Here is a 117,380-nt window from a genome sequence, read left to right on the forward strand (position 1 = left end):
TGATAACATTTTTAGTTTACAGTTTTATCAGTTTACATTCAAAAATCTGAAACAGCCACATCCATATCTGAGGAGCAACTGACATCAGCACTGGTGAAGGGAATATCGACAGACCAGCCACAGGGAACGAGCAGTGTACATCTATCTACATCGGCATTTTAAGTTGCATGAGTTTTTGAAGCACGGCCTACTCATCCCCTCTCAGCGTGCTTTTGGTTCACGTTGTGGAAGTTCCCTGCATGGGTCAGCTCAACTGCTTTTAGGTGGGACTGAGCTTGCACAGGTACTCCATGAGACTGCATAAATAAACACCCAGTATGTGGGACCCACACACCTATACCATACTAAAACTCCCCAAACATACACATTGTAGAAAAAAAGGCCTTTCGCAGCAAGTGTTTTCTCTTCATGACCCACTCTGATTGCACTGCCCTGTCCGCTGCTGGGGTCATAATTATCAGTCTGACATTCTCAGGGTGAGGGGGGGTGGGTGTAGCAGGGGGAAGAAAGGTTAAACATTCTGAAGTTGCTGGGCTTTTCCCTTCACCTAGATATGTGAACACAGATGTTACTTTAAAAAGTAACAGAAAATTCCACACTTCAGACTTGATTTGTGAGTTTAAATACCAACTCAGAGTTAATATATACCTTTTAAAGGTTATCTGTAAAAAAACAAAGCCAGCAAAACCTGAGTTTTTAAACTCTACTTCACCACATTCAGAGGAAAAGCTAGGGCTTTTCCTAGACACAATCGCAAATACCTCCATTTATACTGCAGGATAAAATTTCCAAGGTAAAGAAATTGATGGGATCTACTGTAAGTGTACATGTACCTTCTGTAAACCAAGTCTGACAGAACACATGAGTACAAGTGTAACAGAAACTAAACACTTTCACAGTTGAAATTATACGAGATAACCTTATTTGCTGTAACAGTAAAGGAATTCCCACAATTAACAAATTCTTAAAGAATTCCTGTACTGACATATTCCTACACATGCACAAGACAATCTCCTGAAGTCAGAGCACTCCTCCCCCCACCAAGTATTATTTTTTTCCTTTTTTAAATCTCATGTTTACTGTATACTATCTTTCAATTTGATTTGATGTGATACAGGACATGAACTACATACATCCTCCCTAGTGCTGCCAAGAGGCACCCTTTAGAATAGTGTTTCAAGTCCTGATGAATGTCAGGGAGGCACAGCCTCAGGGTCAAACCACTGCTAAAGTCACTAGTTGATGTTGAGATCACACCAATGAAAACATTTTTCTATGCTAACTGCTCCATAATACACTTTCTCACTTGTTACATGCAACTTCCCTGCATAAAGGACTTTCAGCATGCACCAAAGAGGTACTTTGATAAGCATCCCAATACACAATAGGATCCCTTCCAGAAAGTTTGAAATGAATGTGTTTGAGCCAGCAAGAATAAGCAATTAAACTTTTATTCATGATCATTTACATATGACTAAAAATGTTCACCACAAAATGCAAACTTTTAGTTATCTTGTATTTAGCAGTGAAAATAGTCATCTCTTCATAGTAAAGCACCAAGGAGCACATCATAGAACAGTCAGAAACAGATTCCATGTTTTCCCCCCTCACAATGTACAATGACAAAAGGTGAAGATTTTATAAAAGTCTAAAAGTTCCAGAAAAAATTTAGTCACCTGAGTGCTTGGCAGGAACAGTATTATTTCATAGCAGTTACCTTTTTCTGCCCTTTTTTTTTTTTTTTGCAAAAAACAGCTACTCTTCACAAAACTGAGACAGACATAATTGAGCCAAACATTGGGTTTCATGTATCACCTGAAATTTTCAATGTGAGCCAAGACAAGAGAACAGTTTGCTAGTAGCAGCATCTACAACAACTATAAGAGAAGATGTCAAGAGGAAAGGGGAAAAAAAGTCAGCTCATTATAGCCTGATTGGTAGGGACCAATCACTTATGGGCACCAGTACCTACTACTCCAACTCTGCTTTTTTCTTTATTACATTTAATTAGCATTTCATTCAAACATACTACATTTAAGACAACATAATTTTTAAGTTAATTGAAGTTGTGTACATGGACAAATACATGTACACAGTTTTGGTAGTCATTTAAAGCTGTAAAATTTATAAGTAATGGGGTCCATAGGACTCTCTTTACAGGTTAAAGAGAAACAGAATCAGAGTGTTACATACAAACCAATATTCTAACACAGAAACCCATACAGTAATCAAATAATTCATTGGAGAATAAAATTGTTATACAAAAAGAAATGCTGCCTCTTTATCCCTTCAGAACAGCAAATAAGAAGGCAACATTAAGAAAAGTGCACAGCAGAAAAGAATTGTTCAGTTTTCTGAAAAAGTTGAATTTTTCTTCAGACATCAGGCTTTTGTCTGGGAACATACTGGGTTAGGATTGCTTATATTCTCTCCCAGATCAGTCTCTTCTTGCATTAGTTCTCTGTAAGGTGCTTACTCCGACATGTAGGAACGATACATCAGGGCCACAATAATTGCTGCTATTGCCGGGATCACCCAGTTGGACCATGAACTAGAAGGAAGTTTTTGAAACAGAAGTTTAGGAAGCGACAACCAACAAGTTTAAAAAGTCATTATTTAAAGAAGTCCTTTCTCCCCACTCCAACAAATATTTCAAAGTTAGGGCAACAGAACACCTGGGCTGGCCAGTAATACCCTAGTCAAGTAAAAAAGCTTGTACCATTATAGTTTATACTAGACCTTACCAGTTGCTTACTAGAGAAGAGTAAGACTGCAGACAGGTTTAAAGTCATGGCGTGCTGCCCAAAACATCATTGATTCAAAAGCCATTTAAATAGCAGCATCAAATGACACTTTCAGGCACCCACGCTCCCCACCTAGAGAGGCATGGATGGAACAACTCCCTTGAGCTTTCAGCAACAGACAGTTGTCAGCAGCATGTACCTATAAAAGGTTTAATTCCTTAAAGTGGTATTCCAAAGTGGTCTCCCAGTTCTGACAGATTTTCCTCCTTACAGACAAACAATCCTCTTACTTCCCTTAGATGCAACAGTTACAACAAATTTTAAAGTGTTGTGTCCGTGTCAGTAAAAAAGTTAGCAATGGCATCATATACCTTCTATTCATCTGGTAGCCTCCAGAAATAAAGGCTTGTGCAACAGAAACCATTTGGTAGATACTGATACACATCAATGAGGGGAAAAAAAATTAGCTAGTAAGCTAACATGCTCATAGAGATGCCAACATGGCCTTTATGTAGAACAGAATTTTCATACACCATCTTCTGACAGCAGGTAGAAGCTGTTCAGCTTTCTAAGCTTCAGAAACATAAACATGAGGAACTTCAAGTTTGACTTCAGGTGTCATACTATACCTGGAATTGGACTGAGTAGTGGTAATAAGAGTTTCCTGGAAAGCAAAGCACAAAAAGATACTTACATTAGGCAGACACCCCTTCTCCATCTTAACTAGCTCCTCAATTTCTCAAAACTCATTAAGTGGGACTAATGTAAAAACAACTCAGTACATGGCATTGGGAAAGCATTTTCTCAGAATTCCTGTAACAGGCTATTGTATTAGAAGCTAGCAGCAGTTTCTGTAGTCAACACCACATCAGAACTTAAAAAAAATATGATCACAAGGAATTTTGCTGCAAGTTTTTCATGAAGTTATTTCTTATATCAAACCTACATACAGAAAGCTACTAATTAATAACCCTTGTGGATATAAAATTCAGTATTTTAGCATGGTATTTCAAACCCCGTAAGAATCAGTTACAGTTGTTTCTAATACTGATATGGACTTCTTGTTCAGTTTGCGTAGAAAAAGAAGCACTACAAGATCAAATCACAGCTGGGTACACACACACAATTTACATGAAGACTTAATTAGTTTGAATACTACTAAATGCACATGTCCCTAAGCGCACTTAAAAGATCTAAGCATTAAAACTGTACTTAAGTTTAGTGATACAAGGTCCATCATTCATAAATGAATTGCTTCAGTATCAGAATATTTGCAATTCATTTACAAAATGAAAGATTCCTAACATCCTCTCATAGGTTCAAACAGACTACAAGCACCCAAATCATCATAGATTTACCTGTGACAAATACCATGTTCACAAGAATAAGACTCGGTGATTACATCTACATGAGTTTTGTTAACCTACCTATGAAAAACTAGTCCCAAACCTGACAGCACAGCACAGCTTGCACCCACATTATCAAGGCTAACACCTTCCACAACAGGCTCCCCACATCCAGCACCAGGGGATGGTTCCCCACATACCAAGCCAGTAAGAGCAATACAGCCCAGGGCATCAAACCTGTTTTTAAACACTGTGCCACTGGACATGTACACTGAGGGTACTTTAAATACAGTGGAAGGACAAGAAGGACATTTGAAAGCACAAGGCCTCCTGACAGCTCCTCGAGAGCCACGGCACAGGGCCTAACCTGTCATGTTACCCACCCAGACTGCACAGTAAAGTGAAACTGTCTTATCAGCTGCACCCACATGTCCTGCTGGAGGAAAGTGCTCCAGCTTCCTTCTGGAATCACAGAACACACGCATGTCAGTGTAGATAATTATGAGCAGCACTAAAACAAGGGAATAAACCAGATAGGAGTGTAGTAAAAAGTCATTTGGATACATCTTAACTCCCAATGGACCACGCTTTGGCCAAACTCAGAATAAGTACTTCAGTTTATTAAGTCCCTGTAAGCTTAATCGAGGGATTGTATACTGCAGCTTACACTGGGCTGTGTTTCTCGGTTGCATTTATGGCTGCTGCTCTTCCAACTTAAGTTTAAACTGTCCTGAATTTCAAAAGAAATCTGAATAGCAGATGTTATTCTTGGTGGGAAGAAGTTCTGAACTGCAGTAATGACTCTTAATGGTGGACTAGTTCCAGTCCTTAATTAATAATAAAATTCAGAATTGCTATATTGAACATTTTAGCATATATATTTAATTTTTTTCTTTCCTTTAACCTATTCATATTATAAGATCTTACAAAAGTGATTGTTTAAGATAATCTCTCATAAGATCCTACTCCACTTCATTTAAAAATAATCTTCAACTATTTCCTAAGCACACTGCTGTACTGTTAAGCCAGCCCCAAACAAGCATCCTCTAGACACACACAGCAGCGGCAGCTGTACACAGTAATCTCCGAAGCACGTGCTCCTTTTAAGGGGCATCTGAGTTTTTTGAGTTTGATAGTCCAGTGCCAACACAACTTCATTCTACTAGAGACAGGAGAAAAAAACCCTATAAAGTATGTGCAATGCTGCATTGACAGGACACTCAGCAAAATCTACCAAAACAGGAAGCAAACAGCATTTTCACCTTGAAAGGGTTCACAATTGCAAATCAACTGATATATAATACAGCAATCAAATGCCTCTACATTCTCCATCTGCTACTGTTACCAATATATTGTTCAGCATCACATTTTTTCCCTACAAACACTTATTCATTTAATCCACTCTGTTAATAAATGGATATTTTTTTCTTAAACTAAATATTAGAAAACCATTGACTGATTCTAGAGTCATGTTTCTGCTATGGTGTAATGCCTCACACTTAGTAACCTCTTGGTTCAAAACCACACAAATTTAAAAAAACCCGAACAGCTAACAGGAAGAATAATTCCAAGTCAGATCAACAGATTTAGGAGATTTATGACCTGAAACACCACTTAAATCAAGCTGAATTATTTTTGCCTCTGGGGATATACCATTTACAGGTGGACACTACCCCTCCTAATGCCCAGAAGAAACCACTGCATTTCAAGAAACGCACTTACTGTTGGTTTCTGAAGCTTCCCTCTATCATCCTGCAGGAAAACAAGAAAACAACATTCAGACGGAGTCCCAAGTCATTAAAAAAACCTATACACCACTAAATTCAGTTTGCAATTTATTCTGTTAATGTGTACCTATTTTTACCTAGGACACAGACTCGCAAAAAGTAGATGTCAGTGTATGATTTTGAGCTACACAAGATCACTTCCTTAAATAATAACTTCCCAGTACAATAAAGAAGGGAAACCTGAGTCTCCAACATATTTCATTGTTTCTCATGTCCATGGTTTTGTATTTACTGATGTACTGTATTTTCTAAGATTATTCACTGTCTCTGAACAGTACATAACCTTAGCTTATATACTGATTGCAGTTGTATCGGTTTACTTCAGCCTAGTCTACTCATTTTAATCGGGCAAAGTCACCTAAATAGTTTTGGTCCAACATCCAGTGAAAATGTCCCAAATTCGAAAACTCATGTTTTACTTGAACAGTCACATTCATTACAAAAAAGCTCAACAGTATATTTTCTTGACAGTACTGTATTTGTACATTGAACTATCAAGCTGTTTGTTTCATATCCAATGAAAGCACACTTGTCCAACAAGGAAGAACCAAAGACATAGCCATGTTAAGAACAACTTCACTGGCATCAGCTGCCATTTGAAATAGAAGACAAGCCTGCAAGGTTAAAAATGTGCATGAGGGATTAATTATTTAGTATTAGAAGCTACACTATTAATATTTATCATGAGAGGACCCAAGACAAACAAGGTCAGGAATCCTACTCTGAAACATGCTACTCAAGACAGTGATGTTTATCCCAAATGTAAGACAAAACAGAAGAGGAAAAGAGAAGAGGCAGGAACAGGCAGTGAAGTAGAGCAGATTGGCGCGAGCAGCCTAAATCTCTAACAAGTGGTTTTTAAACATTAAGATGCAGGAGAGCTTAAATAGGGTTTATCTGAAGGAAGTCAAGGCATCAGCTCTGTAGCTAGAAATAAATCCTTTAAAACGTGAGGCAACAGGAAGACGTTTGTTAAAAGTACAGAAAATGATAAGGACAGTGAAGAAGTGACAGATGATCCAGTGGGAAGAGATCATAAAGAACCCTGACAACTATGAGTAGGGAACACTGATACAGCTCAAAACAGGGAGAGCCAGACAAGGGGGGAGACAGTATCAAACCAGAAGTAAACTGCTGTTGTCTAAACATACATATGAAGAGCCAGGATTATACTTTTAGATCCAGATGGAAGCCTGGCATATGTATTTACAATGATGAAAGCAGCTGTTAGCAATCACTTTGCATATTGACAAAGAAAAGGTCTAGACATTCTGACATAGGACCTTCAGGGGTTATTAAGTCTCATAGAGCTCACAGGGTACACTAGAAGTGGCATGATTCTGTATTCATCTTATTCAAGAACTATGCTGTAAAATATTTCAAAGCAGCAAACTTTCAAGTGTGACCATCCTGACGCTACACTCATCAAATCTCTTCACATTGCAGGGTGTACAATCTATCTGCAGCCTAGGTCTACCCTTACACAGCTGCAGGGCTAGCATCTAACCAGTGTAGCAGCCCTCCTTTATTCTGAAGTGAATTACAGAGAAGTAACTAGATGCAAAGACACTACAGCAGGGGTCCCCAAACTATGGCCCGCGGGCTGGAGATGGCCACCCAGGGTCCCCAATCTGGCCCCGGTACTTACAGAACCCCCCTACCCCTCCCCCTCCACTGGCGGTTAGGGAGGGAAACCAAGCAGCCGCAGATGGCTGCCTGCCACTTCATCTGTGTGCCGGCCCCCTGCTTAAAAAGTTTGAGGACCCCTGCTCTACAGTAACAGCAAGTACTGGTACTCTCATACTCACCGGATGAAGTTCCCCAACAATAAAGGTTTCTGACAGTTTTCTTGCATCTGTAGAATGGCCAACATCTTCAAAGTTCTCAGTAGCATCTCCCCCAGCTTGCTCCCTAAGGACCTCTTCACCACCTGGGTGCTGTAATTTAATGAGTTTGAATTTGTTACTAAAAGCCACTCCACACTCTAAAAACGTAAATTCTTCATTTCTACATTTCTAAAAATAAAGTTTCCTTGCAAAATCAGCTGCTAGACTTCTAAAAGCAAACATGACTCTCTGTTCAACTAGAGAGCTTTATGTACTCTCTGAAGCCAAAACCAAGGAAACTAAGTTTGTACTCCTAGAGACTAAAGCATTTAGAACATTATGGGAATCAGTCACTCTTATTAGCCCCACTGTTACCTAAAGATACAGTCCATGTTCTCATTTCTGCAAGAAATTTACATTTTTACCCAAATGCTTTCTATAACAAAAGGATAAAGGCAAAAAAGTTTAAGTTGCAGCAAGAATATTCCAGGTAGATCTAACTAAAAAAGCTATTAATAAGAGCAACCAAGCACTAAAACAAGTTGGCAAGGGAGCGTGCAGAATCTCCAGCCTTTGAGGTTGCCTGCACAAGGCACTAAGGAACCTGAACTTAGTTCCAATTTGAGCTGGGGGGGGTCACACCAGATAATCATACAATAATTTCTTTTGGAAAGGACCCTTAAAGGTTATTTAGTAAGACACTACGTATGAGCTTTCAGTTGTGCTTAAACAGTTACAAGTCACTAGAAAAGCAATTTGGTTTTAGCAGACTAAGGAAACCCAGAACTACATTGCTGATAAAAACCTCACAATGTAAACAAGCTGTCTCCCAGTATATCCTAATGCCTCAACCCATCACCACTCCCTTAACAGAAATCCCTGTTCTCCATTGACTTTTATTCCTCCCCAGGATGCCCTTTTGGGACTGTATGCAGTTCCACATCTTCATCTATCAAATAACTCTGTACATACTGCAAGATATATCACATGTTCTAGTTCAGAATTTTTCCAGCTTCAACTTACTCTTCCATACAACAGGTAAGTAACATGCCATAAAAATTCACCACTCAACTTTTAAGTAGGAAACTACTACATAAACACCAGGAATGATTAGGTAAGCAAGTTGAAAACATTTTAGTACTACTGCCTTGGATTAAGGTGACCATGAAGTAAGTTCTAACACTTTACCAGTGACAGAAGAAATAAGTCTTTGGAGCCTCAATTCTGTTCTTAATGTTTCTGACTACAGCATCTGAAGTTACAAAAATAGGAAAAAATTCTACTATTTAGGGTCAACTTGCCTGGAACATAGCGGAACGGAAAGGGTATGCTTAGACAGTATATTAAAGAAATGGCATAAACATTTAGGTTAGTTTAGGGAATTCAGGTTTGCATTTACTTCAAATCCACCATACTAATCTCCCATCAATCCTTCTCTTCCAAAAAAATAAGACTTGTTCATATGGATCAGGAAGACACTATTACTACCAGTTTCCAGCAGTACCAGAACTCCAAAACTAGAATCTTTGCATTAAAGGCAGTTATTTTAATAGATTAAGAAAGTTGCTTTAAAAAAAAAAGAAACAAAAAAGAACACTTTTTTTTTTTTTAAAGAGCCAAGATATCACAGCTACAAGGGTAAGGGATCCCTACAATGACTAAGCAAAAGCAAGATTAAGCAATTGATAAAAAAGACTAGGCACAGCAACTGAGCCAAAAAAAGGTTAAAAGGGTACATGCAGAGTTAAGATTACGCAAGCAGATGTGCAAATATGGCATGCTCACAGAAATCCTGCCCTTGAATGCATTCTGATAAGTATTCAACTGGACAAAAGTTGAAGGCTCACACAAGTTCAGTGCCTTGAAATATACAGCACATCTAAGAAGCTGAACGTGGGTCTAACAGGGTCTCCCAGATATGCCACAACTAAGTCCTCTAATTCCTTCAGCAGCATGGGGTTTTGGGAGGTTGTGTTTGTTTTTTAGTATCATGCTAAAGAATTGTGCTGCCCAAAATAGACTATATATACCCTCTTCTGCAGAAAGAGCTGCAAAACATGCTTAACGAAGACTACATCAACAAGTAGCAAAAGGCACCACAGTTAAACTACCCACAAAGCACCAGTAGCATGAGCAGCATATAGGCACACACTCATGCATTGCAATGAAACCAAACCCTACTCCTACAAGTAGTTAAAACACCAGCTGCTCCAGCAAGTTGTCAAGATCATGTAGTCTGCACTAGTTCCTCCAAAAACTTCACCAACCATCTAAATGGATATCTACTAGTATAACTGCATCTACATTAAAACTACTTCACAGAGTACTTAAACTACTCTCAGGTTGCTGGTTACAGAACATACACTAATTTGTTCCCAAATCCCTCCCTTGTGCCACTACAAAGCAACCCTGTAGCTACACGGTCAGCTTTTTTTCTCTGTAGAATTAGGTTTTGAGCTAATTAGTAACTTATCCCTCTGTCTACAAACCCATAATATTAGTGTCAACAAAGTGACTATGACAAACCCCCTTATCACACATGACAGGAAAGGGAAAAGCCACCCAGACCTCTGCCACCACAACTGGAAAACCGGTAGTATTTTTTCCTCATGACAGCAAGACTAAGGTCGAGAGAATCACACGGAGTTCCCAATCTAAGCCATCTAGCAGATGATGTTGCTACTAACCTACTAGACAAAGTACTTGAAAACTATAAACACTTTCCTTTTACATGGCACCTCTGCTTAAAGATGCAAAGTTACATTATAGTTGTTTGCAGAGGGCTTGTAATACAAGCAATTAATGAAAAGACTTCACCTCCCCTAACGAAAGGGAGCAACTGTAATATCTCACAAAGGGCAAGAAATTACTTTCCTATCAAAAGCTGAGCATTTTCCATGGTTCGATGAGTTTCTCAAAAGGTTGTTTACACAGGGCCTTTGTTCACACTTCTGCCTGGTAAACAAAACTTGCTACCAGATTTTCTACTTTAATGAAAAGCCTCTGGATACACCCTGGAACTGGAAAGCTCCCAAGGCCTACAGAGACAGTGACTGCTAAACTGAAATCCTGCTGATACAAGTAACTGAAGTGTTTTTGCAGGTGAAGTTGTAGTTCAAGGGAAATGAAAAAGCTTTTACTGATAAACTAAGCTGGTCTAGCTCATCCCTAGGACATTCCCCATATAGAAGCATTGATATTTAAGTTACATACCTAACAGAAGTCTGCAGAGAGCCAGCACTAGTACATAGCATAGACTAATTCGTAACAGCGGCACATTGGAAAGTTTTAGATAAAGCAAATAAAGAGTTGAACTCATTGCTCTCATCACACACTTCTGACCCAGATTATTTCATCCTCAACACCTACCACCTCTTCTCCCCCTTGGTAGTGTCATGCAATTTTCTCAGTGTTCCCTAGTTTAAGACACTACTGAAGTGTAACTACCCTAATTCACAATTTCTGCTCCCTCCCACTTCTGGGAAAGTCAGATCTAAGGTCCGGTTTAACTTTGGGGTGATCAGCAAAGGCCTCCACCAGTGGCAGCCTTATAAATTCAAGTTTTGCTTTCTGCACTACAGGGAACAAGAACCAGAAAGGGGCAGCGAAGGAGCCAGAAACACCCAGAGAACCTCAGCTTCATTGTGATAGACTAATACTTGTTTGTTTTAAGGGTACTTTCATGTAGTCTGAAAAGAGCCCTCCAAATTACTTCTACCACCAATTCAAGTTAGAGGACAGAACTTCTGCACTCACGTAAAACTTGAGGAGCTTAGGAGAGTAGACCTCTTTATAAGAGTGTCTTTTTGAAAGCCATCATCAGGGTTTTTTTAGACAAAGGGCAAAAGAAATTTCCACTACCTGGGTGCTACTCACACTCAAACAGTTACAGCTTGCAGTGTCTTGCATAGAAGAGTGCTAAGAAGTGTTATCCTTCAAAGCATTTTCAAAGCCTCCTGCAAGGTTCATCAGAACTTAAGGAAGTAATAACACTGTTTTTAATCCTTAGATTGCAAAATTCTGCAATACAAATTCACATGGTCAGTTGACAGACTTCAAAATGTGCCAGTACCTGCACCTTTTCGTGTTAGCTATTTATTACTTTAAACAGAGAAAGTGCTATGATACTCCTCCACAATACTATCACACTGAACGAATGTAACTTATTGCCACATAGCGGAGAGAACTTTTTTCATTCTGACAAAAGTAAAACAGTATTTGTTTTTCTCCACTTTATTTGATCAGCGTTACAAAACAAATTTCGTGGGAGTTGTCCCTTTTGTTTAGAAAATAAGTTCATACTCTATTAAAAAACTCCTATGTTCACTGGCCATGAATGTTTTCACTAAATTTTGAGACCAGCAACAGTTGATGTAACCTAAACAAAAGCCTCTATTAGATTAATATTAAATACATACCATAGTTAGCTCCCAGGACAACATATTTCTCTCAGGCGGAGATGTTTCTATTCTTGCTTCTCTGCCTAGCTTAAGGGATCAAACAAGTTCCTACAAAAGCCATAGAGAGGACTCCCACTGCAATGGCAAGTAGATCGAGACACTGATCATTTAATTCTTGTTTTTATAGGCTCAGCTACTCTTGTTTAGCTCATTAGAATGATGTCAAAGCCTGACTAGTCAGATTGAACTATGAAGAAATATCATCAAGCATTACCAACATACTTAATCCATTAATTGACATTTAATATTATTTATACATGTAATTATCTGCAATGCAGATACAGCCATAAGATACTGCTGTGATTACAAGTGCATTTCTAGTAGCTATTTTCCCTTAAATTATGTAGGACCTGAAACTATGAAAAGGTTTCCCATATTTTCTGTATGGGTCCAACAGCCTTTGGATGAAAATGGTAGCATACAAGTTTCTGGTCTCAAGAATAGTCTGTCTTGCTAAGAGCTTTCATATACCACACTGCAGAAGCTGGTATCTCTTGATTCTTTCTCCTAGAGGATATACTTTGATACTCAAAGAAAATTCAGAAATACATAGTCAAGTTATAAAGTTTCCCTAAGATCTGCATTTAAAAATAAAAGTGCAGTGGCTGGAATCTTCACCTTCAGTAACCCCTAGGACAAGGTGCCAAAAGTACACAATCCTTTCCTTCTCCAGCACTTCATCTGTATTTCAAATTCTCTTAAGTCTTGCCCTTAGAAAACCAAGCTAAAGTGGTCACACTGTGCAATGCCTCCACTCCTGTTTAGCCTCACCACTCCCAACACATACACATCATCACCCCCCTGTCCACTTACTAGCTAACTTCAATGAAGTGTTCAGAGAGGATTATGGTTCCCCAAAACAAACAAGTTTCACTAAAATCTACAAGCTTTATGAAGAGACAACAGCTAGACAGAGGAAATACACCCTTTAAGCACTATAATGGAGTGAAAAGCAGCAGCATACTTTCACTTATTAGGTATGAGAGCATCCAGAGTGTCTTTAACACTGAAGCACTGTACAGTTTACAACTTCATAATCATTAAGAAACTATTTCCACAGGTTAAGGCATTGGCTGGAAAGATCGCTTGTTGAATTAAGAAATGAAACTGGTGAAGCCAGCCTCTGTTCCCAGTTCTTCGCTCCCTAGTAAACTGATACTTTTACCTGTTTACACTTGGAAAGAGCAGGAGTGAGATGATGCTTTAGCAGTGCATCCTCTTTAGTATTACTGGACTTACTTTAGTAGCCTACATTTAATTCTTGAAATATTTTAAGCTTTTCTACTCCTGCAAGAAGTAAAATCTAGTTTTAGCAACAATGCCATTGAAACAGCTAACTTAATATCCACTTCACTGAGAAGTGCTTACTGAAGGAATCAGCAAGAGGCTAGCTCCAATTCCTCCTGTCAGGTGTAAAAGTCTCAGGGTGTCTGACAGCATCGGAAGAATTAGCATATCACTTGATAAAGTAACTGGGTGTCAAAAGCACTCAAAAAGAAAAAAAAAAGCAAGGTAAGAAAGTGTCCTGTGAAATATTCTTCAATCCAAAGGTTCCATCCCAAAAGTCACCAACACAGTACACATGATGAGATATCCAAGAGTTTTCCTTAGGAGCTTCATTTAGATACTTTGTTGAAAATGTGTTGTGCAATCTCATTAATTTGAATAATCTCAGAATATGACCCAGAAATTTCAGCTCCCAAACCAGCCGTATTCTATTGAAAATTGTTTAGCATGAGGCTACAGTTTGACCCATATGTACCACAGTGTGCAAGACATCACACAGTTGTCCAAGAAACAACTATTTAACTCCTTACAGACAAACTGAATTCTTTTGATATGCTGCCGAATTGGCAACATTACCCTTAAGTCTGAAATGAAGATGTTCTTGAAGAAATCTGCACAACATAGTGCCTCTTAATATTTACCTATTTAATCACAAGTACTGAAGGAAGAGGCTGTCAGCTTGTCTGTGTAACTAATTACATCCACAAGCTCATTAGACCCTGGGTTTTGGTGGTTTTTCTGGTTTTTTTGTCAAGTGTGTTTTTCTTCTTGTGTTGTGTTAGGTTTGGGGGTTTTTTGGCCCCCATCCTGGAAGCGCTTCTACAATTCTGTATCAATCAAAACTGATCAAGTTTCCAAGAACAGCTACTTCAATTTCTCGGGCTGCATGAGAGAGTGCATTCTCCTCCAGGGCTTCTGTAATGAAATTGACCTTACCCTGACCACATAACCAAACAAATATTTCCGTAACTGCAGATAAGCCAGACCAGGGATAGGGCTAGATGAAAAAGAATTAAGGAAGAGTCAGTAGATCAGTTTTACAATGAAAAGCCAATTTGTGCTGGCACACAGCTTAAGAATGAAATATTACCTGTGTGAATGCTGCCTTTGAAATACTGCATGCCAACTTCTTATTTGCAAAACGCACAATTTGTACTTTGAAAGTCAAGTGTTTATTGCTACAAAAGTCAAGATAGGGCCAAAGAACTACTGAGGCTTGAATTGTGTCACATCTCTACCAATCTGTGCTATATTCTTAAAGAAACTAATGTAAGTCTACCATAACTTTTTAATTGGATGCTAGATATTTGCAGATTGGGAAGAACGGCCGCAAGGGAGAAAATTCAAAATATGGCTAATGAATCCTAGCTACGTTTAATACTAACAAAATCTGCCCCGTAGTTGCAACAGAAGAAGGTTTTAGTTCAGTAATGAAAACGCTTATTAGCCACGAGTATCACCGATTACATCAACTGCTAACCATCAGCCTGCGATCAAAACCATCGATCGTTAACCGTGGGGCGGGGGTAGCCAAAGCACAACAGCACAGGCAGGGCGCTCAGCCGGGCCGCTGCTCCCCCCTGCGCCCGGGCAGCGCCGTACGAGCGAAGCCCTGCGGGAGCCTCGGTCCCTGCAGCGGCAGCGAGGGCAGGGGCAGGCGGGGCGCGGCTGCAGCAGCAGGTCACACGCCGCCGGGGGGTGGCACACCCGGCCGCCTCCTGCCCCAGCGGCGGCCCCTGCCCCGCCGGCGCCGCAGCCGAGGCCCGGGGCCGCCACACGTCCGTGCCTGCAGAGCGCTACCGCGGGCCGGCCGAGGGCGGCACCCACAGCGCCCGCCCCCGCCCGGGGGAGGCCGACGAAAGCCCGCAAGGGGCTGCCCCCGGCCGCGGCGCGGGGAGCCCGCGGGGCCAGCCGGCGAGTCCGCACCACACCGCCGGGCTCGGGGCGCGCCGGTACCCGCAGCGTCCCGGCGGCATGGCGCGGGGCTTCCCCGCCCTCCCCGGGCACCCACCTCATCTAGAAACTTGGTGACATCGTAGATACGGTGGTGCAGGATGATCCAGGTGCTCTGGCTGTTGTTGTGCTTCTGCACCTCCTCCAGCCGGTAGTAGCGGCCGCGCCACGGCTCGTCCCCGGCCTCGCTGGAGCCCACCATGTCCCCCAGGCACGACACAGCACCGCCACCACCCGCAGCCGCGCCGGCTCCGCAACAGGCTGCAGCCCCGCTCCCACCGGCGCACGCCTACGGCAGCCGAGCCGCAAGCCTATCACCGCCCGCCACGGCCCCGCCTCCCCGCCCTCCCCCGGCTTCTCATTGGCGGAGCGGAATGCTTTTCAAAGACGGCGTCGGGCTGGCGGCCGGGAGAGAGGCACTCGTGTGCTCCGCCTCCTCCCCCCGTCGCGGGGTGGGAGGCGCCTTCCACATGACCCAGCGCCGGTCACGGGCCACAGCGGCAATGGGGGCAGTGGTGCCCGGGCAGCGACCCCGCCGTGTTCCTTTCGCGGCCGCCGCTGGAATCCGGCCCCGAGGTTCCCCCCCGCCCCGCCGGCAGTGGGCGAAGGGCGTTGCCGCGGGGGGCGGTGTGTGCTGTTGCCTTCGGCGGCAGTGAGCGGCGGGCCGCCTGGCAGCCAGCTGGCCGTTCAGTCGCGGCGTTGCTTACACCAAAACAGGCTGACGCCCCGCTCTGGCAACGTGCTGCTCGTTTACCGGCGATCGCGTCGTTGCAGTCGGCACATTTTAATGTTAGGAACAAGCAGCTGTTACAATGGAAACAAAACGCGGGTGTTGTCAGGAGCTGAGCGGTGCCGTGACCGCCCGCTTTGTTGTGAAGACCGTCGGTCCGGTCACGTCTCGCGTCGCGTCCCGCCTCAGGCAAGGGGACGAGCTCCCCAGCACGCGCAGGGCCTTACGGCTACCAGCGCCTCCCGCTCTCCTGGGCGGCCCGCAGCGACCCAGCCCTACCAAGCCGCGGCTGGGGCACGCTGCCCGGCGGGTACCTTCCGCCGCCTTTGCTTCCCCGCGATTGCTGCCGGTTCTCCCCGCAGAGGCGGTGGCAGGTGCGGGCGCCCACCTCCCGTGCCGGCAGGGAGCAGGTCGCTCTCTCCTGCCCGGTTTTGCAGCAGGCCAGGGGCCGGCCGGGGCAGTCACACCCGCACCCTCAGTGACCCTGAACTGCCGCCGGCAGGGCCCCAGGCGCTGGAGCGGCCGCTGGCGGGCGGATGGTCCCGGAGCCGCCTTCCGCGCAGCCCGCGCGCAGCGGTTGCACGCGCCGAAGGCGGGAGGCGCGCGGCGGTTGCTCGCGCGGAAGGCTGGGTACGCGCGACTCCCTTCGTAGCCCCTGAGGGAGCCCGGCGGCAGCGGCCTGCGGCGCGTCGGTGCCCGAGGTGCTTCCTTACAGTAGCTCCTCAAAACCTCCCGGCTGTCGCAGGAGCCCCTCGCACTGCCTTGGGAGAGCTCTCCCGCGGGCGTTGAGCCGAGGCTTCCCTGCGATGCCTCACCTGCCTTGCTACCTGGTGAACTGAGGGCACAGGGAGCAGGGCTTTCCCTTTCTCTTGGTGATGCCCTTTCACCCACTCACCACCCTATTTTCCCTCAGTTTTGTTTAAGCTAAAACCAGGTTCCTTCTCTCTGGCCTCAGATGTGCTTGATGGCTTTGTTTGCTACTTGAATCAGTATGGGTGTCCGTGGCACACCTGTACCCTGCTTGGGTGCCTCAGCAGCAACAGCCCTGTGAACGTGCTCCAGCGTGATTACAGGCTGGGGCTTTTTTTGTGGGCTTTGTTTACAGCATGACTTCAGCAGCATACTACAATTTACCCGGCATGATCTGTTGAGGAACCTTTCCTCAAAGCTGGTGCTTAGGTAGTTGTTCCGTACCCCGTGCATGTGCTATTGCTTATCTGTGTGCAGCAGGGCTTCATACTTCCTTGCTGAATGCCACCAAAATCTTGAGATACCATCTCTAGTTCATTACAGTCAGCCAAATGGGAGGAGTAGCTACTGTCCCTCACAGCTTGGTGTCATTCTCAGCTTTAATAAGGAGGCTCTTCATTCCATCTTCCAGGTCATTACTGAAAATAAGAAATACCTCTGCCAAGCTCTGTGACTTACTTGTCTGTTTTGACAGAAAACCTGTGATAGCCATTCTCTGACTGATGTCCTGTTCAGCTCAGCAGGAACTCTGTAGTGGTTTCAAGTTCACGTCTTGTGATTATTAGCATCTAAAGATGTAGTTTCTCCCACACATGTTAAGTTCTCCTAGTTGTACAGAAGGCAGTTTGGTTTATTTCCTATGATTTATAACTGCTAGTTCTATCTTAACTGGTACTTAATCTCTTTATCCTCTCCCCTGAAGGGAGAAGCCATTTTCAAGCACTCTATCCCATTAGCTTTTAAGATGACTGGGAAGATTTAACTTACACTGAATGCAGAGTGGTTCCCACAGGGGAGTTGGCCTCAAATAGCAAGCCAATCGCTGGAGCATTGCCACATGGGTTTTACAACATCTTCACCACAAAAATCCCCAGTTGGCCATTGAGGATTCTTTTCAACATTATGAAAGCTGAGGACGCAGACTTTTTTCTTTTCTGTGTTTGCAAACGGACAAGACTTTTTTCTCATTTGTTTAAAATGGTCTTTTCCCTTAAGCTGTAGCTTTTGGAATTCTCTGATGAAGTGGTAGTCTTGGCTGGCATTTTAAAAAAATGTACTTTTCATGACTGCTAGATAAAACTTGAAATGTATTTTCCTTTAAGCGTAAGAAACCAGGAAACATTATTTTCTTTTAAATCACAGTTATAAAACACTGACCTTGTGATTTTTCTAGAATATGACTGAGGTTAATCTTTTTAATGTGTTACACTGTAAGTAGGGGAAAGCAAAATCAGAACAGCAAAATATCCTTCACATTGTTCCTCAAAAAATGTTTCCAGTTCATTGTCTTTTTAATCATGATTTTCAAAAGTGCTTTTCAGGTGAATACCTGGTGACTTCATAAAGTTTGGAAACAAAGTATTTATTGCTGTCTTCACTGTGCTGGTAAGACCATTTCCCAGAAGGGTTTTAGGGTTTGGAGCAGGGAGAACTATTAAAACAGCTTTTTTCTGGTGTGCAGTGTTTGTTCCTGGATTTTCACAATAAGCAGACTTTCCACCTGCCTGTTTTTCTTTGAAAGACTTCAAAGAAGGTGCTATAGTTAAAAGGTGTATTTTCCTTAAATAATTAAATGTTAGGTGTTCTTCTCATAAATATTCTAGTTCCTTTATGCTGAGCCTGGCAGTACATAGGAGCATACAACAGGCATCTAACAGGGCAGGTAACAGCCATAACTTCATATTACTTCCACTCATATTAAATTTGTTAGTACTGCACCAAAGGATCACGTTCTCAGTCTGAAATTCTGGTTCTCTTGGTTCGTCTTTTTGGTGCTTTTTAGGAAGTTCCAGAAATGACAGAGTTGCAGCACGTCTGCTTAGTGGTATGGCAATGAACATATACTGTGTATTCTAACTTCACTTGAAATATCAGGTTATGTGCATTTCAAGATAACAGCTGTGGTATGAGCTCAAAACTGCCTTATACTCTTGAACACAAAATGTAAATAATAATTTCTATTATAAAGGAAAGCTTAGAATGTGAGAGTCAGCTTTGGTAGAACCATTATATGTCTAATCACATTCCACTCCAAATACCAGCTACGTTTTCATCTCATGATATGTAGGAGTGTACTTACTAAAAATTCCCACCAAGACAAAATGCTGTTCTTTATACATTTCTCATTTGAGAGCAAGAATGGGAGAGAAAATTGTCTGTGTTCTTTATTAATCATATAGCTGAATGAGATTCTGGATTAGTACAGATTTCAGTCCACTGTAAGACTCAGTTCTTTATAGGTTAGAATACAGTGTTCACTGAATTATTCAACATACTGTTGCTTGAGAAGAGAGATGGATTTAAGCAGGGAGCACCCAAGTTCCCTGTATCACTAGGAAGGGAGCCTGCTGTGGGGAAAAAGGAAAAGATTTCCAGTGTGCCTCCATGTTTCTGTGGTTTTCATTCTCTCTCACAAGCCAGCCACAGTTTTTTGTATGACTAGTGAGATCTCTGTTGAGCTCCTGGGCATTAAACTTTCTTGCCACACAGGAGGTGACTAACATCACAGTCTTGGATCCTAGATAGATTCTAGATCCTAGATAGCCCCACCTGGAATCTGAGAAGATGATGGAAAAGCCTGAGAAGAAGATGGAAAGAATGCTTTTGTCCTTGTCTTTACTCTGAATATTTTGACTCTTGTAAATAGTATTTTTTTCAAGTTTAATGCATTATCTATAGCAAAAGTATATTGAGCTGTCTGTTTCAGTTGACCAAGTTATGGTATATTGCCTACCTAATCTTAATCAGAAGGTAGTTGATTATTCATTTACTTGATACCATATACTTACAAAGTTCTGTAAACAAATATCTGCCTTATGAAAATGAAATATTTTTTTCATTTTAAGACCCAGGTGCCACTTTGGAGCAATCAACAATATATCATGAATGACACCAGGCACCAGTCTTTGTTCTTTGTCAGTCTGCCAGATCTACAAAATCTCTGTGCCTCTACAGTAACACTGAGTTCTCATATACCAGAAACTGAGACAAGGAGTACACAGATAAAGATTTGCAGGTAAAGAGTTTTGAGGGTTATTATTTTCAGAAGCTTTTGGTGGTTGTTATTGAAATATTTTATTAGCAGTAATAGAATTAAGCTTAATAAAACCAGCAAAATTCTGATCAGCAGCAAACAGTACAAAATTGTTCAAAACTGAAGGGTTATTTTGAGGGGGACTTGCTGGCTGCTGGGGAGAACCCTCACATTTCCATTATGTTTTAAATGTCATCAGCTGAAACTAACAAGGCTGCCTACTCCAAATCAATAAAAAGTTAAAATTAATTTGTGTTCACTTGCAAAGTTGAAATGCTTTCTGTGGGTTGAGACTGAGTGAAAAGAATATTCGGAAAGCGTATGTACACTCCTTAGTGCTCACCAAATATTATGTCATTCCCTTTAATAGGAAAGGGGATAAATGAGGAATTCTGCCAAAAGGAAAACTTTTGGAGAGTTCTGTCTGTGTGCCAAAGGCCTTTGTCTTTGTCTTAGACCACTGTGGGTGGGTTGAGAGCAAGTAACTTAAACTTGTCCAATATATTATACTGAACCACTGGGAACAAAGTGAAAGTGGAATGTATTATGTTTGCAGAAGCTGAGGAAAATAAATTTCAGCTGAGAAAATGAAGTACAAAAATAATTTATTTTTTTTTATAGACGGTTATTATTCCTGCATCAAGACATCCTTTCTGCACCTGTTATTGGAACACTAAATCAAATTTCAGTTGTAATGGCGGTCAGTATCGCTGTGTAAATAAGTATATGTAGTTACATACTGTTGCAGATGAGCATAGTGCACCTCACTCAAAAGACAGAAGTAGCAATATATTTTATTGAGGTAAAATATTACTTTGAGAGTGCTCAGTAAGTTTAATGGAATTTAACAAAGTTTTAACAGTGGTTTGAAAAGGTTTAATAAGTTTGATGGCAAGGTTCACCTATAAGGCATGGAAGAAGCATGCAAGGGAAAATTAAATAAGAGTAACTCATATAGAGACCAGAGGTGTAAAGAGTAAAGAGGATCCTTCTGCTGAGTCATGAGGTTCAGAATGGACGCCCTTTCTTTCTAAACTCCTTGTTGGAGCCTAGATGTGACTGGATCCAGTCTTAGTTTGGACTTGGTCAATGGTTCATGTCTAATGGAATTATCCATATAAAGTTGGTAATATTTGTGTAGCTACATAGATTGGTAATGCTTCATAGTGTTAATTCAGCTGATTTCAGTCACCAAGGTTCTGTTATGGGTAAGGGACCTCTCCGCCTTGAGTAAGGAAGGCTCACTTAATCTCAGGTAAGGAATTTCTAACCTTGAGAAGTGTCCCTGCTCAAGGGGAGAGTCACCTGGTGTGCCGGCCAGCTGCCATTCAGGGAGAGCTCAAATTAAGCCCATCCCAAGTTTAATATTTACAGGGTGAAGTAGTTGGCTGCTACTCAATAGTATAGACAAGACAGGTGTCTTCGGTTTAGCTCTGATGTCTTGTTCTGTACTTTGGTTATCTTGTAATTTTGGGTTCAAAACGACCTTTCAAAATATATTTCAGGACACCTTCACTCCCTTGCACATGAGCCAGGGGCTTTCCGGCTCACAAGTTCACCCCAAGGACATAAGGCCTGTTGCTTCTTGCTCAGCCTGAGCTAAAGTATGGCTAGGAGTCAAGTGTATCTGTCCCACATACATGCATGCTTCTTTGAGGATCAAGGATAGGTAAAATATCTCATTTAAAGCAAACTTCTATTTTTGTGCGTTAGTAATATCAATTACAGCTTATGTCTTCTAATGTTTTGATGAAATGGCCTTTTCAGATAGTGAACCTTTGCGGAACAGAATGGACTCAATTGGTAAGATGCCATCCAATTTACAATGAGAGCAGCCAGGGCATAGTTCTCCAGTTTCGTTTTGGGCGATCTTTTAATGTATCTTTCGCTGGAAGTAAGATTACACTATGACAAATCCCTGAACTAATTTTAGTTATCATTCTCCTTTAAAATACAGGATATGTTGTTTGCTTTATCTATTCCTTAGCATGTTTTTCTTAGGCAAAGTCACTGATGGACCAGAATTTAATTTATCATTTGATAAAACACCCTTTAATTTCAGACACTTGAATTTGTATTTATTTTTTTTATTTTTAGATACCATTTTACAAATCAGGAATATGTCAAGCCTACATAGAGAAACAAGGAGCTACTGTAAGTACTGAAAGATGTCACAGTTCTTAAGATTGTTATGCTTGTCTGCAATTCCTGTTGCCAGAGATGAGTATTTTTCATAAGGCATACAATTTGCACTACAGAAGCCAAGTTCCAGGGTAAAAAAAGTCTGTCCCATAAACAAAATGTCTCTTACAAATCTGGGTATAGTAAGTATACTTTCTAAGAGTCAAAAGTTTTAAGAAGTTCCTGAGCAATTTCACTAGTTTTCTTTGCTGCAGTGAGATCCTGGTGCTGCTAGGGGCACTGGGGTTTGACCTCAAGGCAATGACAGACCCAGCCTTTGGGCCAAAGACCTGCAGCTCTCCTGCTGGTGTCACCCCCTCTGTGCGTGCACTGTAGATTCCACCGGTGGGGATGTTTAGACAGCTGAAATGTCTCCCCAGTCAAGTTCTAGGTTTATCCAGCCTGTACAGGACAATCTCAGAGAAACAAAACAAAAAGAAGAAATGGAACCCACGAACATAACAACCGATACATTTTTAGACCATTATGCCATGTGCTTTATTATCTTCTAGTATGAAAAGTCTGTGGGTTTTATGAATATATATGTGGACACACTGAAATTGCTGAGTCAAAAGACTGTAATCCAAGCCAGTAGCTCTCGTGACTCATTTGCACAACCTGTTGGGTGAATTTTTCTTTGTTCCAAGAAGTGTAAATGCGTGTCTGGATTAGTAAGACAAATACTGTTCAAATATGCTTACCTTACAAAACTGCTTTATGGTGATGTGTGTAACTGACCTGTCATGGTTAGATTTTCTAACATCAGCAGATGAGCAGTACAAAGTGTACTTAATCACCATGAGCTGAAGGCAGATCCTTGCAGGATCTCAATAGAAACATCCTCCTGGAGGTATATTAGTTAAGTCTTTTTAACCCACTGTAATTAGTTTCTGTTTCTTGACTAATGCTAACTGTCAACAGAAGGCTATGCAGGACAGGCAAGTAGTACTGCTGGGTGAATAAAGCTACTTTTATCTATTATTTTCTGATTGTAGGGAAATGTCTCTGGTCTTGAGCTTGACAGTAGAGTTAATACATGTAAATTTTGGATGTTGAGCCTATTGTCTGGAAAGAGATGCATATCGAGTGAAGTACTCGATACAGTTCAATTAATCTTTTCCCCAAGTCTATTATTAGCCCTGTGAAAACATTACATGACTTGTAGGGCAGCTTACTTTGATGATGCATGACATCTAAATGTCCACATCAAATATTACGCTAACTTCCTCTTGTAACTCAGTAGATGAAAAGTAGAGATGTATAACAAGTACTAGGATTTGGCTCCAAGATCTTTGATTACCTTTGATTAAAATTTGACTGAAGCCTTTAAAAAATCTGTTAAATTATTAATAATGTATTTTTTTCCCCTCACTGATGTTATTAGCTGGAAGCACCACAAACAGTTAGTCCAGCCATTCTCCAGACCTGTCTCTCCTACACACTTACAGCTAGACTTGCACCCAGATGGAACAAGGCTGGTCATCTCTTGGTGCAAGGTATTTGACTCACCAGGTTCAGGGAATCGAGCATTTAGTTTCCAGCTCTTTATCGTTGCATTTATTTTCCATTATTTAATTCCCATCATTATTTCAGTTGTTATATTATTTCATTCATTTATCCTATGATATTTTTTCTTTGATTGAGTTTTTATTGTTCCGTTATCTAAGTTCAATGATTCAAGTTAACAATCTGAATGGACATACCATTCACTTTTTCATCTTCCTCCTCAGCTTTGTCATAGATCAAATAATTATTTCAGCTGAATGCAACATACCAGATTAAGAATTTCCAAACCAAGTATTGTTGGACGGTAAATGTCTTCTAAAAATTGGCCCTGTTTTTCAGATTCATGCTTTCATCAGTGGCATTTCTGCACATATTTTGCATGCTTTTCTAATACAGAAGTGGTTTTTCTGTCACACCATCTCCATCTACCAAGCTCCGTCTTTTTAGATGGTAGTTCCTTTGCCTGTCGTCTCTCTACCAACTCCTGTGTGGGATAAATGTGAATTACCAAAGTATGGAAAACCAGATATGTTTCAGATACCGTGGTGTGCTCTTAAGTAGAGAAATTTTATAGGTCATTCCAAATATACATTGAGAAAAGTGTATATGTTATTGTCTTATTTCCAGCCACAATATCAGTATCTTGTTTTCAGCATCTTCAAAACGCAGAGCTCTCTGAATAAAATCACCTTGTTCAGGAGTAGCAGGAAGTAGAGGGCTAGATGGTAGCTGATATAAAACTGATTTCAGTGAAAGACATTGACAAACAGCAATGTGACGCTGGTACATGCAGCTTGTCTAATCACATATGTTGCTAAAACTGTGCAAAACAGATGATATATGGTAAAATATGTAGTAATACTCTACAGATTTGCTTCTGAACCTAAGAATTTTATTAACTGTTAGTCAATTAAAAATAGTTCTATGTATAAATCCCTTACTGGGAGGAAAAGTTGATGTATAAATTGCTGTCCACTTCAATGCTTTCATAGATCTTTTGGTTTTGATACAAGATGTTAATGAATCAATGAAAAGTTCATTGATAGAGGGGTTTGTCTCTCCTTAAAAGGAACAAATCTTTCAGCATTCATGACACATAAATGAAACTGTGTGATTTCTTCCTTTTGTTTGCATTATGACATTAGACACGTGGTTTAGAAAATAATGTCTATCTATTTTATTTATTAAGGAAAAGATTTTTTGTCTCATTCAGGAAGGCAAAATGCTGTTGGTAAGTACAATGTTCTGTTAATGACAAACTTGTGAGAGTTTTCTTATGTGCTTTCATACTGCCCTGATCTTGCTATTACCAACAGTCTCTTCAGTTTTCGTTGTGAAATAACCTCTGCCAAAATACACTTGATGGCAGATGGTGCTCTGTATGTAATAGTTGCCAGTTCAACTGCACCTTTGACAAATTACCCACAAAAAAGGTAATTTTTCTGCTGTTAATCTACAGCCATAGATTGAAATTTGCATTTAAAAGTTACGATTATTACAATTAAATGCACTTGCCTCAAATTATGAGTCTTGCAACTGATATGAAAGTTCCATAATAATAGATAGGAAAATGAGCTAAAGCAGCTGTCCTGTATGTACTGTGTTTGCTGTTCACATAAGTTGTCACAAAGCTTGCTGCTTAACTATTGCAAAAGTCACAAAATAATATTTTTATTCCAGTATGAAAGTTAAAGGTTACATTTGGAGATACTGGAGCCTAAATGTGTAACAGGGTCGTATGTTGGGGAACATAATGCACCCAGTTCCTGTGCTACAGCTTGCTTAGAGCTGGGTGAATGTTCTGGAGATGTGCCAATAGATGCTTGCCTTGCTTATACAGTCTTTCCTATTGACCACTTTGGGGTGCATAATACTGGGCTAGATGACTCAGTACAGCCAATGGTTATAAGAACTACGTCTGCTTTGAAAATAGGTGTTTGTGTATCAGGTATATCAGTATCAAGCATCCAGTTGCATGGGCAGCCATGAGTTCCTAGGGAGGTGTACTGTACGGATAGTAATTCATAACTTTTTCACAGTTGATTTTAATTTCCATGCTGAGAAAGTCTCACAACATTTTGACTAACAATTACTTTAAATAACATTTGGTTTAGCTTTCTATCTAACAGATAAACTGTAGTTCAAAATAGGGCTTGGTGCTTTGTTTTTATTTTAGTTATAGACCTCAGTGTATCAGAGAGACAGCTTTGCATCAGTGTGGAGCCTTGCTCAATTCGGTTGCCACCCCCTCAGGTATAAAACAGTTGTATTTTCTATGACTGTGTTTGTCTCATTAATCTTCATCTTCTTTTCTTTTAGGTGGCTTGTAATTAACATGATGGGAATAGAAGTGCTTATTTCTAATCGCATTAAGACAGTAATCATATTCATTGCTATCTGCATCTGTTGCATGTGCACAACATCCATATTACATCTATATTGATGCATACTAGCAAGCATTGTAAAGTTGAGATCCTAGACTATTTAAGAGACCTTTCCAAAAATGCTGACAGAATGCAGTAAAGTGTCTTTATGACTCTAGGTTTCCTTCTAGCAGTGTTTTCTAGAAGGCATTCACTGTGTCACTGTAACACATTGACAGTTTTGAGTAGCATCTTAAAAGTGAAGCTACAGGTAAGTTGTCAGTGCTATGTTTAAAATCCCTGTATATAATTATTCTGGAATCTGCTTCTATTTTCAATGCAGCTTCCAAAATACTAGAGCAGCCTGTACTATGCTACTTGTAAGCATAATTAATAAATTGTTTAAGAAATCATGACTGAGGTTAAAAAACTACCATTCTTTGTGACAGCCATGACACCTTTGTTGAATGTGTCCATACATACAGGGGCATATTTGTCAGGCTTGCTGGTTTCTGCTAAAGTAAGTGTTTCTGTTCCAAACTCTTCTTTCTTAGAATAGAATAGGATTTCTTCTGTGACCTTGTTGGACAGCATAACATTAAAGCTATCTATAGGAATCCAGTTCCAAAGTGACACAAAGCAATGATGGAAGTGATCATGATGTGGCTTCATTGTCAGTTTGATCATTGTAATGCATTTCTAAAACAGAAATAGCTAAATTTTCTTGTCAGTGAAGAAACACAAACCCTGGTAGACCATAGAGAAACAAAATGTTTCTCTCATCTCAGTGTTTGATTGGCCCCTACTGTCAAATATTTTCACATTGTGAAAATGTGTGATTTTTTTGACTTCTCACAGGGTGAAACTATATGTCCCATTAATTCTGTTGCTTGGATCTTTGCACTTGATTGGGCAAGGTGGCATATACCGTTATTAGACTATCAAACATGGGTTTCTGATTTAACTTCTAAAAATGTGCATGGAAGTGAGACAGTTCTTAGTTTGAAAAATATCTTCTGTATTCTTACTTACTAAAACACTGCAAATAAAGTTTAAATCTCACTGATTTAAATAATTTAAACCTTGTACATGCATAACTTCTGGAAGCATAGGCTCTAACATAAGATAGTGTGCAATTTTATAATGGAACTATCTTCTGAAATAATCAGTCTGTGAGAACTGATGAAAGGATATAATTTATAAGCTTCATTGTATTGTGATACATAATTATTTTTGAAAATTTTAATTTTGTGCTGCTGTAGAAATATTTGCAAATTTATTTTTTTTCTGTTTTAAGCTGGAAGATTTTGATATTTCGACAAACACCTTAAAGCTATTTGACAGCAATGAAAATATAGTTATTCACCAACATTCCATATTAAGTAACTGGTGCTATGTTTTGCCAAGGTAGGAGTCTGTTTACGTTTCAACAGAAACAAATATTTCCTCAAATGTTTGCCCTACAAATTGTGAATTTCATACTAGTGATAAGGATGCTTCTGTTTTATAGTCTGTTTTACATCTAGGAATCTTTCTTTTTTACTTTTATGGTCTTGATGTTATAGAATATGAGAAAAATTAATCACCGAGTCATAAATTACACATTTAAATTTTTCAGTTGGAGTAATCTTTCTGCTACTTCTGTGATATCCAAAAGCATTAATTTTTCTCAAATACAATTTTAGCAGGAAGTGTCAATTTAAAGAAAAAAACAATTTCAACCTCTGTCACAAAATATCTCTATTTTCACCTACGCTTTTCATAAAAAAAATATGAGAAGCAATGGTATATTTGCTTTTGTTCTACGTTCACTAGTAAGTGAATATTACAAGATGAGAAATTGGATTTGTAGGTGCCAAGCTCTTTTCCACACTTCAGGAAAGTTCTGGCATAAACTTATAAGCTAAAGGTGTTAGTCCTCAAAACATAAAAATAATCCATAAATACTTCCAATGACAAAAATAAGTTTTACATCTTTTCCCCAAAAGTCCATTATATTTTCAGCTGAGCTTTATGACACCCTTTCCAAGCATCCTTTTTTTACCTATGCACAGCATGAAAATGGGTCAGATCATAAACATCAGCCACATAATTCCTCCAGATTCTCCTTTCCATTCATATAAAGAATTTCAGATGCATTGGAAGGATCTGGTAAGAAACAATATACACTGCTTTCATTTTTCCCTCCCTTTCTTGTACCTATTGAGTTTGTATTTATAATACACTTATGCGGTTTGTTTCTTTTTTTCAAGTATGGATATATTCTTCCAGAGGATATTGAAAAGACCAAAATATACTTCAGTGTTTACTTCAAACCAATAGGGGAAAGGTTCTTTACGTATCCTTTCAGAATATTTTTGTTACATTTCCTCTACTACACTTCTAGCAAAGATCTACATTTTCATTTTCGAATGTGCCACGTTTTCTTCTTCCATAATTTCACAGAAGTCAGTGGAGAATCGTTTCACTAGATAAATTGGAACAAAATATTGAGTCAAATCTCTTTGTCCTAGTATTGAATAATAGTAAGTTGAATAGAAAAGTTTGCTTCACAGCTACTGTAAACATTATAATGCTGCTCTAAATGGAGATGTAAAAGGAAGAGTTAAATTCCTGTTAAAACACAGCCAACAAAGATTTGTGTTAAAGAGAATTTTCCTGCAAGGAAAGACTAGGCTAATGATTACTGACTTTGAGTAATCTTTACTGTGGTAGGTTAGTATGATGTAATCATGTTGAAGTCCTGTAACTTTATAAACTTCAGTTCCTTAAGAAAGTAAGTGCTTTTGTTCACCTTTTTCAAAAAGCTTTAGGCATGTCCATGTTTTTTTTCTCAACAAAGATGATTCATGATTATGGAAATGTAAAGAAACTTGTTATATATCCCTGAATACTTACTCAGGTACCCTTTAAGTTGTATTCGAAGTCAGCCAGTGCAGTATTTCCCTAGAACGGATTCAGAAAGTGTGTTGAACTCTTTTCTTTCTGACATCAAGTGTAATCTTTCACATCTATGTGGATTTCCAGTAAAGATGACAAGTAAAGCACTTTATGCTACAGAGGGACTCTCCAGGGCTCTGGTGCGTGTAAGATTGTTTTATAAACATACTAACGACAGGTATTTTGTTCATGGTACAAATTTATCGTATTCACAAATAAAAGCATAAAATTATGCTTTTCACAATAAACAACAATAAATGATGTAACTTTTAATTAAATGTGTAACTAAATATTATATTGCTATTTTCCATTGTTATATTTTTGTTCACATCACAAATACATAAACAAATTGGACTTAGTGTTAATTAGTTGCTATCAATATTTGCAGTTCTATAGACCTTATTTTACAGTTGGATATCCAGAACTTTCTCACACCTCTTCCATAACAATAATAACAAAAATACCTATTATTATTCTTAATTTTATCTTTGAAAAGATAAACCAAGGAAAATATAAAGTTCTATGAACTTACACATTTAAAAACACTCAAGCTGTAAGATTTACTCCATGGCTGATGATTGAAAGGAGGCAAGCAATTAAAACTCCTGTAATTTGAGGTTGTGACAAAGACTGACTCAAATTTCTTTAGTAGTAGTGTGTGAAATAAGAAATGAAGTAATTAATTCTGAACAAAGAATAGTGACAGAAGTTGCAGAGACTCTAAAATACTATAATCCTCTTTCAGAAAGCAGTTGCTGTTTATGTCTCTTCAGTGATCAAAGCTAAAATGGCTCCTCTTCGTCATCTGCAGTTTTCCTAGACATCCAAACTGTCTTTTGCTCAGAATACAGATGCCCTTAGAAGTCTTAAGAGACCAGGAGCCCTGTCAATCAAACTCTCTGCAGACCCCCTCAAAAGGGGTAGGCATTACCCAGTTGGAAACACTAAAGCAAGATAATGACTGTAATTTAAGTCTTTCCTTCTGAGAAATATGATATTCCAGCATAGTTTATAGACATAGACCTGAGGGGAGAAGAAAACAAATCTTCATTTATAGTGATAACAAACTATTGTTTAAGAATATAGTTCATTCTAGTTTACAATAGGAAAATGTATGGTTATATATTGTGATTTATATTAGGTTGATATCATATAATGATGCATTAGGTGGCACTATCAGACTTTTAAATCCAGTTCATTCAATTTAGCAGCTCTTGTGTTGCAGGAAATGAAATCGAAGCATATGAAATTGGCGGGTGAGATGGTTTGTGTGGTATCCCTAACGCAGTCTCCTCTAAGGAAAGAGACTTTGCCTGGAATTTCTTCACCTTGCAGTATGGAAAACAGCCACTGGATGGAGCGTTTGATCAAAGAGCCAGAAAGCCAGACTTCTTCGAGTAGCAGTAAGGGTACAGGAAAGATTAGCATTGAAGCAACAGAGAATTCAATGAGGAATCGGCAAATACCTGGAGTACCAGAGTTACCAGCTATGAAATCTTTAGGAATGCCTGTAAATTCAGCCTTTGAACCTCCCCCCAGAAATGTCAGCAGAGTTATACCAATTTTCAAAGGAAAGTTGATGCAAATGAATGGAAAGACTGCAAACCGAACAGATGGGAAGAAAAGAGGAAGTGCTGAAAGACATTCACCAGTAAAAATCATGAGTGTTTCATCTTCTATGCTGACTGTGCGCAAGTCCAGCATAACTCAGGTTTGCAAACCTGTTCAAAATATGCCAGTCAAAAATTCTAATCATAGCAATGTACTTCAAGCTATGAACACGAAAAGATACACAAAACCTCAATTTCAATGGAAAACAAAGTCTGGTGGACAAATGACTAATTCTGATTTTTCTAATAACCCAGCTTCAGGTGAGAATTCAAGTGAAGGCAATTACAAAATGGCAAATTCTCCTTCCTTTCTTAAGAATGTTGGGTTAGTGCTTCAGAAATCAAACATTTGTCTGAGTCTGGATACATCTACATCTCCTATTTCCAGTGCAAGAAGGGGAAAGAAGTTTGCAAGTCAAAATACCATGCAAGTTCTTGAAGAACAACAGCAGTCAAAGAAAGTACATTTGCAGATTTGTAAATTAGACAATGCAATGACAAATTCCAGTTTATCTCGGCAACAAACAAAGAGATCAAATGGAGGAGCAGGGTTAAATATTCATGAATCTGTCTTAAATGATACAGCGCATATCGCCAAAAATGAAGAAAATAAAGCAGCATGCTATTCTAAGGACTATGTCACTAAGACAGCCAGTCATCTTTGCAAATCTAACTTTGAACAGGTATGGTAGATAACAGGGCTCATTCTTACTGGTTCTCACAAATTCAGTATATTCTAAAACAATGTTAAGCAATAAAGAGCATGACTTTCATCATGTTCTACCATCATTCTCAGTATAGTTTTCTAAAATCTCTACCATATAAGTTGATGTTTTCAGCCACTGCTGCCTTTTTTCTGAAAGGGAAGATGATTTACTATGTTGTCTGAGATACATACTATTTTTTTATTTGGGACTTTTAGAGTGGGATAATTAATTTTCCTTTCTTTAAGACAGTTCATCAAGATTTTTGTGAGATTAACATGTCTTCATATGAGACCATATTAATGAACAGCTCCTGGAAGGAATCCCAAACCTCATCAATTGTGTAGTGCTGACTGCCGTGTGTGTAGGGCATTGTGCTGTTAGACAAACATGGAAGTTTTGCAAATACAAGTTTAATTACAGTTTCACTAAAAGCACAAGTTTCAACATGAAAAATTCCTACTGGGCATAAGGAAAAAAAATCTTCAGACAGAGAGTGGTTAAGTACTGGCAGAAGTTGCACAGACAGGTTGTTATCCTTTCAGATTCTCAGAACTTGACTGGATGGGGCCTAAAGCAATGTGATCTAACTTTGAAGTTAGCTCTGTTATGAGTAGATGACCAGTAGAGGTACTTTACAACCAAATTTTTCTATGATTCTGCCTGTATTTCCATAAAATAAATGGCAGAGCTGATTTCAGTGCAATCTTTGTGAGGATGACATCCCTCAGATTTGGCACACGGATGAAATGTGCTTATCATGTTTTTCACCTATAACATGTAATATGGTAGGTTATTTCAACTTTGTGTTAATGAGGGCACCTTTTGAAAAAGTAGGTCATTTTAACAAGTAGAAAAATACTGGGTGGGGTTTTTTTTGCTAATGAAGGTATAAACTTCTATACTTTTAAGATGATTACAGGGAACGAATATCTGACATGCGAAACACTGACCTCAAAACTAACTTCCTCTATCAAGGAGAACAACATGGAAGCATCTGTAAAGAAAGGTTGTGCAAGAAGAAGACAGGTAACACCCCCCCCCCACCCCCCCACCCCCCCCATATACACCCCTTAATCCAGTTTATATGGACCTGCATTAAAAGATAAAAAGGAAATTTCATTTTTTTTCATTTTATCATGTTCCAGTTAAGACAGGGAAACCAAGAAATCTTACTGAGCCTGCTCTGGATAAAATTAACCTTAACTAGGATAAAATTAACCTTAACCATTGGTTATGTTACTGTTACTTCAAGCATGCATTTAAAATGTTTGTCTCCTACAAAAAATGCTACTAAAATGAAAACCTTTATTGATGTTACTTAATGTAAATATGTTTCTGAAGCAGATTTTCTGATTCTACAGAAAAGTTTTACCCTGCCCAATATAGCTATGGCATTCTCAATGGTAAATTCTCTGTAAAAAAAATCTCTGTAATTGTCTCATCTCAAGTGCTTGAATTCAGCAACATTCTGTAGAAATGCATACCAAAAGGTTAGTTGTAATTCATTCTCAGTTTCTTTATATTCTCTTAATTATTTAATATATTTAAGTTATTATTATATTACTAGATGGGGTCAGCAGCAACAATTAGATAAGTTCCTAATATGATTTTTTAAAAAATACTTCTTCCTCTGGATGCTTCTGTAATGATAGTACTGTGTACTTTTAAATTCCTCTTCAAAATATTTTTTTATGATTCTTAAATACTGCTTTTACCTACTACTGGATTACACTTCTGTTTCTAAATATCAGTTCTTTAAAACTCAGTTGTATCTTCTACCTTCTTCTCTTACAACCACGTTCTCTATGCTTTTACTACACAGAAATTAGACCCATTAGCAGGAACAGGTCCCAGGTCTCCCATGCTCAGTACAATTGTATTTTCTTATGTAGATATATATGTATTATTTCTATTAATAGCCAGCTGAAAATACTGTCCAATAACTCTTCAGAATAAGCCAGGAGGAAAAGTAGCATGCACTTAACTTCCTTTTCACCCAGGTTCCTGTCACAGTCCACTCAGTGGACTCATGATGGTTCATTTACTATGATTTCAAAGTGCGAAAAAAAATATCAAGGTGACCATGCCAAGGGATTATGCTTTGATCAAACAGTGCAACTTTATTGTTTGCCTGTAAAGCAGCGTGCAATAGATAAAATGACAGGAAGGGAAGAAAAGGCAAAGTAAAAAAAAAAAAAAAAAAAAAAAAGAGGATTATAGCTACCACCACGGGTCCAAGGCATCCCTATGGCCCAGGCAGTGTCCTGACAGTCCTTCCGATTGTCGTGATCCTTGGTGTGGAATATCTTCAAGGTTCAGTTGCTGAGACATCTCTTATGCCAAGCAACACACCTTGCTCCTCCTCTGGCCCATGCATTGTTGTGTTACCACACATATCTGAAGAGGAATGCCTGAGGTGTGGTTTGCCTTAGAGGCAGGTAGCTTCAGACCAGGAGGTGTCTTTTTGTATTATAGTGATATTATAATGAAGAAAGTTCACCTGAAGTTCAAGATTTTTGGTTTGTTGCTACGACAGTGGTTGTGATCCATCTTCTGGACAGTGGTTATGTGGCCTTTTCGTAGCTGTTCCTTTCAGTCCCAGGTTGCAGCATAGTACTCCTCGTACCATGCAGTTCTCCTTCCCAGGGTCTTTGCGTCTTGGTGTCCATGAGGACCACATTCCATCTCCAAGTCTCTGTTGGCAATGTTGAGACAATATCATTCCCTTTGGACTGACTCTTACAGTTCCCTTGCCTTTTATATTTAATTTCAAGCGTGTCCGTTTGAGGTCTTGTTACCCATGCTTGATCTGAAGTGGCTTTGCCTAGTCACATGTTGCAATATATAAACTTACCTTGTCAACATACTTATTAACTGTTGATTAAGAATTTAAAGAGTATGTATCCGTAATTCAGATTCCTCCATTTAATTTGCATTTCTTAACAAATTTTCTGTCATCTTTTTGTTTTGTTGTGCTTTTAAAGCCAAATACAAGACAATTCTGTAACTTTTAATGGTAGTTAAAAGAACAGAGTCTGTGCTATCCATGCAGTTCAGAAAGGCCCTGTAGAGCAGCCTCAGGGGCCTGCTGCAGGAACACACTCATACCTTGGAGCTCAGGCTGCAGCAGGGAAGAGTGAAGCTGGTGTGGGAAACACCAGCCCAGCTGCTCTGTGCTGGCCCCATCCAACTGCAGCTGGAAAAGGCCCTTCCACACTGTCTTACTAGCGTTACTGGCCCAATATCGCAATGCTACAGCAGGAGAGTCAGGAGTCAGTCTCACAAAGAAAATACAACCTGCAAAGAAAAATAACTGTGGTTATAAGAGTAACAACCCCAGGGGTCCAAGTACTGAAGGGAGACTTCCACCATAATATGAATTACGTGCTGAAGTCCTTTGCCTGCCACTGGGAATAATTCAGCCACACTAGGGCTTGTGAGCATGGATCTAGCTCTACAGCTTGGGCTGACTGGGCAAGCAGAAAGCTTGTACCCGGTCTGGCAGCAGTGCTGGGATGGGGAAGGTACACTGTCCTATCCTAGTCATGACTCAGAAGTGCCCCGTGTCATTTCGTTCTCTCCAGGCAGGCTGTGAGTAACACAGGTACCAGCCTGAGCCCTGCAAGCTACTTTGAGGAAGTGGCAGGAGTCAGCAAGTTCTCGCTGTCTGCCGGCCACGCTGCCAGTGCTGGAGCTGAGTGAGGGAGATGCACAGCTCTAGGGAAGCTTCAGCTGGAGTCTCAGGAATAGGAGAAGGACTTGTCTATTAACTGGGGTAGGGATGGTCTCTCCAATGTTCATTAGTCTGATTCCTCCTCTCTCCAGATTAAAATACAGTAGTGCTGACTGGGGACACTGTTAAACACTTCCCTGAAGAGTAAGCCTTTGTCATCATCTCAAGTTTGGACACCAAAAATTATCAGTTGATTTTGAAAATCTTGGCTGCTGGCATGTAAAAGGATACTTTCAAAATAGCTCTGGTTTTAGTTATTTACCCACTGTACATGTAAACATACTTTAAATTATATTTAGGTTGGAAAATAGAAACTTTTATTAATTCTCATATCATTCAACTAAGCATTTAACTCAGGAACAACTTTTTAGTTGAGCTGTTAGCTTAGTATTTCTGCTTTGTTTCCTTTACTGTTTTTTGCCTTCTTTTTGTTTGCTTTTTTTTGGTGGTTTTTTTTTTGTTTTGTTTGGTTTCGTTTTTTGTTAACAGAAAGAAGAAGGTTATTCCAAGTTAAAGAAAGCCAAAAGAAGTAAGCCTTCTATTTAGGATGTTCTGGAGTACTGAAAGAAAACTCTAGGTATGCACATTACAAATTTTAAATATTATTCTTTATCAAAATAATATCACTTGTTCTACACTTTTGGATCATGACAATGATATCAGCTGTCTCCAAAGGAATCACTTTACTGAACAAATGGCTTCTACAGCAAAATAATGAGATAACAGAAGCTAATATTCTTGGTTTTATTGGACACTAGCAAATAAAGCTTTGCTTTGTGTGTGTGTGTTTAGCAAGCAACGTTAAATACAAAGGCATCTTGTACTTAGTAAAACAGAATTTGTCTTAAATTTGTATTTTGATTGTCTCTTTTTCTTTCAGACTATTATAAATCTGGGTTTTTTGCTGCTGAGTTTGAATCTGAGCTGAAGTTAAAACCATAAAACATTAGAGTGAAGCTCTATGTATTATTTAATATCATGACATGAAATTGGGTGGCTAAATGCTTTTGTGGTGCTAAGATTAATTCAAAGACAAAATGGTCTGTCACACAAAATTAATAAATTTAGTTTTGTGACCAGATATTGCAACCCACATCATGTGTGGTTGTCGGTAATAGTCTTGCAGGATAGAACAAACTTTTCCTTTGAATATTCCTTTGAATATTAAGGATATGTATAGTATATGAAACCTTCCAGTTTTATTGTCCTAATACCTGTCACAAGTAATCAGTTGTAAAATATGCAGGAAAGAGTAATCTATACAGTTAACTTTTCCAGAGATAAATAGAAGGATATTTATGAAAAAGAAAATATTGATGCAAGCAATATGGTCACACAGACAAAATGGCACAAAAATGTGTGTTATACAAAACAAATAGAAAAACATAGCAATAGAGAAGCAAAATATAAACTGTGCATCCTTTAAGCTGGCCTTTGGCTTCAACATAAATGATAGCAAGTAGCCAAATGTGCATTTTGTCTCAGAGATGCGCTTTATGTCCTTCCTTTCTTTGCATGGATAAATTTCCTCCAGTGAACATACATTTCACTTGTTTGCTTTCCCTGAAGAAAGTCTGTTGTATGGATGGAAGCTTTCTATATAGGGCATTCATACTTCAGTGTTCAGCATATCCTGTTCCTGGGTCAAGCATTTCATTCCTCCTGCTTCAAGCCAGGCCGTTCAGGCATGGTCATTCTTCAGAGGTGATCTCTTTTAGTGATTCAGCATAGATATGTGTAGGTCCAAAGTCTGTGACTTTCACTGAGGACCAATGGACAGAAATGGTGTCTCCGAGGATGGTCAGAACTTTACTTTTTTTTACTTAAATTAAAAAAAAAAATCTATTTTTTCTTATTTATTAGTTAAATGCCAAAGTATCCAGTTGCTCATGGTAGGCAGTGCTTAAACCCTGGGGAGGGAATAGTGTCTTCCACAAAGTGTTTAAAATATTATTTCTAAGAATCCCATTGGTATGGGTTCTTCATTGGTGTTGATTATTTAAAAAGAAAACGAGAGCTAAAATAATTTCTCCTATTGGATCTGTGCCTACAGTTTTGATTCTGGAAAGCTTTGCTCTTAGTTTCTTTATTACATATTGCTACAGATGCATTTAGAGTGCATGTTTTCATTTGAACACTTGAGAATTACTTGTAAGTTTTCAAATTTGCTGTGTAGCAAGATTTATGAGTGAGAAGGTCTTACAATGGAATTCAATGATGTAGTCTACAGGAAGGACTTGGATCCATAATTCATGACAATAAAAACTTTTTTACAATTATCTTGCAAAAAGAGTCAGGTTTTATGACTGATGTGCCAAGTTGCACAGCCTCGTAACTTGTCCAGGAAATCACAGCATAATCCTAATTTTCTTCTGTGTTTTGCTGGTGAAAATAGTGGGTATATTAATAAAGCAACATGAGAGAAGTATTTAACATTTTAGAGAAGTTGAACATTTGATTCTACTACTAAATCATTCTCATTCATTCTGTTTTTACCGATATGTAGACAATCCCTCACTCTCTGGGGAAGGACTTAAGCTTTACTTTGGCATACAAAGAGTAGCTAGATATTAAGCGTGAGTTTAAGATACTCCCCTCCTGCCCCCATATTTAGGGGTCTGGACTACGCTGGATACATTGTTCTTTTTCAAGGCCAGGCAGACTGGGCCAGGGGAGCCTCCAAGGCTGCTGAGGTGCCCAGCCCACGGGGTATGGGCCGAATACCTGTTGCTGGGTGAGCTCTGTAGAACCTGTTGGGTATGTCTACTAGATTTCCATTGAATTTAATAGGAGGTTTGACATCTAACATACATAGACAACTAAATGTAGGTTGCGTACGTCTGAAGTTCAAAACCACCTCAAGAGTCAGACCTCAATAGTTGTTCAGTTTACATGAAAGTTTGGATGATTACAGAGTTTTCAGAAGAGATTTATAGATTCTTTTTAAGCTATTTTACATTTGTTTTCAAATTGAAAATAAAATATCTCCATGCTTAGTCCTTTATTAATGAAAATCATCCTACCGTTTTCAAGGTTAAAAACTACCATGGAAGGGAAGTTTGGCTTCTAAGACCAACCAGAAAAGCAGAGCTTCTGAAGGAGAGTCCATACTAGTACAGAAAGATGTTTTGAAAGAAGGATTTGCATCATTACAAATGCTGGTGCTAGAAAAGACGTATAAAAAATAGCACCACTAAAGTTCTGAAGCCTTTTCCACTCATCTGTAAAACTCTTCCTTTTGCTCTGCTCCTGTGTTGTCATATGATACTGACCTTTGGTTTTAGTTGCTGAATTTCATTTAGCAAATGAGAAGCTACAAATTAATCACATATAGTAATAATAGTGTTATTTTACATGAAAGTAAATGCTGCCATTACTGTAAGGATATTGGATGAAGACAAGATGAAGGCAGGGGTTACACAAAAATGGAATGCAGTGAAAATTCTCAGCAGTTTTGTATGTAAGAGCTAGAGATCTATTGGACTATTTGTTCTAAAGGTGGATTACGCCAAGTCAACATTTATGAATTTCTTTTCTCATTAGAAGGAGATAGTACAGAAATTTCAACAAAGCCATCTTTCAAATGCTTTCTTGATGTGAAATATTAGACTAAAATAATAACTTTTAAGATATCCTGTAAATATAATAGCTTGAGCTGGTTTTATGAAGAAACAGTTTTAACCTAAATTTGAAAATATTTGCATGGAAATTGTATGTAGTGAAAATATTTGGATTTTCATTGAAAAAAGATTCTGAAAATGTTTAGTCTTTCAATGAAAATGCAATTTCTTTTATGATGGGAGAAAATTAATTCCCTAATCAAATCTAGTAGCAGAAATACCCTTTGGACTTTGTACATTAGTAGGTTGTTGGCACCTAAATACTTGAGACATACTCAAAAACTAGGTGCTATCATAATAATATTGCTATTATTCTATCCATCTTTCATTGCTGCAGGATTTTTCCAGGTTAGGGGTAATCTAATTTACTGCATGGTTAACCATTTAAATATGCGAAATAATAGTTTCTGAAGATTCTCGCTCTTACTTTCTTGTAGAGTTAAGAACATGGTTTGGCTACCTGATCTCAGTTAAGAAGGTGTGAATAGACTTCTGCAATCAAAGTTCCTTCTTCCAGCACCACAACTGATTGTAATATTTTGAGGGCTTTAAATTTAAAACCCTAAGCCTAAGAGGAAGGATAAGCTGTGCATAGTACCATAGATTTATCAAAGAGAGAATTATTTCTTGTTCTGTATAAAAATGCAAATATTTAACTTGAATGTCCTAAATCTAAACTTTGCAAACAGAATGCAAATACAAATCTGGAAATACAGTACATTTTTTTTGCTTATTAACTGTACGATTTTAAGTTGTCTTTGGGTTTCTTCTGTGATCTAAACTTTTTCTGTTTTCCTCCATTCAGGTTCTCCAGAGGGCATTAACATACTTGAGGATCTCTGAGCTTTCTGAATTTATCTCTATTGCATTTATCTTCATTTATTTCTATTTTATGTCTATTTCACATTATTGGTACCTGTTTCTCGATGAAGAACTGAGGGTTAACTGCCTACAGTTAAGTGAATCAATGTATCAACAACTTCTCCAGATGGTTCAGGTTTATAAACCTCCAATGAATTTGAAAACTTAGCTAATGGATTAGTTTTTGAATCACATCAAATCTGTCCTAGTACTTTCTTACACACTTAATCATTCTTCCAAGTTATTTTGAAGTTTCAAGTCTGTCTTTTTATCATATAATAACATTTAATTCTTTGCTACAATGTCTGGGCCTCTTTGTTTCATCAGTAAAACATTCCTAAATAACTATACCTTGTCATGTCAAATGGTTAGAAAATGAATTTCGGAAATAAAACTGCTCTGTCAAAGATTTTCTTGTCTAATTGATAATACCATTCTTCAGCAGTTCATGCAGAATGTGTATAGTTGTCCTTTGAGTAATTTTATCAGCATAAATGTAACTTCAATGACTACTTGAAAGTGTAGTTGCAAAAATATACCTATATATGATTATGGCCCCATAATCACTGTTTTTAAGGGAATATTATTGTCTTACCTGGAAAACAAGAATCAAATGTTACTCTAGCTCATAAACTCAAACAGTATAGAACTGTAGTTTAACACTTGCTTTGGATATACATTTGCAAAAATTTTTTCCTAAAGAAATTGGTATAATGGGGTTTTATGTGCTTTATGAAAACCTTTTTAGGTTTGTATTACCATAGATGTATTTTTATTTACCTCATTTCTCAGAGCAGGATTTTGCCCTACTATGATGACAACTTTTGTTTTGTTTTGTTTTTGTCTTGAATGGTAACTGCTAACATAGCTCTAATTTGGTGGTGCCAGTGTTTAAAAGGAAGTGGGCACTTCAACAACATGTGATTTTTTCCCATACATAATACAAAAAATACAAAACAAGACAAATATTACAGAAATTAGAGCAATATGCTCAGCAAGAAATAAATTATATTTACATTCTGTCTGGAAATTGGTATACAAGGCTACTTGTCAAATGCTGTGGGTTAGTTATTCTTTCATAGCTCTGACTATATATAATTGATCTTTTACTTGTTTTACAGTATGAAAATGCCTGTAGAGCCGTTGCATTTCTACTATGCTATATAAATTAGGGCTTCATCTGATCTGTTTCCAATTGTTGCTTTTTAAATGCTGCCAATTGCCAACATTTGCCTTCTATTATAAAAGAAGTAATTTTTCATTATTCTTGCACTTTCAAATGTTTACGTCATTTTGTGTTATCTATTATAATACTCAAAACAGAGAAAAAAAATAATTATTGCATAATTTTTTCCATTTAAAATAAAATGTTGAATTATTCATTCATGCTAAATTGCCAAATACTTCCTAGGCTATGCTGTACAGGAGGACCCTGATATTCTACCCCACCCACCCACTCCTTGTAAATATATAGGAAGGTGTTGACAGTGAGTGGAAACACACTGGTTGCAGGAGTGGTGATGGAAATGCCACTAATGGGGAGGAAGGATCAGTGCTGTGGTTGCCTTCAGAGGATTTGGCGATGCTGAAGGGACCTTCGTTGCTGCCTTACCCTTCGCTGTTTATATGGAGAGGTTGTAAGAGCCTGTCTCAGTTTGTCCTTTTAATCAGTTCTTTACTGACTGTGCAGAATAACCTCACTTCTGGCAGGCACATGAAGCTGTCAAAGCACAGGAGCCCTTGATGTCTAGGATCACGTGGAGCCTCCATGTGTGATGTCTGCAGGCTTGATTTCTCAAGATTAAAGGAACAGACCCCTCAACCTGCCTCAAAATATAAAAATGTACATCAGGAACCAGTAGAAATGTAAAAGATTAAAACAATTCCCAAGTGTGAGAAACTGGGAAGAGGTCAGCTGGAAGAAGGTATCACCTGCCCTTTGATGCCTATTGGCTTTTATACTGTTTATACCTTTTTCACCAGTTTTAAATCATCTGATTGGATCTCTAAGACGATCCAGATTTGCAGTTGTGAAAGCTTTCTTTGGCCATTGTATTAGCAGATTCAGAAAGTATTTGTTGAGTTGAGTTATTCATAATGAGTTCACATTTTTTAGTAAATATGCACTTCCAGAAAGTGATCTTTTCTCACATATTTTCATAAATTGACAGCGTTCTTATCCTCCATTGTCTTCACAGATGTAAACTAGAGGGACTTTTTACATACTTTAAATTGGCATATGCTCAAGTTCTCTGTCAAATCTGAACTTAGAAGTTAAAAACTATTTTATAGGTGCTTACAACTGCAGGGAAGCTTGCTGTTTAGTTCCTTTGGTGTAAATAGTCAGATTAAGACTTCTGAAAGTACTATGTCACTACATCACAAAGTAATTTAGTAAATACAGCGATGTAAAGACTTTGGGCCACATGCTTATTTGCATCAACATGTTCACCCTAGTTTCATGGAGAACAGTGTGTTGAAGAATTGTGGCATCTCTACTAGTTCAGGAAAACAATTTTGTGCCAGCTCTGGAGATGAGTGTTCTGTTTCTTCACAAAACTGTGTAGTTTTGCTGGCCCACAGTCAGCAAGGATGAGCAAGTATGTTTTCCCTGGGTTCTGTGCAGAACTTCATGCAACCTCTGAAGAGCTTAATCGCCCCAGGGTAGCATTAGAATCTGGGGCAAAGCAGCCTAACATTCCTGGAAAAGATGTGAAAATTGTTCCCAAAGAGTTTACAGTTCCACCAGGAACACACATATCTTCTTGCAATGATTCTTTTATTGTTCAAAACAGTGACAACAAATTTCTTAATAAACCCAATACATAAAAAGGATTTAAGCTTGTTCCAGCAAGAGAAGTTCAAAAGTATTGAAAGATAATACCTCTGATCTTCCTGCGGGATGAAACTCCTTGTCTGGGATCAAATAATCGCTTTTGGGAACAGACACAGTTTTGTTCCAGTGTGAGACCAGCCCAATATGTGTGTAAATACAGACACACACACATATGCATGTGCGTTAGAGCATGTACACGTGTATACACATACACACACACACACACACAGAGCTATCTTTCATTACAAACGTTTCATGCAGAGTATGTGTAACGTGAAAAATCTTCTTCTAGTACAGGCAGTCCAGATCGGGCAGCAGTGTTTGGTAGTTCTTGTGCCAGGTACCAGGGGGTGATGTGCGAGAGAGAATTTTCATTTTGTCATCCCAGTTCCCTTGTCCACAACACAAAATTCCATGTACATCAACAGGCACAGGCTCCAAAGCTTAACTGGTTTGGACTGTGCTGTCTATCGGTATAAGAGCTTAATTAAATACTATTAAACCATCAACTACCATTTAAATAAATCAACAGTTAGCCAAGTGTGCGGGTAGTTGCAGCTTGCACTGTGGCTATGGTATGAAATCTGTGGTGATGCCAACTTAGTAGTGAAAGTAAAACTTTCACTCTTTTCTACATGCCAGGACCTACTGGTTCCAACGCATCAGGGCTGCATGCTGTAGGCCTGCCTGGTAGTTGGCAGGGCCACCTGAGTAGATGATCCAAAGGTGAACCTTAACATAAATAAACATAAGGCGTCTGGTTATGTGCTTTTTGGCTTCCGCAGTCCAGTAAAATGCTTTTCCCTTACTTATGCAAAATGTTGCAGCTCAGATTTTATGAAGAATAAATATTCATCTTACTAAGCAGCTGGCCACCTGTCTCAGTTCCACCAGTGACCAGTACCAGGGAAACCAGCTAAGACTGCTCAGTGCTGCAGTGCTTTCCAGAATAAAAATAAGAAGGGTTATTCCACTGGGAGACGCTAGCAAAAGATACCTATGCCTACACGTCCAAAATAAATGCAGATACCTATTTAACTTTTTATGCTAAATTTTTTATTATATTAAGAAGTAGAAATATTTTTATTGCAACTGGAGCTGAATGGGTCTGGGATATTTCAAAGCAGTTGAGGTAAATGAAGCAAAATTAAACTGCTGAGGAAGGAAGAAAGGGTGATAAGTCATAATTCAAAATGATAATGTGTAGTTTTCAGTCTTCAAAAGAAAAAATTGTCAGAAAGTTAACTTCATGTCTTCTTCAAGCATTCATATAATGGAAAATAATATGGAAAGAAAGAAAACGGACCCTCTGTAAAGCAGAACGCTATCTGTTTCACAGAGGGTCTGTTTTCCTTCTTTCCATATTATGGAAATGCTCCTTACTGTGCAACTTTTAACGTCTGTGACCAGCATTGTGAATAACCGAAGTCTGCGTAAATTCAAACATTTGTTAACCAGGATTTTTCTGTAGTGCTCTTTCTAATGAAAGAGAGACTTAAGTAAGACTGTTCCATGAGGTTTTGTTTTCTGGGAGATCAGATGCTTTGAAGGCTGACGAAAGCATTTCATTTTTTATCGGATCTGACAGCTCCTTTAGGAATGCCCTTACTAAAATGCCACCCAGACCAAGTGAGCACTTTGTTCCATTCACCACACTTGGGTTATTATTCTTCAGTCTTAAAGTATTAATTGGACATTCTGCCTCTGCAGTTGTGGTGGTTTCGTTTTTTTTTTTTAATTTAGAAAGAATAACAATAAAATCCAAATTCTACACATCAGTGAGAATAAACGCATTCCAGTAATGGAAAACGCATAGCTCCCAATACCTGGGCACCCAGCCAGCCCAGCTTGGTATTAAGCATACATCTTCATTAATTCTCATTTAGAGGTGAATCAATTGACATTAGCTGTGTAAGCTCAAGTCGTGTGAACTGCCATTCAGATGTAGAGGTAGCACCAGTTTCAGGATTTCGTCTGTACTGGGAATTACTGGATGTGCATATATCCACTAGCTATCGGCGTGCATGCGTCTGCTGAGATCTGAGGCCCCAGCTGAACTGGGCTCCCTCCTGTCCTGTGCTCCCTTGGCAGAGCCAAAGCTGCCGGCCCCTGGGTCAGGATGCCAGTTTTACCTACTTTCTCAGGCTTTCTCCGGGATGGAGGGAGGGACTGGTCGGGAGCGGGCAAGAAGTCGTGTTAAATCACAGACACACATTTAGAAAGCTGGTTTACACGTTTGGCATACAACTACAGAGATTAATTACTTTTAAATGAGTCCAAATTAAAAGGCTAGAAACTACGTACTTTCTGAATTGTTAGTTGGTGATAATAAGCCAGTGGGAATTTATGATAACAGTAAATAACTGGGAGTTTCAATACTCTGAGGGCTGTATACCTTTGCATCTTTACGGAAGAAAGTTCTCATCTGCTTGAATCTTTTCAAATATTGCTAGAAAGTTTAAAATGTGCTGTAGAAGAAAGGGTTTTTTTCTGCTTCACAGCTTAAAATATTTATATTGTTCTCCAAAATTCAGTTAAAAAACCCACTCTATTCTTATGCTATCCTATGGGGTTTTCAGCCCAAGATGGAGATGTGAAGCACTGTTATTGGCAGCTGGAAAGGAGAACACAGAGTGGAAGATCTTACAGGAAGTCTCTGTAAATTAAGTAGAAAAATGAAGATACACAGAAGGAAAGCTTTTTGGTGAACTAAGCCCATTCCCCTACACGCCGAGGTCATACCCATCTAGCTGGAATCTCATCTGAGCCTACTGAGTTGTGCATCAGTAATGAGCTAACATTGAAAGTATGCGTCATTAATTTTTATGACAGCTACTGTTAGAAGAAAACTATCACACTTTGTGAAGAGTGTAATAGACCTGTCAGGGCTATGTTTTAACACCACAACATTTTTATTTTCATGTCTCCAAAGAGTCAGTACCTGTTTAAGTTACAGCAACACTCATTTATTGCGCAGTTTCAGACAGTACCCAGGGGAAATTTGATGCAAAGTTTAGCTCCTTCAAATCAACTGTACATGCCTACTACTGCATAATCAGGGTGATTATTTTCAGAATAGTTCAGAATAATAACACAGCAGCCTCTTAACATGTTCATTGCAAAAAAAGGATTAGCACAGAATGCACCATTTTTTATATTTTTGTGAACATAGGATAAAATATTTATGCAGCAACTCACTATTTCATTAAGATATATTATCTTTTATTATCACTTTTTGATATAACAGTCACGTAAGCTCAGAAAGTCTGTGAAAATTTGGAAGTCCTACAGCATCACTGGATATGACACTTCTGATGAGCTCCAACAGACAAAAGAGACACATAGTCAGAGGCACAGGCTATGGATAGGAACAGAGAGCTGGTAAGCATCAAAATTTATAACTGATTCTGGGTCACCTGATTCCCACTGAGTTCTTTGCACATTTAATCATGCCTCCCTTTATGATTATGGTGGCACTTACGTTGCAGCTAATTAATCAATCCTACTGAATTCTGTGTTATTTTTGTCACTCCCCTCTCCCACAAGTATATACCTGCTCAGGCCAAAGGAGCACCTCTCTGCCTGCATCTGAATGAGGGTCTTCCCACCTCTGCCTCATGAACTACAATGTACTTAGAACTTCAGTGTGAATAATGCACTTTTGGGAATGCTCTACAGAAACTAATTAATGGGGCTGGCTTTCATTCCTAGTGAGTCATATTGGGCCAGCAACAATTTTCATACGGTTTAGGTTGTTCACTCTTGCTTAATAGGATAAATGTGATTAAATTAATTCAGAATGTCAGAGCCAGGTGTCTTTTTAAAAGGGAATCTAATGAGAATCGAAATAAGCTTTATTTTTCCCATGTTGGTCAGTCTTTTGAGATTGAGGTATTTCATTCATAGCCATGCACTTTAGATTCCTTTTACCTTTCCCTTCTAACTTTTATTCTTAGAGGGAAAAATATTTTGACTTAAAATAAAACTGCGAGCATAGGTATTCTGCTGATATGCTTGCTCATGTCTTTATCCTTGTCCTCTCTGCATCAATTTCTATTGTTTCCTGGTTGTGTTTGCAATGTGTTGTCTCACAAAGCTACACACTCCCATTCATGATGATGTTTTCTGCTCTTTGCTGCTTACTGCTTTTCCGCCTGTTCTGTTCCTGAGTAGGTCACCCACAGCCACAGACCCTTGGGGTGTCCGTGCCTCAGGGTGTCTCTGTCCCTGGCAGCGTCTCCCTGGCCAGGAGTGCCAACACCAGCTTCGCCTGTGGGCAGGCATCTTCATGGTGGCAGGGCTCCCAGCAGGACGATATGGCTGCAGCCTTGGTTGGACAGCAGGACCATCTCTCCTGTCCCTCTGCCTCCCCCCTACACTCAAACATAGCTCCCCATTCCTGTACCAGTGGGCAGACAGCCACTGAACATGGATCTTCCCCATCAGCAGCAGCAGGAAAAGTTGGTGCAGGGCAATGTGGCTTGTGTGTGCCCCGTGCTCCTGTGCCTGCAGCTGCAGAAGGCACCCGTCACACTCCCATCCTCAGACTCAGCCTCGATATTGTTTTTGCGCAAGCCAGTGCTTCCCACAGCCACTCTATACAGCATCGGAAAAGATCTCAACAGGGATGGTCCTTGTTTGAATGCAAACTATTTGCTCTAAGGAGCTGATTTGGCTTGGTACCCAGGCCCTGCCCAGCCAGCTGCCTCCCCTAATGCCTCCATTTCCCCATCCCAGGCTTGCAGTGTTTATCCAGGTTGGTTGATAGTGCTACATGAGTTGCGTGACACCAATTCCCTCCTGGGCCAGGCACCAGCTAATTCTGTCTGTGAGTACATGCCAGAAATCTGTTTCCAAACAGCCTGGTGTGCCCCAGAAAGTCAGACAGCACCAGGCTCTCCCACAAGGCTCACTCTCTCCCACAGTCTTACCCCAGTCTGATGTTTTCGTAGTTTCCCAGCCAGAACTCTGTCATTAATCAGTGTTTTCTTAGCCCTGCCTTGGTTTCCACACTTGTATCGGCCCAAGCAAAGATCCAGGGAGGACCAAGAAGTTTGCCAGTTGTCTACTCTTCCAAGATTTGTTATGAAGAGACCTTTGAGAGTGGGACCTTGAGACTTGTCCCTTACAGCAATGGCTTTTCTGGGGTAAGAGGCTGAGGGAATTTGCTGCTGATTTCAGAGAGATGATGCTCTTCCCCTGACTGCACCGCCACCTTTCTGCTGGCTCCTACATACATTTACGCCCAATGATCAGTGATTGCTGCCAAGAAGTATATTCTTCCAGTTGTGTAGATATCTGGAAAATGATCCTGTAGCATCCCAGGATGGGGCGACAGATATACCAGCAAAATGACACCATAGCTTCCAGAGCTAGTGTTGACACAGAAGCCATCTAAGAAGAAAGTTCATGGTGGCTGTGCCTACCGCACAGCTTGGTTCCCATTAGGCACTACTGGAACTACCCAGTGAGGAGATGTATAGAAAACATGACAGCTAAGAAAACACAGAGGAGGTGGATCTGTGACTGACACTAGCCAGTAGCCTGGCACAGCTCTACAAGCAGCTCGTTTCTGTGTTTGCAAGCTTTTAGTCCATTATTCCTTGCCTTCTTGTAGGGGCCATCCTTCAGACTTACCCTTAGTGGCAGCCCTGATCACAAAATGTCCTGCAGTGAGTTTCGTTGGGCTCAGTACGGTTTCGTTGGCTTTTTTAGAAAAGCAGATAGTCTTGTTTGTGCTTCTTCTGCCATGGCAAGTTGTCTCACAGCCTTTGTGGCGGGCCTGGCTCCATGGTAGCTTCCAGGATATCCCACACTGGACTGAGATTTCACAGGGCACTGAGGCCATGAGAGTACACTTCTTTGTAGCCCTGTTGCTTAGGTCTGAGCAAAACATGTGAATGAGGAAAGCAAAAGTGTTTTTATTTGCGGCAATACCAATGGACTTTGACCTTTCCAATGGAATAAAATCTATGTTTGCGCAGATGCTCAAGGAAAACCTAAGGGTGCACATGCTTCTTGCCCCATTCAACACCCGCTTCTGGCTGCTGGTGGCTAATGCAGGGAGCTCAGGACTGGGCTTCCCCACCTCCTTCCTTTTGTGTTAATGGTGGTGGTAAATAGTGATATAAGCCAAGCAGAGCCACCTATGGGTGGGCAAGTAATTAGGGCCCTGGATGCGTATCATGTAAACAAACTGGGGGAGAGCCGCAAGGGCTTGGAGGTAGACCCCATGCTCAGGGTCTGCTGGGTGCCCTAAAGGGCTGTGGTATGGTTACAGGAGCGCTTCAGCCTCAGCTACCCCCTATAAAAGGGATAGAGGTGGCCTTAGAGGTGAATCCTGTAGTTCTTGACTCTGATAATTAAGTCGTGGGAGTTTTCCATATGTAAGATTTGGCCCAAAATTATTCTTAGTACTTGGGGAGTACATTTTTTTTGCTTAGAGTTTGTGATTAAATGGGGAAGTAAGTTCCCATGCCCCTTCATCTCCCATTTATCAGCATGGCTACGTTGAGACTAAAATAAATGACCTTAGAAAGGAGAACTTTATGTTACAAAAATATTCTTACAGTATGTATGGGAAGCATGTGAATATTCCTGAAATATGATCAAAACAAAGCCCAGATGACTCGAAGAGACTGAAGTAACATTATCTTTCCTTTATTCAACCCAAGCAGAATTTAAATCTGCTGCAGGCAGTCTCTAGAAATACTGCTTAATATGATGCCAGAGTATCCTGCAGAAAAGGTGCAGCACATTAACGTACACAGATTGTCTTTGATTTCCCTTAGCTGTGTGAAAAGGCATAATCGGATAACTGCACTAATGGTAATTGTGTAATTGATTCATTCACAACAATTAGTTAAGTGTGCAGTGTTGTCTTTCAATGGTGGAGAACAACAACAAGCTAGACCATTGTCTCAATTATTAAAATAAATCTTGGCTAGTTTGTCTTGTAGGGGTCTTTGAAACTCAAAAAGATGACAGTAACCTAGAGCAGTACTTTGCAGGTTGTTTGAGGCTTTTTTAAAGTATTTTTACTTTTCCTGCCCTTGCCCCTGGGCTCCCTGCTTCATTTTACATCTTTGTGGGCTTTGAGGTTTGTGGATTTACAAGGCATTATTGTCTCAGGTTTTCAGTATGACCTTATGGTGCCATCCTTCTGAACTCAGCCTGTAAACAGACAGCAGGTGGACCCACCTGAGCACAGTGACATTGACACAGGGAGTGACATTAACAGCTCTTGAATCTGAGGGGACTCTGTAGAAAAAATATTTCAGTCTAAGCAGTAAAGCATGCATTAGCATTGAGAGCAAAACTTCCATAGATTTCAGTGGATGCAGGCGCAGATTTTTTTTCTTCTCTCTGCTGTGTTTTCTGCATTTTTGAGTAATTCCTGTTTCTTCTGGGCATCTGAGGGCTCAGTTCCTCTGTCCGTCATGATTTCAGGGTGGTAGAGTTGTCAGAGAAGAAACAGCTTTCGAATGAAAATACAGGTATTGAATGCCATGGTTGGTTCTTTAAGGTTTTCCCCCTATGAGTTTTGTTAGAGACAGGTGAAGCTTTGAGTTTTATTTCATTCTCTTCAGTCAGCCAGACCGTCAGCTGGTATTTCTTTTGAGTTTCCAGTGCTGTTCTGGCCTACTCCCTAGGCAGTGGATTTCTCTAATTTCATAAACAGACACTTGAGGTAGATAAGAATGTAGATGTTTGATATACAAAGCAGAAGAATACATACATAGGGGTTTTTATTTTGCCAATTCTCAATAATACCTGCCTAGAGAAATATTAAAATAAAACCATATGCTCATCTAGTGCTCAATGCCTTTTAGAATGCTATATAAAACACTAATTCACTAATGTGGGGGTTTTATTTCAATTCATTTAAATAAATATATGAGGAGTTTATAATTAAATATGCTAACAACCATTCTTGCAGAGCATTTTTCTTGAGTGGATGTAGCTTGCCAGTGCCTGGCCCTGACTTACCCAAAGCTGTCTTACTTCATGGAGACACTGTACGAATAGATGGCTGAAAGCCAGCATCAGACAGATTTAATTGAGAAACAAGTGAGAGTGATTAGCCATTGGAACAAACCACAAAGAGAATTGGAGGGCTTTCCATGTCTGGATGTCTTCAAATCAACAATCAAATCTCACATGGAAGAAATGAGTAATCAAACAAACATTTCTGAGGCCTCAACAAAGGATAACTGTATAAAGGAAATGATCTACAGAATATTACAATGTTTAATGATTCCTTCTGGGCTTAAGTCTGAGTTCAGGGCAAATTAAAATACTGATAACGTGAGTGTGACTTTCTGAACCCTGCATTCCCTTGCACACCTTTTTCTCCAAGTCTGCCAAACTCCAAATGTCCAACTATTGAGTGAGTATGGAAATAATTTTGAAAAAACATGGTTTTAAATAGTTGCCAAGAAAATCATGGGCCCACATGTTACGGTAGACATCTGTTGGTGAAACTTCTCACAGCAGAGAGAAGCTGGTTTTACCCCGATGGGCCATCAAGGAGCCTGACTGAGAGACAGTCTGCCACCACTGGCAGGCACTTTTTGTCCCAGAAAATTCCTCAGTGACCCCAAGTGTCAGACTGAGATAATTCTTTGACCTGGTAAGTTATTCTAGATGGACGTCAAATGTAAATGCTGCCAGGATTTGATTGTCTTCATGTTTGACAAGTCCAAGGACAGAAAAACAGATTGAGCAAACTGATTTGTAAGTCATCACCAGTTCTCCCAAAAAACATTTTCCATCTAACATTGACTCGTGATAAAACGTTTCATCATTTGATAAAACTGAGCTGTCTGGGGTTAAGGTACAAGAACGGGCTAGTACAAGAACGGGCTATTACATGGGAAACAAATCATTACAAGCACTTACTGCATTAGATGTTTGTGGTGATAGAGTCTCCACTGCAAGGCCAGCAGACACCAGTTGGGACTGCTTGGGGTGTGCTGCAGCGAGCACTGGGAGCACGTGTAACCCACTGCAATCACCCCTCTATGACAATAACTTCAACAGTAAGCATAGAGTTCGTAGTCAGTATTTAAAATACCCACATGAACAGTGGCACATCTTCTGTTAGTACCTAACAAATGAATAATAACTAGAGGAGGGAGAATTCAGTAGCTTTTCTCTTTGCAGTAAATTGTTGTTTGTGAGATATTAAAAGAGCTGCAGCTCTTTTGACCCATTTTCATAATGTTTCTTTTGCAAAATAAGCAGATAAGTGTTTTAATTTCAGGCTAACCAGTGGGGTTTTTTTGAAATTAGAGAGAAAAATTGTTTCCTTTGCTGAGTAGATTCCTGTGATCTAAAGCTGCAGTGAGATATTTGCCCTGTTATCAGTATGCAGCTGCTTGCTTTAAATCGCTAACTTCTGAAGCACTTTTCCAAACATGCCTGAAATAGAATATTTCATGCGGGAATAAATGAGTTTGTGAAAGCCTTTTAATTATTTTACTTCAGTGAAAAGATTAAAATCTAAGTCTCTCTCGCTCCACATCCATGTTGTAACTTAAAAGAATATAAAAAAGATTAATCATTTTCACACCTAATACAGAACAAAGTCTGTTTTTTCCTTTCCCCCGCACAATCTGAAAGCCATCAAATTCCCCCACCCACCCACTGTGCATATGACTTGAACATTGTCAAGTACAAATTAAGCATCTGATCCAGCAATTGCTTCTGACCGTAGTCTTACAGAGCTGTGCCGGCTGCGGCGAGGAATCATAGTCTTGATTCAAAGCCTGCAGAATGCTTCCCTGGTACGCTGGGGATCAAGCATCTCAGAGAAATAAAAAGACTCTGAATCTGCAAATATGGCCCATATCTAATTGTAACTGTGAAAAAAAAAATGTTACTACCTCAGTTTTAGAAGAATCTAACATCATTTAAAAATAAAATGACCAGATGAGGTTTTGGAGGGGAGAGTGTGCTTGTCTTGAGGGGTTCTAGGGCATCGGGTTGGTGAGAAACTAGACCTCGGGATTTGAGTCTTCTTGAGTTCATACAGTCTTGCAGTGCCATTTGTGCCCAGTGAATGTACTAAGGCTCCTGCCCCGCTCCCAGGGATGCCAGTCAATGGGAATAAATCAAGGAATGAGGACTGATATGTAGCCTACTGGCCCCTGGGCTACAGCGGGTGAATACCACACCACTCACTGCAGAGCCATGAAAACCTTGATTGCAGTTCGGTTCACTGCAATTTGCACTTTGTATTTGTACCATGCATTTTAAATCAGGTGTGCATTAATGCATCAGTTATTAAGAATGAGCAGCACAGTACCAAGCTTTTTGTAAAGACTTACTCAAGGCTAGCTGATTTTTAATGTGTGTGATTAGTTGCAACCAAAATTACAGTAATCGAAATAAAATTATAGACAAAACAGAATAGGAGACTTTTACATAAGAATGGGGCAAATGATACAACAAATGCCAAATTGATTTCTAATGCTGGTTCAAATAAAATGTTTATAAGAATTACTTATGCTTTGATCACAGTGCTGAAAAATGTGAAATTTTGTTTATTAAAAAATACTTCAAAACGATTAAACTCTCTGTTAATGGAGGGCATGCCCACAGCTGTAAGTGCTATAAAGAGTGATGCTAAAACTGAGTTTGTTTTATGCAGCATACTGAGCATCATTCACAGCAAGAAGAATCTCAAATGTTACAGGGAGTTCTGTATCTCAAAGTCCCCTTTTTCTCAAAGTTTCCAAATGGTGAGTCTGTTCTCTGAAAATCATCATTTGAGTTGGGGCTTCTACAATGCTCATTATGCAAAAGGGTTCTGGAAACTGCAGGTTATATGCTTTGAGGCAGCTCACAAATTAGGGCTGCTCCTAGGTATGAATATTTTGGCATCTGCAGGACCATTCCTTTTGCTGAGCAGCCACAGCATGACAGATCCCAGATGCTAAACCTAGTAGGTAACCTGGCAAAAAAAACCAAACCAAAAATACTTGTTCAGTGCCATTTTTATGTTCCTGTGGATATTTCTCAAAGCAGATACTTTTTCTTTTTTTTCTTTTTTTTTTTTTTTTCCAAAAGTTTAACTGTGATTAATTGCTATTTCTCATTCTTTAAAAAGTTGCTAAAAAAATTCCCAAGCAGCTGGCTGTGGAGACTTTGAACAAGAAACATTTCAGTACCCTTGAATCCAGTCCTAAGAAGCACTGCACTTCTCTAGAGCAATTTATCCCCAGAATCTTCTGCAATGTCTGGTCAGTCGTTGCCTGTTTTCCCTGGCTCTGCTCCATGCCTTCGAGTAATTTCTCTCGCAAGTTCTTTCAGTGGCTTCATGATGAACAGATCTGCTAAGTTTCAGATTTTTCCTGTGCTTCTCAGGTATTCTGCGTTTCTTAACGAATTGGTCTGGACCCCCTGGCTGTGATTTGACTGATAGAAGAAAGGGTTTCTGTTCTCTGGACTCCATATCTAATGTTTGTTCACCTGATTCTCCTTTCATGCTTGCTGTGTATATGTTTCAACACACTTCATCACCTGCTTTCCTCTGAAACACTGCCAAATGCCACCTCACCATTACAGCCTGCAACAGAAAGTACATGAACTTGCACCAAACTCGCTTTTGACCCCAGGGAGGCTGACTTTGGTGCCTGAGCTAACCTGTCTACCTTACCTCCAGTCTCGGCAGCTGCAGTGGAGTCATTGCTGTAACTCCTCTTTTCCCTTCTGAGAGGACTGAAGGAGAGAAGCAAAGAGATCTCCACAGAAATCCCACCACCTGAAAAAAATCAGGAGGTCTGAAATACCTGGAAAATCTAATAGTAACAAAGCTCTGCTTTGTAGAGGTATCACTCAAGGATAAATGCATCAATGTTTGTGGGGTTCTTAGCCCCTGTGTCCTAGGGGCTGTAACAGTGATAGAGACAATTCAAGTATGGGAAAACACTGAAACATGGAGGAAAAAAGATATCCAAATCAATAGATTACCTTAATGTAATTTGGAGGTAAGATATTATTGCAACTTCTAGAAGCTGACTGTCAACTTGTTTGTCAAGATAGCCAAGCCTGTAACACAACTAACTCCTTGTACAGCTCTAGACTCAGTTGTGGTGGTAAAGGGGATGTAGATGATACAGAAATGACCCTGTGCTTCGTAAGAACTGAGCATGTAAAAACTCCCCTAGGCCATAGGAATGAGGTTTTGAATGACGGAGGCTTGATTAAAGGCTGAAATGTGGATTTTTTGTAGGCTACTTTTTTTTATTTTTAAAGAAGGACAAACCCTCAAGAAGTTTGCTGTTAGATGTCACCTGCTTATTTCTCATTATTAAAAATAAATTTACTTCTCTGCCCTGAGGTAACAAGTAACAAATATGAGGTAGTGCATAACAAATGCATATGTCAGAGCACAACTTGGCTGTGTAATTTCACTTGCAATGCTAGACGAGATGTTAGTCTGTCACTAAAACGATGCCAGATTGCAACCAGTGAGGATCTGACTGCTAATTTTCCTCTCCCAATGGTCTGCATTGTTTTGAAAATAAGTTTTCTTTAATGAAAATTCCATTAACGTTATTCTCTTTCACTACAGTTAGCTGAGAGGATTCCATTTACTTTATTAAAAAATCATTTTTTAAATAAACTTATTCTGATGTTTTCTTGTTCTGATAATGAGAAAACCTCTGAATAATGTGCGAGGAATAAAAATGTGCTGCCTTTTTATTTCCATAAGGAATACATTGTACAAGATACCAGCTACACCAGAACTGTTTTTGTGAGAGCATTTGTGGCTTTCCTGATAGCAGGGCTGTTAGACAACTATTTTGTCTGACTCACAGTGGCTCTCTGACATGTCCCATTTGATAACTGATGAGACTGCACAGCCAGCTTAAAATGTTCAATGCCAGATCCTCAGACTGTGTAAAAAGCCCCGGCTCCATTAACTTCACTGGGGATGTGTCTATTTACACCAGCTGGCATAGTGTGAAATGCAGCCATTGTCCATGGAGGGAAGAGGATATGAAATGCTGGAGAGGCAGCCACTGAAAAATAGATTATATTTGACAACAAAAGAGGAGCAGAATGAAATCTCCATTCCTTTTTTCAATACTGCTATTAGATGCTCTTCCACTAACTAGTGCCACAAATCTCTTTCCTCCTACAAGCAGCAGGCTTGTGTTAGCACAGACCACAATTTATAATGGGCTAACAATTTCTGAGGAGCCTTCTAAGGAAAGCCTCAAGGTAACTCTGAGATATTTGCAGGTTGCAACAAAATTAGACCAAAGATCCTCAAGTATTTATCCCAGATGTTAAAAAGTCAAAATGATGTCATCAATGGTAACAAAACAGCTCATAGTCAAGTCCCTGGGAAGCCTGCACACCTACTGAAGAGAGTTTGAGAGGCTTCTTTGCTGTGGCAGCAGCATATTCTGGTCCAAGACAATAAAGCCCTGGGGCACACCATAGATACAGCAATTCATGCCAGTGATTTCCAGCTGCTTACTGGGTGGATGATAATATCCCTAATTCTCAGCAACATGCCTTTTCTCTCTCTCTAAGCTCACCGATTCGGAGAAGCCAGTTTTGTTTTCTTTTTCGCAGATGCCATGCTGTTTCGTCTGCCATGCAGCAAAGAATACATTGTTGATTAGAAAATAAAAGTTTTTATTGCCTCCTCTCTGCAAATGCGATAAGGTATGACAAGGTATACGTTACCTTTATCCTTTCTGGCATTCTAATGAACTGACTGTGTTTTTTGACAGTCTAAGCTGCCCCCTCACTGCAGTGGAAAAGGAAGGTAAGGCAGGAGAATCCATGGCTGCAATCAGCTGGGTGCCATTGCAGCTTCAAGCAGAGAAGGAATCCCAACCTGCCTGAGCTTGTTCCTCCCTCCTAGAGACCCACGGAATGCATTCAGCTCTCTTCTTCACCTGATATGGGTCAGATTTATGAAGAATTACTATTTTTTGCAGGATTGCAAGGGGTTAGTTTTAGGGTCTCCAGGGCTGTTTTAACAAACACTAAAATGATTGAAAACTGTGCTAATTAGGAGATCTGAACAGCCTTTGACAATCTTCAGGGCTGTTGTAGGTCATGTATGGGGGAATACGGTTTCATACAATTATAAATTAATGAGGAGGATGTTATTAGTGACAATGAACTCTTTGTGGTTTATGGTTTACTGGAGAATATTTTTTAAAAGAAGACTTTTTGCTCTAAGGGCAATTTATGTTGGAACAAGAGTGTCTATAAACTGCAGGTGTCTCATTAAATTCTGCTGGTGATTAGAAGAAGCAGCCATGTGCAGAGATGTTCATCAGGAGCTCCATGATTTGTGTTGTCATGCTCGGTTTTTCCCTAATAGCTACAGACTACTTAGTATTGATGCTCAGCTGCTGTGAGCAGAACTCTGCAAAAATAGTTGGTTTCCATTCAGAAGTAAATGGCATCGAGCCAGCTATTGATTTGGAGGCTGACACATACCCCTTTATAATGACCGTGAGAACGTTTGCTACTTACCTGTTACCTTTCTTCAAAAGTGCATTAAAAATAATTTTCCATTTGATAAACAGAAGCACACAGCTTGATATTTTTACCGGTCATTTTCATAGCGAGATCTGCAAAAGGCTGCTTTATACAATTGCACTGGAGAGAGAGAGAGAGGTTGGGAAAGTTTGTCAGTATTCCCAGTTCTGGTTAAATGCTTTGGCCTGAAGGCAAGATGGATACATGCCCATTTCTTTCCGGCATCGACATGTGTTTGAAAACAGCAACTTGGCATAATTCTTGAAAAAAAACCCAACATTAAAGACAAAACAACAACCCTTTTGTATCTGCCACATATACTACTTCTTTGGGGAGAAAAGGCAGTAACATTCAAGCTTCTAACAACAGTGATACATTATTTAGAATCTTGCTATGTCTTATTCATCTGAACACCTAAAAGACATTTATTTTTGTATTTCTGCAGAATTTATTTTGTAATTCTCTGCTAGTTACATGACAGCTTCTTTTTTAAATCTTTTTACCTCCGGTGCTTGGCTGGTCTTTTTTTGTCCTTATCCTTTCTGTTGTGCCTCAGAGAAAGGAGAAACAGTAGGGTTTTCTCAGCACTGAGGTTCTGTTTAGGAGGAAGAATCTAAGTCATCCCAAAGGGCACCAAACTATTGGGCTTGATTCCAATTTTTTCTCATGTTGAGGTCTCACGGCAGACATAGATTATACTGACGTCCACTCTTGCCCCTGAAGGTCTCTTACAGAGCAGGCCAGAGGGGTCACAGTGTGAATGCAGACTCAGGCATAGTTTATTACTCTGGTCCTGTCCAGCACCTGGCGTGGTGGGGCCCTTATCTACCCAGCCTAATAGAGACAACAAAGAGTTTAAAGGAGAGTCATACTATCCTAGAAGTTCAAATGGAGATTAAGTTTTGGGATTCAAGAATTTTGCTGAGAATTCATCCTGTTGGCAATGCAACTTTGTAGTTCCTTGGCATTCATGAAACTCTTCTTCTCCCCATTCCTCAGCTTCCTCAGAGCCTGTGTTGGCTTTGGCTCGGCCAGAGTGTGAAACCTGTGCTTCAACTTAGAGCAGAAGATGCCTACAAACAACTGGTTGGGGCACTTGTTAGACAGAGACCAAAAATGTGCTTTTGGGCTTTTGGCTCTTTCACATAAAGAATAGCTGCAGTTATAAGAAACACTTGGGTATTTTGAGTAATAATAGTTAAGAAAGCCAGTGTGTTTCTCTGATTTTTAAACCGTGCTTGGCATTTTTGAAAGGCTACATGCTGGCACTGAGACATGGAGGTCACTTAGTCCAACCTCCTGCTCAAAGAAGGCTCAATTAGACCAGATTTCTCAGGGCCTTGTCCTGTCAAGCTTGAATATCTCCAAGGACAGAGACTCCATAACCTCACTGGGACCCTGTTGCACTGCTTGATCCTCTTCACAGTATAAAACTTTTTCTTAATACTGAGTTGGAATTTCCCATGCTCCAGCTTGCACGTGTTCCCTCTTGTCCTGCCACCTTGCACCTCCAAGAAGAGTCTGGTGCCAGCTTCTTTACATGCTCCTGTTGGCTGTACACAGCAGCCACTTCTAAAGGCTAAACAAGTCCAGTTCTCTCAGCTTTTTCTCATAAAAATCTTCCCTATTCCTATGCAAAAGAGAGGTGATTTTTTTTGGTATGGCTTTCTTCTTCTGATGAAAAGACACCATTATCTTCTGATTTTAACAGTGCTTCATAGTACCAGAAGTGGCCACAGAGATAGATACAAGCACCCTTTAAAAGCTCATACCTATTGATCTGGCATTGCTCCAGCTCTGCCCTGCACTCCAGCACCATTGCATCTTGAGAGCACGCACTCTGAGCAGCTAGTTTAAATATTTATAGCCAGGTAGTTGCATACCGCAGCTACCAGACCTTTATTCAAATGCCCTACCAGGTGTGTGTGACTGCACTGAAATCCTGGTTGCTTCCACAGATGGCATCCGACCTGTCTGACAGCTCTGTGAACTCCTGGACTACAAATTAGACACAGCCTTGCTGTGCTTTGCTGTCTGTAATAAGAAAGGATGGAGCAAATTCTTTTTCTTCATGCTTTCCAGAAAAAATGCCTTATTTTGTAGTGATTATTCAGACAATTCTTATTTGTTTCCCACATGGAAAAGCAGATAGAATTAAATTCACCCCTACAATCTTTTTGCAGGAGGCTACGTTATGAGAGTAGGTTTTTCTCAGCAAAGTTTATGTGAGGTTGTCAAAATCCTGGAGCTTTGGGAACAGGGTGAAATCAATAGACGAAGAACTTCTACGGTGCTGCGTTTGTTCTGTGTTCCTTCACTGCCCTTCTTGACATGAATGCGGCATTCCTCTGAGGCACCAGTCTTGGCATGGGAAAGGCTCTTGCAGCCCGTGCCAGAGGAGCAGGATGGTGAGAGGTGGGGTGAGCTCCCTAAGCAGCACCCCGCTGTTGTGCTGGGACTGGGAAGGGCCCCAGTTACGAGAAAGACTTTCCTGAAGGAGACACCTCAGCACTGGGAAGGGTGCTAGAGGCTCAGCCTCCAGCACCCCATGAAGATCCATTAAAGAAGCAGCTTTTATTTCCCAGTGAGCTCGCACTCAAGGACTGGGAGAGTGAACGCGTGTAACTTGTTGCCTAATGATCAGTGCTATCGAAGGAGCAGGGCTGAGCTACAGCCTTCAACCAGCAGATCAGCTTGACCTATCTACTCACCATTCAGGTGCAGGAGGGAAGAACCCGAGCCCCTGAGCTGCCTGCCCTGCCCTAGAGCTGAGAGGAGGTGCCCAAGGTGTGAGCAGAGCCGCAGGCTCGCCGCCAGTGTGCCAGGCACCATCACTGAGCCAGCGTGTGTGGAGTGGTAGCGATGACTGCGCCATGGTCCTCAGGAAGCATCCTTGGATCACTTCTGAGGTGGCACAGCTGTGCGTCACCCTTTTCCAGAGATTTCAGCTAGGGAAAGAAAAGCAGCTCTGGGCTATAGTTAAACTTCAGTATTCTCACGTTCATTAAATGAGCTTATTGCTCGTATTACTCCCACCTCTGCCCATCCAAAATGCAAGGAGCTCCTTCTCTCCTGCTTGACATGATTCACAAGCACACACCAAAATGCCAGTGAGTTATGCTGGTGTAAATCCAACTTGATCCTTAAAACATGCTAGTATCAACATGTGAATTCATGTAAGTACATTTGCAAGGTAAAAAGAATGCAAAGGGAATGAGGTGGTATTGAAGATCTGTCCCTGCAGAGACCATTTGCAGGCATTTTAGTAGTGCTTATCATTGTCCTGCCTGACTCCTGGCTTCGTTTCTTTGCTTTACTGAATCGGCAATGGAAATTCATGCAGTACATATTTGCATTATCTAATGCCTCTTCAGTGACATTGCTTTGGTTAATATAATACTGTTTATCTGATATTTTCTAATGATATGATTAAGACATAAAGAATTACTAACAGAGGCTGAAACTAAAGCAATGATTAACTCAACCTATTGAATAAGCTCACTAAGAGGTAGCAAGCTTTCTGAGACACCTGGGTTATAAGAATAGACAAGAGAAGTGGGATAACGGGGCATTGTGGTCAAAATCTTGTAACACAGAGAACTAATGAAGTTATATAAGATCAAGCAGTGCGCATGTTCCCCAAGAAAGTTCAGCTGAAGTTCACCAACTTATCATCCACCAAGGGTCTCAAAAGACCCCAAGAAAGACCCCCCAGGAGCGAAGTACATATATGCGAGTGCTTTATGAATATGTAAATCCTTTTGGGGAAGTAGTTATAATATATAGTAGATTTTGGGGAAATATGATGAATATGTATGTTTTGTTGTAATAAATCGAGGAATGCTGGTCAGGTAGGTGTGCATGATTTGAGATGCTAATCTCCATGTGCCCAGCACTGCAATAAAGAATGCCTGCCTTCTAAACTTACAAAATGAAGTCTAGAGGGTTTTCTTTTTGACAGTTTCTCAGTATCACTAAGAGTTGGAGACTAGAATCTAATCCAACAAATTTAACTCTTTAGTCACTTAAGAAAGCTGAGTGAAATCAATGGGTAAAAGATCAGAACTTGATTAAACATTCTGTTAAGTTTTCATTACTTTTGTACACTGTGTGATGCTCATTCATGCTGCTAATTACTCTTGCATTTTCCCAATTTATATAGACTATAACAAGAAAAATAAAAATACCGGGTATTTGTGGACTGCGCATTTGTTACATGAAGTTACAGTTCAACAAACAGATGCGTGAGTATCTGTGTGCGCACACGCTGCCTTTACTCCACAAACCACTGAACATGATGAACATGACTGAACTAAAAGACAGACCATGGGTGTACGTTTGTAAGGGTTAGCTTTTGTTCTTCTGTGCTCTGGTCCAGATACACGGTTTTGCCAAGAGCCAGTTGTAATCTTAATCCATGTGACAGCATATCTGAACATAGGTTTGGCAAAGCACTTACTTGAACATATGTAGTCTAGAATCAGACAGGATAATACTGGTATCATTACATTAAAAGTGAAATTCTGTAATTACATGGATATTTACTTAGTTATTGTTAGACATGAGCCCATTAATTGAGCCCTGAATCATGTAATAAATACTTAGCCACTGATAACTCTCTGCAAGATTAGAATGGTGCTTAATAAGCCTTGAACAAGAGAAAAATTTAAAAACCTATTTTTCCAGACATTCACTTTCTTGGGATAATGGAAAGTATCTATTTCCTAATAACAAAGATAACAACGCAAAATGTCTGACTTAGAAATGGGAAAGAATTAATTAACATACCTGTGAAATTTGGAGTAGTAAACACCTGCTTTTTTTATTTTCTTTTGAATGGGAAAGAAGCAGAGGGCTTTAAATAATGCAAATACAGACAAATGTTAATTCACAAATGTACATGGGATATTGGTGGAAACATTGATTTTTTCAGCTGCTTAAATTTAGCCAAAGAACCTCTTCTTTAGAAACAAAAATTAACCTCTGTTCTTTCCTGCAGCTTTGCATGTCGTAGCTTTAAGAGAATGAACCCATCCTGAACTCGATGCAGTTTGGTCTTTTCCTGCCATAGCATGAATCTTAGAGAGATTATAACCAATTTAAGCAGGATGGGAAATTCTGTTTCTAACTAGCTACAAGCAAACCGCTAAGGAACCAGCAAGGGAAAAGGAGAGGTATTCAGAATATTCTCCAGCTTGGATTACGTGCATCCTGAAAGCACTAGCAGCAGATGCTTGTGGAAGTGATTATGCACTGGATCATATGCACATCCTTCTGGCTGCCGTCACCACTTAGGCCCATTTGTAGTGTAGGAAAAAGCCCCTCCAGTTTGCAGAAAAAGGAGCTCAAAGTATATTGCAGAAGGCATCAATAATCACGGAGTTTAAAGGGGCTCAGCAATCACTCTGCTGCTGAGGGGCCCAAGCCTGCAGGACCAAAACTTTAAACAAACCACAGGATTATGGATCGTAGCCTTTCAGGGATTTCAACATTTTGCCATACTTTAATTTATAAACATAACATTTTTACGGAGAAAAGCACTCTTTTGTCCTTTTCTGGGTTGACATGGGCTGTTACTAATTAGGGCAGTTTTCTGCATTTATGTAAATAGGAGTTCTAAAAGCTTTTGCTAAATTCTGTTATTCTGTCTACCCTTTAGGCTGCAGATGCTGTTACACAGCTCCACAGTCTACGTAACAGATCCTTAGGCACATACAACAAACGGCTTTGGAGATGCCTGCACTATATCCCCCGTGCTGCTGTTCTGTTTTTTGGGGTTTCTTTATTTGAGAGAACTACAACAGAAGTGTTCAGGACTTTTCCCCCCCAATCAATTTATTGACAGTCTCTGATTTTTCAGTACAGGGTTTCTTACTAGCTTCAGTTCTGAGTTCAGTTGTCCTGGATTTTCATTCTTCCAAGCAACTCATTCTTTCCCTGTCTGCATGTTGCTGCCTTTTCCTGCTACTGAAAGCCTAGCAGCCTTTCTCCTGTTTTCATCAAGGATCCAGGACCGTGGCAGTGACCAAGGCTCCTGCAGAGTGATCTGCTTATTGCTTGGGCTCACTGCAGGTCAGCCCTGACAGAGGGATTTCCTCGTGCACCTGCACCAGGCTCCCGAGAGCATCTGCCGAGATGGCCAACCTGACAGTGTGCTTCCACGGATGCAGGCGTTCTTACAGTTGGTTGTCCAGTCGTGTAAGCTGATATTACAACCACAAGGCTCCAATGTTACAGGCTGGTACTAATTAAAAGCTGCAATTTATCACCTTCCTGCCCATTACATACAACAATATGATCTGCTGAAAGACAGGCAACAAGGTATGTGGCTTCTTTAATTTTTAATTTTTTTAAAAACTACATAAAAAATAAATAGGGCATCTTAGGTCTACACTTTTTAACAATGGAAAAAAAAAACAAAACAGTGAGGAGTCCCTAGTTCCTTCAAGTTTGTGATCCCATTTTTCACCTGTAGGAAGTGTTTTGTTCAGTCAGCATTTCTAACTAAAAGAAAGCAAACCCTCCTCTCTCTTCTCTCCCAGTCCCAAATACCTGTTGTTATCCAGCCTCCAGCAATGAATCTGAATGCCCTCAGTAGAGGGGGGTCCATGAATTTACACTAGGGAGTATTGCTCTCTCTATGAAAAACTGTGGCTATAGCAATGACCTGCTGTTCCAGGGTAGCCACCATGAAGCCAACCTCAAAACACAAGGGAGACCATGTCAGTCCTCTGGGGCATGGAGTTTTGCTCTGTTTCACAATGACCCTAGTGCAGGACTGTTGCTTGCGGATGTTTTTGCAGAGTATAAAATGCCAACTGGAGAAAAAAAATCTACATTTCAGAAGTAGTTGTTCTGTGGAAATCTTGAGGAAAGAGTTGAATTTATCTTTCCTAAAGATTATGAAGCAGACCTCCAACTGGACTCACCTCTTGTAAAATGTGGGAACAGACAGTGTATCTGGATTATTGCAGAGCTGAAGCATGTGCTGCTAACCAAGATGGGAAGAAGGAATAAAAAATAACTTAGTGCCGTTCCTGCTTCACAGAGAGTCATAAATGTGGGAAGAAAGTTGCTGAGCAAGGCACTAATGCAGCAAGTGGTAGAATGAATCAAGAGATAGTGCCACTTTTATAAAAACGATTCAGGGACAGACTGACTGAGCAAACAGATGGGGCTGAGACCATTTGAATGGGAACAGATTCTTGGATTAACTGGCCATTCCCAGGGCAGCCAAATGCTATTAGTGAACCTGTATAAGAGGAGTCATCTTTTATATGGAGGGGATGAACAGTGTGAAGAATCTTATGTAGCCTGTGATTTTGCAGAGCTGCAGTGAACTAGATACCAAACAGGGATGCCAGTAGGCAGGTGCTTTGGAGATACCTCGAAGTGAGAGAAACCAAGCAGAAACCACTGCAGCCCAAGTTAACAGCACAACCAGCATGCAGAAATTAAGTGGGAAGCAAAGGTGCCTTCTAAGACTGTATCTGGACCTCCTGTTTTCTGAATCTGACCACTGGGGCTAGATGAAAAAATCTCTGCAAAAGATTTTGAGTTTACACAAAGTTTTGTCTGAATCAGGATGAAAAGTAAACATCAGAAAATACTGAAGGTACTAACAATCTTCACTGCATAGACCAGACAGAACACTGGTTTTTAAATTGTGATCCATTTCAACCTTTCTCTTTTTGCTTTGCAAACCTCAATATGAATTAACTAAAATTAAGATAATAATTTGCAAATTTTTCCAGATAGGAACTGTCAAAACTGAGTAGGTTAGACATTTTCAAAAATTACTTTAGAGCTTCTTATATGGAGAGTTTTGGTGTTTACAAATAAAACAACCAAACAACTCTTGTAGTGCATGATATCATTTTGGACAACTTTTCATTTTCTGACCATAGCCCAGAAAATCTTCCCTGCAGAATTTGCCAGCTATCATTGCTGGCTGTTGTGGTGCAACAAGCAGTGCCAACAGCCCACGTTCAGCAGCACACAGGGTGCTCATTCAGTACCCGCCCGACCTGGCCGTGCCCCCTGCAGTATGTGCCAGCTGGGTATCTCTGTGCCAGAGCTATTTTTGGTGGCAGTACTGCCAAGGCAGTATGAAAAGGGCTTTGTTGGAAGGAGCACTAGGCCATGCGAGCCCGGTTCTCCTTGTCAAACACCTGTATAGGTATTTCCACCAAAACCAACTATAAGCATAAAATAATACAGGCTCAAATTATTGCAGTTTTGCACTTGCCTCCTTAAGGTAAATGGCAACAAACCAATGTCTCCATTTTCTTTTCTTTCTGTCACAGGGAGATAAAGGCACAACTACTGTTTCATTCCTGTTCTGGTCATTGGTACCTGTGCTAAATAAATGAGAATACTTCACTTTTCTCTCCCATTTCCCATGTTTGAGTGATTTTACAAAGCACGTGGTGGGTAGTGAAGAATCAAGCCCTGTGTTCACACAGCCTGTCAGGCTCTCCTTGTCCTTTCACTCACCAGTGAAGGTGTACCAAGCTGGCTGCATCATTTATACGCAACCTCACAGCCCAGCGAAGTACAAATAACCCATTTGTGTCACTCTTGAGAGGTTTGTGAGGATTGTTTTCTGTATCCTGAAAAGAAGTGAAACCTAATGACCTGGAAAAGTGTGTAGTGTGGGGAAGGAGGTCCCTGCCAGGTGGAGATGGCTGCAGCCAGGCCCTGAGGGGTTTGGAGAAATGTGTCGAAGGCAGCTTCCCTTCCTAAATCCTGCCAAGGAGAAGGACCTTCTGAGAAGAGTGACATTCCACCAGTGTTTGGCTCCAGTCTCTTCTTCCTCAGACTAAACACCAGTTTATTCAGTCTTATACCATAAATCTCGTTTTCACAAAATGGGCCATACTTTTTTACTTCATTTTTCCTATTTCTCCTTCATCTCTTTTTCCTCTGATATTTTACCTGTCCCCAACACTTTATCATTATGTGATTCTACCCTTAATTACTTTTTCCTCTATAAATTTCACAACTTTGTGACAAGGCTAGCTCTGGAATTTGGCTCTCTTCTTACTCTGCTTTGCCTTCCTGCTTTTGCAAAGGGTGATCTTAAAGTATTGAAACATTGTCTGTCTCCCCGGTCAGAGAAGCATGGACTGAGCACAGCTTTACCAGCCAGGAGCTCCTAAGCTGTAGCTCCATCTTGCCACCAGCTTGTCTTCAGTACAGCCCCAACCAAGGCAGCTGACCTTGGCCTTGCTATGAGCTTCTTGAGGGCTTGAGTTATTCTTAAAATTACAGTAGTTTATTGCAAGAAATACTAAAAAAACTTAGCCTAGTCTGAAAACCTGAGCTAGTTTTGGATGTGTCAAGGTCTCCTAAGCAGCTCACATTTTTGTGGTCACAGGCAGTCTTCAACATCACTTTGAAGAACCACTCCAGAAATGGAAAGTTTGTGTATAATTAGTGCTCACAGGCTTCAGGGCTGTCATAAGGCTGAGGGCTATAAAGACGAAAAAGATTAGGTGTTGTTATGTGTTTCACACACACAAACCAGTATTGTCAGTCTTAATATTGAAGAGTCCTTCTGAGCTGAGGGCTGGCACACGCTGCTAGTTTTTCTGTTTGAGGGGGTTTTAATGTCTTCAGGGTTGGGCCTGAACACATGTGATCTCTTCTGAACCCATGTGTTAGATTCTCCAGCCACAGCTACACACATTTGAAATGCAAAGTTAATGATTTTAACTTAATCTAGGGATCTTTATTTATGTAAGTGATTGCAAGATAATGAATTCTTAGGAAAAATTTCCTTTTGTCCATTAAAAAAATATCGTGTAAAAAACCTCCAGTCTGGATATTGTTCTGTTTAGTGCAAAGAACAGATTGTTGGCATTCCTGGGTAATTCTGCTCTCTGGCAAAAGAGTGTTTCTTACAAAGTGCTCTGATGTACCAGTGCCTGAGGGCTTGTTCACATGGGAAAATTCAGTAGCACTATTCATACCTCTCCACTGCAGAATGTGAGTACCCTCATGGGAACTCAACAAGGGTACAATTATTTTGTTCTAGAAAAGTCCTAAGTACCTTCACATCATTTGTCCCCAGAAAGTTAGCTACGGCACAGGTAATGCAACACACCAGAGAAAATGCATTTGGTGACATCAGACAGGACCGCTTTGTACAGCAGCTCTTCACTCATGTGGCAATACATTTACATATTTGAGACTGTTTTTTCACACAGAGCATTCTGTCCCTGCTTTAAAAAAAACTCATTCTACGGAGAAATTAAAACAAACTCCATGCACGTACTTATCCACACCGACTCACCCACTATTTTAATCATTGATGTTAGTTTTGCTGCACTTACACTTTTCTTCTGTAAATGCATCTTCACTCTGATCACTGCACTCAGACGGATGCTACCTGAGCAGTGACTACAGCTCTTGGTAAGCAAATGATGCGCTGAATGCTGATGGAGAGGGCTAGCGCTAGCTCAGGAAAATAAGCAAGAACAGCGTCCAGGTAATGTAAAACGATTTCACACTTGAAAGGATATTAACAGTACCTGCTGCAGCTGCAGCTATGAATTTCATTTGCATAGAAGAAAAACAATCTCTCTGCTGTAAATGTAATACAATGGGTAAGAGGGATGGAAGAGCGAGAAAGAAAACACAGGCTGCCTCACGTACAGCATCCCTTAGCAGTGGCTAGATATGGCCTTTGCAGTTCTGCCTTTTGCACCTACTCTGTCGTTTGCAGTTCTCGCTGAGTGACCTGAAGCAGGTGGTATAACTCAGAGAGCGATTTCAGAGTCCTCTGGTGCCCGGCAGCATCCATGTGCCCCGGCTCGGCACACTCCTGCACAGCCTTCTGCAGCTGCAGCTGCAGGGGGAGGGAAACCAACGGTCCTCTGAGATTTGGGGAAAACCAGCGCCGGAATATTTTGTCACAAATTACCTGAGGAAAGGAAAAAGAGCAGATTGTTGTCTTTCAGGAGGTACAGCTAAGGCCCTGCTGCTTCTCTAGGACTATCGAAATGTCATCGGAACCCAAAATGCCTCTAGCCATCCAAAGAGGACGGTATAGAAAAGGAGCATCCACAGAAGCCACACTCTAGCTGAGAAATTCCCTTCTCAGGCTGCTCTTGCACTTCTGCACAAGTGATGAAGGTGAGGGGGTGGGAGAAGCAGGCAAAAGGCCATCAGGCTGTACTCCCCCAGGCTCTCTGCTGCACTAGTGCCTCCCACCAGCACAAGCCGGGTGAGCTATAAGACACCGCATCCCAGGGACAAGAACCCCGGGGACTCCCCTTTCCACTACATCCGCGTACTATGTCTGTAGAGTGGAGCACCGCAGCCACAGCCCCCCTTGCTGCTCACACGTGAACAGCCCTGACTTCACCATTAGTAGAGACAGTAATGCCGATCCCCTGCCCCTGCTTCCTACACTCTCCTGTCTGAGGCATTGGGCTAACAGCTGCACAGAAACACGGCAAGGAAACACTAGTGAATATAAACATCGATTTGCGTGCCCCAGGATGGGACTTCTGAGCAGGAACTGGCACTGAAATGTGGCCACATTTAAAAACCTGTCTGTCTTCATCTCACAGACTCCTAGTACATACTATGCATTTTATAGTCAATGTGATTTTACAAGAAATGGATGCATAAGGCAGCTGTGTCTACTCACTTGCAAGTTGTTATTCGCTCTCTGTGCTCCACATTTTCTGATTTTCAGATTGCATTTTGAAAAGCAATCAAAAAAATTACAATCTTCATCTCCCGTGCAGTTCTGTTCGAGGATGTCCCTCATTTTGGGTTCAAAAAAGGCCATATCCACATCAATGGCCACCACCTGTGGATCAAAACAATCCATGAGATCTGGCACAGCACAGCCAGTGGGACAGGGCTGAGCAAGCGTCCTTTGCTGCTCGCTTTTGGAAATGCTGTGCTGAGAGCATCTGCCAGTGGGGAACTGGCATCACAATGAAAGGGCTTTATTTCACTTAACTGAGCTGCACTTGTCTTATAAACACCACTTTTTAAACAAAACCAGCCAATGCTTATTACACAAGGAAAGGGGAAATTATTTGTGGACAAGATGCGTCCCTGAGGTCAACTGGAATGACTTGCCTTAAACCGGAACTATCCAGCTTGAGGATTGATTTACTTGCTGTTGCAGCGTATGCAGATGGCACCCCAACCTTTTAATTATATGATGGTGCAAAATTATCCACAAGCCAGATGGTATCATTTCACAATTTGCCATTCAGACTAAACCCCTAACCTCACCACTATGGAGAGGAGCAGTGGGATGTGCAGAATTACCTGCGCCTGGTACAGCTCCTGCAAACCTGCCATCGCATTCAGAGGGTTTGAGCCTTTTCAGCTGTAGAAAGAGATCCTTGAGATTGTTGAGAGTTGGGACTGTCCTGTTTGCTATGGTTTGACTCATTTATTGTGCATGGTTCTTGTTCTGCCTGTCCAGAAATACGGTCCGTAACAGAGTCCAGCCAGCAGCTGGTTTCAGCTGAAAAAGCAAGGACTGAAGGGATCAGTCAGTTTTCACCCTGACACAAGGCTTGCAAAACAGTGACCACGCAGCACAAAGAGGTCTGCAGAGCTGCTGCCTGTGCTGGGTTTGAGACCGCTCTGGGAGCTAAGGGCTGTAGTCTCAGTTTCTGCCAGCGTCACTCCACCCATGAATACTTCACTTAAAACAATCACAGCAATAAACAGGGGAAAAAAGGGAGCCAGCAACGAGATGGCAGCTGGTTGACATGAGACAGACTGTGGGTGACCACAGTGAACGAAGCCTGCTTTCAGCGTGATGGATGCAGCAATCAGTGTACATTCAGAGCTGCACTTAACACTTGACAGCCAGGGTCAGAGATGCTCCCTTGAGGCTGACACACGTTTCCACAGAGGGAAACATCTGGGACCAGGGCAAAGCAGAGTTACTTGGGCTCAAATGATAGTCTCATTTTTAAGAGCTGACCTCCCAAATAACAGGGAAGCTGAACTGTGTGGCTGGAGCAGCAGCTGGATCAACCCCAGGAACTAAAGATGTCTGGTCTGGTAGAAGGCCAAATAAACCTTCCACAGTCAAAAGAAAGAACATGGTCTAATCTTCATTTTATTCTATTCCTTTTTCCCCAGGGAAAAATCTTTAAAAGATGAGGCATAGCTTAAAAACTCAAGTATTTTTAAGCTTCTTGGAGAGCTTGATGATGATGACGTAGCCTAAGGAATTTCACACGTTTGGACAGGCAAATTCTTTTTCTTTTCTTCTTTTTAAGCTTTCTGCAGTTTTCCTGTTTGCTTCTTTGCAGAAGAGACAGTAAAAGTGGTACAGGGTTTCCCTGGTCCTAGGGTTGCTGCATCAGCTCCCGGGTAGGGTCTCTGCCAGCGCTGAGCACCTTTGACAACCTGATCGATTGCTCCGCTAGGAAAAGCAGCCCTGGTTCCCAAATGTGTGGCTGCCAAAGGGTTCAGTGGTTTCACTGAAGTTAATCTGTTATAAAAATGTGTGGGCATCCAGCCAGATCCTGTGATGATGGATCTGGGTGACACTCTACCTGTGAACAGCTACATTTTGGTGGGGTTTGTTATGATGGTAACAAAGGAGGGTACCTAAGGAAACACTGGAAGGACCCGACTTAGCTCCTGACCTGATTTAGAGTCATGTTTAAGGTGCTGTAATCTTTCTAGTTCTCTCTGAGGTGCTGGTAAAAGAGGAAGTTGTCCCAGAGCGCTGTATATTTACCCAGACATCCTTCCCACTCTGCACCTTATGTATCTCCATCACAGCTTAAAATTCCCGTGGATGATCTACCAGGCAGTGATCTCTCCCCTCTGTGCTGCAGGAACACCATGTGAAGGCTGGAGTGAGAGCTGGAGGCTTACCCCAACCATTTGAAAACAATCCTCAAAGTAAAACTGTTGTTCTCCAGCACATTTCTTTGGGCATTAGCAGTCTCGTTACTGGGCTGAGGAATAGTGGTACTATTATGGGTGCTTATATATATATTATCCTATACAGAGCACAAAAAACAAGCAAGTGAAAAAATTGCTTAAAACAAACATAATGGACAAAAAAGAGTCTGCCTTGCTGTGCCCCGTTCTGGCACTGGTTCGTAAAACCACATAGAGTTTCTGATTGTTACTCTCCTTCCTTCTTCACCGACCAGAAGCTCTCCCTGTCCCATCCCTGTCCTGGCCCACATCCTTGCCACCCTGCAGCTTTCTGACTGTGTGTACCTCCTGCCTCCCAGCCCAGTGCAGTGATAACAGGCGATACCAATGAGCTGTAAGTAATATACAACTAGGAAGTCCATGTGTAAGCAACAACTTCTTTTTCTTAATTAGTTCTCCTAGAAAATACTAAATTGCTTTCCTTTACTAGAAGGTGACTGTCGTCTCTTTGGACCCCAGAAGTCACAGGATCCCGGAGAGGTAAGCCTCACCAGGACTCATAAGGGAAGACGTTGCCAATATTCTTTCTCTTTTCCTAAATGAACACTCTTTTCCTGTAAGTAGGCTGTAAAACAGATGCTCTGGTGTGTGCTCAGCCCCACGCAGTCACAGCTCTGCATAACTGAAAAAGATGGGCAACGCCTGCCTCCAGGAATCCCTGCCGTACCTCACTGCCTAAATACTGGTACGTTTGTTTTAGTTTCTTGCTGTAGCTCCTCACCCATTCCCTGTTCAGCTGCTGTATTGCACCTGAATAAACAACAGGAGGGAAGGGAAGGGTGAAGGGGAAGCACTCTAATTGCTTTTAATGGCTAAATGTCTAGGCAATGTTTGCCTAGTACTCTGAAGATGTGAGTGTTATATTAACACTCAGTGAGTACTGGAAACCGCATTAAAGCCCCTGGAAATGCTTTACATCTACTCAGAGTGCAGAAACTCCACTGATGTCACTGCAAATTGTGAGCCTGGTTTAAACACTACTGCACAGTGTCTCCAGTCTGTACACACAATTACCACCAAAACCAGTGGAATTTCTGCCCGCAGAATGAATGCAAGATACATGCAGCAATGTGGTGCTCGGCTACGTCACTACTTATAAAACATGCAGAGCTATTCAGGTCTGAGTTACAGCTGTACAATGAAAAGTCAGAGCGTAACACTACCAGGGAGTTTCATGTCACTGTCCTTGGATGGCTTCCAGACCAGATAAGCTGAACACTGCAGCATAAATGTGTGTGTTGGGATGTGGCGAGTTCCCCTTGTGTCAGGCCAGACAATCCAGTTTTGAAATTCAAACAGGTTTTCCTTTCAGCATCACTACCAGAAATAGTTGCTGTGACTCAAATTGCAGCTTCACTTACAGCTTTTGAGATCTCCTTGCTTTCAGGAGGTATCCCTCACTACATCCAGGGGACCCTGTCGGTACTGATGCCTTTAAGGAGGTGAAATAAATCAGAACTAAGCAAGCAGTCCTCAAAACGAGCAGCAGGATTAGTGCTTTGAAATGTGGCTGCACATATTACAAAGGGGAAAAACAGCAGAGAATCTCCCAACGCTTGTAAATGCATCAGTTTTGCAAAAACTTAGCCAAAAGTTGTACGAGGAGGGAAGTGTCGTTTTTACACAGCCATTTTCAGACTAGAATTTGACCTCAAATTGCTGCAACGCCCCCCCCAAAGACCCAACTTACTGTAAGATCGTGCCTGATAGCGAAGTTTTCTGGTTTGATGTCACACAGGTGAAGTCGGTGAGAGAAGTCATTGTCAAAATGCTGCACCATGTCCAGAAAGCTGAGTGCAATGTCAGTGATGGCTTTCACCCTGCTTCTGTGGCCAGCAAGGGAGAGACCAACCACATTTTCCAAGGGAAAAAGAGTTTTGTGCCAGGCATGTCCAGCTGTGAGATACTCCACAGCATAAAAGTGTCCACAAGAGCCAATAATTCGCAGCACGTGTTTGCTGAAGTCCTGCAGCAAGCTGAAGTAGATATATTCTTCCTGCTGGAGCAAGGACCACATGCTGGCCACCTGTGCTTTCCAACGTGGTCCCTTCTTCCTCATCCAGAGGGGCCCCATGGTATTGTTAGATAGTTCCAGCCCCAGGACATTTTTGACCTCCAAGGCTACCATCAGCAGAAGCTCTGTTTCAGGAAAATCCTCTGTTTCCACCTCCTCTAGCATACTGAGATGCTGGTAGCTGGAGAAGATTTCCTTTTTGGATTTCAGGATGATGGGCTGGCCTCTCCAGTCAGCCTGGATAACCTTCTTACCTCTGTCATAGTAAAGGCAGTGTTTGTACACCAGCTTCTGTGCCACACACAGGTCTTCACAGAGGTCGCCAGTCAGGGCTCCGCTGCTGTAGTCAAGACACTGGAGTGAAAGAGTAGAAAATTCATAGCAGGACCATACACCCACAGACCACACAGAAGAAAGGCAAGCAATCAGCAACGGTCCTAAGCTCGAGAGGTCTGCAGTAGTCATGGTACTGCAAGCACACACCTTGTACAACTGATCAGATGTTTTTTTCAGAAGAAGTCTCTAGAGAACTTTCACTAGGCGGGGTCTTGCCTCAAAACTGGGATTCTTGGGATGGTAAAGGACAGGCTTTTGGGGGGCAAGGAAATGGACTAGATGACCTGCTACTCTTAAATTCTTGACACATATGAATTCAGTGAGACAAGCTTTGAACACAGTTGGCTGTGCTGTGTTAAGATTCTGGGCTGTAACACCCTGAGGCACAGGAGATAACTTGCAGTGTAATGCAGGATCTCTGGAAGGTTCAGGGCAGCATAACTTTGACATCCCCACTTAAGCTACAGGAAAACCCATGGGCAGATTGATTGCGGGGACCTTCCACAGGCCTGCAAGTTTCAGCCTTGCACTCCACACGCTCTGAATGGAGCTGTAAGAATCTACTTCTGCACTACCAGGAAACAGGTTGTGCTCAATGCCTCTTGGACCAAGAACTTTCAGAATTTTAAAATATGTAAATGCTGTAAGACAAAATGACTTTTCAGTTCTTATATATAATTATCAAAAATGACATTTTAATATCAATTTCTTAATTATTTTTTTTTAATTGGGGAAAAAAACAGCCTGTGGAAACATGGGAACTGCTGCTTCATAGTTAAGTGGTTACTACAAATTCGTATAAGAACTGCAAGGATTCCCCCATCAGTCCTTCCCTCAACCCGTAATTGTTTCCATACCATCACTTCCAAAAGTGTAGGCAATCAATACATTCCTATGGGCATTCAGAAGTGCAGCTGCAGGGACTGCTTTGGGCGAATCAGTAGAGGGGATGATCAGAGGTCTCTGGTGAAAGGGGAATAGACTGTGCTGGTGTTGAAAGCCAAACATCTGGGAGGAGGTCTCAGCCTTCTTCATTGCTTTCTGGCATTTGAACCTTCATTTAATCAAGTTGGCAGCTCCCCCTGCATGTGGAGTACTTGCAACGGCTGCCTGAGCCCCACCTCAGTTGTGACTTGCTGTTACACACACAAGAAACACGATGATAAAATGCAGGTGATATATTTTATTAGGACAGTGTCTAAGGTGTGCACCAGAGGAATATCTTCTGATGCCAGGCAACATTCAGAGTCCAAACTTAAACAGCACACTGGGGAATGGGTGGAGGATTAAGTCCAAAATCCAGGAACAGTGATAAACTGACTAAAATAGCCCACTGAGGGCAGTTCAGACGGGCATAAAATTTATTTATACTCTGATGTTCTCAGAGCCCGCGTGAGAACATTCAATGCCAGCAAGGAGAGCCAGGTGGGCAAACTCTAGCATGAGCGTTCTGACCCTGAGTCCAGGGTGATGTACACGTGTGAAACGCACACTGCAACCGCAGCCACATCAGGATGGCCAAGCAGACTCACCGGGATGTCCACAGACTTTAGAGCATGCAGATCAATGCTTTTGAAAAGCTAATCCTATGAATGTAATACAAATTTATTCTCCCTATCTAAGTAGGAATTTTAATTTTCTTAACAGAAGCATTTTAACAGTTCTTGGCATCTGGAACTCTAAGCGATTTTAGAAAGATGATTAAAAACAGAAGGAATTTTGGGGGGTTTCTTTGGAGCGTAAGCCTAGTCACATTTAAAATCATTGATCTCCTGTTGAGAAGACCACAACCTAGCTCTTCTTCTGCTACAGTAAGAGAATATAGAACTTAATCCTGTAATTGGGTCCACATGTGGACAATTCTACTGTGGTCCATCAAGTTTGCTCTTAGACAGTCTGCATACATGGACCTCCTGCATCTAGAAGAACACACACCCAGAAGACCTGTAGTCAAACATGGAGCTTATTTTCATGTATTGCCATCACGTCATTCTTAATGGCATTATTGAGAAAAAGTAGTTGTGGAAAAAGCAGTCTTATTTACATTTCCTAGACATAGGAGGTGAGTCACTTTTTAACCTGGCTGCTGTTTAGGACTTGTCCGCTGTTCCAGTGGAACCCATAGAACTGTGATTATTAACCTGGTATCTGACAAATGGTCTCTGAATTGGATTCTTCTTATGCTGAATTTGCGCAGTGATTTGCAAACTGGGATCTGTGAAAGAGGACTTGACCAAGGAGTTCCCAGTCTCTCCGTAATGAAACACAGATCAGCCTTCCAGAAGTACCCTTCTCTGCTGGTCACTAAAGCAAGCAAGAATTTCAAAACTGCTTCCTCAAGTAAGCAATCAAGAAGTTTGAACAATTTTCAAGGTGTCTCTCTCTCCTCACAGAAAGTAGTGAGTTGTGAGTCACTCCATGGCTTTAAAAATCTTCTCAGTTTCCTGTTCATTATGACCTAGAAGGTCAGCAAAGAGTGACTGCACCTTCACATCCTCGCCACCCCCCCTCCATTATTCCAGCTTTTAGTGTTTTGCGTTTGCCATAAGCATAGTACACTAAGTAAGCTTAGCTCCACAGCCCTCCCACTATAATCCTTAGTTTTTTCAGCCCCCAGATGATATTTGTGTTTTTATTCCCTCTCTGTTTCTCCTCTCCATCTTCCCCTCCACCAGCCTTAGAAAGACAAGACATCAGAACTGAATGCTGTTTTCCAGTGCTGCAAAGACAGCCAACAGCCCTTCTCTAACTCTAGGAGGGATCTAGATTTGGATCTAGATCCAAAAATCCTAATTTTTGGAGACATTTTAGGTACAGTCTGCACTGGTAGTTCATGCTGAAGCAATTATCTGATCCCTACATACTTTCCAAAGTCATAGACTTTTACAAGACAGTCTTCCATCCTATTGGCATAGCTTGTACTCTTGTGCTCCCCAGTGTACTAGCTTGCATTTTACCATATTAAAACATATTTTGGTGGACTGAACATTTAACCAGGTGATTCAGATTACCCTGCCATGAAAAGATGGTCTGTTTATTATTTACCAACCAAGGAGTCTTTGCACTAACTGCAAACTTCACCATACAAGATTTTGTATCATACAATGACTGCCAATAAAAAGAAGAAACAATTCCCCAAAGAAATCTGCCAGAAATGGTTCTCCACACCGCCATCCTTGTCTTAATGACTGCATTTTGAGATCTGTCGATGAGACAGTTTTAAATCTATCTAGTGAGTGCCCTTTGAATGGCACCAAGTGCCAGCCTTTTAAAAGTAAAATATGAAAGTGATACTAAGCCAAAAGCCTTGTAGAAAAGCAGCCATACGCCACAAAAATGCAAACACAAGCATGATTTGGACTTGCTCATTTGTGTGTTTAAAACTAGCTACATAATTTTTTATATCCTTACTAGACTTATAAGTTCAAAAAGCAGGATTTAAATTAATGTAAAAGTTTAAAGTCATGTAAACCACGCTAAGGATTTATATAAATTCAAATAACTTACTGTGTACCACCACCACTTTTGTGTAGATCAGGCCTGAGACTGAGTCCTGCCTTGTTATCACGTAATTCTCCTATGTAAATGCAATACTGCGCAAGGTTCTGGAAGGCATCAAAATTAATTGATTTATCCAGAGAAAACAGAAATTGATTGCTATGAGGTAGGTGTGTTCAGTGTAAATGAAGATGAGACCAGCATTAGGAAAGAGTAAGTGGCTTTTTTGAGAGTTGCACGCATCTGCACAGACGTGTATTTCACGCAGAAGAAGGAAATCTTCAGAAATATCTCTTGCAAGGGTATACAACCATGTAATTTTTACCCTCTTGCTTAAAATATCTCATATTATATCCTACTGAAAACATGACAGACGATTAGTAAAATATTTTTTTATCAGAAGTTGGATTTTGCTTAATAAAAGGCATGAGACTCAAAGTATCAGATTATTTGTCTTGTAGATCAATTGCACTTTCCATAACTGCAAAACTCATGCCATTCTCAGAAGATGTATGGAGACTTATTTCAGGGCTGATGAAGATAAGCTTATTTTCTAATTGTTCCACTAAAAGGACGATCTTTTTCTAATGTCATCTGGGAAAACTGTCGCTTACAAACCTGAATGATACTATTGCAGACTCACCTACAGAAACAGATGGGCACAGCGATCTCAGCCACTCTTCCTCTGGAAGGAGGATCTGAAAGCTGAGCTACCACACAGTACCAGAGACAACTTTCCAAGCTTGTGTCTGAGACCTGATCCCGGCCTGGGCGTTTGAAGTCATGCCCTGTGCTCTCCAAACTGATGAACAACAAGAAGTCTCCCTCCGTCTGTTTACTGGTAGAGTGTGATGGCAAGGGCCTGGATCTCCCTCGGCTTGGCAGCTCCTTGCACCTCTGTACCTCTGTGCTCTTGCCAGCCCCATACAGAGCAGGCAGGGCTCGTCACTCCAGCTGCAATCCTGAGCTCAGCTGTACCTCAAGCTGACTGCTGGGGTGAAGAAACTAGCTCTCACTGCCATTAAAAACAGGGTGTCAGGACCACTGCCCTATAGTTTCTCTTCCTTTATTATACAGAATTTAGGGGAAATCTACAGTAAGTTTTTGCTTGCTGCAGTAATAGATTATCGAATTTCCATTAGCACTCCTCCTTTCCCACCTGAACATTGGCACTACAAACACCTCAATGAAGAAGCAAAATTAAACTTCAAGCATTAACCCACGCTGCTCCTCTTCTCGAAGTGTTTCCGACACAATTCTAAATCTGTTTCTTCTTCTTTTTTTTTTTTTTAAAGGGAGATTTTAATGAGTATTTGCAAATCCTTTCTTGAATTTTGAGTAACTACATCCTAAATGCCAGCCCCTGCCAGCCGTAAAGGAGGCGTTACAAGCTGTGTGGCATTTCTGAAAGACGGCTTTGGTACAAACACCTTTTCGGCTAAATAAAAACAAAAACAAGAACGGAAAAATAAACAAACAAAAAAATAAACAAACAAAAAAGACAAGCCGGAGGAAGGTTTCCCCCGGCTCCGGAGCGTGCGGGATGCCGAGCTGCCCCTTCCCAAACGCCGGGGAAGCGCCCCCGCCGCCACGCCGGGACCGCCCGCTGCCGGCACCTGCCCGAGCCCGGGGAGGGAGCGGGGCAGCGGCGGAGCGGGGCGGGCAGCTCCCGTCCCCCCGCCCGCCGGGGCGCTCCGGGACCGCGCCGGGGATGCGGCACCTCCGGCGGACGGGGCCGGGCCGGGCCGGAGCTGCCCGGGGGACTGCAGCCCTGAGGGACTGCGGGCGCCTCGTCCTGCCGGGCAGCCCCCGAGGGATGCCCCGCGTCCCGCCGGGGCACGTACCAGCCTCGCCAGGATCCGGTGGCTTTTCTCGTCCGTGCAGCGCTCGGAGAAGACGCTCCTGTGGAGGAGGAAGAGCAGGGCGCTCACCACCACCCAGCAGGCAGCCCAGAGGAGGAGGAGCGCCACGGTGCATCGCCGCCAGATTTTGAGCCGCAGCCGCTTGAAGCCCGCGATGCCCCTCATCGTCGCGCCCGGGCTGGGCTGGCGCGGCCGCTTCAGCCGCTGCGGCCCCGAGCGAACGGCGGCGACCGGGGCCGCCGCGCTCCCCCCGCCGCACGCCCGTCCCGCTCCCCGCCGGCGCCCATCGCCACACGCCCGCCGCCTCCCCCCGCCCCGCCGCCGGGCTGCCCGCCGCCGCCGCACCGGCCCCCTCCCGCCCCCGCCCCCGCCGCCGCCCCCTCCCCGGGCCGGCGCTGCCCTGGCGGAGCCCCCAGCGCCCCTTTTGAATGGAAGCCACGTAGTTCCGCCGGCTTTTGTCCGCTCCCCCGGTGCCAAGCGGCCCCTGCCGCCACTTGGCGGCTTCTACCCGCGCCCCCCCTCCTTCCCCCTGAGTTTCCCACCCGAGAGTAAAGGGGTGATGAAGGGCGATGGGGGCGGCCGCCGGACCCGTGTCCCCCCCTCCGGGTGGCGGCCCGGCGCTCTGCGGGAGGCAGCTGCTGCTCCGGCGGGCGGCTCCGTCTGCTGAAACCTTCCCCTCCCGTAAATAAAACCCAGGAGCAACTTCTCCGGTTTTATGCGCCCAGGGGGTAAAGGAGGAAGAGAGAGAAGCGACTCGGTGCCCGTCCACTAACGCGCCCCCAGGCCCCCCATGGTGGGTCACCCCTGGACCCCCCAGCAGCTCCCACAGCCCCCCCGCCCGTCCGCGGGGGTGTGGGGTGGCTCCTGCCCGGCACCCCCATGTCGCGGATCCCTCGGCAGCCAGTGGAGAAGCCAGCGGAGCCGCCACGTTGCGCACGCTGCCACAACAGGGCAGGTGTACTGGGTCCAGGGATGCTGGGGACCATAAATTGTCTCCCTGCCCGCTGGCAGCCGGAGTATATGCTGCGATGTCCCTCCGTGAGGAGGGAGGGGCCAGCTCCATGGGACACTTTTAATATGTTTGACCTCAGTGATGTTTCTCAGGGGTCAAAGACCCAGATGTTTGTTCCTGTGCAGCAAGCAAGGTCCTGGCATCCTCTCCTCAGTCCAGGTGCAGATGTTCACTGTCTCTGTCTAGCCCACTGCATTCACTTTTTTCTCCCTTGGCTCCCACTTGACAGCATCTCACCACCACAATTTTCAGTGGGAAAATTCATCTTTTAAAGTACAGCCCAATGTCACAAGGGTATCTGATGCAGGTTTTCTGTTGAATATGATGGAAAAGGACCAGATTAATTTTCTTTCCCCTGTATGGATGGTTACCTCAGGCTGCTGGCAATCCTATAGCAGGAAGATGAATTGCAGTTAATGAAACCACTCAGAAGGTAAATTATTTACCCAAATGAGTAAGAATAGCAGAATCTGGCCCATGGATGGAGAGCTGCAGAATAATTCAGTAGACTTACTTTAGTGTGCACCTCGTGTAAGTTATGCTGGTGCACATTGTTAGTAAATTAATATTAAAAAAGGAAAGTTCACTGTTGGAGAGCTGGGTTCAGAGATATATGTTCTGTATCATCATGTCCAACTTCATGAAAAACCCCTCTCTGTACAAGTTGTTAAAAAGAAAGATGCGTCTATTGACGCGATCGAATTTTACCTCTCAAAACAGCGAGGGGAAGAGCACAGGTGCAGCAAACTTGGTGCTATCCACACCTTTTGCACGGTCAGTACAGTTCTTCCCTACACAGCAGGGCAGGGCTTGAAATACAGCTGCTAAGTAGATGGCAGACTGTGGCAGAAAAGAAAATGGAAAGACAGAAATATTGCTGAAAGTACTACAGCTTTCTAGAGATTGGAGTGGGGAGGGGGGTGCAAGAAAAGCAAAACCACTTTCATCTCCAAAGAGTCTCAGAAGCAGAATCATTATCACTAGCCACATCTATCGTTGGCGTGTTTTGCTCTCTCTGCCATCTCATTTCTTCACCTGCAGAAGCTGTCTTTGGCTATCCTTTCCATATTTGCTTTTTTCCCCCTGATCCTTTTACCAGTAGGAAGCTTCCTTTTGAGGCACTGGTGATAGAGTCTGTTTCCTGGGAATGTAGCAAGCAGGAAAGACCAACCGGGCAACCAGGAACTGAAAACTTGTAATCCTATTTCTCAGTCTGGCACAAAATACTTGCAGAAGCTGTTTCTGACCAGTTTTGAGTGTTCATCTGGAAATCCCTAAGACAATAAGTGGGGAAGGGCAAGAAGGAGAGTTGCTTAGCCATTCCTCTGTAGGGAGTACCAGCCAGGCTTGGATACAGCCAACTGCCACCAGCTGCAGCTGCCACCTGGGTTGAAAACCTGCAGACCTGCCATACTGACATCTGGAACAATCCTGAGATGGAGGCAGATGTGTCCCACATGGAAGAGGAATGTGGGTGATGGGGAAAACTCAAGCACCAGATTTTCTCCCTACTGCTTAGTCCTAAACTGTTTAGGCACTACCAAAGTTATACATTATTTTACACTTTATTTTTTAAAGTGTGGATCTTGATTTGTCTGTGTGTCAGCATTCCCCAAAGGACATTAAGTATTATTATTTCATGCCCATTAAATTCTGTATGTCTTATCGTTTGCATTTTAACAATAGTTCTGAAAACAAATCTTAATTACTCCTGACTTTGAGCCAGGAGCAAATCACGGAGACTTCAGAACTGGTTAGGTGTCATGGCTGAGCTGTTCTAATTGCTACTGAAAGAAACAAGCATGTTCTCTCCTCCACCACCGCCATCACCTCCCTGTTTTCCTCTTGGTCTTGCCTGCCTCGTCCAGCCCTTTCCCCCAGTTAAAGATACGCCTTCCTGCCCAGTGAGTTTTCTCAACTCACTGACGGGGCAGAGAACTGTACATTTCTTTGCTGATATGACCTTCAGACAGGTTAGAAAGTCCTGAGGATGTCACCAGGCACACGGGCAGAGCTGTCACAGGGAGGCTCATTGCCAGATCAGGCACTCTGGGACGCTGAAGGCAGAACTGTCCTGCTGGTTCCACTCTATTAGATGTCTGCACCTTGAAGACAACCTGCAACACAGTGTTACGGATAAGGTGATCTAAATGGAAATTGGTGCTGAAAGGAACAGCCCTGTCCCCATTTTCATGCCAGCCACATGCTTCCACTGCTTCCTTGCCAGCAGCATCAGGGTAGTTAGCCCAGCAGGCAGCACCTGCAGGTTTCAGAGTGAGTGCACTTTTCATTTCCTCCCAAGATACCAGCTAAAATTCACTGGATTTGGGGTGTGTAAGGAGCCCACATCCTTCTCTTTGGTTTGGGAACAGCTGCTACACGGAGCAAGTACATAACGTACAGGTGTCTGCTGCTTTGAAAACATGGAATAAGAAGAAATAGACTAAGAAACTAATAATACTTTTTAATATCGTTTAATAAAGTTTTTTTAACAATTTTAATAAAAAATAAAAGTACATGGTGAAAGGAGCCTAATGGAGCAAATGCAGGTTGCACGACACTTACACTAGACTGTTTCATTCGCCAGTTTCATTCTATGGCAAATACCACAGGAGGCATTTGCAGGGACTAAAGCCTTGTCTTCCCAAAAGATTTCAATATAGCATTCAGACAGGGGAAGGGGGTGGTGTCTAGATGTTCAGTCTCTGAATTTTCAAATCCCACACTGAATTTAGTGGAAGTGAAAAGCTGGACAAGTCTGGTGAATGCATGTGTGTGTGTACACATACCTTCATGTATGTACCTGTATACATACACACATATACACATACATCCTCAGAACAGATAAAGAATTGACGCAGAAAGCCTGGATTCAGTTAAAGCTGAAAGCCTAGGTGCTTTAGGATCCAGGGGTTTAGCCTTTAATAACAATCTATTGCTAGCTGCAAAATTCAAAGATAGTTTTAGATTTCCCTAAACTCCAAGGTTCTTCAGACTAACAGGGTTATTTCTAGTCCATCCTCTCTAAAATATGTATCTAAGTGTCTCTCTGTCCCATAGCAATTTTTCTTTGAAAAAACCCTTTGCATCAGAGAAACTTTGCTTCCTGTTTATATTAAAATGCAACTATTTCATATCGCATTCCTATATTCCTAAAGGACGCTTTATTCCTATTCTCACTTCAACTGTGAATTCAGCTTTATGGAAATGATTTAGTGGAAGCTGAATTAAAGCAAGCAACACCAAGGGCAGTAAAATAATCCTGGACTACCTGCATTAGTTCCTACCCAATTAAAATGCCAAAACACTTGAATCACTGCTTAGGGCATGGTGACAGCAAGTTGGTCTCCCCTTCACCACTGTGTTGGGCACATCACAAAATTGCACGTCACTGATGGCAGTTCAGAGCTGGAATAACCACAGGCTTCAGCGGCCAGGAGTGAGATGGGTAGGCACAGCTAGCTGGAAGAGTCTGGCATGGTGTTCACCCATGCTGTCTACTGCGCGTGGGCTCAGCAGCTCTTCAAGCCAGGAACAGGAGCAGTCCTCAGCCGGAGGAGCTGCTGAGCCCACATGTTCCTCATTGCCTTCAGACACAAACTGCATTGCACAGGCTCAAGTTGTATTGGGCTGTTAGTCCTTATTTTCCTAATTACTTAATTCTTCATGAGAGGTTAAAAGAAAAACAACAAAAAAAAACCAACCCTCAGTCATTAAGTACTACTTTGGCAGTCCAGTTAATGAAATGTAAAACTGGTTCATTAGGTAATATTGTTCTGTTTGATTGATTTCATCACCTTCTGTCATTAGCACTAGGTTGTCTATGGAAATATGGTACGTTTCAGCTAATCTTTCACAGGGTGCACATGAATGTCCTATTTTCCTGCTAGAAGTTCAGGAAACTTTCAAGTGCTATTCAAATCTACCTTGAAAATATATTTTAACGTATTTCTTTCTGATTTCCTGTGGCAAAGCTGAGTTACTGAAAAACATCACAAGGTCTGACATAGGTTTGAACATGTCCTTTAGGCAGTGAAATTCCCCTGCAGAGCACTGAGTCTACCAGAGGAATCCAAATGTATTTTCTCATTTATGCCATTAATCAAAAAGAATATGCTGCAAACTACTCACAGAAGTTTTATTGCATCAGTGTGCAAGTTTATTGGGTCACACTGCAAACCAGAGGCAGAAAAATGGCACAATATAACATACAGAGTATGGCTTTGTGGATAACCGAAAAGCCTAGAGTAATTCACTGATTTAAACAAGGGAAAGTGTTTAGACAGAAAAAGCCTTCCCATGTATATATAGAATAAAGAATTTGTAATATATTTTGTCCTGTTTGCTTTTTACTGTCAGCAGATATTTCCTAGGGATAGTTGCCCATGAAAGCCAAAGATACTTATTTTCTCCTTCCCTTTTACTACTTTCTAGATTCCACATCACAAATTTTAATTGTCCTGCTCTTCTCATATATACTCTTCCAATTAATCTTTTCATGAACCTCATGCCAACTTTTCCTTCGCATTTGGGAACAGTATCACCTGAAGAAGCCGGTGACATACCTTGGCAATGACTGTGGCAGACTGCAGTTCACTTTTAATTCTTTGGATTAGATAGAACAATCAAGATGTAAAGATATGCTTGAATTTTTGTCCACATATAAAAAATGATGCCCAACATAGCATTGCCTATTGCTTCTCTGCTACATTATTTGTCTATTTGTGCTACCAGTCACTAACAGGAAAAAATTAGCCTAATTAGCTGTAAGATGAAGCTTAATCAGTTTATAAATGGAATTTTCTTTGCCTGGGATTGGAGTAGGTGACCTGAGAGCAACTTTTCTAGCCTAAGTGGATGCTCTCCAGTGGAATCTGCCACTGTTTGGCATGTTGTATGTCTATCCACACTGTGTGAAAGGGAGAACGAAGAAGGGAAAATCCTGCAATTCTTTTTGGGTCTTTCTATATGCAGTTTCTAGTCTTTGCACTGAGTTCAGGCCAAGTGATCTCATTATGCCAATACTGAATCTGGCTCTTTGTAGCCTCCCTTTATGAGTGTCTGAAGCAATTCCAGAAATATTTTGAAGTTGCACTAAGGTTATGTAGAAAGAAAAAAACCACCATCTAATTAACTAATTCCCTGTGGCCTCCTGCATTGTGCTGTTATTTATTTGAGTGATCTAAAGTAATTTTTAAAGGCAGATTATTTTATACCATACACATATGGCATTCACAGGGCTGGGATCATTTAGATAGTGGTAGCTCAACAGAGTAGGAAAGTGCCATGTTTTCTAGTCCAATGACTAGACTATACATTCCAGTATATTAAGAATATGTTTCTGTGGCTGATACTGTCACAGAAGTTACCATGTTGTCATATAGATTAAAATCGGTCCAGCTCTATGCCTGTAGATTTTCTGTAATGAGTTTTTGTTAGGAATTTACACCAGGCTGGTTTTAAATTTGTTTCACTGGCAAGAGTGATCCAGGATAGCCAAGGATCATCCATTTGCATCTTGTCATGCCGTTGATTTTAAAATGCAGCCCAGCTGTTTCCAGAGGTCTGCGTGCTCTCTCTTACTAGAAGAGAAATGGAAAGAAAATAACTGATTCTTTAATACAGAAAAAAAACCCATCTCCATTGTAGGCACAAGTGACCACCAAGTGGATACTGTCGATATTGCACGTGAAAAGTTTTGTAAACTATAAATTTACCTTCCAGAGAGAATCTGTGCTGCTTTTCTCCATTCACATAAGCAAATCTGAATTTATAGCATTTTTCTGATTGTTTTGCTTTGTTCTTTTGGCTCAAGGGCTGTATACTATAACACTCCACGTTTAAAAATCAAATTAAATGTAGCCATGACATACGATAAATCACAGCTCTTTACAAGTGGATATGCCCATTTCTTGATTTCTCTTCTAAAAATCCAAATCTTAAATGGGGGGGGGGGGGGGGAAGGAGAATTTAGCAAGATCGTGGATGACTTTCAGTATCAATTCTGTAAAACTTAATTACCTCAGCGATTCCCTTGAAGCTGTTCTTTGCAGTTTCTTTGCAAATGATGAATGGCAGGGCACGGAGCAAACTGCAAAATGATACATTATTGAAATTCAATTTTCTATCAGTCTTTACAAGTAATTAGCCTTTCTTTAGGTAATGTATTAGTTTGCATGCATCCATTGTTGTATGACATTTGTTTAGGGAAGAGCAGACAATTTAGTTGCTGTACTGCTCACAACAAATAGCTCATAATTATACCAAGGCTAAGTATCCATTAGCACAAGTGACTGCCCTATGTTATTCCTGAGCAAGAAATCTGTGTGTGGGATCCTGTTCAGCTGCCTGAGCAGCAGCAGTGTCACTGCTCTGTGATGTTCCTTCTGTTACATAGAAGCATCCTCCAAGAACCTGAGTGGTTCTGGTGGCCAGACCTATCTCTGAGAGGGTCATTGCCACACAGGCATGAATAGCCAATGTAATACACTGGGACTGCCACAGCACTGCTTCCTGCTTTGAGCAGAGTTGTCTGTGGCTGAGAAGCTTCAGAAGCCGATTTCCATAGCTACTTCTGCAGGTACAATCTTTGTACCCTACTTGCAATGCATTCCCTCACACAAAAAGAACAGACAGAGAGGAGAATTTGCTTCTCATCAAAGCCAAGCTGGTGTGTACGGTTTACTCGGTAGATGGGTCTTTCAGGAGATGTAACATTCCTCTGTCTCTATGCTATTTTAAAATCTGGCATTGAGTCAGCTCTTCCTACATTGGTTTTTGTGAGCTGTCTTTTGATGAGAAACTAAATTGACTGAGAAATACTTTATAAGGCAATAACATAACTTTTGAACAAACTTAATTTGCTATGGGCTGGAGCCAATGGCCACTGCAGTCAGTGGGAGTCATCCCATGGTTTTCAGTTGTCTTTGGCAGTATAAATATCTTTCAGTGTTAAGGATGTGTGATTACAAAAAGCCCCACTTAAGTTAGCTACCCAGTCATCCCTGCCTACATTTGTGCAATGAGTAATCAAAAGTTTGTCCTTTCATTATGAAGCAGAACTTCATAAAGGCTTGGAAAATGCCTTTGTGTAATGAGGCTTTTGCCTTAGAATTTCTTATAATTAAATTGGCGTTACTTTTCTTTTTTTCTGAAGTGACCTGTTGTCTTCTTTTTCCTGTCTTCTGTTTTCTGCCATTTTTCTCCAGTACAATCCCATTTTTCTTCCCTACTTAGATTTTTTCGTTTCTCCTTATCCTTCAATGATTTACACTTTCTATCCCTATTAACCTTTAATTATCTATATAATACCAAAAGCATCTGTCAGTCATCTCTCTCCTCAGAAGACTTTGTGTATTGTAGAAGGAGTCCCTCTTCCACATCCTTAGCAAGAGGCTTCTGAAAAAAAAAAAAAAAAAAAGCCTTAATTCTGACCCAGTATCAGTGGAATTACTTCTGATTTGCACTCAGGTACATAAAAGGAGGAATACACAGAGATGTCATTATTAGACAATATTTAATATTCCTGGTTTTGCGACTCCCTGTTTCCTGCAGATAACTAAATTGTTTTCAGCCCATGCTGTACAGATGCACACACATAAGTTCTTACCAAAAGAACTCATAGCAAGATTCCCAAAGTGAAAAACAGGGATTGCATTTTTCTGGATCTGATACCTATCCTGGGAAGAGGGGAGATCCACCAAAGGATGGGGAAACAAACCATGGTGAAACCACAACAGACACTGAAGAGCAGTCCTGCAGAGCTGCAACCCTGGAGGAAAATTCCAGCTGGGGAAGCACTTAAGCTCAATTTCATTGAGGAAAGCATGCAGTGCTGGCCAAGTCTTTTTCATATTTCTTTCACTTTGGCAAATCAACAACTTACAAAAGGCTGAAATAAAGTCTCCCAACACTCAATAATATATTCAAGGAGAAACTGAAAATGACATCTACTGACACACATGGCATGTTCCATGCACTTTCAGGGTGGATAAACTGGGTATGGTGTTGGGGTGAAACACTGGGATGAAATACAGGGTAGTTGAGATCAAGTTGCAAAAGGGTAAAGGTTTTGGCATTTGGGCTCTGTGGTCATTCCAAAGAAAAGTGCTGGACTGAAGCAGTCTCCAAGGGCTGTGGTTCTCATTTGCAGTCAAACCACATCTAGCTGGGCTATTGACCCTTTGCTTGCCTGTCTGTTACACTGGCTTGTTGCACGACCCACGTCCCACCATTCCCATCTGAGTTAAAGTAATGCGGAGTATCAGGACAAGCAGGCAGAAGCACAGAGTGCTTTAGTGACTCTTAGGCAGAGGAACAACCATTGAACAAAGGTCATAGGTGCATTTTTTTACTCCTTTTAGACCACTTGCACAGCTGGACTAACACTTTAACAAATAAGGAATCATCTGGCATATCCAATCAATGACTTTCCAAGATATGTTGGCTCTGTAGCTTGCAAGCCAGTCCTCCAAGTTGCTGGGGAAGAACAATTTACTAATAGCCTCACCCACTGTTATTTCATCTGTGCCTCAAAATCAGAAGAAGGAAGAATAAAAATAAAAAGCCCTCTATGAGCCTAAGATCCTCAAAATAAACTGTTCCTGGGCAATGTTAGGGCAGTGCAATGGGGGGTGTGCTGTCAAAAGCAACTTGATATTTGGGCAATGTGCACAGTAAATTTAGAAGAGGAGGCTTTTTTGTCTGGTCTCTGCCACTCTGTCCGAGACAGGTTCTCCAGCCCTCTAGACAGGTTAGCCAGTTTTTGGGTTTATTTTGTGTTCCTAACAATGATGTTTCTGACATGTCACTGCTGCATCATGACAAAAGGACATGGAAAACGCAGATTGTAGCATAGTGTACAAACTCAACAAAACAGCACTTACAGGGAGGGGCAAAACCACCTCGTATAAAGCCGGGGGGAAAGGAGCCAAGAGTTATCCAGTAGTGCACAGCAAGACTCTTGTATTCTACTCTGTGCTCTCACGGTTTGCAGATAAATCTAGTCTCCCTAGCGAGAGACTTCAAGATCTATGGTGTTCTGAAGTGGCTTAGTTAGGCAACTAGTGACTGCTGAAGGTTTAGAGTAATCAAGTTTTGGTGCTTTGTGAAGACACTGGAGGATGTGAAGTTGCAACAAGCTTGTGTGTATGGTTTTTAGCAGGAAAGTTACAACCTCATTGATATAGGGGCTACCAGAGTTGCAGAAAGTTTTGGTGCATCAACCACTGAGCCAGGAGGCTGGGGACAGGAAGATGTTTGTAGAAATCAGTGAGGAAGAAGAAGACTGAGCATCCTGGACATCCTGAGCATCCAAGCCACCATTGCAGGGCACAGAGCAGAGCTCCTCAAGCTTGTGACAACCAAGCCAGTAAACCAACCTAGCACAGCATTGCAGACACACCCTGCTGTAGTGCTGTGTTCAGGCAGGCTTATCTGTCTGCTGCACAGTGGCCTGACCCTGTGGAGTCTCATGGGGGATCAATGCAGATGTCTCTGTTCTGAGTTGGATTGGATGGAGCCACAGGCCAGTATGTGCCCTGGGAATATAAATCCTTCACTTGCCAGGGTCAATATAGTGAGAAGACACTGGAGATGGCAAAAGGAGCAGACAATAAATGGTGGGACAGAGAAAAGGAAGGAGCAGGGAAAGGGAGAAGGGTCCTTTAGTATTTATTACTTGCACTGCTGAGCCACACACGTGTCATTTTGTACTGGTGCACCATTATACAAGGGTGGGAAGAAGGATCACAGGACCAGGACTATAGACCTAGATTCTTTTCCCAATTGCAGCATTCCTCTGGGTCTGCATCTTTGTCCACAACAGCAAAAACTGGGTGCATAGTCCAATGTAGGGACTTGGTGCACTCCATGATTCTAACCAGGGATTCAGTCACATGGGCACACCACACAGTGCTCTCTCACAAAAATATCAACACTTTTCTACATAGGTTAAGTGTAATCTGCCCTGTACTTTGATTAATTATGTGTTTAAATAAAGAAAACAGTATTTCTTTTGCTGGAGGAAGCTTGTGAGGATCAAACTCACTAATTACTATATGGCACACATGCATATACTGAGTAGGAAGGCCATGAACATACCTAAATATTCAGCACTCTACAATTACATACATCACATAAGCAGCCCTGCTTTTTTGGAGGCCAGAGCAAGGTTACTTATGGAGCCATAGCACTGAGTAGAGAAGAGGGACAATAAATGATACTTTGGTTTGGTTTAGTTTAGTGCTATTCCTCTAAATGCATTTGGGCTCTGAGGCTGCTTCTTCCTACCGCTTGGTTTTGAAAAGCCAGGGGTAACGGGTGAGGCTTACATTGCTGTAATGTCAATGGCAAGGCAATTTCCAGGTGTAAGCAGCTCTGTTCACCTTTAGTAACAAAGTCACACACAGCAGAAGTGGGTGTAATTCCGTCATTGGATTTGGCCCATAAACTTTACCTCCTTCTGTTGGGTCCAACAAAAATAGTAGCCTGCTCTGTTCCCAGGGAAGTTTTCATATTTGACCACAAATAGATGTTGTGATCAGAAGGCAGAGAGAGAAGTCACCCAAAAAGCATAGCCATATTTCACTGACAAAAGGCTAGCAGAGCAAGAATCAAGCTTAGTTTCACACGTCTCTATCCACAACAAGGTTCTGCTTGGAAAAGTAAACTGCTTCCACATGTTTTATTTCAGAACTGTGGCCATCATGAGTGGAGCATCTGTCTAAAATAATGGGGAAGAAAAGTGAAGCCTTAATACAAAGAAGGATGTTCCGTAACAAACCTATCATTAAAACTGAGAGAGGAAAAACCTGACAAAGGAAAACTACCATCTTGTAAACTCCTGGGAAGAGTTTCATCCAAGGTCTGGTAACATGAGGAGTTTTTCTTGAAGCTCCTAAATGCCAGAACTGTGTTTCACATCTTCTCCCCCTTGTCTCAGACAGCTTCTAGTGCTAATGGCTGCAAAACAGTTAGAAAAGGTGAACGGATCCACTGCCACTGATCTCAGAAGACATCTAGGCAGAGACTGAAAGGTAGAAAAATATGATGCAAAGGGACCTCAAGAGCTCATTTAATCCATGCCCACACCCAAGACAGGCTTAATCAAATCTATTTTACGCTGATGGTTTCTTGTCTAATATTGTCTAATTTACAATACTTCCAACACTGGAAACCCCACAATTTCCCCAGGCAATCTATTTCAATGTGCGGTGGGTTGACTCTGGCTAGCACCTAAGCCTCCACCCAGTTACTCCACCCCTCCACTGCAGCAGGATGGGCAAGAGAATCGTAAGAGTAAAAATGAGAAAAAAAGTCTTGTGAGTCAACATAAAGGCAGTTTAATAAGTGAAGGTAAAAAAACCACAACCCCAAACAAGTGATGCAAAGGCAATCTTTCACTGCCTCCCACCAGCAGACTGATATCCAGCCATTTTCAGAGCAACAGTTACTTTGGAAGAACTCCTCACCAGTCTTATTGCTGAGCATGACATTATATGGTATAGGATATCCCTTTGGTCAGCTGTCCTGGCTGTGTTCCTTCACAGCCTCTTGCCCACCCCCAGCCTACTGGGGGTGGCAGAGTAAGAAACAGAGAAAGCCCTGACGCTGCAGCACTGGTCAGCAATAGCTAAAACACTGGTGTGTTAACAACATTGTTTTGGTCACCGGTCTAAAACACAGCAGTGCTATGAAGAACATTAAATCCATCCCAGCCAGACCTAGTACACAATACTTTGTAATCCTTAATGTTAGAAAATGCTTCTGGATTCCCAGCTTTCAAGTTTTTTGGTGTGATGTAAGCTTGTTCTTGTTCCGTTCATTTTGGAGAAACAATCCCTTTTGTTTGCTGCAACAGCTCTTTAAATATTTCAAATGAATTATCTTTAAGTTTAAAAACATTTTTTTTAGTCTTATGCTTTCACTTAGGATTCTCCCTTTACCTGAAGCTTGCCTTCAAGTATCAGTGCAAACAAGCTGAAAAACATAGTAAATTTTTACTAGTATCTCTTCTAAGCCTTCTAAGACTCTGTTCAAGATTGATCAGACTGCAGATTCTAGGAATAACAGATTGCTTTTGGTTGGAAGGGATTTTTGGAGGTCACCTAGTGCAGGACCCTGCCCAGAGCTCCGGCCCTGCCTCCCAGACGGACCTCAGACCTACGTTTGTAGGTAGGCTGACCCTTGGTGACCCCACTGTCAGGGTACTGGGTGGGCCAGGGGCTCCCTGTGGGCCCAAGGCCAGGAGCAGTGGGGAATCCTCAGGTGGTCTCTCAGGGCATGTGTCCCCACCCAGGGCCTGTCCCACCACCTCTCTGGGTGGGCTGAGACAGGGCCAGGACATGGGCCCAAGGGTGGGTTGGCCTGGGGGACCTCATGGCTGGGCAAGGCAGGGCTGTGGGGAGCTGGAGACTGGCCCTGCTGGGGCAGGCTGCTGCCCTGGCCATGGGCAGGGGGGAGACCTGGGGGTGGGATGGGATGGGATGGGATGGGATGGGATGGGATGGGATGGGATGGGATGGGATGGGATGGGATGGGATGGGATGGGATGGGATGGGCAGGGCTGGCAGCGCTTCAGAGCACTGCTGTTTCCAGTCCTGTCCCCATCCCTGCCCACTGCATGGGCTTTGGACCCATGTTTCACCTTTGCCTGCAAACCAACCTTTGGCTCCATCTCCTTTTGCTCCTGACAGGACTCTGGCTGCACCCTGGACCTGGCTTATGGCTTGCCACGTCTAGGGCTGTTGATGGACTCTGTCATCTGCTCCTGGCTCTGCCCATCACATTCAGATGCTGTGGGATGCCCCTGTGTTGGGTCACCCTCGCTGGGTCATCTCACCTGGGCCCCGCTGCTCCTTGGAAAGTATCTCCATGGGTGGAAACTCCACAGGCTCTTGGATAACTTGTTCCAGTGCTCAGCCACTTCCTCCCTGACAATTTTTTTCCTTATATCTACTCAGTCTTTCTCCTTCTGCAACTTGTGATCACTGCCTCTTGTCATTTTGCTGTGTGCCTCTGAGGGTGATCGGTCTCCTCCTCTGCACTCTCCCTTTAGTTAATAGTAGACAGACATTTGATACCACTTGGCCTTCCCAGCTTCAGGTTGAACAAACCCATGTTTCTTGGCCATTTCCATATACCATGTTCTCCAGCTTGCCTAACCATCAGGGTGGCCTGCTGCCACCAGCCAATCCAGTTTGTCCATACCTAATTTGTTCCAGTTTGTCAATTTCTCTAATCTCTCTCTCGTATCAGGAGAAGGGCAGGAATTAATTTGGAGGAAAACCTGATGTGTCTCAGATGGCTATGGGCTTCATCCCATAGAGTCTACATGTTAATGTGCACATCCACAGAGAAGATACAAAACCCAGCAAGGGTTAGTATAAGATTTTGATGATCATAAATCTTACCAATACAACAAGCCAGTCTTGTGTATTCAGTAACAGATCCTGGTGACACCTTCATGGCTTTCAGACTCCAGAGGAGTGGAAGAGAAGTCTGTTTTTTAACACAGTGCTAATGAGGTATTCCCAGGGATTAGGGTCCTAAAGAAGAGAGTAAACATGTACTTTTACCTCATCCGTAAAGGTGTTCTGGGACCTTAAGTTGTTTTGATGAGGCCTGTGATGCAGGTTGGTTGTATGAAACACCCACCTATCTTGTGAAGCACCTGGGAAAAAGAGAAAATCCAAACCTCAGTGAATCCCTGGGACATGCCAGCTTGACTAGGGGACGTGTGCCATCTGCAGAAGTGAACACACTTTGCCTTCTTGTGCATTTGAAAGTAGGAATGGAAGGAAGACCCTTCCAAAAATGTTATCTTGAAGCCTTCAAGTCATTACCCAGATTCGTGTATTTAAGGCAAGCAATGTTAATGGAGTCAAAATGTGCAGGAAAGCAAATAAATCCAGCGAAGATGCATTGTTCTGCCAATCTGCATACATAACCTTTCCTTTCAATCTAGCAGTCCACCTAATGTAGTGTGAGCCTCTGATGTTTAGAAAGTTGGGCTTGTGACCCACCTAAGCAGAACCATGCAAAATAAAGACAAAAAGAGGAAGACAGAGCAGGAAATAGCACAATACAGTAAAGAGGCTGAAGACAACTAATTTACAGCTTTTTATGGTTTTTTAATATTTTTTTCTTTTTTTCCCCTCAGAAGTGCAGTAAAGTAACTGTTGTGTATTTATCTCACACAGGAGAAAGGACAAAGAAACTGAGCAATGTGAGATTTTTAGATGCCATACAACCACATACGGGGACACAACCACTGCTTGAAATTAATTTCAAAAGAAATGAGAGCTAGATTTTGTACATCTACTGTAGCATTTGTAGAGGCTTTCGGTCCCATTTTATGGGTTTGCATGGGAATTTTCAGTGAGGACGGCGGCCACAGCTATTAAGGCAACGATGTCTCTGTTGGCCCCCCACGGTGACGGCTCTCAGTCCACAGCCATCCTGCAAAGCTGATTCACACTGTTGTCCTCCCCTCAGCCCAGTGCTTGGGTTTCAGGCCCCTCACCTACTCAGCTGCTATTGCTTCAGCTGCCTCATACATGCTACACTCCTGTAATTTGAACACAATGGCACAAGTATCAATGAATGACTTATTTAGAACAAAACTATTTCAAAGACAACATATTAAAAACAGAAATAGAGCAGCTTAGATAGCTGCTGTTTAGATAGCTTCACCTGGACCAGAGAAGGCCGAGCATCCTTATATTTTCTTTATAAAGTACCTCACTTTGTCACCATCTGTCCCTAAAGCATTTCTGATAAATATGTCTTTTCCTACTCTTCCTTTCTGCTCTGTTCCCAAGGGATTTTTATGCATGCATATGTTCTTTTCACTTGCAAATTACCAGCCTTGCAAAGCAAAACTGTGTTCCCTTAAAGACAATTTACAAGGCCCTCAGAGCTGATAATTGGGCCTGTTATCTTTCAAAAAAGTTGTTGTTATTTTCACTTGGGTAAACTACTATGTGGTTTCCCTGTTAGTTCTTCACATAATCCTTTGTGGATTTGAGATCAATACAGGTTTGCAGAAAACTCTGATAACACAGTACACAATATTTTCACTATATGCTTCCCTAATGCTTTATTATTATTTTTTTTTCAGCTGGTGTCCTTGATCTGTATTTTTGGTTTGTGAGGTTTGTTTTGGATGTGAGACAAAAGTATCAAAAATTACTTTCACGTAAAAACGTGGGAATGGAAAGAGGTCACCGGGAATCATGCTAGATCATGTCACATAATACCTTTCATAAATGCAGCAAACTGCTTTTTAGAAGCAGTTTCTTTTCTTTTTTTCCTGTCTTTTATCTTTCCTTTTGCTCCTGGGCAAGGTTTTTCCTCATATAATTGCAGATAGAAACTTTATTCCAGTTTCTAAAGCTCCATTTGTCCGCGTGCAGTAGATTTGGCCGTCAGCTCTTCCACCAAGGCAGAGCAGTGCCGGCTGTCCCGATGCCAGGGGCTCCCTGGGGTCGGGTGTGGGGACCCGTGGGGGTCTGTCAGGGCAGGGCCCGGCAGCCAGGGCCTGTCCCACCTCCAGCCCGGAGCCGGGCACTGGGGAGCACCGGGGGGCACCGGGGGGCACCGGGCAGCGCGCGCCTTCCCGGGGACTGGGGCAAGGCCTGGCCAGGCACCAGCCTGTGAATGCCCAGCACAGCACGGCCCCTGGCCAGGCCAGGCAGAGCTGTGACAGTGGCACCTGGAGCTCAGGTGGGGCCAAGCGCTGGCAGCCCAGCCAAAAGCAGCTCCCACGGGTCAGGGGCAGCCCTGGCTGCCGCCTGGGAGCCTCTTCCCAGCAGCACAAGTGTGAGGGGCAGCCCTGGCTTCTCCATCCCTGGCTGGCTCCTGGCCCAGGCAGCCAAACCTGCAGGGAAGGGGATGCCCACAGGCCCCTACTGCTACTGTCTAATTGTACTCCTCCCCCTTGCTCGTTAAAGCATGCTTGCAACTGTGTCTTTCCTCAGTCTTTTCTGTAGGTTACTGAAGCCGAATTCCTATGCTCAGAGGCTCTGTTTCTCTGGCCATTGGAGCGGCCCCCCTGGCACCTGCTGTTGTAGTTTCAGCTCATCCCCCAGAGGTGACAGGAGCTGTGCCCTGCAGCGCACGCAGGACAACGCTGACCACAGCCGTGCACAAGGCCCTAGCACTTACCTCACCCCCCAGCCACCCCTCGCCAGGTTCCCCAGTCATGTTCTGTCCCACAGTGGCTCCCAGCAGTTCCTGGACCTGCTGTGACCTGCTAGTATGTCCCACTCCTCACTCATTTCCCACTTATGAGCTCCCAGTTGCCTAGTTTCACTCTGGTTTTATTTTTGCAATCCTCAGGGTCATCAAGTTGTTCCATTTTCCTCCTCTTTACTGCATCCATCTCCAAGCTTTATGCTCTCAGGAAATTTTACCAGCACAATTCCTAATATGCGCGGTGCTGGCAGCTGCACCTCCCATATGTCTGAGTGGTGAACCTCCCTCAGTAATTCAGGTAACAAATACTTCTACTACAGCCTAGGGCCAAACACCATTTCTACAGTTCTTTTAAGAATGCCTATAAAACAATATGCGTTACCAAATTCTTGCACTCATACGTGGTTAGTAGCTATACACATCAGAGCTATTCAATTACTCGTGAACAGAAGCAGCTTCAGCAGGTCCCATTATATAAGGACATGCTTTGTTTAGGTCAGGTGCAATTAATAGCAAGCTTTACCTGAATTTTTATCTTTCTGCATGTGGAATGACTTTATGCCTTTCCGTCACTGTTAGGAGCATAGGAAACTCCTCACCAGGTGGTCTTACTTCACTTCTGCACCTTCCTGTTCATAACGCACTCGCCTTATCTGCCTTATCTAAACCACATCTAAATCTACCTAAATCCGTCTAATCTAGCTAAACCACAAATGTAGGAAGGTGATATGGATACTCCCAGTTTTGGCTGGAATAATTCAGTTGTCCAGACAGGCTTTGGCAAGATCTGCCAAATTTCTCCCACATTATATTCGCCCATATTCTATTCCCCTTTATTATCTTCTTTATTTTTACTCATCTTTCTCTCGCATTATTTATGTCCTTGCTGATCACGTTTCACTGGAGGGTGGGTAGTTCGTCACCGCCGCCCCTCCTCACGGGGATGCCCGCGGGCAGCAGGATGCAGCGCCGCTGCTCCACCCCGCCTCGGGGCCCCTGGGCGCCGTAGCGCGGTGTGGCCGCTCGGAGGCGCTGCAGAGCGGCGCCCCCCTCCACCGGCGGCCCCGCCCCGCCTCGCAGCGCACCCCGCCCCGCGGCCGCGCGGCCGCCGCGCTGCCCTTTCCTTGCATGCGGATTGGCCGCCGCGGCGTGCGGCGCGGGGCGGGGCTGGCGCGGGGGTATTTAAAGCTCCGCCGCGACGGCGCTGCCATCCTGTGACGGGGAAGCGGTGCGGCGCCGGGACAGTGAGTGGCGGGGCGGCAGGGGCCGGGCCCGGCCCCCTCGCGTTGTGGCGGCGCGGCGCGCAGGGCAGCCCCTTGCCTCCCCGCGGCCCCACCGGTGGCTGCCTCCGCGCCGCGGCCTTGCGGGCGGGCGTCGGGTGCGCGGCGTCCCCGCCGGGCCTTGCCCGGTGTCCCGCTGTAGGAAGCGCCTGCTCGGCCTCGCGTCGCGGCCGGGCTGGCTCTCCTGGCGGTGGCAGCCCCCCTGAGGGAAGCTGCCGCTGCCCCCGCGCCTGCTCTCGCTGGCTGTGAGCCTCTTCCCTGTCCTTAGGAGCCCTGCGCCGTGCCCCCCCCCCCACCTCCGGGGTGTCCTCTCTGGGGGCGCCGCTGGACTTTCCCTTTTGCTGCAAAGTCTCGTACAGCCCCAGATTTGACCTTAAGTCAGCCTCGATCCAGAGAGCAGGGCCTGTGAGGTGGGCACGGGGCTGTATGCTGCTGCTTGCAGTGGCTTGTGGAAGGTGGCAAGTGCTCTGTGACTGCCACTGACTAACTCGATTAAATGCTCTCATGTGGGGTACTGATCTTGCCTGTGAATAAGGAGGGCAAAATTGTCACAGTGCACTGATAGTCCCTTGGGGTTACCTTATTTCATAAGTGCAGCTGTTACAGTGCTGTGAAAAGGTAGAGCTGTGGAGCTTCTTCCATGCAGTTTGGAAGAATTCAGTTCTGTGATGTGAGGGATCCACAGGAAATTCTAGCCCTGCTTTTTGAGAGGGGAGGGAAAGTAATGTTCAGCCTTGGGTTGTGCAGTAAAGCAACATTTGTTTTTCCAAGTTTGAAGTCTACTGGGGCAGACTCTTCTGCAGCTCTACAGTGTGACTTGAGTGATTCAAGTTCAGGCCTTGTTTGTTTTGAACAGAATATCAGCCTCCAAGTAGTAAGCTGTATTTTGTGTCTGTGCTGTGAAGCTAGGGTCTTGATGTTGTTGTAAGAACTGGTTATGTGAAGGAGAGGGTCAGATGCACGTGACAGATGCCGGTGTGCTGGGTTCCATGAAAAGGTCCAGATGAATCATGCCTGAGCTGTAACTGCATGTGAGGATGGTGGCTTTGTTATGGAAAGCAGGCTTCAGTGAGAAGCATTGCTTTAACTTGGTTATGTCTATATAGTCCTTTTGAAGGTGTTCAGTTTTCACCATTCATGACTGTTGAAGAGAATGCTTGAGCTGTCTGGTGGCTTGGTGTTGTTCTAACTGGTGCTTAAAACTCATTATCCAAGCTTAAACTTGCTGGATGCTGTAAATTAAACGGAACCCGTTTCCAGTGAGTGGATGGATTTTTGGTATGTCGGATATCAGTGATCCATATAAGTACAACCCTGCTTGGAAGAAAATGTGTTCTGTGAGTCTTTTGTAGATGTGGGGTGGTAGGATGTGCTTATATCACAGTATGTTGTGTTGGAAAACCTGCAGCTTTAAAGTATTCATTTCAACTACGTAGTCAGCTGTTCAAGAAATCCGAAGACAAGTACTTCAGCAACTATCATACTTGTCTTGTGACTTCCATGTGAAAGTGGAAGAAAGACTTAAAAGACCTGCTGTAAAGCTGACTGCACTAAATAGTGAATCACAGTAGTTGGTGCTGCTGAGCGTGCTTATTCAGTGTATTACACAGACACTTTTTTCTTGCAGTCTAGGCACTTGGATTTCAGTGTATTTGTAAAGCTCATTATTTTCCTGGCTTAGAGGAGGTGCTGTATCTTTAGTTCTACCTTGAGAACTAAGTTTAAGCTTGTTGGTTTTGTTGGTTGAGTGGACATTGTGTCTCTTCAATAGGGACTTTGGACTGCTAAGGAAGACAGAAAACTGAGGAGGGGAGAGTCTTGGATTTTCTCACATGGACTGCAGTTGAAACTACAATAAAACAAGGAAGTGGTAGCACTGAACTAGTCACTGACCACTTTGCTCATGGCCTGCTGGGTCTGGTTGCTGTTTCCATGGCTTCAGTCTGACCTTTGGGAAGACTCAGTGGCAAGTTGGGACTTGAAAGCTGCCGAAAACAAAATACAGTTCTTAAGCTGCCTGCTTTTAACCTTGTTTGTAGAGCATAAAGTGTGGTGCTTTCTTGGACCTAGTTACTAGTGTTCAAGCCTATGGCACCCTACTAGTTGAACTCTTGAAATCTCCTTGAAGCTGCATTTTACTGGAGTAACACTTTGCCTGTAATTCTGCAGTAAAGTGAAGTATATCTCTGTAGGCAAGCTTGCTCAGTTTAACTCTCCAAGTCATTTTGGGGTGAGAAGCAGGAACACCAGTGTTGAGATTAAAAGTTTTTGTTTAGCCACTTCACTGTGACTGAAAGGGAGTAGCCTCAGGTTTTATGTTGGCACAGCTTGGTGTGTGGCATTAGTAGTTGAAAGGCAAAAGTCTTCTGTGGTTGCTTGATGACTGATGTGCTGCTTAAACCTGTGAAGGCTGAATTATTTTTCTGTGACAGAATCTTCAGCAACACTGGTCAGAAAATGGCTGCCCTTGAAACCCTTTTTAAATACATTGATGAACACCAGGACCTCTATATTCAGGTAAGTTTCCTTTGAATTTTCTTCTGGAGCACAGATGGCTATGGGATATTAGGAGTTAGGTGGTCAGCTTCAAGCTTGTTGTTACACATATATAATATACTCAATAATGGAGTAATGCCAAGTAATGGGGGGTGGGGGTGGGTGGGCAGCAGGTGTGACTGATTTGGCTCATGCAAGAAAACTGTCCCTTAAGTTGAGATGTAGTTCTGTTCAAAGACCTAAATCTCTATGGTGGGTTTTAGGAAATGCTCTATTACTGTATGGTGCAAGCAGTGACTTACTTAGAGGTTCAACAAATCTGACACAGATTCCTGAATGCCAGACTAGGTTTATACTGTCTCTCCCCTTTTGAGATGGGAGAAGAAAGATATAAACAAGGCTGGAATAAACAGTTTCATACACGAAAGCTTTATGTTGGGGTACAGAAGGAGGGTTTATCTTCTGTACTTCGCTATTTAATTGCACATTGTATTGCAATCCCCTTGACCTGTGAAGGAGTCAATGGTACAGCACCATAAACTCTTAGGCAAGAACTATGCCTGGTGTTCAGGTTGACTTCTGCCAGTTGCTTTCACTGATGTCACACTGATGGGGGGAAAAGCTAATGTGGCCTTTGAGAAGCCTGAAAGACATTAGCTTGTTCTGGATACTTAAAGAACAGCAAGCAGAAAGGCACAATATGTACAAGTTGCCATACTCGTAAGTTTACACTTACGTATCTGTAGATTTTGTGCTATACTGCAGGGGCAGTTGTAGGAAGGTGAAGATTTAGAGAGCTTTTGAGTGTCATACTAACAAAGTACTCCTTTGAGCAGAGGACAGAGCTGATTTGCAAGTTTAAGCTCTACCAAAACAGTATTAGTTGAATTGCAAGGTGTTGTATTTGTGTAGTGCCTCCCATGCCATAATTCATGTGTAGCAAAATGTTTAGCTTTTCTCTTTCTGTAGCGGCTGGCTCAATGGGTGGCAATCCAGAGTGTGTCAGCATGGCCGGAGAAGAGGGCTGAAGTCAGACGCATGATGGAGGTTGCTGCAAAGGATATCGAGCGACTGGGAGGCACAACCCAGCTTATGGATATTGGGAAACAAAAGGTATGTGAGCATCTCCATGTTAGCTTAGTAGAAAAAATCTCTGTAGAAGGCAAGGTGTTTTGCACTAGGAGGTGCTGGCTGCTTAGGATCTCAGTCAGAAAGGCACTTAGAATTCATAAAGTATCATTTAAAATGCTGTTTATTAGAGCTACCACTATAAAAAGAGGATAGTATAGATAATCTTATGGCCCTTCAGATACTGGGAACTCCAAGCTGTGCAACATCTAGCAGGCATCGATCAGCAGGCAGCATGCTGTGCAGATCCCATTTATGGAAATACTATTCCATTATATTAAAGCTGTTTGATTCCACTGCCATACAAGAGGGAAATTCACATGAGAACTTCTTGGTGCACATTTAGATAAAGACAAGGACATGCAGGTGGCATTATCACCAGTGCCAAGTGGGAATTCTGCAAGCTACAGCAAACTGGTTAAGCTTATCCTGCAGCTCAAGGATATGCACAGCACAATACAGGCAGGAAGGTGAAGCTGTGTGTGCAGCATAACACAGCACAGGCTTGGGTGTACTCGGGCTGTGTGGATCACTAATTCCTTGATGTCTGATGGTCTTGTCAGGATCACCACGCAAGAGTCTTGTGGGTAGTGGCCTAGAAAGGCAGTAACCTGTTGGGGTGTAGGATGTCTTTCCTGCTACACAGTCAAAGCTTCCTGTTGAAAACTTTATAATAAACCTTGGGATCCAGATCAGTTAAATGTGGTGTATTACATTTTGGGCTATGTATTAAATACTTAACTGAACCTGAACAGAGCACCTGAAAACAAAAATGTTAGCCATTTTTAACAGCAGTCTGGTGTGGTGTCATAGACACATAGGCTGTAAAGATACTGACTAAAGTTTCAAGAAGTTTTCCAGAAGACTTTTAGGCTCTTCCAGAAGGCTGCATTTGTCACAAAATTGCACTGCTCCCTTACAGATATAGAAGGATCCTTAATAAGATCACTTCCCTCCTTATTTTTAGGTATCTGCACTGTTTCTTCACCTGGGAAATGTGTTTATGCTTATGATGATAATTTCATCCTAGGAAACCATCAATCACATATGAACCTCCTTTGAAGTGGTCACTACATGTCAAAGATAAGCCCAATACCAAAATTTATAGAGTAGGATTTAGTGCCATTCAAAACCCTGCTGCATTGGACTGCTTGCTAGTTTTAGAAAGTTGTCACTGTAATTGGTGCTAATGACTGCTAGGTGAAATATATGTATCGGAATCACTGAGCAGGTTTTGATTTTAGCAACTAGGATATGCTTGCTTGTAGCACTACATGTCCCAGCAGGGGAGCAGCTAACTTCATGTGTCCTCCTGGGAGGGAATCTGTAGAGTAATTCTAGCTCTGCTACTACCTACGGCCTAAAATCCTATCAAATTAGTTAGTTCAGAGACAAACTTGTTTCTTTCATCAGTGTAACTTTTTAGGGGCAAGAACTGATTTTACAGAATTTTGCAAGTAACATTTCTATTCAGAAAACTCTTGTAGCTGGATTAAAGTTAACTTTAGTATGTTATATTGAGTACAGGCAAAACTAGCCAGTTTATGTATATTGTTAATGCTATATCAATGAAGGACAATGTAAAGCAAGTGGTGAACTTGTCTGATCTAACTTTGTTTGCTGCACAGCAGTTTGTACTGATTATTCAAGTGTAAATTCTTGTAATAATACTTTAATCACAGCTGCAGCTGGCCAAGGACCATGTAACCTGCTGATAAAAAAGAAATCAGAGCTTGGAGTCCATATGAGCAAAAAGTCAAATCTGATCTTGATCTGCTGAACAGTGTCTAGGAGTAGGTGTTCACTGGAAGGGAAATTAATAACGTGATAATTGCTTACGGGGTGTTTCAAAGGACAAAGCCAAGTTCCACTCTTGAACTAAGTTCATCAGCACTACCCTGCCCTTAAGGGGTCAGTGTAACAGCTGTATTTCTCTGTTCCAGTCTATACCTGGGTGTGGGCATGTGTTAGTGACACTGCTGTCAGGAAATTTTTGTCTAGGATGCTGTACTGTGGACAGGATGAAAGTGCAGTGACAAGCAATACAGAATGCGGTATTGAATGGAGTTTATTACTTATGCTTAGTTCAGCATTAGATGTGGCATTTTGGCATGCAGACAGCTTGCTCTGCTAAAATCTGATGCAGAATTATTAGCTTAAAGCTAGCAGTTCTGAGTGGCTTGGAACATTTTTACTATTACTGGGACTTATTAGGAAACTTACCGGCATGGTGCCATCATGCCTTCATTGGCACACCGCTGGCAATCAGTTTAAGTAACTTAGTTTTGTTTAGCTGTCCATGCCCCTAATCTCACAACCTCTGTAATGTTAAATTCATTCATCTGATAAAAATATGCCACTGATGTTCCACACTTGAATAAAGCTTCTTGCCTTCTATTTCTAGCTGCCTGATGGATCAGTTATTCCTCTACCACCAATTGTTCTGGGAACACTTGGCTCAGATCCATGCAAAAAGACCGTGTGTGTATATGGTCACCTGGATGTTCAGCCAGCAGCACTAGAAGATGGCTGGGATAGTGAGCCCTTCACACTGGTAGAAAGAGAAGGTAAGAGCAGCAGACTTCAAACTGATGAACACTTCTTTTAACAAGTAGGGTGTTTCTCAGCTTTCTAAAGTTGTACCCTTGTTTGAAGGAGTGAGACGAGACATGGGTGTGTATTTAATACTGTCGAAATAAAATAGGCAGAAGGGGGCATGGCACGTGCAGAGTTGCAAAATCTCAGCTGCCGTCGGCTTGTTTCCTGTTCTGATCATCTAGGCTGTGCTTGCATGTTCTTTCTTGTAGCTACAGCAAAGTCTTAACTGCTGCCTTCCATGATAACAGTTTGTTGTCAGAAAGCTTTTTAGAACTAGTTTATTGGGCTGTTCACAACTTGCAGCCTGCAAGGTCATGTCAGACTGCAGGGATTCTGAACCACTACAGGGGACAAACACTGAAAACAGCTGTTTTATGCCTGGAGGAAGGAGCTGTACAGCAGCCTCCCTGGGTTGCCTTTTCTTTGCATACTGGGCTATGATGAGTACTGCAGAAGCTGGGTTACAGAGCGCAGACAAGTGTCCTCCCATAAGTGGGGGTGAAGAAATCCTGTAGGAACTCCGGTTGAGTCAACATTGCCAGTAGCCAAGAGGAGGCTAAAAACCTTTTCTGTTTAAAGCTGGTGCTAACAACCTCTTCCTTGTTTCATTTGCACAGTGTTGTGACAAAGGTCACATGAATAGAAGGACACTAACCATTGCTGTTGCATAATCATTAATGATTGCCAAGAAAAGCATCTGTGGTAACTAGTATTTCTACTTGGGCACTTGGTCATAGGCAGCAGAGTCCAAGTTACTAAATCGGATTATCTTGTCTGATAGCAAGAACTAGACTTGCTGTTGCTTGTCTCTGTGCCCCTGGCAGTGTAAGAAGTGTATTTACCAGTGGCTCCTTACCATGCAAGCTGTCTGGCCTGTTCTGTCGCTGTGCTAACACGTAGCCTTTAGGGGTTGTAGCCACAGCTCTGAGTTGCAACAGTATCTGCCCCTACTGTGATCCAACATGCTACAGTTCCTGGGAGTTCCCTACAGTCTGTAAAACTTGCCTTAGATATCTAAAGCCCTTTCTGGGGAGATTCACTTTTATCTGGAGAATCCAGAGAAGTGGTTGGTCACTAGCTAATGAATTCTTACTCTTCAAGCCAAGAATAATTGAACTGAAGCTAATACCGGATAGGTTTCTATTAAAAGGAGGTAGCTTGCTTCTGTACCCTTACTGTTGTGCTTGTAGGAAATGGCATTACTGTGGAGGATATGGGAACCATATAGCCCAAGGCAGTTACATATGTTTAGGTTCTATTGGGGAGCAGCTGGGGGAATAGGTGGGGTAGTTTTGTAAATGGGAAAATCATTGTAGTCCTCTAACTGTCCCACTTGCGTGGGTATATGAGGTGGGAAGTAACACTGCTACTTCAGAAGAGTCAGCAATGAAAGTTAATATAAGCAGGACTAAAAAGCTTATCCGAAAAGATGTTCTCTCCTGCAGACAAGAGATGGTTGAAGCTTCATCCTAGTCTTTCTCCACACTGGTTAATTTTTTTCTTGTTTCTACAGGAAAACTCTATGGGCGGGGATCAACAGATGACAAAGGTCCTGTGCTTGCCTGGCTGAATGCCTTGGAGGCTTATCAACAAACTAACCAGGTATGTGCCCAAAATGTGTCCTGCTTTTCTATGTACAGCTGAGTCTAACAATAAATGTTATCCAAGCCACAGACACTTGAGGTGAGCCTGCTTATTCAGCTCATCAGGTAAGTGATGCAGTAGTCCTGTAAATTCCCTGGTGTTCCCATAGGGTTGAGCTGACTTGCTGACAAGTTAGTCTTGCAGATAGTTGGATTGCACTTCAAATGTTTCTGCCTTAACAAAATGTGTAGGAAGGAAAATACATATGCAGGCATCCGGAGCAGAAGGAATAATCAAATCTTACCCCTTCAGGTAAGAGTGTTAAATTAGCTTGGCCTCTAAAAAAAGCTTAATGTCTCTGCCACTGAGCTCTAAGAGGAGATTAAGTTTGTAACACTAAACTAGGAGCTTTGCTGTTTTTGTTCAAGAAAATGTGCAATCAGAAATAGCTCAAGGTGTCTGCTTTATCTTAAAAGATGAGTTGCTATTACTTGTGAGAAGAATTACCAATTATCAACTGAGCATAGTGTGGTAGCCTTGGTAGACAGGGTGGCTCTTGACTCCTACTGTGGCATGCAATTTCTGTGCTTAATATTAGTTTTGCTAGCCCTGTGACTTACCTTTTGGCAACAGATTTCTGCTGTGTTCCCACAGTTAAGGGGATTGGGAAGAAGTTCTAGAGCTTAGGTAAAACTTTTTTGAAGAGTTTGAATTCCATTAAATGAAGGGTGGTGTAAATGCCCTCAACATCTCAACATCAGTGCAGTCCAAACTTTGTAATACTTAGTGTATAATTAACAAGTTCTGCTGTAACAAAACAAATTTACACATGTCCACTTTTATGCTTTGTATGTAACAGATGAAAATTACTGACTGCTAAAGGAGTCCAATGTTTTCACATACTTAATCTGTTCTTGTTCTTCAAAGGGGTTTCCAGTAAATATTAAGTTTTGCCTAGAGGGTATGGAAGAATCAGGATCTGAAGGCCTTGATGAACTGATTTTTGCTCAGCGAGATTCTTTCTTCAAAGATGTAGATTATGTTTGCATTTCTGACAACTACTGGCTAGGCAAGAAGAAGCCTTGTATCACCTATGGCTTGAGGGGTATCTGCTACTACTTCATAGAGGTAAGTGCTGAAATACAATGCAAACCTGGTACTATTAAACTGAATTTTCTGCAGGAGAAGAGTGGTGGCTCGAATGTTTTCATGCCAATAACTTTTCTTTGGAAAAGGTGAAACTAAGTAGAATGGTTTCTACTAATTGTCTAAATATCTTCCTTTTACTATCCTGTATGATAATAGGGTGGGAGGGATAGCTTTCAGGTGTATGAAGCGAGATGAGACAGCACCTTCACTGGAGGATTATCAAATTGTATAGGTATCTTTATCCAGATACTTCCTTGAGTGCAGGAATAGATGTCACCACTGAAGTCCCCAAGCTTGGGACAGTCAGTACTAAAGGGCTTGTACTCCACAGAGCAATAAAAAGCATATCAGCTTTAATGTACTACAACTGAGTGGTCTGGTTTCAAAACCAGATACATTCTCAAAATATATGCAGCAGAAAGCTAAGGTAAATGTCTGTTCTGTGCGTTTGACAGTATCTCATGCTAAAATTAACCTGAACCTTGATTCGCTTCAAACCAGGTGGAATGCAGTGACAAAGACCTTCACTCTGGAGTTTATGGTGGTTCAGTACATGAGGCCATGACAGACCTTATTACTCTAATGGGTAAGAAAAAGCATGTTTCACTGAATGCATCTAAAATGGGAGTAAGAGCCATTAAAGCATGAATGAGTTTGCAGTGAAGGAGGTTTCTAATGACTGTTTACACTAACAAAGCAATGACCAATGAAATGGTGCTTTTCAGGTATGCAAGGCTGATGCCTTACACAATGAAATTTGATGCTCTTGCCAAGAAGCTGTCTAATTTAACTTCCCTTAAAATCTTGCTGCAAACCTGTGTAACTAAAGCAGCACTTCTCTGCAGACACTTCTGTGGATGCCATATTGAACTCCATGCTTTCAAACAGCCAGCCAAACATATAGCAGTAGAATTCAACACAGTTGGTTATCCAAAATGTGCACTTCCTTGCAAATTTCCTAAGTGCCTTTCATGTCTAGTGGTACAGGCTCTGGGAAGTAAAGGTCAGAATTTCATTTCATAAGTTTACAAAGTTTTCAGATGAAGACTTGTATTTCCCATGGAAAATGTTCCCAGCAATGAAGTCTTGTTTCTTCTGTGTGAATCCTGATAGAAGGTGCTCCTTGTTTACAGGTTCTCTTACAGACAAGAAAGGGAAAATCCTTATCCCAGGCATTAATGAAGCAGTGGCACCTGTTACTGATGAGGAGCTGGCACTATATGAGAAGATTGATTTTGACCTTGGAGAGTATGCAAAAGATGTAGGAGCAACAAAACTATTGCATGATACAAAGGTAAACTGTACTTCTCCATCTCTGCCCTGGTTAGCTGTGTTAGTTGTTTGTCTTCTAATATAGATAACAAAGCTTCTGTGGATACTTGTTTACCAAGTATATGCAGTAGTTTAAAATTCAGCTGATGTCCTTAAAATGGTGTGATTGCCTTCAAGATAATTTCACCTGCTGCACAGATGCCCACATACTTAAAAGTGGCTGTTCCTCTGTGAAGTGTTAGGTGCTTGGAAATTTAGTCTAGGTTATGTTTAAGGTAAGCAGTCTAGATAACTTTAAACTTGTTCCTTAGCCTATGTATCAGTAGCATTTCAAACTTCTACCGGGATTTTGTCTAATGCTGTTCTCCTAATTCTAGATTAATAACTTCTAGCACTTTTCTAGAGGTCAGATACCACATCTACAGAAAGCATCTGATTTCTTACATCTGTAGGAAGTTCAATGGGTTATTGGAAATAAAGCAGTTGCTCAGAGATGACTTCTCATTAGGTGAGAAAACAGCTTGAGATCTAGCTGTGATGGACTTAAGGTTGATGTACTGAACATTTTCCTATACTTGGCAAACAAGGACTGTTTTGTAGCCATGAACTAGGCAGCTGTCCAGATCTTTGAACAGGCTCAAGCTCAATAAACGCATGTCTGAACTTTTCAAATCTTCATCCTGGGAGCTCTCCAAATGAATGCTTTTAACAGCATCGAATCTTGTAAGGTATAGGTGTTGCATACTAATTTTAAAGCATCAAACCCTAGATGTAAATACATCTATCATAAAAAGCAGAAACAAGTGTTGTAAAAGAAAAGTTTTACATGTGCAGGTCTGTCTTGTGTCCTAGCACTGTCAGAGGAGACTTCAGACTCAACTCAAATAGGTACAAGTAACAATTTCATATGCTTCATGTTCTCTTTACATGCTCAGGTTTGTATCAACAGGGAGCATGCAGACTTCCTTGTTTAGTCTTGTTTTATAAAGTAATGTATTAAATGGTTTGTATTTAAGGAGGAGCTGGCAAGATGCTCTTCATGTATGATACTCTAAATCTGTTCATCCTTAGCTAGATTGAAATCTTAACAAGGGGGGTTTAACTTAGCTGCATGCATGCAGTAGGGGTCTTGGGGCTAAGGAGAGAGAGCAGAGAAGGCTGTAATCTCCAGGTGAGAAACCATGTGCTTCAGAGATTCAAACTGTGACAGTTAAATTTGCTTTGAGAGCAGATTAGAAGCAGGTTGTACCTGGAACAAAATGAACTGTTCTCATAAATTTTTAAGTCTCCTGAACTTCTGCAGTGAAGTTCAGGTTTAAGATATGTAGCTGTCTATACAGGCCCCAAGTAAGTTGAACTCTGTATCCAGTGTACTGGGCAGCTGTGTCCAAGTTAAGGAGGAGGAAATGCAGAAGTGCATCTGAAAAAGGCAATAGTGCTCACTTTAATCAACCTGGAGTTCAGGCAGTTTAATACAACTGATGGTATCAATAGGAGCACACTGTATGTCTCATTCTGCACAGTGGTGAGGCTTTTAGAAAACCTGTGAACTTCATAAGCGTGTGACTCGGTGATGAAGCCACCTGTCTGGCTTGAGGCAGTGGGGACTAGAACTTCCAATACAGTGCCTACACTCTGTGCTTGAGCACCTTGTAAAGGGTGTTTGTGTCCTTGTCAGAAGGAGACTGGTCATGTCCTGTAAGTTCCGTAGAACTAGGAGAAAGCCAAAATAGACATGAATCTTTTAAGGTGCTGAAAACCCAGCTGTTGTATCAAAATGTGTGCTTAATGGGAGTAACAGCTTCACTTTATAATTGAGCGGTCTTGAATGAGCTGCATTTCTCCATGGGAGAGAGCACTGTTTCTTGCAAAGTCTTTTAGATCAAAAACTGTTACTTTGGGGAACTATGTCAAACTTAATGTAACCTTACATCTTCCTCTCTGCTTCTGCAGAGAGATATCCTTATGCATAGGTGGAGATATCCTTCCTTGTCTCTGCATGGAATTGAAGGAGCCTTCTCAGCTTCTGGAGCAAAGACTGTGATTCCTAAGAAAGTGACTGGCAAGTTCTCAATCAGGCTTGTGCCGAACATGACTCCTGAAGAAGTCACAAAGCATGTATGTTGAGATGGATTGATGGTATCAAAACAAGTGTCACTAAATTTCTCCTGTTCCCCGTGCTTGGGGGAAAAGTATTTCTGGTTTCTAAAGCAGTTCTGTTAATTTACTTTGCTACCATCTTCCTGGTTCCACAGCTCAACTCGCATAAGGGAGGGAATCATTATATATGGTCCTACACTGGACCGTTGTGGCCTGGCTATGTAATTTCTCTCAACTAACTCAAAGGGCTCAGGAGTAAATGCTAATTTAATTGCAGGGCACTTGGATTGCCAGAAGTGCATATTCAAAAGTGTAAGAGTTTGATATATTGATTGACTGTTCTACAGTATGCTGTTAACTTGCCTAAAGGAGAGATTCTGACTTCGGGGCAAAGATACATAGGAATAATAAGAAATAATAGCAACAGAAAAGTATTGCTGCACAGTAGTAGTGACCTGCAAGTCCCTAAGATGCTTTTAGTACAGTCTTTACCAGTGTTCATACAAATGCTAACAGCAGATAAAATTCTTCAATCTTTCCTATAGGTTGAAGACTATGTGAGCAAAAAGTTTGCAGAACTGCAAAGCCCCAACAAATTCAGAGTATACTTAGGCCATGGTGGACGACCCTGGGTGTCAGACTTCAACCATCCCCACTACATGGCTGGTAGGAGGGCCATGAAGACAGGTCAGTGGGTTTTTCACTTGGCGTTGGGAGGACTAAAAAGTTCTTGTTCAGCACCTCAAGAAATACTGAGGTCATCTCTGCAAAATGTTTAGTGTTCTGCACTTACCTAATAAGCTTGGCTCGCTAAGTAATGAAGCATGTCATGCGTGGTACTTAAACTAAAGTCTGAGGTATAGGAAGGAAACAAACTTGGTATCAAGCTCATTCCTATTATACTGGAACAAGTCCATTGGTATGGTGTTGCTTTGGCATAAGGATGAGACTGTCAGGTCAGATGACTTAGCCAAAGCCCTCAAAGCTTAGTCATCCTAGCATCCCTCTAACTGGTTATGCTAGGGTGACTAGATTGCATAGGGTAGCTAGGGGAAAATCTGGCTTGGGTTGGAATACAGACAGGCTTTCAGCTGGAGTGTTATTTGTGTAACTGTTGGAACCGATCTCTGAAAGGGACAAAACTCCAGCACTACACTGAGGGGAAGGAAGCTCCACAGTTCTGCAGCCTCTGCAGTCTGGCTGATTAAACCAGCAAGATTTGGTGGGCACTGGTACAGGTGTGATTGATACTTCATGGCTTAAGTAAGGATTTGTTGGAAAAACAAATACAACTCTAAACTGACTTAGAGTATCGCTTTTCTAGTTTTTGGAGTTGAACCAGACCTGACAAGGGAGGGAGGAAGCATTCCTGTTACCCTGACTTTTCAAGAAGCAACAGGCAAGAATGTCATGCTGCTTCCTGTCGGAGCCGCAGATGATGGTGCCCACTCTCAAAATGAGAAGCTAAACAGGTAAGAAGTTATCTCTGAACCAGGCTGAGTTTTTGGACCTTGGCACGTATTATGAGAAGGACCAAGAACTGAGCTCTTGCTTTTCTTTAATTCTCTGGAAGGCAATGTGCCATTTCTCCCTAGCAGGCGTGACTGGTTGGGCAACTAGTCTGTAGCTGAATCTTGCTCCCATTACTGCTTCTGGTTTTATATACTTGAAACCAAAAGCAGTGTTTATACTTTGGTCTCCAAGCTTTGCTGTGCCCTACCCCAGGGGTCCTCAAACTATGACCTGCAGACTGAATACGGACCCCCAGGGTCCCCAGTTCTTCCCCTGGTATTTACAGACATGCACACCGACCCTGCCGGGGGTTGGGGAGGGGAACCAAGCAGCCGCAGATGACTGCCTGCCACTTCATCTGCGCACCAGCCCCCTGTTTAAAAAGTTTGAGGACCCTTGCCCTACCCCAAGGGTGGTATTTCTCTTGCTGGGGAAGATCTAGGGAGGTTGGGAGTAGTGACTGCTGCCTGCAACAGTATCGCCTGTCATGTCTGTGTGCATAGGACTGATATTGCAAAAAGAAAACCTGCTAGAAATACAGCTCAAAGACAGACAATGCTAATGAAAGTTCTGTTCTTTCCAGGTACAACTACATCCAAGGGGTGAAGATGCTTGGTGCGTACCTCTATGAAGTTTCCCAGCTGAAGGACTAAGTTAGACACTTTGCCTTCTGGTTTTTATAAGACAAATCAGACTTCTGATCCATAAAATGTCATCAGTTACCAAATCTTACATGGCTTCTTTCTTCCATCAACACTCCACTGCTTTGATGGGGGAGAGGGAAGCATGCGGTTCCACTTAAAAGAACATTGTGTGCCAAAATTTCTTTAAATGCTTACTTCAAGTGACAGACTATTCTTATCTGGTCAGCAGTCCTGAACTGCATCTTTGTCCCCTCTGTATCACTTCAAAGTTGTGGTTTGCTGTATGATGATTAGTTTCCTGTAAAACAAGAGGAATTGTTTGCTCACCTGTTTAAGCAACCACATCAGTTGCAGGACTGGCAGCCAAGTTAAGGTACTTGTTCCTGCGTATGTCCTGGAAGTAGTCAGTGACAGACTACAGGGTTATACTGGAATGTGTTCAAACTGTAGTGAGGCATCTGTCTTACTGAGTGATTTGGAAAATACTTTGTCTCACAGTTTATACCTGCCTGCAGGTTTCAATTCACAGTGAATGAGGTTATAACAGAATTCACTGTGGTAATGACTACTGGCCATCTTTTTGTAAAGCTACCTTTGTACTCTCTGAAAAGGACAATAAATAATCATGCTTTAGAGCTTGGCTCTTGGTCTCTAAGGACTAAATGATGACTTGGGAGGGAAAGCAACTTTGGGTAATGTGGGAGGAGCTCTTCTGAGGCAGATGAGCAATGTGGCTACACTTGCATGACTACCACATTTTTATTCTGTAGGCTCTGGCTCTGTAACAGCTTGACTTGAAGCAGATGCTGCTAAATCCTGCTCTTCTGAGAGAAAAGCTCAGAAAATTTTCCATTTTGGCTCTAAGCCAGGTCATCACACTAGCACAAATATTGTAGGGGTGTGAGTGGGATTTGTAGGCATAAGTGAGTAGAGAAGAGCATCATTCATGGCAACTACTGACATCAACTTCAAGGTGTCTTTTGGAGACAAACTCCCAACACTTCTGGTACGTAAAAAAAAAAAAAGCCCTATTGAATGTGTGCTAATCTGAACTGGATTTGGCTCACTGTTCCTGAATTACCTGACCAGCACTAATGGGCTGAGCTAGGTCAGTATTTCAAGTGACAATGGTTTGCCCTGAGAGCTGCTTGAGAGCAGCATGGTGCAGTCCTGTGCCCTGACAAGTGAGCAGCATGTGATGCTTCTTGTGGGGCAGAAGGCAGGGATGTCTTCTTGCTGTGAAGCTTCTAAAGCCTCTCTGCCTTTTAGTGCTGCTTGGTTTGTCATGGAAGTTGATGGCTGCAGATAATCTGGTACCATTAAAATTTGCATGTGTAGCTGGGCTACACTGAGACATCATGTCCCAGTGTCAGGACTTGATAGCACCAAGCATCTCTGCAAACACTGGGTAGTACTTTGCTGTGTTCTCACCTTTCAGTGACAGTGGAACTACTCTGCTATTCAATGTATGTAGGACAAGATTGGCTTGCCTGAGTATTTGAAAGTCATCTGAAAATCACTGACATGATTAGTTATACAGGGTAACTAGTCCTAGCAGTCAGTGTGTTTAAAGCAGGTTTCTCAGTTACTGAATTGATACCTCAAACTTCTCTAATTGGGGTAACTTTGCACAAAAACACAGTTTCCTGGCTGTTGGTGAGTTTATATTACTTATTTTCCACCTACCCATTTGAAAAGTGTCAAAACTTAAAATCCAGTTCCTGGGCTGAGGTAATATTTTCTCACAATGCAAAGAAAAAGTTTATTTGGGCAGGAGAAAAGCTGATAATGTCACAAACTATGCTCAGAAAGTATATTTCTGTAGCCCTGTTTCATTTGGAACTAATTTATTGAGAATCAGCTAATTGGCTCAAGTTCTGCACTGAAGACATGACATAAGATCCCATACTTCTGAAGTACAGCATGACAGTTGTGAGTGATGCCCAAAACACAAGGATGTTAAGGGGTTTATAGAAGAGGCTGGGAAGCAGATCCTGTCGGAGAGGCAGCAGAAATATTTTGGCATGGGGTAAGTGCCAGAACCCTTTGAAAAGGAGATTAAAATGGGATTTTGGCCTGAGCAAAATGCAGGGGCCTGTTTAAGCACACAGGAGGTAGTTGCTGAAGTAATTGGTCCTTTATAAGACTGAATGGGATTTCAGATTTGTTTGGGTATGTGATTTTAAAGTTGGAAATCATCAATATCCATTACCTTGCTACAGTAGAGGTTGCTCTAGCTGTAACCTCTCTTGTCCCTGCCAAAGGTGACCACACCACTTGGCTTGAGTGAACGATACAGGCAAAAAGGACTGACAGTGCCAGCTTATTTCTGTAACTTGTCTACTTCAGACCTGACTGAAAACTTCTAGAAAGCCAGTATCTATTGCAGAGATCTTGTTTGCTGCATCTTTGAATACTTGTGCACCGTATGAAGTTTGCTTAGCCCAACTCGTTTGAATAACAGCACTATGGTACAATACAGAAGTGTCTAACATGGCAAAGTGGGAGCTGAACGGGAAAACCAAAATACATCAGTGAATCACAGCACCATCTCCTGGATGTGCGAAGGCTGCCTAGTATCTTCCACAGAGAAGCATTGCTATTTTTTTACCTGTTACAGTTTACTGGAAGGCTTGGCCAGCTCCAGTTAATATATAACATGAAAGCATGTATAACTAAAATCCCTCGGTAGATGCTCATTAAAAGACTTCAATGTGAACAGGCACAACTGCCAGGCTCTTGCCTGGTTCGGAGGAAGTACCACCAGGAGGAGGGCAAGACCACAGACGTTTCAAATGATTTTGGTTAGCTTAGGTAGCTGCTACGTGTTTTACTCTGCTAAGTAACTCTGATGTGATGGTAAGCACCAGCAAAATGTTCTTGCTGGTTTTGCAGTTTCTTTCTCATGGACTCTGCCTGGAGCCACCATAGTCTGCCTGGGGCGGAGTTATGCCTGCAACAGCTTTATTAAATGTCAGCAGCTACAATCTTCAACTTTCCTGAGTAGAGATGTGCCAGCTCTGTTTACAAGCCAGCATAAACAAGACTGTCAAAGGGAACGTGGTTGTGAACTTCTCTAAACTGGTCTGAATCTTGGCTGGGCCTGTAAGGTGTACCAACACATGCCTGCTTGGCTGAGACTTAGTGCTTAGGCTATTGTTTCAAGATGGTCTTTTCTTTTTCACACCCAGGTTCTACTTGTTTACCACTTGCCTCTTAGGAGTAAACCAGGTAGGAGCCCAGCTTACTGTCAGTTGACCCAAATGGTGTGTGGCTGTAAGTTGGTGAGATCTGCTTTGCAAACTTCTCTTTAAGTTATACCCAAGTATGCTAAACTCCTTCAAATACTGAAGCAGAAGTAGTTGGATCACCTTTGTACCTTCTCTGTGCCACCTGACCCAAGATAATTTTGCTGGTTTTGTCCAGATTCCTTTCCAGTCGAACCTGATGGAACTGCATAGCTCTGCTCTACTTGAAAGCTGGAATTTTATTAAAGATGCTGAGGCGGCTTGTATAGCCTCACTTAGCTATTTTCCCCCTTGCTTAAGTACCTTAAGTCAGCAGCAGTGGTTTCCTGGAAACTAATTCTGGGGAGCTGGGAGGATTACTTGCAGAAGCAAAGGTGACTTCATAAATAGGTAGCTGGGCGGGGGGCGGGGGGGCGGGGGAGGTATCTATATACCATGAAACCAAAACATATTCTATCCTGTTTCCTAATATGGAATAACAGCTTCATTCCTGATAGGAAATTGGGAAATCTCTTGGTCAGTGGTGTGCTGATATTCACAAGTCTAGCTGATGTGTACTTCCAGTTCTCCCACTACAAGAATGGAGGGAGATATAAAATGTGCATTTTACAATCACTGGTTCACAGGGTGAGACTACTGCAGAACTGAGAATCCAGGCTTCTGGCTTGGAATACCTTGCTACTCACAAGATTTCTTGTGTTTCAGCAAAATCCGTGATGGTGCATCTTGATACATAATATGCACTTAAAAGAGCAGCTGGAGTTATTACGAGCTATTACCCCTAAATGAATGAACCCTGACTGCCTTTTAGAATGTCACTTTTTTTTTTTTTGCTATACTGGGAAACAATAGCATGCATATTAACAACACAGCTCTGATTTTCAACTATGTGGCAACCCATTTTAGGCTTATTGAGCACAAGTTCCTAATTTGAAACTGTTTTTAACTTGCAAGGCAGACTTGGGTTTAGCATAATGAGTTTGGATGTACTAACTGAATCAAAACTTATTTTTCCATAAGGTTACACGATAGACTGTCTTAACTTCAAGAAGTTCAGCTTTATGATCTTGACCTTGAAGCAATGCAAAGAGTGGAGATAACACAAAGCTAGTCTCGATGAAGTATGCAAGTTTGTTCATTCTGTCAATATACTGGCTTCAACATTACAAACTTTTCAGTGTTATCTGAACTCACTCAATTAAAATAGACTAGATTAATGTGTTAAGTATGCTTTCACATTATGAGGAGTCAATCTGAATACATCACCTTCCTGACTACTAATAAAGTCCTGCAGGGGATTTAAATCACTCTTCAGAGAATCTGCTTAGGCTACAGAGGAAAGCTTAGTAGTGGATAATTTTGATTCTAGTCCCTTGCTGGCTTGATCATACCATTCTACATTATGATGTTAGGCTATGACAAACCTGACTGCTAAGACATGTTTTTCTACTACTTTTAAATATTCATCTTGCTATTAATTTTGCATATCCTTAGTGATTCTGAGATTTCTCAGACTGCTTAAAAGGTGTACCAATGAAATGTGCTAGCTGATGCTGACATATTGGTATGCAGTGTCCTCCCATCTGGGCAAGCTAATGGTCTTCTCAGTCATGGAGGCAGCCCACGGACCTCTCCTATTTCTGGCTGTTAGACTGAAAGATGAGATAACAAATACAGTTGAGCAGCTTCTTTTATCATCATTATTGTGCTATGCCCTCTGGAAAAGCAGCTGTCGTGTAGGCAGTGCATCTGATTCATGGGACCTGTTGCATCCCCGTAGGATGTGGTCTCATCACAAAAACTAAAAGCTAACTCCACCAAGACAACTTTAAGAGTAGCTATGCAGTTATAATCTGGAGCAACCAGGTGAAATATGTTCAGTTATTAGGTACTCAAAGCCTTCATACAGAGACATTTCTTCTGTGTTAGCTGTTGCTTGTGAATATGTGTGCCCTGCAGTTGTGTCAGTCCACTGGTCTGTACTGAAAGGCTGGCCTTCATTAAGTTGAGGTGTTTGTAAGGAATTTGTATGAACAGCAATTAAGGAAGGATCCTTTGAAGGCTGCTGTTATTGCCTATACATGTAAATACATGTATATAAAAATGCTAAATGTCTTGGTACGAAGGTGGATCTTTGGAGGACTGCTTCCTTGCTCTTTTGTACAAAATAAATGGAATTGCAAAACTGAGCTGTTAAAATATGCAAAATTGTAGCCAACTCCTGAATTGCAAGATAGCTGTTAAGATATATGGTGAAATTAAATTTCATGTTTCGGAACTACTTAATGGATTTAATGGCCATGTAGTGAATAGTGGAGTGAGAGTTAGAGACTTCAGAATAAATGCTGTTTGCTCTTGGACTGTTTTAAATGCTAGTAGAGACAATTCTGAGATGCTGCTGCTTAATTTCAAGAAAACCTGTTAAACCCTTCCTTAGACTTGCAGCAACTTGGAAAGCAACAATACAACTAAACTAACTAAAGTGTTAAAGTAGTA

The 117,380-nt window shown here is 41.9% G+C and overlaps 4 protein-coding genes and 1 long non-coding RNA gene across 6 annotated transcripts; 2 read left to right on the forward strand and 3 right to left on the reverse strand.

The window, feature by feature from the left end:
* Nucleotides 1-1,433: 1,433 nt before the first annotated feature.
* Nucleotides 1,434-15,713, reverse strand: CYB5A (cytochrome b5 type A). The gene is made up of 5 exons (XM_080378330.1): nt 15,462-15,713; nt 7,686-7,814; nt 5,813-5,842; nt 3,374-3,408; nt 1,434-2,551 (listed from the first exon to the last, which is right to left on the reverse strand). Exons 1-5 carry the CDS (start codon nt 15,603-15,605, stop codon nt 2,473-2,475), a joined length of 417 nt encoding a protein of 138 aa, XP_080234456.1. The 5' UTR covers nt 15,606-15,713; the 3' UTR covers nt 1,434-2,472.
* Nucleotides 8,103-15,455, reverse strand: LOC308060067. Its single transcript, XR_013926582.1, has 2 exons — nt 9,103-15,455; nt 8,103-8,955 (listed from the first exon to the last, which is right to left on the reverse strand). It is a non-coding gene; the product is annotated as an uncharacterized lncRNA (long non-coding RNA).
* Nucleotides 15,714-19,683: 3,970 nt separating the features above from the next.
* On the forward strand, nt 19,684-63,432 carry LOC308060066 (uncharacterized protein C18orf63). The gene is made up of 13 exons (XM_080378331.1): nt 19,684-20,118; nt 20,758-20,836; nt 22,234-22,290; nt 23,702-23,813; nt 25,013-25,054; nt 26,000-26,076; nt 27,484-27,593; nt 28,241-28,337; nt 28,439-28,524; nt 29,089-29,272; nt 30,352-31,419; nt 32,353-32,469; nt 35,666-63,432. The coding sequence occupies exons 1-13, from the start codon at nt 19,919-19,921 to the stop codon at nt 35,720-35,722; spliced, it is 2,286 nt and encodes a 761-aa protein (XP_080234457.1). The 5' UTR covers nt 19,684-19,918; the 3' UTR covers nt 35,723-63,432.
* A 136-nt stretch (nt 63,433-63,568) lies between these two features.
* DIPK1C (divergent protein kinase domain 1C) lies at nt 63,569-92,150 on the reverse strand. Of its 2 annotated transcripts, XM_080378328.1 has the most exons (4): nt 78,647-92,150; nt 72,645-73,322; nt 68,670-68,834; nt 63,569-67,937 (listed from the first exon to the last, which is right to left on the reverse strand). In XM_080378328.1, exons 1-4 carry the CDS (start codon nt 78,827-78,829, stop codon nt 67,722-67,724), a joined length of 1,242 nt encoding a protein of 413 aa, XP_080234454.1. In that variant the 5' UTR covers nt 78,830-92,150; the 3' UTR covers nt 63,569-67,721. The 2 variants fall into 2 exon arrangements, with proteins under 2 accessions (XP_080234454.1, XP_080234455.1); XM_080378329.1 differs by lacking the exons at nt 63,569-67,937; nt 68,670-68,834; nt 72,645-73,322 and having other exon boundaries at nt 76,111-78,704; nt 79,207-92,150.
* A 4,944-nt stretch (nt 92,151-97,094) lies between these two features.
* On the forward strand, nt 97,095-112,276 carry CNDP2 (carnosine dipeptidase 2). The gene is made up of 12 exons (XM_080381212.1): nt 97,095-97,121; nt 99,586-99,670; nt 100,619-100,762; nt 103,182-103,344; nt 104,889-104,977; nt 105,887-106,087; nt 106,610-106,694; nt 107,242-107,402; nt 109,334-109,498; nt 110,026-110,167; nt 110,805-110,952; nt 111,576-112,276. Exons 2-12 carry the CDS (start codon nt 99,611-99,613, stop codon nt 111,643-111,645), a joined length of 1,428 nt encoding a protein of 475 aa, XP_080237338.1. The 5' UTR covers nt 97,095-97,121; nt 99,586-99,610; the 3' UTR covers nt 111,646-112,276.
* The last annotated feature ends 5,104 nt before the right edge of the window (nt 112,277-117,380 follow it).

Source organism: Falco punctatus (assembly GCF_963210335.1).
Source record: "Falco punctatus genome assembly, chromosome: 3".
Lineage (NCBI taxonomy): Eukaryota > Metazoa > Chordata > Aves > Falconiformes > Falconidae > Falco > Falco punctatus.

Excerpts from the sequence above, each read along its gene's own strand:
- CYB5A (XM_080378330.1), bottom strand. The coding sequence starts at position 15,605 with ATGGTGGGCTCCAGCGAGGCCGGGGACGAGCCGTGGCGCGGCCGCTAC. Across the intron at positions 7,815-15,461 it reads TCACCAAGTTTCTAGATGAG|CACCCAGGTGGTGAAGAGGT; the intron begins GTGGGTGCCCGG and ends ATTAAATTACAG. Across the intron at positions 5,843-7,685 it reads TTGTTGGGGAACTTCATCCG|GATGATAGAGGGAAGCTTCA; the intron begins GTGAGTATGAGA and ends GTTTTCCTGCAG.
- LOC308060066 (XM_080378331.1), top strand. The coding sequence starts at position 19,919 with ATGAAAATGAAATATTTTTTTCATTTTAAGACCCAGGTGCCACTTTGG. Across the intron at positions 20,837-22,233 it reads AAATTTCAGTTGTAATGGCG|ATACCATTTTACAAATCAGG; the intron begins GTCAGTATCGCT and ends TTTTATTTTTAG. Across the intron at positions 28,338-28,438 it reads AGATGCATTGGAAGGATCTG|TATGGATATATTCTTCCAGA; the intron begins GTAAGAAACAAT and ends CTTTTTTTCAAG.
- DIPK1C (XM_080378328.1), bottom strand. The coding sequence starts at position 78,829 with ATGAGGGGCATCGCGGGCTTCAAGCGGCTGCGGCTCAAAATCTGGCGG. Across the intron at positions 68,835-72,644 it reads CTATCAGGCACGATCTTACA|GTGGTGGCCATTGATGTGGA; the intron begins GTAAGTTGGGTC and ends TTTGATCCACAG. Across the intron at positions 67,938-68,669 it reads GAGCGAATAACAACTTGCAA|GTAATTTGTGACAAAATATT; the intron begins GTGAGTAGACAC and ends TCCTTTCCTCAG.
- CNDP2 (XM_080381212.1), top strand. The coding sequence starts at position 99,611 with ATGGCTGCCCTTGAAACCCTTTTTAAATACATTGATGAACACCAGGAC. Across the intron at positions 109,499-110,025 it reads CTGAAGAAGTCACAAAGCAT|GTTGAAGACTATGTGAGCAA; the intron begins GTATGTTGAGAT and ends TCTTTCCTATAG. Across the intron at positions 110,953-111,575 it reads CAAAATGAGAAGCTAAACAG|GTACAACTACATCCAAGGGG; the intron begins GTAAGAAGTTAT and ends TGTTCTTTCCAG.